This window comes from Dasypus novemcinctus, chromosome 30 (assembly GCF_030445035.2).
Source record: "Dasypus novemcinctus isolate mDasNov1 chromosome 30, mDasNov1.1.hap2, whole genome shotgun sequence".
NCBI classification, from domain to species: Eukaryota; Metazoa; Chordata; class Mammalia; order Cingulata; family Dasypodidae; genus Dasypus; species Dasypus novemcinctus.
Window position 1 is genome coordinate 38446397 of NC_080702.1, and position 144179 is coordinate 38590575.

At 38.1% G+C, this 144179-nt stretch overlaps 2 protein-coding genes across 2 annotated transcripts; both read left to right on the top strand.

Moving 5' to 3' along the window:
* The first annotated feature begins 16554 nt into the window (after positions 1-16554).
* On the top strand, positions 16555-17508 carry LOC131276811 (olfactory receptor 7A5-like). Its single transcript, XM_058290384.1, has one exon. It carries the CDS (start codon positions 16555-16557, stop codon positions 17506-17508), a length of 954 nt encoding a protein of 317 aa, XP_058146367.1.
* A 7019-nt stretch (positions 17509-24527) lies between these two features.
* On the top strand, positions 24528-112903 carry LOC131276812 (vomeronasal type-2 receptor 116-like). Its single transcript, XM_058290385.1, has 6 exons — positions 24528-24610; positions 95487-95778; positions 96163-96969; positions 105541-105768; positions 106117-106240; positions 111981-112903. The coding sequence occupies exons 1-6, from the start codon at positions 24528-24530 to the stop codon at positions 112901-112903; spliced, it is 2457 nt and encodes an 818-aa protein (XP_058146368.1).
* Positions 112904-144179: the final 31276 nt, after the last annotated feature.

The following is a 144179-nucleotide window of genomic DNA, read 5'->3' on the forward strand; positions in this document are numbered from 1 at the left end:
TGGACTCATGAACATTTATTTTATACCTCAGATCATGATCTAATTCTAATTATTTATCTGTGGTTAAATTTTTCCAACATCGGTTCTTTGGTGCCTCTGAAAGAAATTGCCAAATTGTCTTCCAAAGTGCCTGTACTATTTTGTATTCCCAAAGCAAATGAGAATTTGAACTGCTGCACATTCTTTCCAGTAATTGGTATAGGCAGTTTTAGACATATTTTAGCCAATCTAATAGGTGCATAGTATATCACAATTTTGTAATTTTCATCTCCTAAATGAATTTTCTTAAAACCTTTCCATGTATTTATTTTATTTGTGCATATCTCCTTTGATGAGGTTATATTTATATAAACTGCTCATTTTTAATTGGATTTTTTTGTGTCTTACTGTTGAATATTTAGGTTTTTTTTTTGGAAACTAGTGCATTATCAGATGTTTGTTTGGAAAGCATTTTCTCCCATTTTGGTGACTTGCCTTTCAATTCCCTTAACAGTGTCTTTTGCCAAGCTGATGGTTGTAATAAATCCAAGCTACCACTTTTTTTTTTCTTTATTGGTTCATGCCTCATTCTTTTGCTGTATATCTAAAAACCCTTTGCCTATACAAAGCCCTCTAAATGTTCTGCATTTTTAAGATTTTTAGTTTTGCATTTTACATGTAAGAGTATGATGAATTTTGAGGTTATGCTTTGTGAATGAGTAAGATAAATATATCTTCATTTTTTAAAAATACATATGGAGCCTATTGTTCTAGTCCCACTCTTTGAAAACACTATCTTTTCTCCATTGAAATACCTTTGCTCCTTTCTCAAAGATCAATTGACTATATTTGTGTGGGTCTATTTTTGGGTACTCTCCTCTGTTTCATTATTCTATGTGTCTATCCTATCACCAATAAAATGTTATCTTGTCTGTTTAGGTTTATGGTAAAACTTTTTTGAGTAATAATAAACTTCAATTTAAGGAAGATTTATATTTACAGTAAAATTACACCAAAAGATAGAAAGTTCCCATATATCGTGCCACATAGTTTCTCCTATTATTATCTTACATTAGTGCATACATTTATTACAATTGATGAACCAATATTGAAACCTTGATACTACCCAAAGTCTAAAGTTTACATTTTGTGATCCTTCAATGTTGGTCTTGTTCAGTATTGTGTTGGTTAGTCAAAGTCTTTTGTCTTTTCATAACACTTCAAACTTCATTTGTCAATATCTACAAAATAGCTTGGTGAAAATTTGTGATCTACTTGAATATATAGATAAAGTTGGAAAGTCTGACATCTTAATATTATAAGAATTGTGAGCCCATACATTGGTGGGATATTACATTATCAACTACTGTACAGAACCCATTGACTTCATTTTACAGAGTCTGTTCATAACTTTCCCCCATAGCCTTCACAGAGGAAATTTGATAGATTTATAGTAGAGTTAGATCGTTTATGAACATTTTGTATACCTTGCAAATGAATTTTTACTTCCATACATTAATGTTCCCTCTTTGTGTTGTCAAGTTCAATGGATTTTGACAAATGCATAATGCCATGTACCTACAATTACAGTATAATACAGAAAAGTTTCACTGTTCTAAAAATTCCCCGCAGTTCACCTATTTAGTCCACCTGCACTCTCCCTAAGCCCCTGGCAACCAGTGATCATTCTATTGTCTCTGTTGTTTTGCCTTATCCAGAAGGTCATAAAAGATGTTGATATCTTACATATGTAGCATTTTAGTATGGCTTCTTTAGCAGCAATCATTTGAGATTTATCCTTCTCTTTTGTAGGATCTTTTTGCATATGCTTATTTGCTTTCTGTATATCTTCTTTGTTAGGACTCTGTTCAGATCTTTTGCATATTCCTTAAGTGGGTATTTGCCTTTTATTGTTTGTGTTCCCCGAGATCTTTGTATTTTTGAATATATATAATTTATTGGATATGTGTTTTGCAAATATTTTCCCCAAGTCTGAGGACTTTCTTTTCAATGCCATTCACAGAGCAGGTGTTCTAAGTTTTAATAATATAAAACCTATAAATTTTCTTCTGACATGGATCATGCTTTGGGTACTATATCTAAACACTTACTGTCAACCACTGGCCCCTTGATTTCCTCATGTTTTTTTTCCCAGAAGTTTTAAACTTTGTATTTTATTTGTAAGTGTATGGTTCATGTTGAGCTATCTTTGTGAAATGTATACCATCTCTGACTTACTTCCATTTCTGTTTACATATGTGCATCCCATTTTTCCCAAACAATTTGTTGAAAAGACCACACTTTCACCAGTGCATTAGTCTTTTCCCTTTGTCTCATATCACTTGACAGCATTTCTGTGGATCTATTTCTGCAGTCTTCTCTAACATTGATTGATGTGATGAATATGCAAATCTGTAAATATTGCAAATAACATTGATTTTATATACTTTATATTGATTTTATAGCTTATGAATATGTTTCAGTAAAATTGATTCAAAATGCAATATAGTTATTTTTTCCACTGCCAGCTATGATTTTTTTGTGTTCACAGTGACCTAGAAAAAGTCTAATGTTTTGTTCATCACACTAGTCCAGAGGCATCACTTTGGAAAACCAAAGCAGCGTTTTGAATTTAGTAATTACTTAGAGTTAGTGTCATTTTTTAAAAAAAAACATGATCTGGTCATTTTCTTCTTATTCACTTAGCATTTTTTGACAAAGCCTTAGATTCATCTTATTTTGTAATTTATCAATCCATGGGATCGGACTGTGATTTTGACTCATCCCTATCCCGGACTGTAGATTTCTGAGTTTCCAATTATGAGAATTTCAGACTTAATTATTATAAGAACCTCATTTACTAATACAGAATCTCAAGTTCTTCAGTGTTGAGACCTTGTCAAAACTGCAGGTGTCATTTAAACTCCGTTCAGGAGGGTCCCTCTTATCATAAACTGTGGCTAAAAGAATTACTTATGTTGGGCTGGAATAGGGATAAATTTAAAAGATAAAGGGGAATGTATAGTTATGAATACATTTATTAAAAAAGAAAGAACACAATCAATAGTCTACCTACAGATCTGGGGGAAATATAAAAAGAAGGGCACACTGAATATAAAGCTAGTAGATGGAAGAAAATAAGAAAAATTTGAGTTGGGAAAAATGAAATAGAAAATGGAAAAATATTGATAGGCCTAAGGAAATTAAAAGATTTTGGAAAAGATAAAACCACAATGCTTCAGTTAGAATGAAAAGAAAAAAAAACATACTAACATGCCAATTATAAAATAAAAAATGAAATTAGAGACATTCTTAGATATTGCAGATATTAAAACAATTATGGCTGAATACTATAAAAAACTGTATGCCAAAAATCCAGGTAATCTAAAAGTAATGGAAAAATTCCTAGAAATACACAACTTAATTAAATTGACTCTAGAAGAAATAGAAGATCTCCATTTAATTATAACAAATGAAGAGATTCAGTAATTAATCAAAAATCTCCCAATAAAGTGAAGTTCAGTATGATACTGCTTCAAAGGTGAATTCTATCAAACTTTCAAAGAACAATTAATTGAAATATTTCTCAAACACATGCAAATATAAAACAAGGGATCTTTTCCTAACTAATTCTGCGAGGTTAATGTTATTGTGATACAACAGCTACATAAATTCTTATCAAGGAAACAAAACCAAGGACCAATTTCTATTATGAAAATAGATGCAAAAAATGTAAACAAAAAACTAGTGTATTGAATCCAACAGAATGTTGTAATAATTATCCACAATGACTATGTGATATTTACCCCAGGATACAATGGTTTTCAACATAAAAAAATCTATCAATGTAATAGAATACCTAACATAATCAAGGGGATCATCACTTGAAAATCTCTATTGATGCAGAAAATGCACTTGACAGAGTTCAATGCCCTTTCGTGATAAAAATGCTCAGGAAAAAAAGAAGAATACTTGCCTATGCCCTCAACATTATATATATATATATACACATACACACACATACACATTAGCTATTTTATATATATATATATATATGTAGCTAATCCTACATTCAATGATGAAAAAGTGAAAAATTTACCTATGAGGACTGTAGCAACACAAGTGTGACTGCTTTCACTATTCCTACACACTATTTTAATGGAAGTCCCTGTCAAATAAATTATTTAATAAACCTTTTTAAAAAAAGGGTTCAAATTAGACAGGAAGAAGTAAAACAATCTGAATTCAGTGACTCCATGATCCTTTATATAGAAAGGAACCAGTCTTCCACAAGGAAATTTCTAGAACTCATAAAAAAAATACAGCCAAATGCAGGCTATGATATTAACACAAAAAATTGGTTGTATTGTTCTGCTAGCAAATAATATTCCCTAGTGTAAATTTAAAAGATTTCATTCACAATAATACCTAATGGAATAAAATAACTAAGAATTGTTTTATCTAAAGAAGTTAAAGACAAATACACTGCAATCAACCAAACACTACTGCAAGAAATTAGGGAAAAAATCAACTAAGTAAATAGAAATACAGACAGTGTTCATTGATAGGAAAAAATAAAATTATTAAGATGCCTATACTCTTCAGTGCTTGGTATTATTTCCTGAGTGCCATGGAGTCTCATCCATGGGATTCATATCCTTTGCCAGGGGTCAGGGGAGGAAGTGCATTTTTATGCTAAGTGTGTCTTACAGGGAGGCCACATTTGAACAAACAAGCAGACTTTCAGTAGGGTAACCCTTAGGTAGTTTATAATGCTAGGCTAATTTTCAATTTCACTAGAAAATGTTCATAGGTATGATCGTAAATATCAGGGTCCTGGAATAATGGTTGGTCTTCTTTCACTAAGCATTGACCTTGTATTCAGGGAATGCTCCAACTTTTAAGAATCTAACAGGTTTCACAATGGTGGCAATTCAATATCCTTTTTTTTAATATTTGAATTTCCTGCCATCTTGACAATGAGCCTGTACACTTGAACATATTGATATGCCTTACACTCATGCCACAGTTGCATCCATCTGCACATCCCCCCATTACCAACACCCCACACTAGTGATCTTTTCCTGCCATAGTTGTGAGACTTCTGTAATCCAAAACCCCTCCACAAACGATGCCAACAAAACAGACATATAAATTTAAAAAGAAAATGAAAAAATAGTTGTAAAATTAAATCAAACTAATTTTAAAAATTGAACTAATATAAAATTTTTTAGACATTGTGTCTTTCATCATGGTAACATTTGCTGTCTTGTATTTATAGTAACAATATCTTCCTTATATCCACCCAATGACTAATTTTTCCATTTTATCTTCAAAGAAGTTTTGGATTACAGAAAATAACAAAGAAAATACAGGGCATTCCCATATACCCCATGAAAGAGACCTTGGACAAATGAAGGCAATATTAAATACAAATGAATTTTTATGGCTAAGAGATTTCAAAATGAGTCAGCAGGACATTCTAGAGGTTGCACTTATTCAAGTCTCAGCAGAATCTCTTTGGCCACCACAATAAACAGTGCCTCAGTTAGTGGGATTTCTGAGTGCTTTAGACATCCAGACACTATAAGCAGTACAGACAAGCTCAGGAATTCAGCACCCTGTCAGTGAGCCTTACTTTGGAATTTATGCTCCCCACTGTAACAGACTTTGACTCATCTATAGTTTCCATACTCATGGCTCATCTACCCATGTTAGTTGATCCTATCATTAGCATTATAATTGTAAAATATAAGTCCCAGAGATTAAAATCTTTGGTCTTTTCATATGCAACTTGAGCCCAGAATCTCGGCAGAGTTGCAATATCTACTCTCCAGTTCATTGGACTCACTCAGAAAAACTAAAGAGGAGATGATGATGGAAAATGCTCATTCAAAGGATCAGAGATTGTCTGGAACTGCAAGCAAGATAATTCCATCCATCTACCCCATGGGCCCTAAGCACCCTTTCAATTAGAAAGAGAGTGAGCATCACTATCCCAATATCTTCAAGACTGGAGAAAGGACAATGGTCTAAGTAGACTTGTTATTATTATATCATAGATTTATTATTATTCCAGCAAAAGATGAAGTTTTATCGTTGATAAAAGACAGTGGCACCAGAGATTCTGAAGGGAGTGGGAGGAAAGAATAGGTGTAACGTGGGGGCATATTGGGACACTAGGATTGTCCTGCATGACATTGCAACGGTGGATACAGGCCATTATAGATTTTGTCATAAACTACAAAATTGTGCAGAACAGAGTGGAAACTATAACATAAACTATAGTCCACATTTAGTAACAATGCTGCTATATGTGTTCATCAATTTTAAAAAATGTACCACATTAATGAAAGATCATGTTAACATGGAAAATTGTGGAAGGGGGAGTGGGTGGACATATGAGAATCCCCTATGTTTTTTATGTGATGTTTATGAAATCTAAAGCTTTCTAAACTTTAAAAAAAAATCCATCTATAGGTAATAGTAGTATTTTAATATTTCATTAGCTGTAACAAAGGTAAAATAACAATATTAAGTATCCTTAATATGGGGTTGTAAGGCATAGGGTACTTTTCTTTTTGTATTACTGAGAATATTTATTATTGTGATGAATGCAAAATTATGTGATTAAACAGACAGCCACAGATTTTATACTATGGAAGGATTGTATGGTATGTCAATAAAAATATTTTAACAAGAACATGCCAATGCTATTCAAAGTAATCTATAGTTTTACTGTAATCCATATAAAAATCCCAGGAGCCTAAGGGAAGAAATAGAAAATCCAGCCCTCATTCATATGGAATTAAATCTAACCAGGACCACTGTATCCCCTTAGGGTGTTATGTTTGCTCACTTCTCTCTTGACTTGTTGAGACTCTGAACTAACTGCAAGGAAACACAATACCTTATTCTTTTCTTCACTACCAGACAATAGTTGAGGCTTTACCATACCTTATTGCTGAATACACATTTGTTGAATTACTGAGAAAATAAATAGTTGTGTGAATTGAACATATATTGCTAATTATGGGGAAGAAAGAAGCAGTGGGACAAGAAGAAATCCTCTTGAGAAATGCTGGCTCCATGAATGAGCACCAACTCCAGGAGAGACAATTTGGAGACATAAAAATTTTTGGTGTATCCAGAATCTTTCTCTACAATCAGAAATAGGGAAATCATTTTGGGAAACCTGGCAATATTAGAGTCTGCACCTAAAAAGAGTTGACCTCCTCCTGGGAAGTAGGTGTCCACTGGCATAAGAGGGGAACATGCAGCTGCAAGGCTGTCAAATAGGTCAAAATAACAGAAGTTTTTTCTTGTGCTTTTCTTTCTCACCTCTAGAAAACTAAGTATCACAGGGAGTATTGAGACAAAAGAATACTTCATTAATATGGCTTTTGGGAATGGACTCCTTAAATTCTTGGAAACTCTGATGCCTTCCCCTCCCTATATCATCTATTTTATTCATCTCTGATGAATCAAAAACATGATTTTGTCTTCTAGAGACTTAGTGAGTGGTTCCATTCCCCTTGTATTCCTGGGAGCAGAGCTTCCCAGTTCATCCATAATTCGAGGAGAATTTTGATTTGTGAACTCAGACACTGCCTTGATAATTTCAGGGTGAGTTACAGAATCTTGACAAGTGCTGGGGTACTGTATTTTGGTTCTGCGAATCTTTTGTTTTACTAATAACTTTTAGGGCATCAATAGGATATGCCAATAGGGAAAGATTAAAATATATAGTCCCAACTTATTAAAATGCCAATGTGGAAGGAGATAGTAGATACACTAAATACCCTTTTTTTCTAAGCTGCCTCCTCTTGTCTTAGCTCACTCTCAGATCTTCCCTCTCACAGCAGCATTTTCTCTTGACTCACTCATTCTTCTTCCTCTTAAATTGTTGAAAGTGCCGGTTTAACCACATTCCCTTAATTTTCTCTTTAAGGCCTTCAAAAAACGTTTAGTCATTCATTACTTCATGATGAACTCTAAAAATTATTTTGCGAATAAAGGTATGAGTATGACTTTGTTCTTCATATTAAATAGACTACATCCAAATGTGGTAATAGACACAGAAATGAGTATGTTCAATATCCTGAGCTGGCTCTGAAATCCTGGTGAAGTGGATCCAAAAGTGTGGATTCATTCTGTGGAGGCTCGTTAAGACTTAGCAAGGGAGCTAGTGATTGTACTGAGCCCTGAGGGAGGAAATGGAATAATTCCAGTAGGAGAAAGTAGTAGAAACACACAAAGAAGGAGCGACAGCAACACAAATGTACCATCAATAAAACCATATTTGTGGCGAGGCTTTAAGAATAGTTCTTAGTATCTGATCAACAATGATTGGCAAGGACTTGAAAAGGCGAATATGGGGTTGGCTTGGTTGACAGCAGCCAGGTAACAGTGAGTCTTGTGTTATGCTTGGTGTTATTTGAGAGTCAGTTATTTATAGAAGGTGATGTTCATGAAATTCTTGCCCTGAGGACAGTTCCCTTTGTGTCAATGTGAGTATTGCTGTTGTCAGAACTCCACATTGATGTTGAGGGATGGGAATTGCACAGTGGATGTGGGGCAAGTGTAGGGAAAGAATCTGTTGATGGCTGAATCATAAAGCATAAAATATTAGCCATTAATACTAGGCACAATCCTGGATATTATATATTCATTATTTTATTTGATTATTTCAATTACTTTATGAAATCCATGTCACTGATTCAGTGTATGAAGAATGTGAGACTTAGAGTAATGTGATATTCTTTTACAAGTCATTTACTTTATCTGTATTAATCTAGGATTTTGATGTTAATAGGATTTTGCATTTTGTTAATATTTTTATTTCTTAATAAATTTAACATAATAGAATAGTGTTAAATACACAGAATAATTGCAAGGATTTTAGAGATATTTTCCGACAACTTCTCACACTCTTCCCAGTTCTTAACATCACCCATACAAAATAACTCCTTGTGTTTATTTGTTAGAAATTCTTATTCTCTTTGTGACTGTGACAGCTTCTCAGGCTTTCTGCATTCTTGATGATCTGAACAGTTTTGAGGAGTGGAGTTGAAGTATATTGTACAGTATCCCCCAATTACAATTTTCTGACATTCTTATGTTTTTTGAGGAAGACACCAGAGATAAAGTTTCATTTCTTCACATCATATCTTCAGTGCATCATACCATTGTGACTTATCATTGTTGATGTTGATGTTGATCAACATTGTTTTAAAGTTCTCCCAGTGTAAAATTTCTTATTTTTCTGTTTTTCCCTATATCACCTTTGGAAGGAAGTCAGTAACTGAAGCCAATATTTCAGATTTGGGATTTAAGCTCCATGTCCTTGAGAGAGCAATGTCTATAAAAATTATGGAAATCTTTTGCTTAAGTGATTTGTCTCTTCTTATGTATAATTTAGTTATAGCAGGATTGACTCATGACATTTATTTCAAACTATGGAGTGTGATAGAATACTACTTTTGTTACAGTTTTGCAATTTGCCCTATTTAGCCTTGGAAGCTCTTTTCAGTGCACCCTATTTCTCTTTAATACAGTCCCATCATTAAGGGGTTTATTTTACCACTTATTTACTTTTTGGTACAACAAAATATACTAGGTACTTCTTAAATATTTCTTTCCTAGAAATAGCAATTTCTCTAAGACATTTATGGGAGAATGGATTTAAATTCCAAGGTCAGGTCACTATCTGTGCTCCTTGCTACTGCATCTTCTAAGCCCTCTTTGCAAAAAGTGTAAGGAAATACATGTGTGTATACTAAGATGTGTATATACACATATGTAGTAATATGTCTACATACATACTTCTGTATCTGTACTCACCTACAAATGAGTTCATACTGACATGTCTACCTCTAAACCATTATCACATAGAACATTCTAGGCTCCCTCCTTTGCTTATCTGTAAGCTTCCACTTCACAGTGAGAGAAATATTCCCTTAACTGCCATGTCTCTATGGATTTCTTGATTCTAGTGAACATGTATAGAAGTATTAGAATTGCTAATCTATACATGGTGGCATGTTACTTTATTAACTAGAATACAGTACCTATTCACAGTTTCATTTGACTACATTTTACAGGCTCCATTCATATGCAATATTACTTTTCAGTACCTTTGCCCTCAGCACCTCCTGTTGGGGCAAATTTTACATTGTTTATATAGTTACATTTGCAACATATTTATTGTATCTGAGATTCCCTTGACCTTGTAATTGATTTTTAATTTTCATACATAATGTACACACTTTGTGTTGTCAAGTTCAATATGTTTTAGCAGATGTATAATAACATGTATCTACAATTACAGTATTATATATGATAGATTCATTGCTCTAAAAATCTCCCTGTGCATCACCTTTTCAATCATATTCTCTACTTAGGCAAATAAGGAATAATCTATTGTCTTGTGGTTTTGTCAAATCCAAAAATTGATATAATTCATATCAACATTTGCAGCATTTTAAAACAGATTTCCTGTAATTAGCAATAACCATTTAAGATATATCAATATATTTTTTGGCTGGAGGGAACATTTCATTTTATCTCAGTAATGTTCCATTGTATAGATATATCACAATGAATTTACTTTTTATCCTATTGAACAACATCTTCATTGTGTGCAGATTTTGAAATTGTAAATACAGCTGCAATAAACTGTCATGTGCATGTTTTTTTATGAACTCAAATTTTCATATATAGGCCTAGAAGCACAAGTGCTTGGTTGTATGTCATATTAGTCAGCCAAAGGGATGCTGAGTCAAAGTATGAGAACTCTGTTGGCTTTTATAAACTGTGTTTATTTGGGACAGAGCTGACAGTTACCAGACTCTAAATAGTCCAACTCAAGGTAATATAGAAGTTATTTTCTCACCCGAAGTCTGTTGCCGTATGTTAAAACAAGATGGCAGGCACATTCTGCAAGGATTTAGCCTTCATCATTCCACTTTTTAAAATTTTTTTTATTAAAGTTAATAGATCACAAAGAATGTTACAAGAAAAAACATTAAAAAAATAAGAGGTTCCCATATAATCCACTCCTCACCCTCCACCTCTTCATTTTTGTAAATTGTCTTTTTTGAAGATATATACATCACACAAAAAATGTTACATTAAAAAATACAAAATGTTCCTGAATACCCCCTACCCTCCACCCTACTCCTCCCATACCAACAACCTCCCCTAGCATTGTGGCACACTCATTGCACTCGGTGAACACATTTTGGGGCACTACTGCACTACATAGATGATAGTTTACCCTGTAGTTCACATTCTACCCTTGTACATTCAGTGGGTTATGGCAGGATATATAACATTCAGCATCGAACCCTGCAATATCATTTAGGACAACTTAAAGTCACAAAAATGCCCAAATATCACATCTCCTCTTCCCTCTCCCTGCCCTCAGCAACTATTGTGGCCACTTTCTCCACCTCAATGTTCAACTTTCTTCTATTATTTGTCGCAATAGTTTTATAGTAGAATATCAGTAAGCCCATATTAATCCATATATTATTGCTCTATTGTGTGGGCCCTGGGATGGCGATGTCCACTCCATCTGTAGATCAAGAGGGGGCTTAGATTCCCCATGGAAGATGGAAGCAATTCCTCTTCTTGCAGTTGTAGACCCTCTTGATTCCCTGGTGTGGTGGTTGATTTATAGTACTTACAGTTATGAATGTCAAATGAGGGAGGGCTGAGTTCCTACCCAGAGGAGCTCTGTCACATTCCCCAATGGAAAACAATAATCCCCCAAGTGCAAGGCAAACATCAATAAGGAAGAATTGTCTAATAATGAGCCATTGATACTGATGACTATGCTTAGGAGGCTGTGTAAGTGAAATATGAACTATGACTAGAGCTGGAGGGTGCCGAAGAGTTACCTCCTGAGAGTGTCCATGTTGCTCAAATGTGGCCACTCTCTAAGTCAAACTTAGTATGTAAATGCATTACCTTCCCCCCCAGTGTGGAATATGACTCCTGGCGATGAGCCTCCCTGGAGCTGAGGGATTACTACCAATCACTAACTGGTGATGCAACTAGAAAGAGACCTTGAATAAAAGGGTCAACTCAGACCAGCAGAATATCTCAGCCAACATGTTGGATCAAGTATTAAAAACTGCTTTTTGACTTTGCATAAAAGGGGGCTGTGGGCAAGCCACCGACGCCTTGTTAGAGGTAGGAAAACCTCTCTAATTATAAGGCCTTTGGGGTTCCACCCAAAAGATGGTGCTGAGGCATTTCCCTTTGGAAATCTGCCTTCCCCCCAGCAACTAGAGCGCATGAACCAATCAGCCTTGCTAAATTAGCATAGCCAGTAAGCTGCTTGCACGTTGCCTCATGGTCTATAAAAGCTACTACACTTCCTCAATAAATCAGACCTGCACCACCAGCCTGCATCTCCAGAGCGGTTACTGTGTGTTGTCTTGCTCTGTTCGTCTTTACCTCTTCAGGAGCGGAGCCCCTGGACGGCACCACAACAAGGGGCAATGACAAAGACAAATGAGTTTATATGACTAAGAGTCTTCCAAAAGATTTGGGTGATCTTCAGAGGGGTTGGACTTATGCACACCCCAGCAGGCCCCCTGAAAAAGCCAAAGTAGATATAACCCTAGGTACTGGCTCTCCTCCTACCTCTTAATGCTCCATGCCTCTATCTTGTTCTGATCTCAACTGTAAACTGTCAAAAGTCTTGTCTCTCTCTGTGGGGCTCATTTCTTTCTGGGCTTGGCTGCATTCGTTTCTTCACAAGGTAGCTGCAGACTACCAGGCTCATCTTTCTTCAGGGGATCGCAAGATCCTGTCTCATGAGCTGTTTCTCTTCCTCTGTGTTCTGCTCTGTGCTCTCCTTCACCATGTGTTTACTAGCGTGTGAGAGTCTGTTTTATGCCAACCAAGGGAGTGGGGACTGAATCCTGCATGCCCTAAAGACATGGTCAAATAAAGCCCCTGATCTTGATTTAATACATTAAAAGTGAAATCTCTGAATCTAATATAATCTAACATGCCCAGAGGAATAGACAAGTTTACAAAAACAATCCAATATGTATTTTTAGAATTCATAAGTAATATCAAATTTCTAGATGTATTGCTCTACATTATCAAAAGCAATTTGTATTCTCAGATTTTAGGTTTTTATCTATTTTAATAAGTGAGTGAAGATATATCATTGTGGGATTTTTTTCCTTGCATTGAATTTCTAAAATACGATTTAAATATAAAAATGTCAAATTTAATTAATTTTCACTTATGTAAATTCAATTGAACATTTGTGGCACTAAATCCTGGGAATTCTTCACATAGAATGAAAACATTTTAAAGACCATAGTATCAGTGTATATAATCTTCAGCACTCAAGTAGTAGATTTTCAAACAAGCAAGAAATCACTTTTCAGCATGTCTCCACTTTGAAAGGTATCCCTTGTGTTTAAATTATAATATAGTTAAACATTATGCCTGTTAAGTTTGTCCCAGTATCATTTGTACTGGAATGACTAGAATTGAAGGAATTCACAACACAAAGTTCTAGTGAAGGATAGGAGAAATGGAATTCTCATAAATTGCTGATGAGAGGATAAATTCACGCAACTAGTATGGAAAGCTGTTTGGTAGCATCTAATAAAACATAACACATTCATACTCTCTTACTAAGAATTTCCACTGTGTTTTTGTACAAAATATAATGGATATGTGTGTGTGTTTGTGCGCCAAGAGATAAGTTTGAGAATGTTATAAGCAGCATTATTCCTAAAGCCCCAAACTGAAAACAACTCAAATGTCTTTCAACAGTAAAACACATGCATAAATTATAGTATGTTAATAAAATGGAATACCACACAGACCTGAAAAAGCTTGAACTTCTAATATTTGGAACAAAATGAATGAATCTCCTCATAGGCAAAATGTGGAGCAAAGAAGCCAGGCAAAAATGAATGGTTATTGTATAATCCCATGCAAATAATATTAAAAGCAGACAAATCTAACTTCTGGAAATAGCAGTGAAAAATGTGACTATTTTTAGTATTTATTTATTTTTAATATAATGAACTTTATTTTTAAAGAGGTTTTAGATTATAGGACAGTTAAATCAAAAGTATGAGTGATTCTTGTGTACCTCCTCCCTCTCCCATACAACCTCCCTATTTTAAAATGTCCCTGTCAAATTTATTATGATATATCTGTAAGAGCCATTCATTAAAAAATGCACATTTTAAGAAATGACTCACTTGTAAGAATTATAGTAATAATAAAAAAATTATATTTATAGTAATAATAAAAAATATTTATAGTAATTTATAGCAATAATGAAGAAATTATTATTTATAGTAATAAAAATTTATTTATACTAATAATATTTATAGTAATAATAAAAAATAAAAGCAATGTTGTGACTTTTATCACACTTATAACACATGTAAGAAATATCAACAAACTGAATGAATCTTTTCACAGGCATAATGTGTAGGAGAGAAGCAGGTCTCTGTCAATGGTTATTGTATAATCCCATGCAAATAATATTCAAAGTCAGGCAAAACTAACTTCTTGAAATAGCTGTCAAAAAGATGACTATTATTATTATTTTCAATTTTTAAAAATATATAATGAACTTTCTTTTTAAAGAGGTTTTAGAGTACAGAAAAATTAAATCAAATGTTTGAGGTATTACCATGTAACTCCTCCCTCTCCCACACCACCATCCTTTATTTTTATGTGGCTGTAAAATTTATTATGATGTATCTGTAAAAGCTGTTCTTTAAAAAATGCACATTTTTCAAAACTGACTCACTTGTGGTAACAGCTCTCCTACTTACAATAATAATTAAAAAATAAAAGCATCATTGTGACATTTATCAGTAGTTCACACATCTAACAAATACCAACTACCATTGTTATAACATTTTTAAAGCTATAAACTTAAGCACAAATCAGAATTAAGAGAAACTGTGGAATTTTCATAATTGCATACTTTTTTCGCTGAACTTTCTAAGTGTCCATATACAGTAAAACCACATTTAACCCTGTGAAAAACTTATTCTATAGAAGCAATGAATACAGAGTAAATAAATAGAAATAAAGAGAGTATAATTCTAGCATAGAAATCAATCAACTAGTTCCTTTATCATTAAATAAATGTCAGAGTCAACATTTTTATAACACTGATCAACTTATTTGATATTCAAGAATTTGCTTTTCAGCTTGGGCCTTTAATGTATATTGATCCATGTATTTGGTTTAAATTAAATCTCCACATCAAAACCATTTCACACAGAATTCTAATCTTAATTATAAACCATAACTTTTCAAAGCATAGTCAAATACTCTTAGTAATGCTACCATTTAAATTTATGTTTCATCTGAAAGACAGATCTTACAAACAGTGGTTTTGCCCTATTTCTCCAGAATAAATGCCCATATGTCTAAAATTTTAATAATAAAAATGACAGATTCAAATAATTCATGCTAAACATTTTCCTTCACTGGACTTTGATAAAATCAGAGCCTCTCATATTGGAGCACCACCTCCCTTCTCAGGTACAGTCTCAACAGTCCCAGAGGCAGATTAGGGCTGCTTTCTGTATGCTTAGTTGGGAAGTGTATATATTCTTAGATTAGGATTCTGTTCAGATCTTTGACAATTTTTAATTCAGTATTTGCTTTCTTATTTTGTGGTGTTAAGGCTTCTTTGTATATTTGGATGTAAATCATGTAACACACATGTTTTGTAATTATTTTTTTTCCACTTTGGTAGACTTTCTTTTCTAACACCTATCAATATCTTGCACTGAACAGAAGTTTTATATTTGAATAAAACAACTTAAAAATATTCTTTTCTCATGGACTATGCTATTGGTGCTCTATCTAAAATTCTTTAAAACACAATTGGCCCCTAGATTTTCAATATGTTTATTCTAGAAATTTTAGCATACATTTTACTTTTAAGTGCTATGATTCATTTTGATTTAATTTTTATGAAATATTTACAATCTATGATTAAGTTCAATTTGTTTGGCATGAGTATATCCTATTGTTACCGTACCATTTTTTGAGAAGACCATACTGTCTAAATCAAATTGTCCTTGTTCTCTGTGAAATATTGTTGAACACATCCATGTCTATTTTATTGTTTTTGTCTATTACATCAAGAGGATACTGTTTAATTATTGTGTTTATAAATTAAGGGCTACAATCAGGCAATGTAGTTCCTGCAACTTCATTCTTCTTCTTCACTATTTTGCCACAACATATGAAAAATCTGGTCATTTGGTCTGTTGATTAAAATAAAGTCTGAGAGAATCTGCAGTGCAAAATATTACCTGGACACTGTGTTTTCCATTATGGACACAAATGTCTAGTCAGCAAAAGTATCAAGGAGAAGCAGGAGCATTTGATTTCCCTGAAATTTTTAGATAAGTAAATTAAATATATATAAATCTATAAAAATATCAACTTAAGGTGCTTTGAAACAAATCATGCCATTTATTATAATTTTATGATTACTTTATTTCGCTAAATTTTCATTGTTCTGATACCTTTCTTAGGAATTTCATCACCTACATGGAAACAGTGAACCAAACATATATTTTAGAATTTTCCCTCCAGGGCTTTTTTGAAGATCCTGGCGTGCAGCCGCTCCTGTTTGGACTGTTCCTGTTCATGTACCTGGTCACACTCACAGGGAACCTGCTCATCATCCTGGCCATCATCTCAGACTCCCACCTCCACACACCCATGTACTTCTTTCTTTCCAACCTGTCTTTTGCAGATATCTGTTTCACTTCCACGACTGTCCCAAAGATGCTTCTGAACATCCAGACAGAAAGAAAAAACATAACTTTTGAAAACTGTCTCAGCCAGATGTATTTTTACATACTGTTTTTTCAGTTAGATAACTCCCTCTTGACTGTGATGGCCTATGACCGCTTCGCGGCCATCTGTCACCCCCTGCACTACATGGTCATCATGAACTCACGTGTCTGTGCCCTCCTGCTGCTTGCATCCTGGTTATTGAGTGTCTTGGTCTCCCTTTTACAATGCTTAATGGTTTTGCGATTGTCTTTTTGTACAGAGTTGGAAATACCCCACTTTTTCTGTGAGCTTAATCAGGTACTCCAACTTGCTTGTTCTGACACCTTCCTCAATGACTTAGTGACATATATTGCATCTGGACTTGTGGGTTTTATTCCAGTCACTGGGATCATTTTCTCTTACTCTAAGATTATATCCTCCATTTTAAGAATTTCAGCAGCTGAGGGCAAGTGTAAAGCATTTTCTACTTGTGGGTCTCACCTCTCAGTAGTAACCCTGTTTTATGGTACAGGCCTTGGAGTGTATCTTAGCTCTACTGCTTCCCAAAACTCAAGGACAAATGCAATAGCCTCAGTGATGTACATGGTGGTCATTCCTATGCTGAACCCCTTTATCTACAGTCTTAGAAACAAGGACATGAAGCTTGCCTTTAGAAAACTTAGAAGCTTTCTCTATATAAAAGGACTCTTGTCTCAAGTTTAGAAAATTGCTCATGATTAACAGGTCAAACAATAAAAGATGATAATCTTGGTTGTTTATAAATTCATACAGAAATAATCTGTTATTTGCCTAATTAAAAGTTTCTACTTCTGTAATTTTTATATACCAAGGACAACTGTTTCTTTTGTATTTATTTTACAACATATGTTCTCTCATTGTACTTCCTGGAATCAAGATTGAAGGGAGAAAATGCTGCCTGGATTTTCAGCAGTAAAATATTTCATTCAGTTTATTCCATATATGAAAATCTTGCAGGTGCTGGAGGGATGAAGATATACTGCAGTCCTTGCCAGATGAAAGAAACTGCTTGTTTTTTATGGCTTTAGTGAAGAATAAGCTCTGATAGCAAAGGCTGTGTGCAAGCTATCAAGGTTTTTTGTTCATTGGTTCCTGAAAGAGGTTACATCCTGAACTGGAGACATCATCTGACTGGTTTACAATAATCCACATTCCATCTCTAATATGTGCCTTTCTCATGCACATTCTGAATCATAAGTTTCGTGAAGTTGTAACCAACAACACAATCCCTGATTCTTCAAAAATGATTGTCTCAATTTCTATCAGACTTCTAGTGGCTTAAGGTTGCCTTTTCAAAATTATTTTCATAGTTAAGGATGTTATCTGGAAATATCTTTCAGCACTCCGTATAATAATAATCCAAACTTACAGATCATAAAAAGAAACGTGTGTGCTTTTAATAACATTTCATATTATATCTTATTCTATAATTTAACTCACATTTTGGAGCATAGTTTCATTTTTTGTGTGTGCAGATGTACTATTTTCTTTCTGAGGTAGACTAAGATGAATTCTTTCATCAACGGATTTATTTGCCATCAGTAAAAATGTCAAACCAGAGTGGCATTTTGGAATTACTGATTTCTCTGAGCTAATGGTCATTTATTAAAATATTAATAATTATTTATGTATTTGTATTCAATTCACATTCTTTGGGAAAGCTGTGAATTCATTTTCAATTTTAATTTGTTGACATAGAGTTTCAGACTCAGATGTGAGTCATGCACACATCAGAACTGCAATTCTCAGAGAAAGATATTTCATTCATGTGGTCTTATAAAATGGCTGTTTTGATTGCACCATAAACTGAAAATTAGAAATTCTCAGATTTTTATTGCCATCTGGAATTCTCTCCAGTGCAAGTAAGAGGTCCATCTTATTCCATATTACTTGGTTTAGGATTCTCAGTAAAATCATTTATCACATAAACAAGTCAGTTTGTCAAAATCTTTTGTAGGCACAGTCTTTAGATGTTACTGCAAACGATATATTGTGAATCATTTTATGCAAACACAATCATGTACATTTATTCCATGGAAATTGTGTCTTTGGTGTTGTCACTCCTAAGATTTTGATGTACCAATTCCCAGAATGCTACACTCTAGACTGTTATTTTGCAATCAGTTCTTGTATAAAATAGTTTATATTAAAGCTTTATTTTCAAGCAGAAATTTCTTTCTAAATAAAACCTTTTTAAGAATTTTGAATTTAGTCCACTGTTTATTATAATAAGTAGACATTATTATTCTATGAGAGGCTTATTATTCTATCAATGGAAAATATTTATCATTGATATAAAGACACTTGCCATCAGCGGTTCTGAGGGGAGGGAGAGTGAAAATAGGAGTAATACAGGGACATTTTGAAGACATGGGAATTCCCCTGCATGACATTGCAATGATGTAAACAGGTCATTATTCATTTTGTCATAACCTATAAAATTGTGTGAGACAAAGTGTAAACCATAATCTAGAGTATAGTCCATGGTTAGTAGCAATGCTTCAATATGTGTTCATCAATTGTAACAAATGTATCACACTAATTAAATATACTGTTAATGTGGTAAAGTGTGGGAGGTGAGGGGTGGAGCATATGGGAATCCCCTATATTTTTTATGTAACATTTATGAAATCTAAAGCTTCTTTAAAAATGAAAGTAATTTTAAAAAGAATTTTGAGAGAATATTTAGTAAGCTTGCATACTCATGTTATTGAAGAAGTTAGAATTATGTTTTTCAATAATGGGAATATAGAAAACAATGAAAAACAGGCCAGCTAAGAAAGACAATACTTCTGTTATAATTAGGAACTCTGTATAATCAAGAATACTACACTGACTTTGTTGGCTATGGATATATGCTGCCTTTCTTCAATCAGGTAGTGGTAGGATTCTTACCTTAAGTTTTGGTTAATAGGCACCATACTTACCTGTTCTCCATGTTCTGGAGGACAGGGACACAAACCAGAAAAAGGGAGAAAAGGCTGTTGTTGTTGTTGTTTTTTAAAAAAGTGTATTTATTTGGGGTAGGAGCTTACAGATACCAGGCCAGAAAGCATGAGTTACTTCTCTCACCAAAGTCTATTTTCACACGTTGGAACAAGATGGCTGCTGAAGACTGCGAGGGTTCAGGCTGCTTGCGTTCCTCCCTTTCAGGGTCTTGCTTCTCTTTCCTCTGTGAACTTACTTCCTGGGGCTTCAACTAAAGGCTTCAGCATCAAACTCCAATGTCAAAACACAACATTAAGAACCCTCAACTCTGCATTTTGCCGTGGCATTTATCTGTGAGTACACACCCACCAAAGGGTGGGTACTCAATGCCCTACTGACAGAAGGACATTGACTCCAATATAATCTAATATGTCTAGAGGAAAAGATCAGTTTACAAACATAATCCAATATTTATTTTTGGAATTCATCAATAATATCAAACCACTACAGTTTCCATGATCTTGAAATTAAATAAAATTTTTAAAAATGTTATTCTTGTAGGAAGATGTTGTTGTGGGCATGATATACTTATTAAACAATACAGTATAGTGTGGTTTTACTAAGGGATCCATTGGTTTGACCTGACTAGCAAAGGGTTTCATGGAACAAAAAAGTTAAGAACCCCAGCCTTCAGGGATGAGTAAGTGCCAGTGTATAACTGGGGGTTCTGCTGTTGGAAAAGCTATTACTTTTTGTCTCCTCGTTGATTGCTGCATGAGCTTGAAACTTCAGCATAGCTTTTGTCAACTTCAGGAGCATAACAAGAGGCTGATAGAGCAAATATTTCTATTTGACGGGTCAGTGACAAGCCTAGCCAATAACTCACATGGAGAGGCAACCTGCAATGTATTCAAGGTCTGGTTCGAATGCACGAAAGAGTTGACAATGCTAAAGTTTATTCCTTGTTTTTCATATATTTTAAACATTTTAATACAACAATCATATGTATCAAATTATTTTATTTACTAATTCAAAATTACCATGGAGATAATAGGAATTTTACTTTACTAATAGAGGAAAAAAAAGTTTTCATTGTTAAAATGAAAATGGAAGATTCCCAATAGAATCAAGATAACTTTTCATTACTGTTTACTTAAATATGCACCTTACAGTGGCCTTCAGACATGTTTTATTATCACAAAGTTATTCTTTGCCACCAATACCAATCCAGGTTTTTAGTTGACAGTGAATTCTATAACTAAAGCTATTTAAATGTTTTCAATTTGGAAGATGTGTTTACAAACTCTTTATAATTGACCACAACCACATAGACTAGTTACCTTATGTTGCTGCCTCCCTTCACCCCTCCTCCTTGCTTTTGTTATCTCCCTTTTCCAGCCGTTGCTATCCTTCCCGCCAGTCCCGTCCACTTAGCCAACTCATAATCTGCCCCCTTTCTTAATCACCGCCTACTTCATAGCTGCCTGCACAGTTCCGCCTATCCACTACCGCCCCGTAGTTTACCCGCCCCAATTCCTACCCCTCCCTTGACCCGACCTTATATAATCAAGTGTTTTTCCGCAATAAATTGGACTAGCTCATTCTCACAGGCTGTCTCCGTGGTTTTTACCGCGCGTCCCCCACGCCTGGAGAACCTAGGCCTACGCGCTGGCCTAGGGGCTCACCGCCGAGCCGTGGAAGCCCGCCCGGTCCTCGTGGGTTGCTAACTTAGAATAGCAGCCCACAGAGCAGGGGTTGCTAACTTGGAATAGCAGCTCACAACCTTACATTTAAGTGAACTTATTAAATTACAATTACCAACCAAAGAAGTTTACTTTATTATTTTAAGAGAGCACATCAAATTTTTTTCTTAGCTTAATTTCATTAACATGAACTTACAATTTTCATTACTCCAAAGATTTTGTACATATAATGTTAATTTATTTATAGGGTAATTTATAAACTAAGGAGATTACACCCAAGCTAAATAAAATTGAAACAATTATGGTTTATGCAAGGAAAGTTCTCTTTTCTTTGCAGAATTTTACAACCTCTTTTCTTTGTTTAATTTTAAAACTGTGAATACTTTTAAAAGTATACTGGCTACCAGGTTCCAAAACACATTATAATCATATAATTTGTTTAATCATTATCCAGGAAAGATCTCTCCATAGCTTTTATGGACCTTCCTTTACTTATTGAAATTTTGGCAACAGAAACAAAATCACCCTTATTTTAAGGCTGTCAAAATGTTTTAAACTGGGGAATTACAGGGCAAACTGATTCTTAATTCCTCCGCCTAGTAGATAGGTTTTAATCTGGCACACCTAGTTCAGCTCTCAAAGCTCTTGTAAAGAGAAGGCCCTTTCCCAATGTTTCTATAATCAGATTTTTATATGACCAGCCTGCTTAGTTTAATTTGGGTCCCAGGAATATTTATTCACAATAATAACTGCATATTTAACTTTTAACAATTTGAATATATCTCTTTTAAGAATTTTCATTTGTTAATTTGATATAATTATCTTCATGTATGAAGATATGCACAGAGCAAATTAGCAGACACAAATAGAGTTAGACACAGACAACAACTCATTAATGTTGCTTATAATTTGCATTATTTTATATACCGTTCATGTACTAGATATATATATATCACTTATATAATGGCATAGTTAAGCAACAATGAGCAAATAGGCAGACGTGAATAGTTAGACACAGAAACATAACTTAGTTACTTAATACTCATTTTTTTTACAAAACAAGTGTGACTGCAACTTTTCTAAAGGTTTTTTTCCCCCTAAATTTCCACTATGCCCATGCAGTTTGCAGTTTTGCACAAGAATTTTGTTTCTTAACTAATGGCTTGTAACCACAATGTTCCCAATGTTTTAGCACCATTTTCTTTTGTTTCAGAATTTTATATTTTACCTTGAATTTAGCAGAATTTTGGATGAACAACAAGACTAATTCTATGTATACTTACAGAGGGTATTGGAGCCTCAGGGAAATTGGTTTCTCTTATGAATTGCCACTCAAAGGAACCGTGACAGTCAAGGCAGGAGACCCCTTTTATTTTCCAGTCCTTGGAGATAATAAAACTCCAGTGGTCATTCAACCCTGAGGGCTAAGAATTTCACCAGGCAGTAATTTAGTTCACACCTGGAATCATGAGAGAAAACAGGGTTACCACTACCAGCAGGACAGGAGAAAGGGATGTCCCACGTCTGCTTTTCCCTAGATTATAGGGGCAGAAGTTGTTATGAAATAACCATAAGCAAAGGCAAGGGATAAGGATAGACTTGAAGAAACCATAAACGAAGGAAAGGTTAGATTAGAATTTATGCTTACAGTAATTGGTTCAGGCTATAAATACATAATTTTTTAAATTAACTCTTAGTTACAGTTTTCATTAAGTTTTAACCGTATGGTGAATTGGATACTTTTATTCATTAAGTTACAATAATTTTATTAGTAACAATTCTGTGAAGTTCTGCCTTTTCCTACTAATGAAACAAATTCTCATCTGCAAGTTATATATTTAATTCAACAGCAAGAGAGTATTGGCATTTAAAGATTCATATTTAAATTACTTCATAACATGAATTCTTAGGCACCAACAACGGACAAAAGCCAAACAGATTTTTTCCTCTGTAGTTTTACAACCCTGATGTTCCCAGCCAGACCATTAAAAAGGCTATCAAATGATTAGAGGTCTGTTGTTTCAAGCAATAGCCTCCTTTCTTCATACAAGTTTACAGTTCTAAAACATTTCAAAGCATTTCTACATAGTCTCACAGAGAGAGAGATATTCAGAAAAGCAGAAGAACCTGGGCAGATTGCAAATTTATTTTGGCCATTGACACCCTAGGGAGGGAACTTTACTGCATTTATTTATTTTTTTTTCCCAATTATTTATTTATTTTTTAAAATTACATTAAAAAAATATGAAGTCCCATTCAACCCCACCTCCCCCACCCCCCACTCCCCCCACAGCAACACTCTCCCATCATCGTGACACATGCATTGCACCTGGTAAGTACATCTCAGAGTATCACTGCACCCCTAGTCAATGGATCACATCATAGCCCACACTCTCCCACGTTCAATCCAGTGGGCCCTGGGGGAATCTACAATGTCCCATAATTGTCCATGAAGCACCACCCAGGACATCTCCTCGTCCCGAAAACGCCTCCACATCTCATCTCTTCCTCCCATTCCCCAAACCCAGCAGCCACCATGGCTACCCTTCCCACACCCATTCCACATTTTCTCTGTGGATATTGGATTGGTTTTGTCCATTGCACATCTATGTCAAGTGGGGGCATAGATTCCACATGGATACTGGATGCAATCCTCCTGGTTTCAGTTGTAGACACTCTAGGCTCCATGGTGTGGTGGTTGACCTTCTTCAACTCGATGTTAGCTGAGTGGGGTAAGTCCAATAAATCAAAGTGTAGGAGCTGAAGTCTGTTGAGGCTCTGGGCCTGGGTGTCATATTATCAGTCCAGAGATTCAAATTCCCTAAATATATCTAAAACCCCAGCACCAACTACAATTCCATTAAAGTAACATGCAAGTCTTGTGAAAAGAGATCCCCTCTGAGTCCAATTCCATCATACTGCATTTATTTGATCATGCTCTGCATCTTGTTTACCTGCCCCCTTCCAGGCAGTCATGTGCACTCTGGTCAAATAGGAATGTGGCTTATGAATAGAAGGTGTGGACTCACTGGAAAGGGGCAAGCCGTACCCCACTTCCAGGTTTCTGCCATAATGGGCGTAAAGAACCTACTCAAGTTCGTTGCCCTTCCTGAGGATCCAGCCACCCTGACTGGGGCCAGCCCCAACATACCCAGGTGCATAGCATGGACATGGACAGTCCCCAAGCCCTGGCAAAGGGGCAGACCAGGGAGAAGACAGCAGAGCATGTGCAAACATCCAGACTCTGCAGTTTTGTCTTATAGTCAATTCACCCTCTTGCCAATGGCAAGGGAGGGTTTTAACTCAACAAAATTCTACCAGTTTACATAACCACACAACTCCAACACCAGCATTGAGCTGACACAGACAGAAGCCCAAAGGTCATTAATCTGATACACAAGGTCTATATGTATCTTTTTCAGCACAGATGCTCCCACAGCCATCACAAACCTTAGAAAAAGAGAACACTTAACATTAACATCTGATATAAAGCAAATTAATTTGCAATTCAGCACCACAACAAAAGATTCCAGCTAGAACTTTTTCACTGGAGAAGAGATGGGTATACACTTGGTACACTATAGAATGCTATTAAAACATAAAGAATTAGGGAGCCATGATCCTGAAAATGTAGAGATATAGCATTATAAATATTCTCCATTCTTGCACTCAATTTGAAATATGTATGGATTAGTTATTGGTTAAAAGTGTTCTCCAAATCTTAATATTACTACAAAATTATTTTCTATTTCTTTATTTGAGAAGTTGTAAGGTACCAAAACAATCATGTATATTATATAGGTTTCCCATGCACCTCTTTTTTTTTCCCCTATGATTTCTTTATTTTGTTAATGATACATTCAAAAAATATAAGAGGTACCCATAAACCCCCACCCTCCCTAACCCTAATCCTCACACATCAACAACCTATTTTATCATAGTGACACATTAATTGCATTTTGTGAATACATTTTGGAGCACTGCTGCACCACATGGATAATAGTTTACATTGTAGATTAAACTCTTCCCAATTACATTCAGTAGGTTATGGCAAGATATATAATGTCCAGCATCTGACCCTGCAATATCACTTAGGACAACTCCAAGTAGTGAAAATGCCCCCACATCACAACTCTTCTTCCCTTTCCCTACCCTCAGCTATTACCATGACTACTTTCTCCACATCAATGATACAATTTCTTCCATTACTACTCACAATAGTTCCATAGTAGAATATCAGTAAGTCCACTGTAATCCATAATTTATTCCTCCATCCTGTGGACCTGGGATGGTGATGTCTATTCCTCCTCTAATGTGTCACAAAAATGTAAATTGTCTGTGATAAAGAAATGTATGGCATCAATTCAAGATGGATCCCATACATCTTTTTACCACCAACAATTTACATTGTTGTGCCTCATTTGTTATAAATCATGAAAGAACATTGACATAATATTGCTGCTATTTATAGTCCATAGCATTTGGATTATTTTTCCCACAAACCAACCTATTACTAACACCATATATGAGCATTGTATATGTTTTTTAACTCATTATAGAACACTATCATACACATACAGTTAACCACCGTCCAATTTTCACCAATGGGTTCATTATGTGATATGGCCCTGGTCTTGTACAACACATCCAAAGTGCGCCATCATTGGCTTTAGTTTTCATGACAGGTTGGGCTGTGGACAGACCCGTGGACATAAGCTTTTTTAAACTCATCAATTTAACAAAGCACACAATTCATCCAAAGTGTACAAACATTAGTATTTGGTAAATTCACATACATGTATATTCACCACATAAATTAGTACTAAGGCATTTTCCATTATTTAAATAACAGTAATAAACAAAGAACAAGCAAACAAATAATCAAGAAAATGTGCCCCCTTCCCTGCTGTACATAGCTATATCTGATATTCTTACACAGTTATTAATATATGAAGAAGTTGTCTTGAGATAAATTCACATACCATGTGATTTATTTAAAGTGTATAATCAATGGATTTTAGTATAATCAAAATATTTTGAGAACCAGCAAGATGATGGTGGAGGAAGGAGTTCTAGAGTCAACTTCTTCTAGAGGACAATTTGTAAACACCCAGAGCTCTCTGGAGCTAACTGCAGCACCTGTTTTGAGGCTCCAGGAGGCCAGAAGAGCATCCTGCAATGTCCTTGGGGGAGTGGAGGGAGGAGACTGCTCATCTGCAGAGAATACTCTTAAGTAAAATGCTCCACACCCCGGAAATCGGTGCTCATCCTCCAAATGAGGCACAACCCAACTCGGGAGCTGTTCCACAAGTTCCACTTCCCCAAATTGGGGGAGAGAGAGATGATTGGGCACCAATTTCAGCTATGATGAGGGAATTCAGTGGGCTACAATATGATCCTGAGAAAGGCTAAGGTTTGAGCCTGATCAGGTCAGAAATAGGCTGGAATCTGCCATCCTAACTCTGCATCTGGCATGAGGGAAATCAGAGTGGCCTGAACATCCTAGTGCTGATGGGGGTTGGTTTCTTCCCATACAGGTCAGATTGCAGCTCTAGCCTTGGGCCCAGTGCCATGTCCAGCAGGGAGGAAACTTTGGGGACCTATGGCAGCCTCTCCAGGAAATTACAGGCCAAGCCATGGAGGCCAGTGATTGTCCTACTCTGGCAGCACAAGTATCCTGAGGAAATGCTTTGTGACAGCAACTGGAAGCTCCATTTCCCAGAAGTGGGAGAAGGAGACAGCTGGCTGTCAATTTCAGCTACTGATTGGTAGACTTGGCTGGCCAAGAGATAACCCAGTGAACAGCTGGGGTGAGAAGCAGCCCAAGTCAGAAAGAGGCCATTAGCTGCCATTCTGACTCTGCCCACAGCCTGAGGGGAAGGCGGGCTGACAGTTTCTCAGTTTCTTTCACTCAGATCAGCCTGCAGCTGGCCTTGGCTTCAACCATGCCTCTGGCAGGGAGGAGGCTGTGAAACCCTGCACCAGTCTATACAGGTAACTGCAGGGAAGTTCGGCTGGCATAGACTGAAAATCAGAAGTCTACCAGGGCAACTGTGGTCATCTTAGGACCACTCTGCTTAGATTGCTTCCCACACCTGCAGCTCCATCCCTGCTCCAGGTAGGAGAAAAAGGAATGTGAAGCTTCATCAGTCTTTCTGGGTAGCTACAGTCTAGGCCTGCATGTGGATTATTACACATAGCTCTGACTCTGCCCCTATCCCTGGCAAAGGAAAGTTGGAAGAACTTCATTCATCCCTGGCGAAATGAGGGCAGCTTGAGCCTCCACAGGTTACAGCACCAAATCCATACTTGGCTTCTACTGCACGAGCAGCAAGGGAGAAATGATAGGAAGCCCTAAACTAAAAAGAAAAACTGCACACAGAATAAATAACCTAGTAAGCCAGATGTAAAGACACCAACCAAAAAATTACAGGCCACAGCAAGAAACAGAGAAAAATGGTTACTACAAATACAGCAGGCAAAGTGTTAAGACTGATCTAGAAGAATGTGGTACTGAATTTCAGTCTCAAATTGCACTAAATGCTCATCATTGGTACGGCACGTTTTGTTCCATGATGTGGTTTATTGCCAAGCTAGATCACAATTTGTTACAGAAACACATAGATTACTGTTAGTTTATATATATATATGTGTGTATATATATATATATATATATGTATTTTAAATATATGTATTTTTAAAAACTGGGTGTACTTCCACATACAAAGGCAGGTTTTCTGAGGAGTAATTTACAGGAAGTAGTCTGGGGTGCGCCAAGTAACATGAGGTTCTCCAAGACCAGGCTTCTGGGTCAAACTCTTGCACATTTGATTATTTTGTTAAAATTTCCTTAGCCTTCTCACACAGGGCCGCACTTGGTTCTGGTTGAGGTGCTCCACCCACTGGCCTGGCTCCTTGCTGAAGGCCTTGTCTTCCGTGGCAGCCGGACCCCCTCTCCAGGCGCCTGGGCACCTCTGGAGCCACCTGTCCCGCCTGCCATTCTGGGCTCCCTCGTCCATCTCCCCCATTATTTTTCAAACATAGAAAGATTTTTTTTCTGCATCTTTTGTGTTAATAAATCATCTTGTTTATGTACTGCCATGTTGTTTTCTCATTGTTCCATTTTTCTTTTTGTGGTTAGATTTTTTTAAAAGTAGCAGCAACTATGTCATCAGTTGAAAAGCATTCTTGTTTTTCATTCAAGTAAAGATCACCTTTAATGTTTTCATCAGAATATGTGAATATCAATTTATGCAGTTTAAAGTATAACTTTTGACACTAATTTCTCCTTGCATTTGAGACAACTGTATTTTTATATACTTTCATTCTCAGGTCTTTGTCAATTAAATTTTGATTTAGAACCATGTTAATGTCAATATATTACTGTTATGGTACATGTTTTCTTTCCGATTTTAGTTTTACATTTTCCACTCTATTGTTTAATACAGTGTCTTTGAATCCAGTATATTTAACTGTTATTTTCGTTTACATTCTTTTAATTTTTTAACTTTTAATTTTCTTAAAATATTCTTTTTTTGTTAATGTTCAGATATTCACATCTTTGTGAAAACACAGGTGAAATCTCTGTTCATTTGAATCTGACATTTTCCTGGAGAAGGCAGAGTACAATAAAATAAGTGAATGTGTGGCATGGTTTTTTATAGGACCACAACACTTGAAGACATTTACTCGGGGTAAAAGCATGGATGTCATGGCATATTTTCATATTTTTTTGCTTCATTTTTGAAGAAATTTTGGATCACAACAGAGGATCATTGGTGTGGGTGTCAGGAATGGGTGTGCATTGGGGAAGGATAACCTGGGGCATACATATAAGGCATAGCTTGAAATCCAACATACTTAAACTCTGAAATGAACAGAAAGAGACAGTTTCTAACTTCATATTCTGGTATGAGAATTACAATCTCTGGGCATGTCCTTGAGTCCTTCATTCACAGGCACTTGCTTAACCCAAGCAATAATGATCAGTTTATATTTTCCATCCGAAGAAATTTTTCAGAGCCCCATTTATGTCTTTATTCCTCAGACTGTCGATGAAGTGGTTCAGCATGGGTGTGACCACAGGGTACATCACTGAAGCTGATGTACACTGCAGTACTTAAGCTGCTGTACTTAAAAGTATGGTTTGTGAATCAGCAGAACCTAAGATACACCCCTTTATGTTTTTACCAGGAAAATCCAGCTTTCATGACTGCTCCTCCTCATGGATTCTACTTCCACATGCAGGGCTAATCTTCTAGCACCTTTGCCATCTTTCAAATTAAAGATTTTACCATGTCTATGACTCATGATGCCATTTCCATTAGTCCCTTGAATCACCAAAGCCTTGACTTGGGGTTAAGTTACAGCCTATGACATTCTATCCCGGACATTGTTTTCCCTTTTGAAACAAAATGGAGAAATGTGTTCCTAGAATATAAAAAGAAAAACAGTACACACCTCTTGCCTCAATCACAATTTTATTCAATTAATTAGGAATGACCTGCTGTAAAGTAAGTCAAGAAGTACCATTATAGTACTTTATTTAAATAATATTTTAATTAAGTGAGATATATTTTGATCTCTTTATGCTGTCTTACCTGGGCTCAGTTAGCACTCTGCTCTGCACAATTTCATAGGTTATGACCAAATGGATAATGACAATGGATAAATGCAATCCATCATTTCAATGTCATGCAGGAAAATTTCAATGTCCCAAAAATGCCCCCATGCTATGCCTTCTTTTCCCCCTCTCTCCCATCTAAACCTCTTGTGGCCACTACCTTTATATCAATGATAATACTTCTTGAATTATAAGTCTATAATGAATAATAGTAAGTCTATTTATCCCAATGTTCATTCCCTGTTTTGCAGGTTTGGAGATGGTGATGCCCAATCTTTTTCAAAGAGAGGTTTCATTCCCATGGGGCAGATGAATGGCGCTATCTTGCTTGCAGTTGCAGACTTTCTCTGTTCCTTGGGATGGTCATTGTCCATCATCATCAGCACTCCTGGATGAGTCCAAAGAAAAGGAGAGTAGGTGTTACAAGTCTGCTGAGATTCATGGCTCACTGGGCCTATGAAAAGACCAAAGATTTAAGATTCTGGGACATATATTTAACAAGTAAAATGATATTTATAGGTTCAAATAAAAGGGCCAGAAGAGCCATGTGTAAGGAAACTACGAATGACTCTAACTCTGTTACACTGAGGAATGGAAATTGCCAAATAAGGTGCTTTGAATGGGTGCTATATTCCTGAATTTTCCTATCCTACTTATACTGTCTAGATGTCTCTAGAGCCCTCAGGAGAATGACTGTTTGAGGCATTGTTTATTGTGGCTCTCAATAAGATCCTGCTAAGATATGCATAAGCATAATCTTCCTAATGACCTCCAGTCCCACTTTGAAAACGCTTAGCTATAAAAAAAGTAATTTGTATTTAATATTTCTCACTTTTGGTCAATGTCTTATTCCAGATGCATTGCTAGTTGGTGCTGGTAACAATCCCTCAGTCAAAGGGAAGTTCATCCCTGTAAGTCATGTCCCATGTTAGGGGGAAGGTAGTGCATTTATATGCTGAGTTTTGCTTAGAGAGATGCCACATTGGAACAACAAGGAGATTTTCAGGAGGTAATTCTTAGGCAATATGTTATATTAGGCTAAGTTTCAATTTCACAAGGAAAAGTTCATAAGTACAATCATCAATATCAAGGGCCTGGCATAATGGTTCATCTTCCTTCACTAGTCATTGCCCTTGTACTCAGGGCACTCTTGCCATTCTATTAGAGAATGTAGCAGACGCCCCAGGATGGAAATTCAATATTGTTCTGGTTACTGTGTTGGTCTCCACCTATGAAGACCAAACCCCATGAACAGTTGAATATATTCATACGACATAGAAACATGTCCAAGCTGCACCCCTCCCCACACATTACCCCATCACCAACACCCCACAGCAGGGATCCTACCCTGCCTCAGTTGTCACCCCTTTAAGATCCAAAGCTTTTCCAAAAATGAAGCCAAAGAATAACCAAATAAAATTAATAAAATAATATAATAATAATTTAACAAGTATCAAACAAAAGAAATAAATTTCAAAGTTGAAATTAAATAAATATTATACATTACATCTTTCATCACTGTAAGATCTTTAATCGTATAAGTGATAATTTCTTCCTTAGGTTCCCTCAGTGTCTTAATATTTTTTTTTAAATTTTATCTTCAATGAGGCTTTAGGTTAAAGAAAGTTCACTTAGAAAATATAGGGGAATCCCACATGCACAAAGTCCTTCCTCTTTTTCATTTCCCCTACTAATATTTTAGAGTGGAAGGTACACTGAATATAATTGATGTAGAATAATTGAAGCATTGTTACTAACCTTTGTCAAAGATTTACATTATGGATAAAATTTTGCACCATACACTTTACAGGTTTTGACAACATTCAAAATGGCCTGTATCATTTTTTAAAAGATAATGCAGAGCAATTCTAATGTCCTAATCATGCCCTATGTTCTATCAATTCTATCTTTCTCTCCACTTACCTTTGCAACCTAGGGTAACCACTGAGTTTCAATTTTTGAATATGTATTACTTGAAATCATATTGAGAGCATGATGTATTTTTCCATTTTCTTTTATTAGGCACTGCCTATATTCTTGAGATATTCTTGTGCCTCTAATTCAGAACATATCAGCACTCTCCAAGATGGGAGTTAAATCTTTTCTTGTTTACTGTGTGGGCCTAAATGCACTGAGATAACACTATGATAAAATGAACACTTACATATTCCATACAATCATGACCCAGGTGTGACTTATCCTGCATATCACCCAACATACAAGGCCTTACACCAGTAACCCTCCTCTGCCATGTTTGCCAAAAGAATATTCACACAATTATAGTTTAAACCACCGACCTGCAAATACCCAGAGATCATCAGCTCCTTCCTCTAACCCTATCTACAGGTCATTGGTTAATCCAACTCAAACCCCCCCACCTTACTCCCCTTCACAGACCAGCACTGCAATACCATCCACATCACTGCACCACTCTCAAACCAATTCATTGCCTAACAACCCCCTTCCACCTTAGCCTAGATTTGGCCTATATGGACATCAGCTCAACACACTCTACTCACTGTCTCCTGTTATCCTATCTTCCAGACTCTAGTACTTTGAAGTTGCTGAATTTCCTCAGGTCATATTAGTGATGAAATGTAATATTTGTCCTTCAGTGACTGGTTTACTTCACTCAAAGTGTGGTCATCAAGAGTTATCCATGTCATCCCGTGTGTTAATACTGCCTTCCTTCTTACAGGTGATTAACATTTCATTGCATGTATATACTGAAGTTTGCTTATCCATTCATCTATTGATGGATGTTTGGACTGCTTCAAACAAAATGTTGCCTTGCTAGCACATTGATTTCAAAGAAAGAGAAATAAAATATGACAAATTTTCAAACAAACAACAATTACAAATCTATCTATAATGTGTAAGTTGGAGTCAGGAAAATAATTTATGGATTAGTTTATCAAATCTAAACAGAGTGCCAATCTTGATTAACAATTGCTCCCCTACTTTCAAAATTTTGCTATCTATCACACAATGTAAGCTTTTTATGGAAATACATTTGCTCATTTGTAGAATGAATATTCAGACCATCTCTGCTGTAGGCACTGAATATGCAAGATTTTTTGTGTGCGCAGAAAAAAAAAACTTGTCTGCAGTCTGAGTCTAGAGAAAGAAATTGAGCAAATAAAATCATACCTACATAACATCTCACATGGTGACCACTGCTAAAATGAGAAGAAAGCGAGTAAGGCCAACAGACAGGAGAACAGTAGGAGACACTTCAACAAAGAAGGCAGATGTCACAAGGTTATGGGATTTTATGGCCAACTGAAGGAGTATCCAGGGCAAAGGCACCAAGGAATGGGCTTTATGTGATATTCAGGGTCAATAAATATCCATCAACAGATGAATGGATAAGCAAGCTTTGGTATATTTCCCGGGGCCATGAATCCTGCCTATGGGAGAAGCAGCACCATAGATTGGTTGCTGATTTAGATTCTCCTGGAGAACATTGTCCAACCCTGCAATCTATTTCCACCCAGCTCCCAGAATAATTAAGACTTCCAAAGTTTGTTCCAAAATTCTAATCAATCCACTTTCTTCAGGATGATGGTGAACGTGGCAAGACCAATGGATTCCATAAGCATGTGCCCATTCCAACATTTTATGCTATGAGGCTAGAAGTCTAAAATCAATGTGCTAGCTGTTACTCCTTGAACTACGTGCCATGATGAGCACCCAACAAAGCACATGACAGACTCTCCTGACTTCTTTGGATTGCACTGATGTACAACTTCTGGCTGCTTTCCCTGTGTCTTTCTCTCTGTGCCATTCCTTGTAAGAAATTCAGTAATAGAATTAAGACCCATCATGATTCAGTTGGACTATACCATAACTAAAGTAAACATCATGAAAAGGCCTTATTTACAGTGGGTTCACACCCACAGGAAAGGATTACATTTAAGAACATATTTTCCTGGGATTATATAGCTCCAAACCCACACAGAGGAAAATATAAAATCAAAGAAGTTAGTAACCTATAATATTTCACTTTAATTAGAAATATCAAAATGAACTTATGACTTCTCTCTTTCAAATTAGTCACATCAAAAACATGGAACCAGGAAATCACACAGGAATTTCAGAATTTTTCCTTTGGGGATTTTCAGAGGAACAATAATTTAGACTTTCTTTGGCCTTTTTCTGTCCATGTACCTGAACACTGTCCTTGGCACCTGGTCATTTTTCTGGCCACCATCTCTGACTACCACCTCCACATGCCCCTGTACTTCTTCCTGCCAATTCTGTCTTTATAGACATCTGTTTAACAACCACAGTGTCAAAGACCTGGTACATCTATAGACGGAGAGGAGAATCATAACATATGCAGGCTGCCTCACCCAGATAAACTTTTTCATGCTCTTTGCAGGGTTGGATGACATCCTCCTGACTGGGATGGCCTATAACCATCTGTTACTCCTTGAACTACGTGCCATGATGAGCACCCAACAAAGCACATGACAGACTCTCCTGACTTCTTTGGATTGCACTGATGTACAACTTCTGGCTGCTTTCCCTGTGTCTTTCTCTCTGTGCCATTCCTTGTAAGAAATTCAGTAATAGAATTAAGACCCATCATGATTCAGTTGGACTATACCATAACTAAAGTAAACATCATGAAAAGGCCTTATTTACAGTGGGTTCACACCCACAGGAAAGGATTACATTTAAGAACATATTTTCCTGGGATTATATAGCTCCAAACCCACACAGAGGAAAATATAAAATCAAACAAGTTAGTAACCTATAATATTTCACTTTAATTAGAAATATCAAAATGAACTTATGACTTCTCTCTTTCTAAAATAATATTTTGTAGCTAAATCCACTGAAAAAGCCTAGATACAATGACAACCCATGAACAATGATCAACTTCAGTGCCAAGACTATGGTCGCTAAATATCACCCACTAAAGGGAACCAAGGATCCTTGGAGAAATGGATGGTTCCACAGAAAATGGCAGGAAATATGCAAATGATCATGAGACATTTTGTGACAGCAAGTCCTCCAAGACAACTGTGGTCAGTTCAAAAGTACTTGGGAGTTAACTAATGAAGTATGGGTACAGGTAATGATGATCAGGATTCCAAAACTATTACAGAAAACACTGATAGGACTTATTAAAATGGATGAACAGGGGGGAGGAAGCAAGATGGTGCCTGAGTAAACTTGCCTTGCAGTCTCTCCTGGGAAGAGGTGGCTGGGTGCCGCTGGAGGTTCTCTGAGGACGGGGTTTTTCGGGATTTTTGCGGGGCAGGAAGTGTCTGGACATCGGTTTGGTGGAAAGGTAATGGAGAGGATTGGTCTATAAGATATAATTTGGGTTCAATTGCCCGGAGGTGACACCTGCACACGGGTTGCTCCCCCTTTGGGGGTGGGTGGAGCCAAGGTATCCACGCGGTGGCTCCGCTTTTTGGTGGCTCTGCAGTGCTGGGGAATTCGCGAGTCCTGGGTGGGCTATTGGCGGGTTGATGGGACGGGATGCCTTTGCGGATCGATTTGGGGAGACAGACGGTATTTTGTTGTGAAGCAGTGGAATTTTTGATTGCGGACACAAATAATAATGCTTTAACCTGGAGCCCTGCCCCTGCAAGCCCAGCTGCCGACCTGCAACGGAATTAGATTGTTGACAATAAGGGATGTAATTGGGAGGTTGTTACAGGGTGTGGTGAGGGAGGGGGACACATCTGGAAGCCGATTGGGGAATATTTTGCGAAGCTTGGGAATTCCGGTTTTGGAATCTGTTTTCGTCGTTTCCAACTGGAGCCCAACCCACAGGCCAGTCTTCGGATCTGTGCCATTAAATTGGCTGTGGTGTAGAGGCGCCCTCAGGTGGCCGTTTTTTGGGATAAAAGGGTGGGAGCTGTCCAAAAGCTGAATTGACGATATACCCACATAAAATAAACCCTAGTGAGTAAGTGAATTGCAGGGTTCAGACATAATATAGAGTTTGCGGATCTGACTTCCCCCATAGGGCTGGCACCTGGCTGTGGGGATCCCTGAGGTCTGTGTTACACTGCAGGGCTCCTAGGTTTCCTGTTGTCCAGATTTGAGGTTGCCAGGTCTGAATCCCCTAAACTCTGGTGGCCAACACCCCAGAGACTCACACCTCTTGAGTCTTCAATATATCAGACTTTCCACCCCTGAATCCATCACGCCCTGAGGTCCATCTGAGGTCCTTGAATGCCTTGACCTTCAACATTTGCATTTTTCTTATCGTTTCATTTTGTTTTGTTTTTATATTCATTTTATCTTATTTTTTACTTTTTTTAAAGTCCTGATTGCTAATATTGCATTATCCCCTAGTCTTTTCTCCCAGCGTATCCCCCAAAGTCTTTTTTTTTTTCTCAGTTATTTAGGATTTTTTTTGTTGTTGTAGTTCGTGTTGCAATTGTGGTTCATGTATATCTTTTATTTTCTTTCCCCTACCTGTTCCCCACCCTTTGCCCACCCCCCTTTTTTTCTTCCTTTCTTCTCTTCTTCCTTCTTTTTTTTTTCTATTTCTCTCTCCCTCTTGTCCCTCATTTTCTACTTATTTTACTTTAACTCAATTATACAGTGGGTACAGCAGGGAACACCTCACATTTGCTGGGTTTTCTCATCCTCCACTGCCTCATTTCTGTGTGAACTGATTTGGGCTACCTACACTATCCCCTTTTCCCTACATCTTGATATCCGCTATCATCTACTGTCTCTCCTATATTCCACCTCCCACCTCCCTTTCTTTGATTCACAAAGTGTCTAACTCTTAATCTTTAATACCTTTGTTTTGTTTTCTGTCTGTTATCCACTCTCAAAACTATTGCCTTTCTTTTCTCTTTCACTCTCTCACTAAAACAATGGCTTTTTAGCTCATACCATATTCCTCCCATATTCAGTCATCTACCTCATAATAGGTACTCTACCTACTGCTATAACTCTACACAATTTACATGAATCAAACCTCCATTCTCCAAGATCTCATATTCTTGCTTTGTTAACATATATCACCAATACTACTTTACACTTTTTCCCTGCTTACACAATTGCCTTTCCCCAGCACTAATAGTTCCTTTGAAGTGAACTTAACCAGCAACAAGAAATTAGAATAAGAAGAACAAAGTGACGAAGAGAAGATATAACACTTATGCAAAAACAACAGCTAATTAATCTCCAAGAGTAGACAAAGAAGCTAAGGAACTGATTAAACACGTCAAGATAAAATGATGACCAGAGAGCAACAAAAATCTACAAACCAAACCAGTAATCAGAAAAACATAGCTGAATTCAATCAACAAACCAAAAATCAGGAAGGGGAGCAGAACTTCACACAAGCAATGAAAGATCTCAGAACATTTATCACTGACAAATTTGATGAAGTAATGAAAGAGGTTAACAACATGAAGACAACAGTTGGAGGGGAAATTGCAGACATGCAAAACGATAACAGATATGATGGGAATGAACACCACAGTTCAAGAAATCAAAAATACACTTGCAGCCAATATCAGCAGACTAGAAGAGGCAGAGCAGAGAATTAGTGATGTGGAAGATAGTACATCAGAAATCAAACAGATAGTAGAAGGGGTCGATAAAAAGATAGAAAAAATCCAGCTAGGACTTAGGGACCTTAATGACAATACAAAACGCGCAAATATACATATTATAGGCATTCCAGAAGGAGAAGAGAAGGGAAAGGGGTCAGAATGAGTGTTGCAGGAAATAATGGGTGAAAATTTCCCAAATCTACTGAAAGATACAGATGTACATATCCAAAAAGCACAGCACACTCCACTCGTCGACCGACTCACCCCAAGACATATACTTGTCAAATTATCAAATGCTCAAGACAAAGAGAAAATCCTAAAAGCAGCAAGAGAAAAGAAAACCATCACATACAAGGGAAGCTCCATAAGATTAAGTGCTGATTTCTCATCTGAAACCATGGAGGCAAGAAGGCAGTGGTATGATATAGTCAAGGTACTAAAGGAAAAAAAAATTTCCAACCAAGAATACTCTATCCAGCTAAACTAGCACTCAAATATGATGGAGAGTTCAAAATATTCACAGATAAACAGAAACTGAAAGAGTATGCCAACAAGAAACCTCCCCTTCAAGAAATTCTAAAAGGAGTTCTGCAGGAAGAAAGGAAAAAACGGGACAGGCAGAGTTGGAGAAGAGTTTAGGAGCAACAAAAAAAGACAAAAATAGAAGGAAAAAATACAAACAAAATATGACAAACACAAATCCAATCAAAATATGGCTAACAGAAATAATTCTTTGGAAGTAATAACACTGAATGTCAATGGATTAAACTCACCTATCAAAAGATTCAGACTGGGAAATTGGATAAGGAAATATGACCCATCTGTATGCTGTCTACAAGAGACACATCTTAGACCCAGAGACGCATGGAGATTGAAAGTGAATGGCTGGAAAAAAATCATACAAGCAAACAAATAACCAAAAAAAGGAAGGAGTAGCTATATTAATATCAGACAAAATAGACTTTAAATGTGAAACAATTGTGAGAGACAAAGAAGGATATTACATTTTAGTGAAAGGGAAAATCTGTCAAGAATATCGAATAATCATAAATATTTATGCTCCTACCAAGGGTGCCTCTAAATATGTGAGGCAAACGCTGGAAAAACTAAGTGAAACAATAGATGCATCTACAATCATAGTGGGGGATTTTAATACACCACTGTCTACCTTGGCCAGAACATCCCAAAAGAGAATCACTAAAGAAACAAAACATTTGAATATTATATTAGAGGAGCTGGATCTAATAGACATATATAGATCATTACAGCCAAACACAGCAGGATATACATTTTTCTCAAGCGCACATGGATCATTCTCCAAGATAGACCATATGCTAGGCCACAAAGAAAGGCTTAATGAATTCAGAAAGATTGAAATAATACAAAAAAAGAAATCTCTGACCACAGTGGAGTCAACCTGGAAATGTGCAAGGGACAGAGGCCCAGGTTTCACACCATGATTTGGAAATTAAGCAGCACACTCTTAGAAAAACAGTGGGTCAAAGAGGAAATCTCAAAAGAAATCAATGACTACCTTGAAACAAATAATAATGATAACACAACATACCAAAATTTATGGGACGCAGCAAAAGCAGTACTGAAAGGGAAATTTATTTCTGTAAATTCATATATCAAAAAAGAAGAAAGAGCAAAAATTGAAGAACTAAATGCACATTTAAAGGAATTAGAAAAACAGCAACAAAGTAACCCAACAGGAAGAAGAAGGAAGGAAATAACAAAGATAAGAGCAGAACTAAATGAAATAGAAAATAAGAAAGCACTTGAAAAGATAAACAAGACCAAGAGCTGGTTTTTTGAGAAGATTAACAAAATTGACAAACCTTTAGCGAGACTAAGAAAGAAAAAAAGAGAGAAGATGCAAATATACAAATAAGAAATGAGAAAGGCGATATCACCACTGACCCCACAGAAATAAAGACTATCATAAGAGGATACTTTGAAAAACTATATTTCAACAAAAATGACAATTTAGAGGAAATGGACAAATTCCTGGAAACACATAAGGAGCCCATATTGATGAAAGAAGAAATTGATGATCTTAACAAACCAATCAGAAGCAGAGAGATAGAATCAGTCATTAAAAATCTCCCAACAAAGAAGAGCCCAGGGCCAGACGGTTTCACAGGTGAATTCTACAAAACATTCTGGAAAGAACTAACACCAATCCTGCTGAAACTATTCCAAAAAATCGAAACAGAAGGAACATTGCCGAACTCCTTCTATGATGCCAACATTATCCTAGTACCAAAGCCAAACAAAGACACCACAAGAAAGGAAAATTACAGACCAATTTCTCTAATGAACCTAGACACAAAAATACTTAACAAAATACTTGCTAATCACATTCAACAACACATTAAACAAATTATACAAGACGAACAAGTGGGATTTATTCCAGGTATGCAAGGATGGTTCAAAATAAGAAAATCAAACAACGTAATACACCATATAAACAGATTGAAGGGAAAAAAATCACATGATTATATCTATAGATGCAGAAAGAGCATTTGACGAAATACAGCACCCTTTTTTGATAAAAACACTCCAAAAGATTGGAATACAAGGAAATTTTTTGAACATGATAAAGAGTATATAAGAAAAACCTAAAGCCAACATTGTTTGTAATGGAGAAATACTAAAATCCTTCCCTTTAAACTCAGGAACAAGACAAGGATGCCCATTGCCTCCGCTCCTATTTAACATTGTCTTAGAAGTAGTTGCTCGAGCACTGAGGCAAGAACCAGATATAAAAGGCATTCAAATTGGAAAGGAAGAAGTCAAAATTTCATTATTTGCAGATGACATGATCCTATACATAGGAAACCCTGAGAGATCTACAACAAAGCTTCTAGAACTCATAAATGAGTTTCGTAAATTCGCAGGTTGTAAGATCAATGCTCAAAAATCCATAGCATTTCTGTACACCAGTAATGAGCAAGATCAGGAGGAAATCAAGAAACAAATACCATTCACAATAGTAAATAAAAAAATCAAATACTTAGGAATAAATTTAACTAAAGAGGTAAAAAACTTATACACCAAGAACTATACAAGACTCTTCAAGGAAATCAAAGAAGAACTAAATAAATGGAAGAATATTCCTTGTTCATGGATAGGAAGACTGAATATTATTAAGATGTCTATCCTACCAAAACTGATCTACACATTCAATGCAATCCCAATAAAAATCAACACAGCCTTCTTTAAGGAACTAGAAAAACTAACTATGAAATTTATTTGGAAAGGAAAGAGACCCCAAATAGCCAACGACATACTGAAAAAGAAAAATGAAATTGAAGGAATCACACTACTTGACTTAAAAACATACTACAAAGCTACAGTAGAGAAAACAGCATGGTATTAGCTTAAGGAGAGCCACACAGACCAATGGGATCGAATTGAAAGCTCTGATAAAGAACCTCACATATATAGCCATATAATATTTGATAAAGCCACCAAACCCTCTCAACTGGGAGAGAGTGGCCTATTCAACAAATGGTGCCTGGAGAATTGGATAGCCATATGTAGAAGAATGAAAGAGGATTACCATCTCACACCTTATACAAAGATCAACTCAAGATGGATCAAAGACCTAAATATAACAGACAAGACCATAAAAACCTTGGAAAGCAGTGTAGGGAAACATCTACAGGACCTTGTAATAGGAAATGGATTCATGAATATCACACCAAAAGCACGAGCAGCAAAAGAACTAATAGATAAATGGGACTTCCTCAAAATTAAAGCCTTCTGCACCTCAAAGGATTTTGTCAAGAAAGTAAAAAGGGAGCCCACACAGTGGGAGAAAATATTTGGCAACCATATATCTGATAAGAAACTTAAAACATGCATATATAAAAAACTCCTATATCTTGAAAATAAAAAGATAAACAACCCATTTAAAAAATGGGAAAAAGATTTAAACAGACACGTCTCCAAAGAAGAAATACAAATGGCTAAAAAGCACATGAAAAAATGCTCCAAATCTCTAGCTATCAGTGAAATGCAAATCAAAACTACAATGAGATACCATTTTACTCCCATAAGATTGGCAGCTATGAAAAAAACAGAAGAATACAAATGCTGGAGAGGATGTGAAGAAAGGGGAACACTCATCCACTGCTGGTGGGAATGCAGAAGGATCCAACCATTCTGGAGGACAGTTTGGCGGTTTCTCAAAAAACTAAACATAGATTTGCCATATGACCCAGCAATACCACTGCTGGGTATATACCCAGCAGAACTGAAAACAAGGACACAAACCGATATATGTACACCAATGTTCATAGCAGCATTGTTCAATATCGCCAAAAGTTGGAATCAACCCAAATGCCCATCAACAGATAAATGGATCAATAAAATGTGGTATATACACACAATGGAATACTTCTCGGCTGTAAGAACAAATACACTACAAACACACGTGATAACATGAATGAATCTTGAGAACCTTATGTTGAGTGAAGCAACCCAGGCATTGAAGGACAAATACTACATGACCTCAATGATATGAAATAAGCAAGCTGCCTCAGAGAGCTAGAGACTGAACGATAGGCTTACAGGAAATCGGGGGTGGAGGAAGGATGTGAGCCGACGTCTGCAGGGGTGGAATTTATGATGAGCTGGCATAAGTATGAACACAAAGAAGAGATAAAATGGGGGCAAGGGGTTGCCTTTGGGTGCGGCTTTGCGGGTTTGAGGGGGGCTGGGGATGGGCAGATGTGTAATATTGCCCAAAAAGTGGGGCGAGGGAGGGGTAGCATACGAACATAGGGGAGTGTCAGGTGTTGGTTGAGAGTAAAATGCTGATAAAATCATATCAAAATATAATTAAGAGGGTTACCTGTTTAGGATGCTCGAAGGGGATGGTCTGATGCACGACGGGCCCCTGGGGAATGTCTGAATGCTCATTTTGCCAGAGTGGGCGGTACCATTGGGTAGAGACCCAAGTAGTGAGAGTGGGGGTTGACCCACATCCTGGGGAGGACTAATGCCATCAAATAGAGGTAACTGTATCTCTCGAGAGAAAGGGTGGCTCCCAGGGCATTGGGGCAGTTGAGCAAGTTAGGCCCTGAACACTGTTGCAAGTATCTCTGGACATGGCTCCTCGGGAAACGGAGGTTGGCTGTCACTGTGGGCACCAAGTGGATGGGAAAATGGATGTTAAATATGTGGAACCAAGGTAAATGTGGGGTAAGAGAGGAGTTTCACGAGAGTACACAAAGATGGATATAAAACATGTAATATTACACCATAAACATATAGGGGACGACAGACTGATAATGTAAACCATAATGTAAAACATAGGATAACTAAAAATTTAGAAAACTATGTGTACTAAATATGCACCACAATGTAAGCACAGATGTTGCCTTGTTTGAAAGCTATTGTCTCAGACTCTGTACATCACTTTAAGTAAATATGATATGAATAGGTTGTAAGAGTATCGCTGTAGAAGGGAAAAGGTTTTGTGGTGGATGTGTGGGAGTGCTGTATATTGTAAATATGAATTGCTGTGGTCTAGGGCTCTTGTGGAGAGAAGTTCAATAATTAGGAAAAAGAAAAAAGATAGGATGTAGAATTTTTCCAAGTCAACACATATTCTATATCTAACCTTTAAACCCATTGCTATATGCCATTTTGCTAGTAAGGGATCCTAACATTATATTGGGCTTCAATTTTCAGGTAATTCTGGATCACAGAGTGGTTCAACAATGGCAGCGGAGGAATACTGGTATAGGATACTATTGACAGGCGATATATGACTGACAGGGAGCTATACAGGGCATATGTCCAGGGTGCATGGTAATGTTTGGATATACTCATAGTGGCAACAATTAAAAACTACAGCTGGGGGGGTACTGGGTTCCTGGCCGGGGGTGCGCTGTCGTGGAACCTAGGGGAGCAGCGGCAGTCCCCCAGGTGCAGTGGCAAGGACTGGGAAGGAATGAGGGTCCAACAGTGAGACCATGATACTAATGACTATGCTTGTGAGCCTATATGCCTGAAATAAGAACAAGGCCTAGAGTAGCACTGTGCCTGGGAATTTCCTCCTGACAGCCTTCATGTTACTCAAATGTGGCCAGTCTCGAAGTCAAACTCAGCATGTAAATGCAATGCATTCCCCCCAGCATGGGTCATGACACCCGGGGATGAGCCTCCCTGGCACTGAGGGATCAATATCAACTACCAACTGATGATGCAACTGGAAAATGACCTTGAATTGAAGGTTCAATGCAGATCAGCAGAATATCCCTGTCTACATATAATGACATGACTTTAAAATGCTGTTTGACCTAAAGTAAGGGGGAAGAGGAAAGGAGAAATGAGTTCATATGGCTACGAGTCTCTAAAAAAGAGTTTGAAGGCTGCCAGAAGGATTGCCCTTATGCACAACTGAGCAGAGTCTAAGAGACAGATAAAGTAGATACAATCCCCAGGTATTGGTTCCTTTGAGGGCTAAAGAGACCCACGGGTTCTATGGTCATGGCAGATGGGGTTCACTGCCATGTCAGATGGCCCTTCTTTGGAGCTGGTGTTTCTGCGTGATGAAACTGGACTCAGATGGGATCTCTTTTCATAAGTCTTTCATGTTACTTTACTGGAATTGTAGTTGGTGTTGGGGTTTAAGATATATCTAGGGGATTTGAATCTCTGGACTGACAATATGATAGTCAGGCCCTGAGCCTCAACAGACTCCAGCACGTACAATCTGATTTATTGGACTCACCTCACTCAGCTAAGATGGAGTTGAAGAAGGACAACCACCACACCATGGAGCCTAGAGTGCCTACAACTGAAAGCAGGAGGATTGCATCCTGTATCCATGTGGAATCTGAGCCTCCTCTTGACATAGAGGTGTAATGGACACAACCAATCCAAGGTCCACAGAGAAAAGGTGGCATTGGAGTGGGAAAAGTGGCCATGGTGGCTGATGGGTATGGGGAATGGCAGGAAAAGATGAGATGTGGAGGCGCCTTTGGGACGTGGAGTTCCCCTGGATGGTGCTTCAGGGGCAATCACCGGACATTGTAAATCCTCCCAGGGCCCACTGGATGGAATGTGGGAGAGTATGGGCCATGATGTGGACCATTGACCATGAGGTGCAGAGATTCCCAGAGATGTACTTACCAAATGCAATAGATGTGCCATGATAATGGGAGTGAGTGTTGCTGGGAGGGGAGTGGTGGGGTGGGGGTGGTGGGGTTGAATGGGACCTCATATATATTTTTAATGTAATATTTTACAAAATCAATTTAAAAAAAAGAAAATTTCTCTAAATATTAACATTTAAAAAAAAATTGATGAACAAGGTGCCACCCTACTGACTCAGTGAACAATCATGGTTTTACCAAAGGAGGGGCAATTAGGTGCCATGATCCTGGTGGGATACAAGGTGGGATACAAGGGAATAGAGCACTACCTATGTAGGAATCTTTCATTAAACAAAATATTCTCATCAAGTCTATACCTCTCACTACAATTATATAGGAAAGAAGCAGGGCAGTGAACAAAGAGAGATTAGTTAAAAACTAAGAAATTGTATGAAAAGTATGGACTTTAGTTATTAATATAAAAAAACAAAAAATGCTTCTAATTCATTCCTTATTATACCTCTAGCAAAAAAAACAGTAAAAGCCAATATTTTTAACAAAGCATACAATTCATTTGTGCTGATTCAGTCTGGGACTTCAAAACCAAGGCAGCCAATAACAATGCTTTTTTTTTTTAGAGTGAAAAGAAGATTTGAGAGACCTACCAACCAAGTGCACCTGGTGGACCTGTTTGGACCATGATCTGTACAGAACTATTGTATAAAGACTTTTTGAGACAGGGAAAATGAACACAGTCTGGGTGATAGATGAGACAAAGAAATAATTTCCTTAGGTGTCAAAATGGTACGATTATTTTTAAAACTAGTCCTTGTCTGTTGGAAATACATACTGAAATACTCGTGCATCAATTTTTAAGATGTCTTGGATTTGCTTAACTTACTCCAGGAGAAATTAAACAAGAACAACAAAGAAGGGAAGTACACCTGAAACCAGATGGGTAGAATATTGACAACCATTAAAATTGTGGAGTACATGTTACTGTTCTCTCTATTGCTGTGCATGGAGGAAAATAATCATAATATCATTTTGAGAGTGACTAAAATGAATGGGTTCGCTGTGTCCCAAAAAAGGACAAAGTTAAAAGGGAAAAGTTGAAAAATGGTATCCCATGCAAGATATTTAAAAGACATCACAGGTAAAAAGACGATAATACATAGTCTTGAAATAAGAAAATACATACCAGGAAGAAAAGGAAAATTCAGAAAGTAGATGTGTCTCAACAAAAGTGATGCAGAGGAGGAGGGGGAAACCTTTGAGTTGATTTAATTCTCATAACCTCTGAATGTATCTTTGTAAATCAGTTCCAAGGGCAAAATTTCAAAAATAGGGGTAGATCCCATCAATTCGGAGGATAATTATAAAATGCATAGTAGGTAACTTAATTACAGATAATTGAATCCAGTTAAAAGGGGATATTTTGGGCTGCATATGTCTTAAGAGAATAAAAATAAAAAACAACAACAAAATAACCATAGGACTGTACAACTACAGAATGGAACCCTAATGTAAACAAAGGACTCTAGGTAATAGTTATTATAATTGATCCATTGTAACAAATGTACCACATTAATGCAGGTGTTAATAGTAATTATATAGGAATTCTTTATTTTCTACATGATTTTCAGTAAATCTATAACTTCTCAAATAAAAAAGAGTGAAAAGACAACCTACACGGAAACCATATAACTGATAAGGGTTAAATATACCCAGTAGACACAGAATACTTACAACTCAACAACATAATACAAGCAATACAATTTTAAAATTGGGCTTACCCTGGCCATCTAACAGGGAGGCGATGAAGGTCAACCACCACACCAGGGAGCCAAGAGTCCCTACAATTGCAAGCAGGAGAATTACATCCATCATCCATGTGGAATCTAAGCCCCCTCTTGAAGTAGAAGGGGACTGGACATAACCATCCTAGGGTCCAAAGGATGGAGGAATAGAGTATGGATTAGAGTGGACTTACTGGTGTTCTGCTGGGGAACTATTGTGATTAGTAATGGAAGAAATCATATCATTGATGTGGAGAAAGCGGCCACGGTAGCTGCTGATGATAGGGAGAAGGAAGAGGAGATATGATGTGGGGGAATTTTCAGGATTTGGAGTTGTCCTGGGTGGTGTTACAGGGACAGATGCTGGACATGGTGTGTCCTGCCATGGTTTACTGTTTGCACTGGGGGAGAGTGTAGACTATAATGTAGACCACTGTCCATGTGGTGCAGCAGTGCTCCAAAATGTATTCACCAGGTGCAGTGAATGTGCCATGATGATGGATGAGGTTGTTGATGTGGGAGGAGTGGGGTGAGGGGGGTGGGGGGTATATGGGGACCTCATTTTTTTAAATGTATCATTTAAAAGAAAATAAAGAAGAAGAAAAAAATAGAATAATAGAAAAAGAAAAAGGAAAAAGGGGGAAAAAAGGGCAATGGTTTCAAAAAGTATATTTCTCAGAAGATAGATAAATGGTCAATACGCACATGAAAAAAAAATGCTCAACATCACTAGTCAATAGAGGTGAAGTATTTATACATGCTAGAAAGTTGATGATTCTTGGGCACATTATGCTAAGTGATGGAAGTCAGATAAATACTATATGATTCTATTTATATGAAATATGCGTAACTGAGAAATTCATGGGACTGTATGCAGATTGGTATTTGTTCATGTCTGGAGAAAGGGGAAAATGGGATGTAAATTCTAAATGTGTCTGGTGAAAATTTACTGATGAAGAAAATGTTTTGAAACTAGATAGAAGTGGTGGTTGCAACACATTGTGAATATTCTAAATGCCACTGAATTGTTCACTTTAAAATGGTTACTTTTATATTATGTGAATTTCACCTCAATACAATTACTTGGAACAATGAAATAAAGATCTGTTGAATGCTCCTGCATTGATAAATCTTGAAGAAATCATGATGAGTGAAATAATAACAGATACAAAAGAGAAATGTTGTATGATCTTGCTCATGTGAAATAAAGGAAACAAATTCATAGAGAAAAAGTTTAGATTACTGTTTTCCTAGATATTGAGGCAATGGGAATGGAAAATGATTGTAAGTTTTAGATTTTTTTTTGATATGATGTAAATTTTATGCACTGCATATTGATTGTAGTGTAATATTGTGAATCCATTTTCACCAGTATACTGTACACTTGGAAGTGATAAAAATCCAATTTTTGAGTTGTATGCATGTTACTACAATAAAAAAAATATATATATATATACACACATACATATATATAATTAGGTTTCTTTATACAAGAGTAAATTTAATGAGACATTCAATATAAGCTACATGGTACACAAACATTTCTAAATATGTATTTCTTATCATGATCAATCATTTTAGAAATCAGAGAATAAATTACATGAATTAACTTGTGTTATAAGCATAATATTCCTAATTGCTTTGCAATAGCATAATCAAACTGCAGCATCCATGGTTTGAAGTCAAGTGAACACAGTTCTCTTTGGTTGAAGAGGAAAAGAGAAATTTTCTGATGGCAACTACTATGCCTGTTTTCTCAGCCCATGCCGGTGTTTTGGAGAATAATGAGACTAGTCAATATTGGACTACCAGTGTTAATTTTTGGAGTAAATTTTGAGTCAATGGATGAGTTAAATTATTACCAGGTTAGAAATAAGGGATAGAAGCGTGTTCTTGTGGGAAGAGTAATAAAACCTGGATTCCCCTGACTCATAACTTGGGGTTTGGAAAACAGAGAACCAATAAGCAAAACTTTCATTCTGTCCAGTCCATTGTCCCACAGGGAAATGATTATTAAGGGATTGTAGCAACAGGTGGGAAAGTTGCCTAATAAACAGATATATGAAATCTGTAAATATCCCCTCTGCTGCCATCCTTTTTCTTGGGAAACTTTACGCACACTGAAACATGGATTTTCCTTTTGGGGTCCTAACTTTGGTTAGGGGACTGATGCCTGATTCTCTCCCGCTGTCTCGTTTTTGGCATAGAACTTCATTCTACATCACCATCCACACAAGGAGAAATTTGTACTTCCTTTAAAAGCCCTTCTTACAGCTTCCATCCAGGTAAGTTAGAAAGACCAGCAGATCCTGCAGAGAAGACTCAGGTTTGATGGGTGACAAGATATTTCATTTGAGCTTGTCTGGGAGCAAATCCAAGCTAGCCCAGAGGTGAGAGATCCTTTGCTTGTTTACCCACTTGCTCAGTAAATAAAACGTTTTGTTATTATTTTAAAAAGGAAGTGTCCATTTGCAGAGCTCATTCTGGATGACTAAGAGTTGGGTATGGAAGACCCTTCAGAAAAAAGAATTGCAGGGATTAAGCAGTTCCAAGAAAAGCAGAATGTCTGCCCAAGGAGCTCTGCAGTTAAGTGGAAATAGGGAAATGGAGAGTTAGCAGCGGCATAATGTATAGTAAAGTGAGGCTTTCCTTTAACAATTCATATTATGTATATTTAAGCATGGGTGTGAAATGACTGGGAATTATCCAACTGAGTTAGATATTTCCTTGAAACAGCATTTCTCAAGACATATACTCACACTGTTTTTTCACATAAAAAGGCTATTTTTATTAAGGGGTGGAAAGGAATATACTATAACGTTTACTTTACAATTTTTCTTTTATAAGTGAAGTTACATATATCTTTTTGGTTTTTTATTCTCCCTATTGAAAATTATTCATTCACTTCTTTACACTGATTTTCTTCTTTACCTTCTTTTTTAAAAGTAATCTGTCAATCAGAGAACTACAGGTTTTTTCTCAAACTTTACTCTTTACCATTTAGGTCTTCTATGTCCGTATAAATGTGTTTGGGGGAATGTGTGAATGTTTTTCAGTGTCACATATGATGTTTTTCTCACTGTTTTTCAAACTTAGAAATCTCTGCTTTCATTGAGTTAATTGTAGATCACCGTTTTATATTTATTTTCACTTGTCTTTCATATCTGTTTTCCTTATTGTGCCTTTTGGAATTTTGTGGTTGGATATACCTTTGAAATTGCATCAGGTTCTGCCATCATTTGAAAGGAATTTTTCTTTCCCTTGGACCGCAGGTTTCCTTTATTATTTTCATAATCTAGAACAGTTTTCAGTATGTAATTGCTGGAAGGATCCTGAGGAAGTGAAATGGGACTGTTGAATAGACACTGAGAGATGCAGAAATAATAACACAATTGACAGTAGAAAAATGTGCCTCGTATCAACAGTGATAACCAAATTTTTTACCATGAAGATGGAGTGGTGCTCAGGTTATCACATGTAGGGATTATGTCTATTAAATGCCTTATGAGGATGGATGCCATAATGTCTACTATATAGGTGAAAATCTTAAAGTCCAAAATTTACCATCTAATATACAGCACATCTGAAATTCAAAATCAGGTTTGTCTGTCTCCAAAAAATTGTGCATTTTATATCATTTTAAAGACTTCAGATGCTTCATGTGAAAAAAAAACATTTTTTATTTGTTATATATTTCAATTATGAAATATTTGTTTATTCCTTTTGTTATTTTTATACTTGTAGTGTTCACTTTATAAAGTGTCTTGTTGCTATAAACAGATATCACTACATTTATCTTTTGGATGAATACTTTTTTGTTCTTTTTTTGTTTTTCTGGGTTTCAAGGGGCTATAACTGGAATCAGAATGCCATGAGAACCAAGGAAGGATTAATTCATCACTGTCTCTCAAGGAATACTTGATTTTACTTCTTTTCTCTTCCTTCCAGGCATTTTAATTCTTTCTTCTCCAATTATTGAGGAGATTTTTATGTTTCTTTAAACAAAGGGCAGAAAGTGACCATAACAAAAGGGAGAAACATGTTTACATGCCCAAGAATGGCTTGTCAATGTGATAGCCAGGTCCTGAGCCTCAACAGACTCCAGCACCTACAATCTGATCTATTGGACTTACCACACTCAGCTAAGATGGAGCTGAAGAAGGACAACCACCACACCATGGAGCCTAGAGTGATTACAACTGAAAATGGGAGTATTGCATCCAGCATCCATGTGGAATCTGAGCCTCCTCTTGACATAGAGGTGCAATGGACACAACCAATCCAATGTCCACATAGAAGAGGTGGCATTGGATTGGGAAAAGTGGACATGGTGGCTGATGGGTATGGGGAAAGGCAGGAAAAGATGAGAGGTGGAGGCGTCTTTGGGACATGGAGCTGCCCTGGATGGTGCTTCAGAGGTAATCACCGGACATTGTAAATCCTCACAGGGCCCACTGGATGGAATGGAGGAGCGTATGGGCCATGATGTGGACCATTGTCTATGAGGTGCAGAGGTGCCCAAAGATGTACTTACCAAATCCAATGGATGTGTCATGATGATGGGAACGAGTGTTGTTGGGGGGGGGAGAGGGGGGGGTGGGGGGGTGGGGTTAAATGGGACCTCACATATATATTTTTAATGTAATATTATTACAAAGTCAATAAAAAAAAAAAAAGAATGGCTTGTCAGCTGGAGTTTCAGAGAACAATTTCTAAATATTTGGGGAATAGAAAATATGAGATTGTCAGCTAGGAGTGTATTTTTTTAAAGATTTATTTATTTATTTATTTATTTATTTATTTATTTATTTATTTATTTCTCTCCCCTTACCCCTTACTCCCCCGCCCTGGTTGTCTATTCTGTGTCTATTTGCTGTGTCTTTTTTGTCCACTTCTGTTGTTGTCAGAGGCACAGGAATCTGTGTTTGTTTTGGTTGCATCATCTTGTTGTGTCAGCTCTCTGTGTGGGCAGCGCCATTCTTTCACTGGGTGGCTCTCCTTACAGAGTGCATTCCTTGTGTGTGGGGCTACCCTACCCGGGGGACACACCTGCGTGGCACGGCAATCCTTTTGCGCATCAGCACTGTGCATGGGCCAGTGCCACATGGGTCAAGGAGGCCCAGGATTTGAACCACGGACCTCTGATGTGGTAGAATGTCCCCCTAACCACTGCGCGAAGTCCGCCACCTAGGATTGTATTTACTCCTGGTATGTCAGTGTGGCTGGGTGTCAGAAGAGCATGGCATTAATTCATCCCTAAGATGCCAAAGGGTGCATCCTGTGTGTGTTTTTGTGCATATGTGTTATTCAGGTGTGACCAGTCCTCAGAGCGGGGTATCTGAGCTCATTTATTTCAGAGGATATCTACTATAAAACAGAGTCTGTATGCAAATCTACAAATGCCAATTGGACTCATTCAAATCCATTTGGTAGGATAGATTTCCAAGCAAATTAATGAAATATGAGATGCTCACCATAGGTTTGCATTTTCCCTGAATATTTAAAGTTTATGGAGTTTGCGTTGCTATACTTTTTCCCGGAACTGGATTCTTTGCCGTGGTCATCATGGGCAGGACTGCAGCCTCTTACGGTCCCACACCCACAAGTCAGGAAACACACAGTTTAGGTTATCTACAAAGAGACAACAGGCTCCCACCCATAGCCCACATCAACACCTGTTGTGGCACGCCTATATCTTTAACAAACTTCGAAATCTTTTGTTCTTTCAGCATGAACTCTACTCCCATCAGGGTTTTTGGGAGTCCTCATAGACACATGGAGCTCCAAAACAGCCAATCAAGTGGGCAAACCAATATTCTTTTGGTCATCTCCACTCATCTGGTTCCCACCCAGGAGGACAGTCAATTTCCCACATAAAAATGACAGGACAATTTGGGATATTCCCCACAGATACTCCCTTCCTGAGCTCATGCCCAACACTGCCCATTTTCCTTCAGTCTCCTACTGTGGCTCACCAATTATTTCAAATCAACTTTGAAGGACAGAGGTTGGGGAATCCATTTGACCAAAGAACACATCAGACAAATTGTTCAACAAGAGTGTTTTTAGGACTTATCAACAGATGAAGCTTCAATGGTGGCCAGTGAAAGAACGAACTTAGCACCACACAAAGAATCAAAAAAAAAAGGAGGGGCATATAAGGGGCCTCAGGACAAAGACATTCCATAGGGTATAAGAACTGAGTTTCTGCAAAAGGTACATGACACACACGAATGGGCTGCTTGTTGACCATTTCACAAGAATGGAATATATAGCCTTGAGAAGATTAAAGTTTGCAGTGGACCTTTACAATTTAACTAGTGTGTGCACAGGTTAGGCCAGGCAGCTATGTGCTTCAGGTTGTTTCATTTAAATGGGGGCATCCCAGTCCTCTAGCTCCCACACCCCTAAACATATGAAATGATAGTAAAGCTCATTACTCTTAAGAGCAATGCAAATTAGACTGCACTGATAAGACGTATTTCACCTATTACTGAAATAATACAAGGGACTACCCTGCAACCACTCTTCCTTTCTGTGCCATGCTAATTCTTATTCAGATTCAGCCCCTCTTCTACATGTCTTTTAGGCTCAATTATCAACACATTCCCTCATTTGCATAAATCACATATTGTAATTATGTGCCTAGAACAATATTGTGGTTACCCAAACATTCGCATCTCACAAGACCACAGGGGGGATTTGAATTAGTAGTGCTACACTAAAGATTGATAAATAATCAATCAAAACAACAAACAGTCATCCACCTCATAGCTCCAACAATAATTATGCCAAAACTTAGCAAGTTAAACTTTGGCAAAGGGAGGAAATGATGTGGGCTGTGGGTGGAGGCTCTTTGTCTCTTCAGAGATAACCTAAGCTGTCTGTAACTTGGGGGTGTGAGATGGTAAGAAGCTGCTGTCCTGCCCTTGGTGACCATCGCAACAACTCCAGTCCCAGGAAACAGTTTAACAATGCAAAGTCTATAAACTTTAAGTATTTAGGGGTAATGCAAAGCAAATATGCTAAAAGCTCATCTAGAATGTATGAAGTCCATGCTAAAAGCTTACCTAAGATGTGGAAGATATATATGCTAGTTCAAGCCTATTGAGAACTGAAACAAAAAGGACCATTTAAGCTTTCCTCTCTGTATAAAAGAAGTCAAAAGTCTTGTTCGGGGCTCGGGATTGAAACAGAAAGCTCCTGAATCCGGCTGGCGTCAATAAACCATTTTTCCTTCTCAAAATCATTCCTGATTCCTGGCCTCTCTATATGCAAATAATTGAACCTCTCTCAAATTCTACAACAGCAGGAATCTGGAAAATTATTCAAGGTGAAATGTTGTAGAGAAGTCGGGTATATGCAGTATCAAAGGCCAGGACATGAGAACTCTGAGAAGGAAATTGATTTATTTTGACCAGCCAAACTAGGAGGACTCCTGTCCTAATAAAAACTGAGCCCCAAATAGAATTTTGGATCCCCTTTTATACAGAAAAGATATAAGGTTTGGGAGTTAAATGGTGCCTTTTTAAAAGAAAAAGGACTTTCCTTGTTAGTTAAGTGTTTGTCTGAGTACTAGATAGGTTTCAAATTGAAGTGCCCCCCACATTTCAGGTGAGCTTGAATTAGCATATCCTCCACATTTCAGATCAGCTTGAATTAAAATCTCCCCCACATTCCATCTGGATGCAACTTTGAATACACATAGGGCCTATATTACTTATTTGGCTTTCTAGAGACTTGGTACACTTGGAGACAATTTTGAATTTATGCACAGGCTATATTAATAAAAGTTGGGACTTCTGAGTATGCTTTGTAGAAAAAAATTAGTAATGTGTACTTCACAATGCCAAATAATCCAATAAAAGTAAAAAGTCATTTAAATATAGTTTATTTTAAGTATATTTTATTACCATTCTATTTCCATGCCCATTACATAAGATTATGATGCTATAAACCTTCAACTTTACAGTCTCTTGAAAATTTATCCTTCCCAAGTTGTGAAAAAAGAGGACTGATTTTAAGAATGAAAAATAGAAGGAGTTTAGAAAGTTATTTTTCAAGGAAATGGAAAAAAATCTCCTCATATTCCTTCACAAACTACTGTGGCATCAAATATCTCAAAATGAAGTAGGATTGTATTTTCTATGCTCCTCCACTACAAAAAAAAAAAAAAAATGGTGGCCCAAAGAGATGCAATATTACCACCACTAGTTGCCTTTGAAAGTCTTCCATATTTCTCTACAAGGCCTAGTATCATCTCTGTGGTTTATACCTTAGAAAAGATACAGTCTCTTTTTTATATAAAGTGAAACGTGGAACCTTTCATCAGCACTAGTGGGCAAAATAATTCTTAATATTATGTTGGTGGAATATTCTGTGCCCTGTGTTTTGACTATCAGTGAAGATTGGATGAAGACTGTGAATCTCAATCTCTGGGTATATCAGCATTTCCTCGAGGAGTTTCTAGAGATTGCTGACCCAAACTGGAATTTTTTTTTTTACATCTGAGGTGGTGCTTGATAATCTGTATTTCTATCAATTTCTCAGACATTCATCTCTTTTGAATAATGTGTAGCCATATATCTTTATAAAGGGCAAATTTAACTCCACTTCATTTCTACCATCTCCTAGCTAAAAGTCTTTATAATCATCCATTAAATTGCCCCCATGTCTTGACAACAGTCATCTGGAAATTAACTCTGCTTTCTTAAGCCCTCCTTAAAGAAATCCAGCATAAGGTAAAACCATAAAGCAGACTTACTCTAACTTCATTTTAAAAAGTGTCTTCCTGATGGTGTGTAGATTCTACACTTTATCAATACTCACTGGTGCATTCTATTTCTTGATATGTGAAAACTGGTGTTCCATTACTTGGGTCAATCCCACTGCAAAAGCAGCTTTCACTTGTATCGTTGTAAATTGCAGGGGTGGTCAAGCAGTTTTGGCATCCATCCACATCTCCAGATGGAGTGAATAGTTCATTATCAAACCAGCCAAGTGGGCAAATGTATATTCCATCTGTTTATGTAAGGTTGTTTCCAAGGCAAAACAGTGGCCTAATAACATGATTATTTAGAGACACTTGCTGAAAATATAGATTCATACCCTTCACTCAAGCCCACTAAATCAGAATATAAAAGGTCAGGACTCAGAATCTAATTTTTTCACAAAGACACACCATGTGAGTTCATTCATCATGCATTTTTTGGAATCTTTCTCTAAGCCTAGCTATAAGGATGCCTATGCTAGGATGATAAGAAATTTCCTAAGTTAGCAAGGACTAGAGAAATTACCACAGAGTGTTTTCTCTGGGAAAACTCCTAGAAGTAAAAGTGGGATTTGCAATACACTAATAACTTCCCAGGCTTCTCACACTGTCAGATGAGAAGAGAAAACTACATCATTAATACACTGGTGAACTTCGATGACAGAAACTGGAAAAATAGAGAAAAGTCAAGATCTATCTATTGTGACTCACATTTATTCCTAGCCTTTGCTTTTGATTATAATGCATAAAGGATGATTTCTTTGCTTAAAAATACTTCAAAGTTTGGATGAGCTTGTGCTTTGTTTAAAAAATTCTGATGGTTTAACTGATATTAGTGCAGTAATGACTAAGACCATAAGATGCAGAATGATCTCAACATTCAGTGTTATTTTTGTAAGATTCAAATAAAAGACAGAAGTCAGATGCATGCACACATTCAAATTACAGTTCTATCCCTGTTCTTTTCCTGGTATATTTATGTACCTATTAAGACCTTCTTTAGAATCTCATGTCACATTCTATCAAACTAATTCAATTTTGGAGCACCTAATTCCATTCTTATTTTCTTAGAGAAAATACTCTATTTTGAATCACCATTGCATTATCATAATTGTTCATAAAATGCTATCTTCCATAACTTAATATAAATCCTATACTAAAAGAAAAGTATTATTGCTAGTGTTTTAGCAAGTTGCATTTGGGAAACCAAGTGAAGGCATTTCCAGAGGTGACAGGAGCTATTGAAATCAAGAAGAGAACAAAAATTTATTTCAGGATGTGTCATCATCATGTCCCTTCCTGCCACCAGAATTTGTGACATGAGTGCTTTTAGGTGTCAGTGTCCTCCAGAGATGAACTTGACACTGTAAATATGTGTTAGTCAACATATAAATATATGTTAAATGGAAGAGCAAGAAACCTGATTGATACTGCCTGTTTCTATTAATAGGAAAGAAAAGGAATTTTGCTTAAGAAGGAATTAATAACCCCCATATAGGAGACATGTAGGTGTAGTTCTCTTAGACATTAGTGTAAATAAATACCTCCTAGGCTTTCCCCAGGGAACATAGCTGATTAATAACTCTAATTTTACATTCCATGTAATTTTCTGATCTTATAAAATAATTTTCTGCCCTCTTGTTTTCCCTAACTGATCTTCATCCAATCTTTTCTGAATTCAAACCTGCTGCAAACCTTCAAAATTTCCATTTTGGCTTTCCTGTAACACCCATCAAATGTGTTTTGTATATTTACATTCTATGAAAACCTCTCTGTGATCATTTGATTGATACGCTTGGTGCTCAAGAAAGAAATGTATTCAACTCACAAAACAGCCATATATATTTTTTAAAATGCTGCATGATTTTAGCTGTTTTATTTATTGGGAATTAAATAAAAATGAAATTTTATGTCATTTATCAAATGGAATGAGTGTCCAAAGTAAATATTATTCCTTAAAAATAGGGAAGGAATACCCAAGACAATGTAGTTTTATATTAATTTGGGAAGGAGGTGGGATGATATAAGGAAGTCAAGTGTTCTGCCTTCTCACACAGTATTACAATTCAGAATATGGTTCAATGTAGCTATGATTAAAACAATGACAACATTAATGAGCATTTATCACATAACAGGTACCTTAAAATATCATCTGCAGATGATGACATTATCTTCTTGTGTTTCCTTATAATAGAAATATAGTATAAATATTATTATTCCAATAGAAAATTGAAAATAAAACAACTGAAAGTGGTTCTGAAATCACCCAAATTCATCTTTCTGGAAACTGTGGGAATAGATATACAAATGCACATTTTTGTGATTCCAAATAAAATGTCTTTGGCTGCTCCTCTGCATATAATGAACTCTTCATTATTGTGATGCTCCATTACCATCTCTTTGTCCCCTTTCTCTATCCAAAACATGTTGACAATTACGTTTGCCTTTCTTTTTTTTTTTTTTTTTTTTTTAAGATTTATTTATTTTATTTAATTCCCCCCCCTCCCCTGGTTGTCTGTTCTTGGTGTCTGTTTGCTGCGTCTTGTTTCTTTGTCCGCTTCTGTTGTCATCAGCGGCACCCGCTTCTGTTGTCGTCAGCGGCACGGGAAGTGTGGGCGGCGCCATTCCTGGGCAGGCTGCTCTTTCTTTTCACGCTGGGCGGCTCTCCTCACGGGCGCACTCCTTGCGCGTGGGGCTCCCCCACGCGGGGGACACCCTTGCGTGGCACGGCACTCCTCGCGCGCATCAGCACTGCGCATGGGCCAGCTCCACACGGGTCAAGGAGGCCCGGGGTTTGAACCGCGGACCTCCCATATGGTAGACGGACGCCCTAACCACTGGGCCAAAGTCCGTTTCCCTCGTTTGCCTTTCTTACCACCAAATGGTTTTAAACCTGTGTTGAAAATGCTCTGCCATAGAAGTGCAAGTTATATTAATTCTTCATTTACCACCAAAATCCTTGTGTTTAAGGCCTTTGAATTTCAATAATTAAATAAAACAGTAAATTCTAAGAGGAAAAAGTATTAATTTAGGTGAAAATTGGCTTTCATAAATTCCTCTCAGTATTGGGTTGGCCTGGGGCCAAATGTGCCTTTCACTATCCAGTTCTAGTATTGTCCCTTAGTTTTCCAGAAAAGGTGTAAAAGATCAGATAGTCAAATGAAGTATTGCCACTGGCATGACTGCCAGATTTTGTTTCTAACCAAAGACCTTTCAAACACCTTTGGTGGAAAGATCATTTTAAAAGTATGAAGTTATAACTGGGAATCATAATTGTGGTGATGAAGAGGCTGTTACCAAAATTGAAAGTTCCCACCCTCTAAAACCTTTAAAATATGGTGGAAACTCATAAAGCATTAGTCAATTTTCTTACCATCAGTGCCACACATTAATTATAAAAGATTTTAAATTTAATGTCAAATTAGAAATGAGTGACTAGTATGTGTCAAACTTTGATTTTCTGATTTAATCTTGCAATTATTTCTTTGACACTTTCTCCCCCTCACCCTCTATCCCACTACAACCAACATGCACTCACCACTACTGTCAATAAGAAAAATAAGTTGTCCAGAATAAGTAGCTGGATATAGCTATAGCAAAAAGTAGGGGACCCAAGAACAGAAAGATTTTAGCAATAATATGAAGAGAGGTCTCTTAAGTGTCTTTGAGGCTCAGCAATTCATCTGCATACTTGACTACATAATAGACCTTTTTTTTCCTATCTGACAAGAACAGAAACTGTTTATACTAACCCCAGAAAATCAAGACCCAGCTTGTTTCCACTGTTTTTAAAGCTGTTTCCTGACTGAATTCAGAGACTTGTATAGTCACTTGTCTTCCCGTCATGAATTTCAGAAAGTTTGGGATATCTGATCTATTTGTAAAAATCAATGTAAATTGTCCTTATTATAAATATCATATTGTTTTCCTAGAAAAGCAAGTAAGGAAAGAGAAAAACTGAAATTAAGCCAACTGTAACTCAATAATTCAGAGATATTCACTAAATATTTGAGTACATGTTTTCCTAGATAATTACCTATTATATATAATATATGTATATATCCATTCATGTATTACAAAAATCTATTTTTGTTAGATGGAAACGTGCTTCCTAAATTTTTTTTACTTAAGTAGCTCTAAAAATTCTAAATACACTAATTAAGCTAGATTCCATTTCACATAATTTTTGAAGTTTAACCTTCACTCTTAGTACTAAAGGATATTAACCAGACCTTCTCAGTGCCCTTACAGTAATAAGGTAACATTTCAAAGCAAAAGGAGATAGAATGGTGTCAGGAGCTACTTACAAACCAGTAAATCTGTAAATTTTCTCAGAGGCAAAAAGCTAGATATCCTTAAGCAGTAAGTACAGCAATATCTAGAGTAGTTTACTAGCACCTGAAACAAAGGTCAAGTTCAATGTACTTGAAATAATGCAGGACTGCAAAACAGCTCATGCCCTCGAAACAAAACCCCTGGCATCAATTGCTTTTTATTACTTGTTTTTCTTCTTACCTATCCCTTTCCCTTCCCTTCCCTTCCCTTCCCTTCCCTTCCCTTCCCTTCCTTTCCCCTCCCCCCTTTCCTTTTTCCTCCCTTCCCTTCCTTTCCTTTCCATCACTTTTCTTTCCTTGTCTCTTTTCTTTTTTTTCCCCAAATTCTACTCAATTTATTCATTTTTTTAAAAGATGTTACATTAAAAAAAAATACGAGGTCCCCATTTGCCCCCCCACCACCACCCCACCGCTCCCCCCACATGTCTCTTTTCCATTTCTTTCTTTTCTTTTTGCCTAATAAAATCCTAGTTCTCAATTTCATTTTGAAATGTTTTATGCAAGATTCCCCCAGGTTCCCCAATTTGTTGTGGAAAAGAAAATCACATTCTCATTAAGAGACCTGTTTCTCCTTTATGGTGTCAGGTTGGGTGAGTGCTTCTATTGTATTTTAGCTGTGCTTAGAGAAACAATTATGGTGAAGCAAGTCTAGAACCATGTTTCTCTTCAATGCAGTCCTTGGAGTATCCCTGAGTCATTTCTCAACAACCACAGGGCTTCTCTGGACCCCTCAGTTCTATGTCCAGAACCTGCCCAGGGATTTCCCTTTGATGTGGGCTATGAGTGGGATGCTCTTTGTCTCTTAAGAGATAAACTAAGCTATCTGTGACTTGTGGGTGTGGGATGATAAAAGGCTGCAGTCCTGCCCTTGGTGACATGAGAAGGACTCCAGTCCCAGGAATCAGTTTAACAATGCAAGGTCTATAAACTGTAAGTATTCAGGGAAATGCAAACAAAATATGCTAAAAGCTTATCTAGAATGCCTGAAGTCCATGCTAAAAGATTACCTAAATTGTGGAAGATACATATGCTAATTCAAACCTATTGAGAACTGAAACAAAAGGACCATTTGGCCTTTCCTCTCTGTATAAAAGGGACTCAAAAATCTTGTTCAGGGCTTGGGATTGAAACAGAAAGCTACCAAGTCCTGCCGGTCATCAATAAACCATGATTTTTCCTTCTCAAAATCATTCCTGAGTCCTGGCCTCTCTATATGCAAATAATTGAACCTCTCTCAAATTCTACAACACCTTGAAGACAGAGACTGGAGGATCTGGGTGGGTTTTGTGCTGTGCATGGACACTAGGTGCTTTGTGTGGAGGTGATTGTGAAGCTGGATTTTTCTCTGTGTTAGATAAGAGTGAGAAATACTTTCTTCTGTCCTGATCTGTGCTTACTTCATATTCCGAGTCTGCTCCTGCCAAGAAAAGTGCTGGATTGGTTTTGATGGTCTGCTCATGCTGAAGGAACTGTTGGATTCTCCCTGTGGGTCTGCTCATGATGAGGGGACTGTTGAATTTTTAGTTGATCTGAGCTGGTAAATATGGGCTTGGTGGGTTTGCATCTTATTATCCATGATCTTAGATTTGGAATCCACTTCTTGATTTTGTAATTGTGTTTATCTTAGATGAGAGAAACTGTTTATTTTGAGTAGGTCCTGAGATTGATGTTCTGTATTTGTTATTTCTCTTGGTGCTGTGTGTGCAGCTATATCTCATCTGGGTTGTGTTTTAGAAAATTGGTCTGAATTTGGAGGAGACTCCATAAGAAAAAAGAAATGATATTCTATTTCAACATTGCCTGGCTACAGAATAAATGATGGTGTAAAGTAAACAATAAATGAGCCTTTAAATTTCATCACCAATGGAATTGGTTTAACTGCTGGAGAAGCAGAAAACCTTAGCAACATTGTTGTTCTCAGTTTTGTTTCTGTGTTAATTCTAATAGGATCTTAATAGCCATGTTAATAATATTCATGTTTTTAAAGTTTAGTCACTTTTGAACTAGACAACTCTATGAAAGTAAAAGAGGGAGAAAAAAAATAGACAATTACTAGCTGCTTTTGTAAGCCTTCAATTTCACTGTGACTTAGCACTGAAAATGTGGCTCCAGAAAATTGTTTCAGAAATGTGTCCTTGTAAATGTTACATAATATAACTCTATAAAATATAGATAAATAGTAAACTAAAAACCCCTATGACCTATCAATATTCTAGTAGTATTTGAAATGAAGAGAAGTTATGTTTCCATGTAACTGAATTGAATCATTATTCTGACTATTTTGCTTAGTGTTGAAGATAATTGTATGTTATAAGACCTTTGCTTGGAGACAGTTTCCAAAGTCATTACAATAACTAAATTGACTAGTGTATATAGAATGTGTTTTTTAATTAAGGAAAAAGAAAGTAATTTCATTCTAAGAAAATTAAATGAGTGATAATTAAGAAAGAAGAAAATGGGGGCAAAACCTGAAAGAATACAGAGAATGCAGAAGGTTCACAGAAAAGGAACTTTTATCATCAAACTTAGGTAAGATTTGGTGGATCTATTTACAGAATAAAAAAGCCTTAGCATCAAATATTATACGGATGCAAAAGCAAAATTCATTTTTTCTGTTAAAATGACAAAGTTGCTTAAATCATTAGTATTGTTGCAGAATTTGAGAGAGGTTCAATTATTTGCATATAAAGGCCAGGACTCAGGAATGATTTTGAGTAAGAAAATGGTTTATTGATGGCTGGCTGACTCAGGAGCTTTCCGTTTCAATCCCAAGACCAGAACAAAATTTTCAAGTCCTTTTCATACAGGGTTGGGAGTCAAATGGTGCTTTTATTAAAGAAAACTACTTTATTTGTTAGTTAAGTGTTTGCCTGAGTACTAGGTGGGTTTTGAATTAACATATCGCTCACACCTCAGGTGAGCTTGAATTAGCATCCTGCCCACATTCCATCTGGATGCAACCTTGAATACACACTTAGTCTTACATTCTTTCTGAACATTCAAAGCCTGTGTCACTTAACTGGATTTCTAGAAACTAGGCACACTTGGATATAGAATTAGATGATTTTGAATTTATGCACAGCCTATATTATATTTCCCAATTGAGGCCAAGTCCAAGTTCCCTTGACTTTCGGCATCACCACCATCAGAGTTTCCCTGGACTGACTGGTATGTATATAGGGTTTGAATTGCTAAATTGCCTACTGGGACTGGGGTCATTGCCATGGTCACCAAGAGCAGGACTGTAGCCTCTTACTGTTCCATACTCACAAGCCAGGACAGACAGTTTAGGTTAAGGCTATCTCTGAAGAGACAAAGAGCCTCCCACCCAGAGCCCACATCAGTATAGGTCAGTAAAATATCATTGAATTTTTCTCCTGAATGAGCAGTAAACAAAGCAGAAAGTCTGTTTTGTCAGAACAGATTCTTGTGCTTTAAATTTATTGTGTTCTTGGTTTAAGAGAAAACAGTCCTCTCACTTTAAAATCCATAATGTCCAAACAACTTTTAACATTTTGCTTTCTCAAAGGCAAATCTTGAAAATTATCTTTTTATTTTAAATGATTTCAAAATATTTGTTCTTTCACTTAATAAAAAATAAAGTACAAAAAATAGCTAAGTTCATTTGATATATTATAAATTATATAGGTAAAGTTTAGGAAGTGTATGAAATTTTTAAAATTTGGAATTCAGTTTCATCAGACTCTCTTGTGCATTTAAACCAGGCTCCAACTCTGTGTATGGTGCCTCCCAAATTCAGTTATTAGCTAGATTGGTTCACTATGACTCCTAAAAGAGTAAAGGTATCTGCCACATCTCTTGGTCATGATCTTAGAGTAGATGGAAATGTGTTTCTCCTTCATATTCTTTTGGCTCTGCCAACTGTAGATGGCTTGGCATTACATCCATATTGGCTCTCTTTCATATGCCAGAGATGCTACGCACCAAGTTTGAGGAATTTAAGTGCATGCATATTGCAAGATTTCAGAAAATATTTCCAACTTATCTTCCAAAATTGTTACGCTATTTATATCCCATTACTAATGAATTATTGTAACTATTTCCATGTCCTTTCTCTATGAGAGGTGATTATTGTTTTCATTATTTGAAAATGGGAGTGCATTGATTGGAGGCTGGATGTGTTTTACATAAGTTATTGTTGGAAATTGAATTGTGACCCCCAAAAAGGCATGTTCTGGTCCCACACTCTGCTCACGGTGTGTGAACCTGTTGTAGAATTTGAAAGAGATTCAATATTTGTGTGTAGAGACGCCAGGACTCAGGAATGATTTTGAGAAGAAAAAATGGTTTATTGACAGCTGGCCAGACGCGGTAGATTTCTGTTTCAATCCCGAGCCCTGAACAAGATTTTTGAATCCCTTTTATACAGAGAGGAAAGGCCAAATGGTCCCTTTGTTTCAGTTCTCAATAGGCTTCAATTAGCATATATATCTTCCACATCTTAGGTAAGCTTTTAGCATGTACTCCAAACATTCTAGGTAAGCTTTTAGCATATTTAGTTTGCATTTTCCCTAAATACTTAAAGTTTATAGACTTTGCATTGTTAAACTGTTTCCTGGGACTGGAGTCCTTGCCATTGTTACCAAGGGCAGGACTGCAGCCTCTTACCATCACACCCACAAGTCAGAGAGCTTAGCATATCTCTGAAGAGACAAAGAGCCTCCCACCCATAGCCCACATCATTTCCCCCCTTTGCCAAAGTTTAACTTGCTAAGCTTTGGCATAATTATTGTTGGAGCTATGAGGTGGATGACTCTTTGTTGTTTTGATTGATTATTTTTCAATCTTTAGTGTAGCATCCAGGACTGTTTTTTAAAAGTTTAGAAGTTTTCATTCTGGACAGCAGAATCCTGGGGCAGTGGCCTCCTGCAGTCACCCTGCGGCCACCGGTGCTCACATGAATTTCCAGTGAGGTTCCAGATCCATCAATTAATTTTATTTTACCCTTGAAGAGTTTACACCTTTAATTTAAAACGGGTGCTGAAGGCAGATGATCTCTTTTCTGTAACTGCTTCCTGCTGGCCATGGGCTGTAGTCATTGCCTAATAAGGTGTAAAGCTCTTAATTTATTTTAACTGGAGGAAGATGGATCTGGCATTCTGTATGAAGTTGGATGAAGTTTTCATATGGTTAATAAGATGTTCACTCTGAAAGAAACAAACTTAATTAAAAATTTGGAATACCCATTTTTAAAAGAGGACATTGGATTACAGAGGTAGACAAGGTTAGGTGCCTATAAAGATGGCACTCCTTAAAAGCTGGTGGGAACAGTATATATATTCTTTTTTAAGTTATTCATCTTCAGAGAGAAATTGCAACAGACTCTTAGCTTTGTCTGAAGACACATTCCAAGCTGTTCAATGATTGGCACTCATTAGCTCTGTCAGATGCTCCTGGTCAACTGGCACTCCTTGGGCAACTGGCTTCATTCAGGATTAGAACACTAAGTTGGAAATTTTCTTAGTTTTCCCATGTGGGAGTGATCAGAACTACAGAATAAGGTTTTTTACACCTTGGTTTTAAATGTACAATTTCTAGCAATTTTGATTTGTTCAATAGGTGACTCACCATCAGCAAGCAAGCCTCACTTTTGCTACACAGCAGAGTACAGTAGACTATAGTAAGTTGACTGAGACTGGCTGAGACTGCCACCTTATTCTATAGACATGTTTATTAACTGTTTAGAAAATGATTTTACCAGGAATTTAACATGTCTAATATACTTCTGCACTTGATCCAAAATAGAAAAGATAACGTTATAATTATTAGACATATATTTAGTACAGGATAAAAGTACAGCACTTAATATTAACTAATGTATTACTTAATGCATAATTATTCAGAGTTGCAATTATTAGTTTTGAGTTTCAGGTTTGTAATACTTTACATGTTATCTCTCCATGAGAGCAGGCCATAATGCCAATTGTGTTTAAGTTTCACTTACAGTATCCTGTAATCATGGCTCCACTTAGCATGTTCTTCGAAGCAGTGAGCAAGTCGCAGCATCCTTGATCTTGGAGAGATTTTCCATTATTCTACTAGCCTGGTGCATAGTGCTCTCAGGCACCATGGAATAGTGCCAGTCTGGAGGCAATATCCATTGTACACTTGGCTGTACCGAGTCATTATTGGCTGCAGGAGCTTAAAACTGCAACATAGTTTCCATCGACTTCAGGAGCAGAACTAGAGGCTGATATAGCAAATATTTTTAATTGAGGGTCAGTGACCAGCCTAGCCAATAACTCACATGGAGAGGCCACCTGTAATGTATTCAAGTCCTGGTTTGAATGCACAAGAGTTTGACAATGTTAAAGTTTATTCCTTGTTTATATATATATTTTAAACAACTTAATGCAACACATATATCAAATGACTGCTTACTTACACAATTTTACTATGAACAGTAGGTACTTTACTTTAGTAATAGAGGAAAAATATTATTTTTCATTGTTAAAATGAAAACAGAATATTTCCAATAGAATCAAGATAGCTTTTTATTACCATTTACTTAAATATGTACTTTGTGGTGGCCTTCAGACAGGTTTTATTATCATTAAGTTATTTCTGCTACCAATACCAATCTAAGGTTTAGTTAGTAATGACTTCTAGAACTAGAACTATTTAAACATTTTGAGGTTGGCAGATGTTTTACAAACTCCTTATAATTTACTATAACCATATTGACTAGCCATCTCATGTTTAAATAAACTTATTAAATTACAATTACCAAAGAAATTTACTCTATTTATTTAAGAGAGCATATCTACAATCTTTTTCCTTTAGCCTAATTTCACCAATGTGAACTTACAATTTTCATTACTCTAAAGATTTTGTACATAATGTTAATTTAGCTTATAAATTAACTATGGGAGATTACACTCAAGTTAAATAAAATTAAAACCATTATAGCTTATGCAAGGAATGTTCTCTTTTTCCCTTACAGGAAGTTAAAAACTTCTTTTCTTTGTTTAAGTTATGAAAATGAATAATTTAAAAGCATATTGACTACCAGGTTTTAAAACACATTACACAATTACTTAACTTTTTAAATCATAACCCAGGAAAGATCTCTCCATAGTTTTTATGGACTTTACTTACTGAAATTTGTTAATAGAGCCACTAATTACCTTATTTTGTTGGAAAGAAATCTGGAAGTAAATAAGGCTCACCAGATTGTGGAGAAGAAAATAATTTATTCTCAATCTTGCAAGAAGGGGCACAGAGCCAGATATGGCTGGTGCCCTGAACAAAGAAAAATGACACAATTTATACCCCTAAGCCTAGCACACAACCTCTTCCTCTGTTTTTCCATAGATTGGGTACTTCAGAAGTTACAGCTTATCTGAGATCTAACTTTCCCATGCAAAAGTTTGTGATTTAACTGCTTCCTCTATCACATTCCAACCATTTTAGTATTTACCTGTTGCCCTTTGTTAAATAAGGAATAGAAATGGCACCGACTTAGCTCCTTCTTGGGCATCCTTTCACTGCCCATAGGACTGGCCTAAAATGGTCTCCTCCACTGCTGTCCACCCGGGAGTGGGAGACTGAGGCAGCAGGCCACCAGGTTACAAAAATCAACATTTTTTTTCCTTTATGTGAAAACTTACCTAATCCTTGTTATTTTTCTTTTACATTTTATGGCTGACCAAAGGTTTAAACTGGGAAATTACTGGGAAAACTGATTCTTAATTCCCTGGCCTAGTAGATAGGTTTAATCTGCCACACCTAGTCTTGCCTTTAAAACTTTTGCAAAGAGAAGGCCCTTTCCCAATTGTTTCTATAATCAGATTTCTGACTTTTTCATCCTGCATATTTTAATTTGGGGTTTAAGAACATTTATTTACATATAACTGCATATTTAATTTTTAACAATTTGAGCAAATAGGCAGACATGAATAGTTTGACACAAAAACATAACTTTAAACTTCTAATGTTTACAAAACAAGTGTGACTACAAAACATTTCAAAGACTCCTGAAACTTTTCTTAATTTGCACTATGACTGTGCAGTTTTACACTATGACCATGCAGTTTTACACAAGAATTTTTTAAATTAATGGATTATAAGCAAAATGTTCTCAATGCTTTAGCACTATTTTTTGCTTCAGAACTTTATATTTTACTTTGAAATTAGCAGAATTTTGGATAAGCAATAAGATTAATATTGTATATATTTACTAAGGCTATTTGAAGCCTTAGGGAGACAGATTGCTTTCTCTCATGAATTACTACTCTTAGGAACACTGACTGTCAAAGCAGGAGACTTCTCCCCCTCCACCCTCCCTTTTTGATTTTGGAGATAATAAAACTACAGTGGTCATTTAACCTTATTCCATCAGGCAGCAATTTATTTAGTTTACACCTGAATTCATGAGAGAAAGGGTTACTAATGCCAGGAGAGGAAACAGTGATGTCCCAGCTCTTCTTAATTATGAAATAACCATAGGCAAAGGCAAGGGGTGAGGTTAGGCTTAAAGTAACCATAAACAAAGGAAAGGTTAGTTTAGAATTTACAATTAAATAATAGTTTCAGGCTAAATTCACTCAGCTTTAATTTCAATTATTATCTTTTCACTGTTTGATAATATAAATGCATTTATAAATTATTTTAACTCTTAGTTACAGTTTTTATTAATTTTTTAAAAACCTGTTAATTTTATAACACCTTTAAATACCTTTTATTCGACTTATAACATATTAAATGAACTTAAAGATTACCTTAATTTTTTCCTTTAAAGTAAAAGAATAAATCTCTTGCAGTTACTTTGAAATAAAAAGCTACTTTTCAGGATTTGATTTCTAGAACATTATGTTCTTTTAAAAGAGGTAAGACTCTTCTTCAAACACTGAGGAAATGATGAGGTTAAAGCACAAGAAGCTATTTTGATAAAACTGATTTTCTTTGTATACTGATCTTACTCAATTTTAATCATAAAATTTTCCTTCCACAAACCTTCTACACTTTCAGTATTCATTCGGGTTTTGTCCCACACTCTACTCTTTCCAATAATCAATCATTTTATCTTAGGACAAAATCATCTTCTGTTTCCTTAACAATAAAAACACATTCCATATATCCCACATACTAAGTTACCAGGCAAACTTCTTACAATATATAATTGCCATTAATACTAAACAATCTTGTTAAAATAATGAACTTTTCTTCACTTTAAATACTTAGTAGCAAGTAATACCAGAAACAGATTTTTTGGGAGCAAGTTGGCAGGGGAGACTGGCTGCTGAATAAGTTTGTTATAAAATTACCTTTTATTATTATTATTATTATCAATTCAGTTTTTGTTTAATAATGAATTTCTGCAATTAGCCATTTAAATACCTTAAGTTAAACAATGCTTTGTAAAACTTTTATAATTATTTATACCCTTAAGACAAATTTTACCTTCACAGAACACATTCTCTTACGTAAAGTTACTATAATACCTTCTAAGAAACTGGACAGAATGCAAACGTATTTTGGCTTTGACACCCTATGGAGGGAAATTTCCTGCCTTTATTATGATTCTGCTTTTCACCCCTTTCACTTCCCCCCCTTCTAGGCAGTCGGGTGCACAACGATCAAACAGGAATGCTGCTTATGAATAGAATGTGTGGACTCACTGGAAAGGGGCAAGCCGCTCCCCACCTTCCAGCTCTCAGCCAAAATGGGCAGACAGAACCTACTCAAATTCAGCAACTCTCCCAGGGACTTAGCCACCCTGACTGGGACATCCCCAACAAACTTGGGTGCTTGGTGTGGACACAGAAGCCCTCCAAGCCCCGGCAAAGGGACAGACCAGAGACAAGAAAGCAGAGCATGCACAAACATCTAGACTCTGCAAACATCCAGACTCCTCAGTTTTGCCCCGTAATCATTTCACCCCCTTGCCAATGGCAAGGGAGGGCTCCAGCTCAGCTGTAATTCTACTTTACATAAGGACACAACCCCAATACTAGCATTGAGCTGACACAGACAGAAGCACAAAGGTCACTAATCTGACCCACAAGTTCTATATATATATTTTCAGCATGGCTGCCCCCACAGCCATCACAAACCTTAGAACACTTAACATTTGGTATAAAGAAAATTTCTTCAGAATTTAGCACCATAACAAAAGATTTCAGCTAGACTTTTTCCACTGTTTAACTTTACACCGAGACCAAGCTCCTCTAAAAAGCCAATCCATTTTCCTATAACCGAGTTTTGTTTTGTTTTGTTTTTTTAATCTAGACCAATTTCCAGGACGTTAGGACTCAAACCTATACACAGCCCTTTCTATTAAAGTAAAGCCTCCACTCCTTTAGTGGATATAAAACTAGTACCAGATTGTAACATGCAGTTAGACAAACCCAAAACACCACGGTTTTTTGCTGGTTTTTCTCCTTTTCCAAGGCCTAGAGAGAATGGCTTCCCCCCCAGTTTTCTGGGGTTACTGGGGTTCTCTCAGGAGGTGATCAGCCTCCCCTTCCCAGCAATTAAAGCTAAGGCTTTCCAGAGTGTGCTCACCTGGGTAGAATTACCTTCTTCCATGTTCAGAGTTCTTTTTTGTTCCCAGAATCCTCCTCCTCAGACCTTCCATTACCCTAGATTTTTGTCTGGAAGACTCCGGTGGATCCCACATCTTTTCTGGATTAAATTTAATCCAGGGGTGCCCAGATTTGGGGTTCACCTGAGTCCTCCTGTTTTACTCAGGGATTTGAAGGGGCAGCAAAATGCTACTGTCTCTGGCCTTCTTTTGTTGTCCCAGCGGAGTAGCCAAAAATGTAGAATTTGAGAGAGGTTCAATTATTTGTGTATAGAGAGACCAGGACTCAGGAATGATTTTGAGAAGGAAAAATGGATTATTGATGGCTGGCCGGACTCGGTAGCTTTCTGTTTCAATCCCGAGCCCTGAACAAGATTTTTGAATCCCTTTTATACGGAGAGGAAAGGCCAAATGGTCCCTTTGTTTCAGTTCTCAATAGGCTTCAATTAGCATATATATCTTCCACATCTTAGGTGAGCTTTTACCATGGACTTCAGACATTCTAGGTAAGCTTTTAGCATATTTAGTTTGCATTTCCCCTAAATACTTAAAGTTTATAGACCTTGCATTGTTAAAGTGTTTCCTGGGACTGGAGTCCTTGCCATTGTTACCAAGGGCAGGACTGCAGCCTCTTACCATCACACCCACAATCAGAGAGCTTAGGTTATCTCTGAAGAGACAAAGAGCCTCCCACTCATAGCCCACATCAAACCCATTTGTAAATAGAACTTTTGAGGAAGCTATTAGGTAAGCTGTGCCCAAATTGAATGAGGGTAGGTGTTAATCCAATATGGCTGAAGGCCTTAGATGCAAAGATAATTGGACACAGAGAGGAAGCCATTGGGAGTAGCCAAATAAAGGAAATCCACAGAACACAGGGGAGGAATTATATCCCAAAAGTATCTACAGGTGGACTAATTTTTTTTTAAAGATTTATTTTTATTTTATTTAATTCCCCTCCCCTCCCCCAGTTGTCTGTTTTCTGTGTCTTTTTGCTGCGTCTTGTTTCTTTGTCCGCTTCTGTTGTCGTCAGTGGCACGGGAAGTGTGAGCGGCACCATTCCTCGGCAGGCTGCACTTTCTTTCACGCTGGGTGGCTCTCCTTATGGGGTGCACTCCTTGAGCGTGGGGCTCCCCTACACGGGGGACACCCCTGGGTGGCGCGGCACTCCTTGCGCGCATCAGCATTGCGCATGGGCCAGCTCCACACAGGTCAAGGAGGCCCGGGGTTTGAACCCCAGACCTCCCATGTGGTAGACGGATGCCCTAACCACTGGGCCAAAGTCCGTTTCCCTAATTTTTATTTACTGTACAAAACAGCACATATTGGACATTTTCCAGTGGAAAATATCAAGCTTAAATTTTGGACATTTCTATCCCATTATTTCTTCTAATTTGTTTTTTTTGTTATTCACTGTATTCTTTCTTTCAGGAACATCTTTAGTGACTGGAATCACTCAAGATTATCTCAATGACACTCATTTTCTTTGTTATTGTTCACTGCTTTCTCATTCTATTCTGAGTTATTGGTAAATTCTACAGTTCATTTACTATGTTCATGTCTGGTCTAAGTATTTGTACAAATATTTAAATTGTATAATTCATTTCCACTAGCTTATACATTGTTTTCATGAATTACAATTTTGCTTTTTCTTAACTCTATGTTCTTGATTACTATATTGTTTCTATTTTTATTACTATTTTTTGTCTTTATTTAATTTTTAATATTACATTAAAAAAATATGTGGTCCCCATATACAACCACCCCCTTCACCCCACTCCTCCACCCTTAACAACAATCTCCTCCATCATCATGAGACATTCCTTGCATTTGATGAATACATCTCAGTGCACTGCTGCACCTCATGGTCAATGGTCCACATCATAGTCCACACTCTACCACGTTCCACCCAGTGGGCCATGGGAGGACATACAATGTCTGATAATGGGCCCTACAGCATCACCCAGGATAACTCCAAGTCCCAAAAATGCCTCCACATCTCATCTCTTCCTCCCATTCCCTACCACCAGCAGCCACCACGGCCACATTTTTTCCACACCAATGCCACATTTTCTTTGGTTACTAATCACAATAGTTCATGAATATATTATCAGTAAGTCCACTCTAATCCATACTATATTCCTCTATCCTGTGGAGCTTGGAATGGTTGTGTCCACTCCATATCTATGTCAAAAGTGGGATTAGATTCCACAAGGATGCTGGATGCAATCTTCCTGCTTTCAGTTGTAGGCACTCTAGGCTCCATGGTGTGGTGGTTGACCTTCTTCAACTCCATGTTAGCTGAGTGGGGTAGGTCCAATAAACCAGAGTGTAGGAGCTGAAGTCTGTTGAGGCTCAGGGCCTGGCTACCACATGGACAGTTCAGAGATTCACGTCCCCTGGATATACATTAAACCCTAAAACAAACTACAGTTCTGGTAAAAGTAACAGGATAGGCTTGTGAACAAAGATCACATCTGAGTCCAGCTCCATCACATGGAAACACAAACTCCAAAGTAGGACCAACTGACATGGCACTGAACTCCATCTGTCATGACCACAGAACATATGGGTCTCTGGTAGCCCTTAGAAGAACCAATACCTGGGATTGTATCTACTTTATCTGTCACTGGGACTCTGCTGAGGTGTGCATAAGGACATCTCCTCTGATAACCTCCTGGCTCTTTTTGGAGACTCATAGCCATATAAACTCATTTGTCCTTTCCATTTCCCCCTTGATTCAGGTCAAAAAGCATTTTTAACTCCTGGTATTATATGTAGATTGATATATTATGCTGGTCTGAGTTGACCCTTTTATTCAAGGTTATTTTCTAGTTACATCCTCAGCTGGTACTTGGTAGTAATCCCTCGGTGCCAGGGAGGCTCACCTCCAGGAGTCATGTCCCATGCTTGGGGGAAGGCAATGCAATTACATGCTGAGTTTGGCTTCGAGACTGGCCACATTTGAGCAACATGGAAGCTCTCAGGAGGGAACTATTAGGCACCCTACAGCTCTGGGCCTAGTTCTTATTTCAGGTGCTCAGGGTCACAAGCATAGTCATTAGTATCAAGGGTTCATTGTTGAACCTTCCTTCTTTTTTTGCCTTTGCCATTGCACTTGGGGGATTCTTGCTGCTGCCTTTAGGGACTGTGATAGAGCTCCCCTGACTAGGAACTCAGCACTCTCTCAGTTGTTGTTTTAATTGTATCCACTATGAAAATATCCAAACATTTTTACATACCCTGGATGTATGACCTGGAGAAATCCTGGCCAGCCATGTCACCCCTTTCAATAACATCCCACACCGGTATTCCTTCACTGCCATTGTTAAACTTCTCTGTGATCCAAAACTTCCTGAAAAGTGGAGCCCAATATATTGCCAGGTTCCATTAATAGTAACATGGATTATAGTAATGAGTTTAAAAGTTAGATATAGAATACAAATTAATTTGGAAAAATTACGGTAAAAATAAATTGGTGTATCAAAAAATTGAAAAATGCAAAAGATTGGTTTTTGATGTTGTGCCTTCCATCACTGCAATGTGTTTCCCTGTATGCAAATTGGCAAGGCAACTACTTCCGTCTTTTCCTCAGTGTCTATGTTCTATATTTTATTTTCTTTTTTCTAATTATTATGCTTATCTTCACCAGAGTTTTAGATCACAGTACTTCATATATACAATATACAGTACTCCCACATATCTAACATAAAAATCTTTTCACTTCCACAGCAATAATCTTTTTACATATTCATACAATATTTACTGAAACTAATGTACAGATATTGAGAAAACAGCTTTCAAACAAGGTAACATTTGGGTTTACATTGTGGTTTATATTTTAGACTATATGATTTTCTAAATTTTTAGTTATCTTATGTTTTACATTATGATTTACATTTTAGCCTATGAGCCCCTAAATATTTTTGGTGTAATTTTACATGTCTTATATCCATCCTTGCATACATTTGTGGAACACTTCTATTGCCCATGCAGTTACATTGGTTCCATCTATTCAATACCTCTTTCCCCCACCCCTTAGGGTCCCCAGTGACAGTCAATCTTCGTTGTTTAAAGGGCCATGTTCAGAGTTACTTGCAACAGTGTTAAGAGCTTGACATGTTCACCTGCCCTAATGCCCTGGGAGGCACCATTTCTCTTGAGAGATACAATTCCCTCTATTTGAGGGCCTCAGTCATCCCCAGGATGTGTTTATACCTTCACTCTCATTATATGGGTCTCTATCCAATGATGTAACCCACTTTGGAAAAATGACCATTCCCGTATTCCCTAGGAACCTGTCCTGCATCAGATTATCCCCTTTAAGCATCTTAAACAGGTAACATTCCTCATTATATTTTTGAAAACGTTTTCTAAGCATTATACTCTCAACCAAATACCTGACAATCTCCTATGTTTGTACGTTGCCCCACCCTCCCCCCAATTTCTTGGGCAATATTACCCATCCTCCCATCCCTAGCTCCCCCTCAACCCTGCAAAGCCCCACCCAAAGGTAACCCTGTGCCCCCATTTTATCCTTCCTTGTACAAATACTTACCTCCAGTTTATCAGAGATTTCACCCATGTAGGTATCAGCTAACATCCTTCCTCTACCCGCAATTTCCTGTAAGACTATCATCCAGTCTTTAGCTCTCTGAGGCAGCTTGGCTTATTTATTTCATATCACTGAGGTCATGTAGTATTTGTCTTTCAATGCCTGGGTTGCTTCACTCAACATAAGGTTCTCAAGATTCATCCATGTTATCACATGTGTTTGTAGTGTATTCGTTATTAAAGCTGAGTATTATTCAATTGTATGTATGTAACACATTTTATTTATCCATTCATCTGTTGATGGGCATTTGGTTTGATTCCAACTTTTGTCAACAGTGAACAATGCTGCTATGAACATTGGTGTTCATATATTGGTTTGTGTCCTTGTTTTCCATTCTGCAGGGTATATACCCAGTAGTGGAATTGATGGGTCATATGGCAAATCTATGGCTAGTTTTTTTGAGAAACCGCCAAACTATCCTCCAGAATGGGTGGTTCCTTCTGCATTCGCACCAATGCTGGATGAGTGTTCCCATTACTCCACATCCACTCCAGCATTTGTAGTCTTCCATTTTTTTTTCATAGCTGCCAATCTCATGGGTGTAAGATGGTATTTCATTGTAGTTTTGATGTGCAATTCCCTGATAGCTAGAGATTTGGAGGATTTTTTCATGTGTTTTTTAGCCATTTGTATTTCTTCTTTAGAGAAGTGTCTGTTTAAATCTTTATCCAATTTTTAAAATGGGTTGTTTATCTTTTTATTTTCAAGAAATAGGTGTTCTTCATATATGCAGGCTATAAGTGTCCTATCAGATATATGGTTACCAAATATTTCTCCCATTGTGTAGGCTCTCTTTTCACTTTCTTGACAAACTCCTTTGACGTGCAGAAGGCTTTAATTTTGAGGATGTCCCATTTATCTATTATCTATTTGAGGATGTCCCAGTATCTATGAGTGCTGCTCATGCTTTTGGTGTGAAGTTCATGAAGTGATTTCCTATTATAAGGTCTCATAGATGTTTCCCTACACTATTTTCCAAAGTCTTTGTGGTCTTGGCTCTTATATTTAGGTCTTTGATCCATCTCGCATTGATTTTTTTATAAGGTGAGAGATGGTAATCCTCTTTCATTCTTTTACATATGGATATCCAGTTCTCAAGGCACCATTTGTTGAAGAGGTCACTCTCTCCCAGTTGAGAGGGTTTGGTGGCTTTATTGAATATTATATGACTATATATATGAGGATGTGTATCAGAACTCTCAATCTGGTTCCATTAGTCTTTTGTCTTTCCTTGTGCCAATACCATGCTCTTTTCACTAATGTAGCTTTGCAGTATGTTTTGAAGTCAATTAGTGTGATTACTCCAGTTTCGTTTTTCTTTTTCAATATGTCTTTGGCTATTCTGGGACTCTTTCCTTTCCAAATAACTTTCATACTAGTTTTTCTAGTTCCTTAAATAATGATGTATTGATTTTTATTGGTATTGCATTGTATGTGTAGCTCAGTTTTGGTAGGATAGACATCTTAATAATATTTAGTATTCCTCTCCATGAACAGGGAATATTCTTCCATTTATGTAGGTTTTATATGATTTCCTTGAACAGTGTTAGTAGTTTTCTGTGTATAAGTTTTTTACATCTTTAGTTAAATTTATTCTTAAATATTTGATTTTTCATTGACTATTGTAAATGGTATTTTTTTCTTGATTTCCTCCTGAGCTTGCTCATTATTGGTGTACAGAAATGCTACTGGTTTTTGCACATTGATCTTATAACCTGCAACTTTACTAAACTCATTTATGAGTTCTAGAAGCTTTCTTGTAGGCTTCTCAGGGTTCCTATGCATAGGACCATGTCATCTGCAATTAATAAAATTTTGACTTCTTCCTAACCAATTTGAATACCTTTTATATCTGGCTCTCACCTCAGTGCTCGAGCAAGTACTTCTAAGACAATGTTAAATAGAAGGGGTGAGAGTGGGCATCCCTGTCTTGTTCCTGATCTTAGAGGGAAGGATTTTAGGATTTCACCATTGTAAATCATGTTGGCTGTGGGTTTTTCATATATACTCTTTATTGTATTCAGAAAATTTTCTTATATTCCAATCTTTTGCAATGTTTTTATCAAGAAAGGGTGCTGTATTTTGTCAAATTCTTTTTCTGCATCTATAGATATAATCAGGTGATTTTTTCCCTTCAATCTGTTTATATGGTGTATTATCTTGTTTGATTTTCCTATATTGAACCATCCTTGCATACCTGGAATGAATCCCACTTGGTCATTGTGGATAATTCACTTAATGTGTTGTTGAATATGGTTAGCAAGTATTTTGTTGAGGATTTTTGCCTCTCCAGGCATTAGAGAAATTGGTCTGTAATTTTCCTTTCTTGTGGTGTCTTTGTTTGGCTTTGGTACAAGGGTAATGTTGGCATCATAGAATGATTTAGGTAATGTTCCTTCTGTTTCTATTATTTTGGAAGAGTTTCAGCAGGATTGGTGTTACTTCTTTCCAGAATGTTTTGTAGAATTCACCTGTGAAACTGTCTGGCCTTGCACTCTTCTTAGTTGGGAGGTTTTTAATGGTGGATTCTATCTCTTTATTTGAGTTTGGTGTGTTGAGATCATCAATTTCTTCTTTTGTCAATATAGGCGGCTTATATGTTTCTAGGAATTTGTCCATTTCCTCTGAATTGTCATTTTTGTTGGAATATAGTTTTTATAGTATCCTCTTATGATAGTCTCTATTTCTGTGGGGTCAGTGGTGATATCTCTTTTCTCATTTCTTATTTTGTGTATTTGCATGTTCTCTCTTTTTTTCTTTGTTAGTCTTGCTAAGGGTTTGTCAATTTTATTGATCTTCTCAAAGAACCAGCTCTTGGTTTTGTTTATCTTTTCAAGTGCTTTCTTATTTTCTATTTCATTTAGTTCTGCTCTTATCTTTGTTCTTTCTTTCTTTCTTCTTCCTGTGGGGTTACTTTGTGTTTCGTTTTTTTTTTTACTAATTCCTCTGAATGTGCTGTTATTTCTTCAATTTTTGTTCTTCTTTATTGATGTATGAATATATGGCTATAAATTTCACTCTCAGTATTTCTTTTGCTGTGTCCCTTAAGTTTTGGTATGTTTTGTTATCATTTTCATTAATTTCAAGGTAATTATTTCTTTTGAAATTTCCTTTTTGACCCACTGTTTTTCAAAGAGTGTGCTGTTTAATTTCCATATCATGGTATGAAATCTGGGCCTCTGAACCTTGCAGAATTCCAGCCTCACTCCACTGTGATCAGAGATATTGTTTTGTATGATTGAGATCTTTCTGAATACTTGGAGCCTTTCTTTGTGGCCTAGGATATGGTCTATCTTGGAGAATGATCCATGTACACTGGAGAAAAATGTATATCCTGCTGTATTTGGGTGTAATTATCTGTATATGTCTATTAGATCCAGCTTCTCTAATATACTGTTCAAATATTTTGTTTCTTTATTGATTCTCTTTTGAGATGTTGTATCCTAAGCTGATAGTGGTGTATTAGTCTCCCACTATAATTGTAGAGGCATCTATTCTTTCACTTAGTTTTTCCAGTGTTTGATCATGTATTTGGAGGTGCCCTTGTTAGGAGCATAAATATTTATGATCGTTTATTCTTCTTGAAAGATTGTTCCTTTCAGTAATTTGTAGTATCCTTCTTTGTCTCTCACAATTGTTTCACATTTAAAGTCTATTTTGCCTGATATTTATATAACTAGTCCTGCCTTCTCTCAGTTATTTTTTACATGTAAGATTGTTTTCCAGCCATTCACTTTCAACATCCATGTAACCCTGGGTCTAAGTAGTGTTTCTTGTAGACAGCATATAGATTGGTATTATTTCCTTATCCAATCTCCCAGTCTGAATCTTTTGACAAGTGAGTTTAAGACATTGGCATTCAGTGTTATTATTTTCAAGGGATTATTGATGTTAGCCATATTGTGATTGGACTTGTGTTTGTCATATTTTGGTTTTTTTTCCTTCTCCTTCTGTCTTTTTTGTTGCTCTTACATTCTCCTCCAGCTTCACCTCTCCTGTTTTTTTCTTTCTTCCTGCAGAACTCCCTTTAGTAATTCTTGAAGGGCAGGGTTCTTGTTGGCATACTCATTCAATTTCTGTTTATCTGTGAATATGTGAATATTTTTTATTATTTTTTTTTATTTTTTATTGACTTTGTAATAATATTACATTAAAAATATATATGTGAGGTCCCATTCAACCCCACCCCCCCCACCCCCCCTCTCCCCCCCCCCCCAACAACACTCGTTCCCATCATCATGACACATCCATTGGATTTGGTAAGTACATCTTTGGGCACCTCTGCACCTCATATACATTGGTTCACATCATGGCCCATACTCTCCTCTATTCCATCATGTAGGCCCTGTGAGGATTTACAATGTCCGGTGATTACCTCTGAAGCACCATCCAGGGCAGCTCCATGTCCCGAAGACGCCTCCACCTCTCATCTCTTCCTGCCTTTCCGCATACCCTTTGTCCATTATGTCCACTTTTCCCAATCCAATGCCACCTCTTCTATGTGGACACTGGATTGGTTGTGTCCATTGCACCTTTATGTCAAGAGGAGGTACAGATTCCACCTGGATGCTGGATGCAATCCTCCCATTTTCAGTTGTAATCACTCTAGGCTCCATGGTGTGGTGGTTGTCCTTCTTCACTTCCATCTTAGCTGAGTGTGGTAAGTCCAATAAATCAGATTGTAGGTGCTGGAGTCTTTTGAGGCTCAGGATCTGGCTATCACATTGTCAGTCCAGAGATTCAAATCCCCTAAATATATCTTAAACCCCAACATTAACTGCACCTCCAGCACATTAGCATGAAAGTCTTATGAAGGGAGATCCCATCTGAGTCCAGATTCATCACACATAAACACCATTTCCAAAGAGGGGCCATCTGCCCTGGTAGTTAACCCCATCGGCCATGACCATAACTCCCATGGGTCTCTTTAGCCCTCAAAGGAACCAATATCTGGGGGTTGTATCTGCTTTATCTGTCTCTCTGACTCTGCTCAGTTGTGCATGAGGGCAAACCTTCTGCCAGCCTCCAGACTCTTTTTTAGAAACTCGTAGCCATATAAACTCATTTCTCCTTTCCATTTCCCCCTTACTTTAGGTCAAACAGCATTTTAAAGTCATGGTATTTTATGTAGACATAGATATTCTGCTGATCCGCATTGAACCTTCCGTATAAGGTCATTTTCCAGTTGCATCATCAGTTGGTAGTTGATAGTGGTCCCTCGTTGCCAGGGAGGCTCATCCCCGGGTGTCATGTCCCACGCTGGGGGGAAGGCATTGCATTTACATGCTGAGTTTGGCTTCGAGACTGGCCACATTTGAGTAACATGAAGGCTGACAGAAGGAAATTCCCAGGCACAAAGTTGCTCTAGGCCTTGTTCTTATTTTGGGTTTATCAGCTCACAAGCATAGTCATTAGTATCAGGGGCTCACTGTTGAACCCTCACTCCCTCCCGGTCCCCACCACTGTACCTGGGAGACTGTCGCTGCTCCCCTAGGGACCACGACAGAGCACCACTGGCCAGGAACCCAGTACCCCCCCCTACTGTGGTTTTTAATTGTTGCCACTATGAGTATATCCAAACATTACCATGCTATCTGTGAATATTTTGAACTCTCCATCATTTTTGAATGCTAGTTTAGCTGGGTAGAGAATTCTTGGCTGGAAATTTTTTTCCCTTTTGGTCCCTTGACAATATCTTACCACTGCCTTCTTTCCTCCATGGTTTCAAATGAGAAATCAGCACTTAATCTTATGGAGCCTCCCTTGTAAATGATTGTTTTCTTTTCTGTGTTGATTTTAGAATTTTCTCTTTGTCTTGAGCATTGGATAATTTGACAAGTATATGCCTTGGGGTGGGCCTGTTGGGATTTATGGTGTTTGTGGTGTGTTGTGCTTCCTGGACATGTACATCCATCTCTCTCAGTAGATTTGAGAAGTTTTCAGCCATTATTTCCTCCAATACTGCTTCTGTCCCTTTTCCCTTCTCTTCTCCTTCTGGGATGCCTATAATACGTATGTTTGTGCATTTTGCCTTTTCATTCAGGTCCCTAAGTCCTAGGTGGATTTTTTCTATCTTTTTATCGATCAGTTCTACTATCTGTTTAATTCCAGATATACTGTCTTCCATGTCACTAATTCTCTCTTCTGCCTCTTCTAATCTGCTGCTATTTGATGAGAGTGTATTTTTGATTTCTTGAACTTTGGTTTTCATCCCCATAATATCTGTTATCTTTTTGTGTATGTCTGCAATTTCCTCTCCAAGTTTTTTCTTCATTATTGTTAGTTTCTTCCTTTACTTCATTAAGTTGGTCTCTAATGTATGTTTTGAGATCTTTAATTACTTGTCTGATGTTCTGCTCCCCTTCCAGGTTTTTAGTTTCATAATTGGATTCAGCCATGTTTTCTTGATTATTGGTTTGTTTTGTAGTTATTTGTTGCTGACCGGTTTTCATTTTATCTTGACGGATTTAATCAGTTCCTTAGCTTCTTTGTCTACTCTGGGGGATTAATTAGTTGTTGTTCGTGCATAAGTGTTATGTCTTCTCTTTGTCATTTTGTTCTTCTTACTCAATTTTCTTGTTGCTTTGTAAGTTCACTATGATGGAATATATTAGGGTCAGGGAAAGCAAAACGTGTAAGAAAAGAAAATGTATAAAGTAGTATTGGTAATATATGTTAACAGAACAACAATATCAGATCTGGAAGAATGGGTATTAGACTCATGTAAGTTGGGTAGGTTTATAGCAGTAAGTAGAGTACCTATAATGAGACAGTCAACTGAATATGGGGAGGAATACTGTATGAATTAAAAAGCCAGTGTTTTCAGGAGAGAGGGAAAGAGAAAAGAAAGACAATATTATCAAGAGTGGGTAAAAGACAGAAAATAGAACAGAGGTATTAGAAATTAAAAGTGAGACAATTTGAGGGACAAAGAAAGGAAGGTGGAATGTAAGAGAAGCAGTAGATGATGGATGATGGTATGATGTGGGGGAAAGTGGATCATGTAGGTTGCCAAAATCAATTCACACAGAAAAGAGGAAATGGAGGATGAGGGAACACAGCAAGTATGAATCACTCCCTGCAGCTCCTATTGTATAAATAAAATAAAATAAAATAAGATGACAAAGAGAGAAAAGAAAAAAAAAGAGAAGAGAAAAAATTCGTGGGCAAAGAAAAGGGGATGAAATAAGCAAAAAGAAAAAAAGAAAAAGAGAAAAAAAAAACTAAATAAATGAAGAAGGACCTTGGGGGATAAAATTGGAGAAAAGACCAAGAGAAAATGCAATATTACCAACCAAGACAAGAAAAAAAAAAAAAAAGAGAGAGAGAGAGAGAAAAAAAAAAACACAAGTGCCAAGGGCTAGGGTAATCAGGGACATCAGATGGACCTCAGGGTGTGGTGGATTCAGGGATGGGAAGTCTTTGACACTGCAGACTCAAGACTCAAGGTGTGTATCTGGAGCATGGGCCACCAGGGTTTAGGGCACTCAGACCTGGGAACCATGCATCTGGTTAATAGGGGGCCTGGGAGCACCACAGCACAACACAGCCTTCAGTGATCCCAGCAGCTGGGCACAAGCCATAGTGGGAGGTGTCCCACCTACACCCTCTGACCTCTGTGTATAAACACAAAATTTCACCTCTCACAAGAGTCTCTTCTGTCACTGTCTTACCAAATTGACATCTAGATACCTCCTGCCATGTAAGCCCCCAAAACAGTCCACTGGGGGTGCCACTGCACTACAAAGATTTCAGGGACAGCTGTGGCTGGGCTGTCAGCCCTAGGGGGAGGGGTTCCATCTAGAACTTCTGACCTCTGTGTCAGAAACCATAAGTTCCACCTCTTGCAAGAATCTCTTCTGTCACTGTCTCACCAAATCGACATCCAGACACTTCCTGCCCTACAAGCCCCCGAAATAGCCCACTCAGGGTTTGGGAACTCCCCACACAACAAAGATCCCAGGGATCACTGCAGACCAGCCACCAGCCCCAGGGGGAAGGGTCCCACTCACAACCCCGACCTCCATGAAAGAGACCCAAAATTCTACGTCTTGCAAGAATCCCTCTGTCACTGTCCCAATAAATTGATGTCCAGACACATCCTGCCCTGCAAGCACCCAAAACAGCCCAGTTCAGCAGGACTTCAACCCTACTCAGCCGCTTCTTTGCAGGAGAGATTATGAGGTTCACTCACTCAGATGCCATCTTGCCCCACCTCCCATTTTACTATTCACATTTGTTTCTTAATGCACATAATATTCCTTACTTCTTTGAAGAGCTTAATATAATTGATTTTTGAGATTTTCTTATTAGTTCTATTTTTTTCCTGAGGGACTTCATCTCCCATTTTTGTAGACTGAGCAGTCTTAATTACTAACATATTCCCTCATATCTTCAGATGAATTGTATGAACTTTTTCTCTCCTTCCATGGCTTACTCCTTTCTACCTCAACCAGCACACAGGAATTTCTACCAGAGAAGTAGGATTTCCATGATTATTCAAGAATAATCTTTAAAAATCTAATCTCTCACACTTAAAAGCTACAGAATTCCCCTGGAAAGACAGTTGCTAGAAGCAGGGAAATAAGAGAGGTGAGCTGCCCATCTTTGTGAGCAGGGGGTCACCTCATGACTATCCTGCACAAGATGGCAGAATGAAGAGAGATGATGTCATGCTAACTATCAATGCTATAGACTTCATCAATTTAAATCACAGTGAGGTGGTAGCTATGCTGAAAGTCAGTGCTGCTTCCCCAGCTGATGCCCTTAAAACACTGGAGTTCCAGTTTTAGAGGAGCCAGCGAAAGCCATGGAAGAGTGCCAAGTGCTTTCAGTTACAATGAGAACCATGCCAATTTGTCCCCATCGTGGGTCACTTGCCTTGGCCTTCCAAGACCTCTGCATGGCTGCCATGATCTAGTTCTAAGAATCTATTTGGGAAGTTGGGAATTTCCTATTGTTGGTTGACAGGAGGAGAGCCACACCAATCATACTTCCTTCCTTAAAACTATCATCCTGGAAAGGCATGCTTATTAAGACAGAAGACTAAAATGTGGAGATAAGATTGTAGGGGTGAATGGCTTATCCACCATGGGAGTGAGCCATTCCACCCTAGTCCCCAAGCTGAGGGATCAGAGGAAGAAAGTCACATTGACCATTATTTGTTGGCCTGGAAGCTTCCTGTAGATTTTTAAAAAAAATTTAATGTATTTTTAATTTATTTTTAAAAGATCCAGGGATCACACAAAATGTAACAAAAAATAGAGATTCTCATATGCCCCACTTCCCCAGCCACAACTTTTTTGAAATTGGTTGTGAATCAAGCATCTTTTCTAGTGAAAAGAGAAATTATAAGGTGATTATAATTTAGTGCTGAAGGTGAATAATCCTGCTGCATTAAAGATTCATTTCCAAAGGAGTATTTTGTTCTGAAGCAGTTTTTACTAAAAATCCTTTCTGGAATTTGTATTGTATTTATCAGCAAACTTGTCTGGAAATATTTTTTTATTTATGCAATTAAAATGGATAAAGATAAAACCATACTGCTATTAGATATACACTCATATATCACTGTTGAGTAACAGAAGAAGATAGTTTTTGTAAGAGTCTTAAATGTTTTAGAGGCTCTTGTTTTCCCCATTATTTTTTTAATTATGAACTTAATTGTTTCAAGTAAGTGATTGAAAAGTTCTTTTTCTTAATCTGAAACATTAAATTTTTGATGTGATCTTTCAATCAAATATCGGTCACTAGATTATTTCATATTTTGAAATATTTTTGAAAGCTATGAGCACCCATTTTGTTGGTCCTTTATTTGATATGGTTGTCCTTTGTAAAAGCATAAATAATGAATAAGAAAAAAGTATCTTTTCCTTTTAATGTTATGCATACTTGAAAAAAAGTTTCATTTAGAAACCTAGTTCAGAATGTATGTTAATTTATAAATGACTCTGGAATAAATGGTCTTGATGATCAGAGAATGTAATTCAAAATACTATGTCTGTGGAGAAGCACAACCACTTTATTTTCCAACTTAGTGGTTTCCTTGCTGTGGTATAGTGTATCTGCATGTCACTAATGATTTCAGTTAATTTTATAATGATTAAAAAAATCACTGGGGTGGGGGGCGGGGGAAAGGACAGAAAAATCAATCAATCAATAAATCTTTAAAAAAAATCATATCTCTTTTGAATAAGCAAGAAATTGCAATTATAATGATTACTGATGTATTCAGCCCTTTGCTGCACTCTTTGGTCAACAAAAAACCAGGACACAGTGAAATGCCCTCTATGTTATAGTATGGTTATTTGATGATTGCTTTTGAAATAATTTGATTATAGAATTCTTTGATATTTTAATTGACATGGAACAAATGTTTTCCTGCTCTGCAGATAGAATTTTGTAACATACTTTGCTAATTTTAAGAACATTTTATAAGAGTATATCATTTTTCCTGGGACTAGCTGTCCATCAAAAAATATCATAATTACTGGTTTGTTATATATGAAATACTTACACTAAGCCCTATGGTATAATAAGCATTTTTGGAGGAAATTTTTTTTCAATGTTATTTTTACTTTTGGAAGCCTTGGAATGAGCTTAAGCCACGTTTTCTTACAAAGGACTGTTGATACAGGTCAGAATGATATTTTGAAACTATGAAAACACTTGGATTTTCTCATTTTAAGCTATCTGATTAAATATTTTTATTTGTTCTGTGCCTTCTTTACATTATTTCAGAATTTTTCAGATTTAGGAGATCTCAAGACTTATGGGTTCTTGGGAAGCAGACTTGGCCCAGTGGTTAGGGCATCCATCTATCACATGGGAGGTATGCGGTTCAAACCCTGGGCTTCCTTGACCCGTGTGGAGCTGGCCCATGTGCAGTGCTGATGCATGCAAGGAGTGCCCTGCTATGCAGATGTGTCCCACACATAGTGGTGGACCCCATAAGGAGAGCTGCCCAGCATGAAAGAAAGTACAGCCTGCCCAGGAATGGCATTGCACACACAGAGAGCTGACACAAGATGATGCAACAAAAAGAATCACAGATTCCCATGCCCCTGACAACTACAGAAGCGGACAAAAAAGAACACACAGCAAATAGCCACAGAGAACAGACAACTTGGGTGGGGGAGAGAAATAAATAAAATAAATACATCTTTAAAAAAACAAATGCATTTATTAAGGCATTCTTCTATATGCTTGGGAGACATCACTGAACATAACTGGCAAAAATATTTAAAATAAAAAAGACTTATGCCTTCCTCTCAAGTTCTGAGACTTACCCTTCACAGACCAAATGAATTGTGCCTTAAACATATGCTATTTTACACAGTCCCATGTTAATGCATGAGTTTCCATCTCTCATCCCACAAGCTTCCACATACTCCTAGTTTAGCATATGTAAAAACAAAGAAACCATTTTTTCTTGGAAAGTAGAATATTCAAAGTTTCAGACAACTATTCCAGCACTAAAAAGAAAAAAAAGATCAGTTTCATAGAAGACCTTATTTGCTTCATCATGAATTGGATAAGGAAACATTATTTCTTGAAATATAACTGAAGAAGGACCATTTGGGCATGACTACATTTACCTTTTTAAAATATTTTGTATTTTAAACATAAATGTTCCATGAAAAATTTAGGGGATTCCCATATGCCCCACTCCCTCCCCTCACACACTTTCCAACATTAACATTCTTCCTTAGTGTGGTACATTTGTTACAGATGAGGAACACATGTTGAAGCACTGCAGCTAAGAGTGGATTTTAGTTTACATTATATTTTGCACTCTGTCCCACACAATGTAGTAAGTTATGATGAAATATATAATGGCTTATATCTATCACTGCAATGTCATTCAGGACAATTCCGAAGTCCACAAAATGCCCCATATTACACCTGTATTTCCATTTTCCTGCTCCTCTGAACCTCCGGTGACCGTTGTCTCCACCTCAATGATAAATATCTTACATTGCTAGAATAACAATAAGTGTATAGAAGAATACCATGAATTTTCTATAGTCCACATTTCATTTCCTTATCCTGAGGATGCTGGGATAGTGATATTTACCCCTCCTATAAATGAGAGAGTCTTAGAATCCATGGAGCTGATGGATGGGAATACATTGCGTGCAGTTGAGATTCTCTCTGTTCCTTGGGATGGATGTGGTCCATCATCATCTCCTTGATACTTGTCCTGGGTGAGTACAATGAACTGGAGAGTAGGTGCAAGAAATCTGTTGAGATATAGGGCCAAACTGGCACATGGAACCCCAAAACATTTAAGTCCTATCAAGTCTAGTACTAAGTATAGTTTTAAATAGAATGTGCAGAAGAGCAATTTGTAGGAAACCACAAAGGAGTCTAACTCAGATACACATGGGAGCATAAATTCCAAAGTAGGGCCAATTGGCAGGGTACAAAATACAATTTCAGCTTGAGAGCCCTTTTTGCCAATTTGAATCACTTGGATCACATACATCCCAATAAACTTCAGCATGATATTCATCCTCACATAAATGTCTCAATATCCTCAAATATTGTAATGGCCTTACCAATACCTATGACCTCAATAAAACCACAATGGAGTATGTTTATATGTGAACTTCACTACTACCTGGAAGAGAGAGAAAAAAGCCCCTGTTGTCTGTTTATGTTGTCTATTTGTTCCTTGTGTTATTGGATCTCTGCCATCAACAGCCTCAAGGATCAGAAACTGGCCCATAGTCAGAGGAGGTACACTTGATGTGGATTTCCCAAAACCTAGAGCTTCCTGCCCTGACCATTGATAAACTTGCAAGAGTATGTGCCTGTGAGATGGGCACAACTTTACATTCCCTTCCAAGTTAGTGGCCATAAGCCCTTTATTTTTTATCCAGGGTAATAAAAAGCCATATTGGTTGCCTGTGTCTTAGATGTTTGATATGGTGGAGAATATATGGGGTATTAAAGTGACCGTTCTCTGCTTTGGGGTGACAAAAAATAAATGTTTCCAACATAACTCTATGTTCCCATAAAGGTGCAATTATTAGGAAAAACTCTCTGTAGATGAGAAATGGATCAGCACAAGCTGCTGATCTATGGTATTAATGCATTTTACAGGGGCTGAGGAGGAGACAAGGGTGTCAAATTTTAGGAATTCAAAATGCAGTTTTATTTTCGCATTAATCTTATGCTACAGATTTGTAATTTATGAAAATTGCATGACTGCTGAATCCCAGGCAGGGGCACATTGAATCGTGGGTGTTTCTGGTCACAGGAATGGTATGCAGGCCTGCATCTACCTTAGGAGGCATGTTGTTGTCCTAACCTGAGACATAGTTGTGTGAGGCTGTCCATCTCACTGTTGGACCATGGAGTGCATGATTCCAGGATGTCCTTAGCTAAAACATGACTGGCATGAGCCCCTTTTGACAGACCACCCTTGTGATGCAGTTAACACCAGTTTATTCATTGGGCCTGGTTGATTGACAAGGGATAGCACTAAATCTGCCTGGAGAGTGGGTGGTCCCTGGGGCCTTGCTATCCCTGGACTGGGGTGAAATGATAGTACCTAGGGGTGCTGAGGCTAATCCAAAACATATTTTCCGACTTTTGTTTTTCACCTGGGCATGGAGCCTCAGATGCAGAGCCCCAGGGCAAAAAGTGTTACAGGTCCCCCTATTGTCTAGAGGATTTGGAAAAGCTTAGCAAAAAAAGGTCATCACAGCCCTTAGATTTGACTTTCGAGTTCATAACAACAGCATATACACACAGATGTATTTATATATATAAACAGTATATATATATACGTATATAAGCAGTATATATACATGTATATACAGTATATATATATATACACTTATATATATATTTATATACTGCTTGAGTCTGCAGGTTCCATTTCAGCTCTTCATGCCCCTTACCTTGCACATAATGAAAGCTTTGGCTAAACTGGGAGCTACTTCTAAGATGTACCTATTGATTTTGATTGTCCTGCTCCTGCAACTTCCCCTTTCTGCATGGAGGTTAACGGATCCTGCCTGCTTCTACAGAATAAAACCCAATGTATTTAAGGATGGAGATCTGGTTATTGTGGGGTTTTTCCCCCTCTATACATTTCTAACACAAGAAAGGACTGCCCGGCCTTTCAAAGGATTCTTTTTGCAGCAGTAAGTGCCTTTTTCATTTATTTTCTGCCTCATTATTATGATAAGCAATGCCTAGAAAATTTGCAGATGGCTAGATCAACACACTCCACATTATTGTCCTTGACTTCCCCACTGCACACCTAGATCCCAGATTGTCCATAATCTTCTGACTGGATATTTTTCTTTCAAAGGAAAGTGAGTATATTTTATCTTTCTTCCTTTTAGTTCCCATGACATTCTTTTTTCCATTTCTGGAACATAAGGGATTCATCCTTCTCCAGCCTCTCCTCTCTCCTTGCCTCTCTCCTTGCCTCTCCTCTGACCTCAGCTGCCACGAGTAGTGAATGAAATGATATTCTTTAGAAACACAGCCCACTACCATTAGGGCATTGCTAAGAGGTTGTAGAAAAATGTCTTTTCCCCAAATTAAGGGTCTGCTAATGATTCTTTTCCCATAAGAATAATTGCTAATATTCCTACAAAGATGCCACAGATATCTGGGGTCCACTTGCTTGGACAGATTTCTTACTGTAGACAACTGGTTACTCTCTGAAATATCTTTATATCATAGCCCATCAGGTATCCTCCTTCTCTCCTCCAGCTGCCAGCCAAGCCAGGCTTAAAATGATGAAGGATCTGAGTGACACTTTCCACTCCAGCATGATTCTAAATGCCATTTCTGTAGGTAATGGTCTAAAAAACGAATTGATAAATTAAAACTGCAGGGGTGATAGGTTTCAAAAAATTCTTTAAAATATTTTTGATGGGCTTCTGGCTAATAGATATAGCTTGAGTGAGAAGAGGGTATTTTACTAAAAGAAAATGATAGCTTAATCTGGTTTTGAAAGTGCCAGACACATATGTTTTGCAAGCAGCTGCACACATTTGTGACTGGAGATGGCAAGGTTCAGAAATTGCTGTAGAAAGAGTTTGCAACTTAGTTTTCTTCCTTTTCATGTCTAGTTGTTTTTCTGCTTATCTCTTTTATTCTTTGACAGACCTCAAGTGATTCACTGCTCATTTTCTTACCATAATTTTCCAAAATCTTTGTAAGTATCTGTAATACACACACACCTCTTTCTGATGGGTACTGCTGATGGCTGTCTTTCCAGAAGCATCAGGGACATAGGAGTTGAGGGTGATTGATTCAGGTATTCTGGCCTGAATCTCTTAGGAAAGAAGGCAAGTTTGACTCATATCCCAGCTTGAAGCACCCTGTAAGGTGGAGGGGAAGAGTTTGTGCATTGTCAGAGAAGGAGATACTAAAGTATTAGATACTAATTCTGCTGTCCACTCAAACTACCTAAGGAAAATGAGCACTTGTTGGATTTGCATAGCTGAAGAGTAGAAACCAGGAGTGACATTTACTAGAATGCCCTGATAATTAAATAAGGCTTTCTTTTCTGTGGTGACTTATCCACTAGGTTCAGAAGGTGCAGTGCCCAGTGCTGACCACAATGGGGGTCAAGAAATGTTTTAATATCCTTTTAAATCTGAAGAATAAATAAATGTTTTAATATATAATATTATTAAATTTGTTTTTAAAATAACTAAGTCATAAAATGCAAAAATATATATAAATGTCTCAGACCATGAAAGTTGTCATGAATCCCTGAACGTATTCATTACTTTTCTGTGCTAAAAAATTTGTATATTACAAGCGTGAGATCATTCTGTCCCCATTCCCCTTTAACATGCTTACATATAAAAGAAGAAATCACAAACATGTTTCATATAAATATGTGTTTCCAATATACAATTTGTATGTCTACTTATCTTATAGTCTTAGGGTTATTTTATTTCAGCAAAATTTTTGTGTTTTTATTGGGTTCTAATATTTTATTACTATAATTAAGTACATAATGGATATAGTAATAGAACTTTGCATTATAAAAGAAGCTAACAGAATTTTTGTAGTTAAGTGGTTGGGTGCAATTTTGGATATTTTTTAAATGTATTTTAAACCTATTGTAAAAGAATCTTCCAGAAGTACACTAATTGACAATTTTACTAGCCATAAAGAAAATATCTCCTTCCTTGTATTGTTTTTTTATCATACTTGAATAAATCGATGTTAGATATTGGTCTCCTGTTGATCACATTTGCATTTATTTTAACAACTGTTGCATTAATATTTTCTTCAGTTATTTGGTCTTAAGAATATATTTGGTGATTTGTCTTTTAAGTCTTGGGTCATATTTCTATTCATGTATACACCATTTCACTTTTTTCAAATGTTTTCATTACTGAAAATATAAAGTATGTGTTTGCAAACATTTATTTTAGGGCTGTGGATTTAGACAATGGTTGAGCACCTGCTTCCCAAGTACAAGGTCCTGGGTTCAATCCCTTGGACCTTCTAAAAAGTCTTTTTTTCCTGTTGTTCCTTTTTTAAAAAATAGTTTAATCGTGGAGTATTTAAATTAAAAAAAAATAAAAAATCAGTATTAAAGTAAAATCCAATCATCTTTTCTCCTATTCTGTCTGACTTTTTGGCCATGCTACCCCAATCTGTAAGTTTATTAATAGATGTGCTAATTCCAGTAATTTGTTTTATTTTTTGAAATATGGAAAGTGTTTGCCTCTAGTATGAAGTAGATTACCTCAATTTAATATTTCAAAATGATTTCCTTTCTCCATTAATTAAACCCATTATTTCCCCCTTACTAGTTTTTCAAGACCACCTTGAAGATGCATGAAACATTCCCTTAGACATACATCATTTCTCTATTTTCTATTATTTCCTAGAGATACAACAATATCTTCCTCTGTCATTACCACACTCCTTAAAATATTGTGGCTAATTAAAAATTGCAGTTATTGGTTTTGTAAAATCAAAATCTGCCTTTAGTGTTCTCAATTATTTTCCCTAATTTCCTGAACTTTGCATACTTCCAAAAACCTCTAAAATTGTATTAACATTACCTTTAAAATAACTCTCTGAATTTTTATAATTTTTGTACTAACATACATACAACCTCCAAATTTTCCATTTTAAACACTGTCAAGTGTACAATTCAGTGTAATTAATGGCATTCACAATGTTGGGACACTATCACAATCATCCCTTACCCCAAAATTTCATCATCTCTAAAAAAAAATACTTGCCCAATTAGAAACGATTCCCCTTCCCTCATCGGCTGTGCCCTGGTAACTTATCTATCTGTGTTAGCTTTTTTTAAGAAATCATTTTTTGACTATATTAATACAGCATAAATCTATTCAAAGTGTACATATAGTTATGCATTTATCATTTTAATAATTACTAGATCATTTTCATTATTCCAGTAATAGTAATAATAATAAAAAGCAAAAACAGGAAAACTCATCACCTCTCAATCTTTCTATGCTTCCCATACTGTGTTTAGGTACTACTTTGTTTCTATTAGTTTATTTGTATTTATATTTTGTATACATTCTCTTATATGTGCAACATCACCCATATTTGTATTTCACATAAGGTTTTAATGTTATATAGCCCGAGGTTAAATTTTTTTAGTTACCCTTATAGTAGTATACATGTCCTTAGATTTTACTTTTCATCCTTAGCCATATCCATTTAAAAGCTCCGCGCTAGTTGCTTACACTATCATGTGCTTTTTCCACTTCTATTCATTTCCAAAGGTTTACAAACAACCTTTTAAAATAATTCTGCAAATTGTTAAAAACTGTCCATTCCCTACCCTCTTTCTATTTTCTATTTATTAATGCCACGAATTTATACAACATATTTAGTTCATAATAGCACCATCATACAATATTTATGCTGTGTTAACTTTTATAGAAATTTTGTAGATTTGTTTGTGTTAGAGGTTTGCAGGAAATAACAAGCCGTACCTCAGTTCCCATGATATGCACTGGGAAAAAGGTAAACCACCTCCCCAGTGTGGCACTTTCCCACAGCTTAAACAAGGGAACCCAGTCAAGACAGGTGTGAAGGGAGATAGAGATCTTCACCATCTGCATATCAGAGGGATATGGAAATCTTTACTACCTCTACCTGCATATCAGAGGGAGACTTTAAAACCTTACAGATCAAAAGAAACGGTTGCTCCTGCAGCATTCCAAGAAGCCATAGACTCCCTCAAACCCCTCCCACTACCTCACTCAGACCCTCAAGCCCTCTCCCACTAACTATCATTTCCCCACCTAGGAAAGTTCTGTATAAATTCAAGTCCCATCCTTCCAGGAGTGGGCTGGCGTCTCTCTTCAGACTCCCAGGATGCTGGTGGGGGAACTGAAGTCTGTTCTTCAGACCCCCTCCATTGGAAGAGCTTCTCAATAAATAAATTATTTGCTTATGGTCAATCAGTCTCCGTGTCCCAGTAAGAGCCGTATTTTTTCCAACAGTGTGTATCTTTGCGAAATTGTTTCCAACGTTTTACATTCCTTGATAAGAGCTTTATGATTTTATCCACAGGAGATGCAGCAATTTTGTAATCTATTGCTATCATATATATCATCCCCAAAAGCTTCTATAAACTGTTGGTATACTATTGAAAAGCCATTGACTGTTATATATTTGTTTGTGTACTGCCTTATCAATTGCATATCTTTATCACATTTACTATTGGAGTTCCCTTGTGAACAATCTTATCTACAGCAAAGTACTGTGGGTCGTTACTCTTTCCATTGTTTTTCACCTGTTATTTTATTGCATTATCTGATAGACTAGAAATTCCAACAAGGTACTAATTAATTCTGCCCCCTACAGAACTTATACATACTCTTGATTTTAATAGGAGTGTTTTTTGTTCAAGGAATTTTTAGCAATATTCATCCGACAATACATGAGGAAAATGACTTATCAGTAAACTTGGCTAATAGTGAGGATTCAATTAGACTGCAAGGGGGAGAGTATCTGACTGTGGAGATGAGTCTCTAGATGGGGGTGATTCAACCATCCCTGACCCTCACCTACTTTCAATTGTGATTCACTGTCTCTGTATGAAGCAAAGTCTATATTCTAATGTTAAGAAAGTTTGTGTTTTTAAGCATATTCAGTAAATACTCTTCTCCTAAAATAATATGTTCAATTGGAAGTTGTTTCATTTTCTTAAATTATTTCTTTCTTTTACTGTATTGTGAAAGCGTTTCTCACTAGGCAACTCAATTTATTTTCATAAAGCCTGTACCATGCTTTTTCTATATTTATGTTTACAAGAAATTTTGAGGAAAAATGGAAAATATGAAAAGCAACATATGGAATTAGACATAAAAATTCACAAGGCAGATAACCAAAATAAATCAGAGGTAGATATACCACACAAAATGGATAAGGATAAAATGCATTATTAAGAATCAAATGATAAATTCATAATGATAAAAACACTCATCACAAATGTATAGTAATTGTTATATATTAATGAAGATTAAAAGCCTAAGATGAATAAAGCAATAAAGAGAAACAAGAAGATATAAAATCAGTTATCATAGTGGAAACTTTCAACATTTATCTCTCAAACAAATGATAACATATATCTAAGAAATATCAATTGTATTTGGAAAAAAAACAAGTTCGATTTATTGAGCACATTTGGATACCTGTGTCTTACTATTGAAAAATATCCATTCTTGCCAAGCACACGGGGTGCATTAACGTACATTTAGTAATATGTTAACCAAGCCTGAACAGAAGGAACTTTGAAATAAATACAAGGTGCTTTTCTTTTTCTTGGAATTTCAGATACATTTAATAAAAATGAAAGGTGTTTCCTTTGGCCTGGATGATAATTTCTTAATAAATAAATGAGAACGTAGTGTAATCTGCAGAAAAATGAAAATAATAAGGATTATTTGCAGGAAGTACCACTGAAGTTCTTGACTAATTATTAATAGCAGGATTTTTTAAAATTAGCAAATGGATGATAGACTTTTTAGACTTTATGATGCAGTTCCTCTTAGAGTCCTAAAGTGTTTCCTGTCTTATTAGGTATGCGTAATATTCACCTCCCCCTTCATCATTTTCACTCTCTCAAATCTTCCTGCCTTGCCTGAATCCTCCTTCACTGTGTCTCTGAGGCTCTTCACAGTTTGTTGATTTTTGATGATGGAAGATCCAAAACTTGATGGGGTAGATGTTTAGGCTAACTGACTGTCAGTCTTCTGCAGGTCATTTTGTCTGTCCCATTACTTCTGTCCCTATTGCAGATCTGAACTTTTAAGGAGACTCACACTATAGTTGGAATTAATCTGTCTTCAAACTCATGCCAATATTCCTGACATTCTACAAATCATTTAATGATGTGCTAATATTTTAAAAAGTATTTTGGTTCCAGAATTAAAGAACAAATCCTACCATGAAGGTATTCTGTTTTTCCATTCATTGAACCTTCCATTGTAGCTACCCTTACCTATTCCCATATAGGTAGAATTCAGTCAGGGCTTTAAAGAAATATTTAGCTTTTTAGCATTATCTAAAATATTGTGGATTAGAAGACCCAGTCTAGAATGACTTCACGGTGCTTTGCTCCTTAATTTGGTCATTGAATTGGATTGGTAGATAATCATGATTTGTGTCTTTTGCCTAAATATTCCTGTGCCCACCACAAAGGTTTCTAACCAAGAACTACCAGTATGTTCTAGCCATGCTTTTTGCCATCGAAGAGATCAACAGGAATCCCCATCTATTACCCAACATTTCTCTGGGATTTGATATCTACAATGCCCGGCACAGTGAACAGAGAACTTTGGAAATTCCCATCATTTGGCAATCCGGGCTGGGCAAGTACAACCCTAATTACAACTGTAGGAAAGAAAGCAAGTCAGTAGCAGTCCTTACAGGACAATCATGGGCACTTTCCGTTCAGGTTGGGATACTGCTGGAACTCTACAAAATTCCACAGGTAAGCCGGGGCGCGGGGGAGGGGGCCGAGTATTAAATCAAGTATCCTTTGGTGTGATTTTCAGGAAACTTAAAAGTTCAAGTATGGAATTGTTTATGTATTTCTGAAAGGGTGTGGCCATTATACAGAATGTTGGGATGTGCACATGTCCTTTATATGGAATAGATATAAAGGAAAGGGGCGAAAAGACAAAGGAGTTCCCCAGACCTCAGACACTGATGAATGATTTTCTAAAACACTCCCAGGGATCAGGAGATGATTAGAAAATAGAAAGAGCAAGACTTTTCTTCTATGTTTCTAAGAATGCTTGTTATTTATTGGGGTTGAGAGGGTAGTTCACCAATTCTCTGCTTCACATGGACTTATTTTCTCCTTACCCCTTAGCTTTCCTATGGCTTTTATGATCCTAATCTGAGGGATGATGGCCAGTTTCCATCAATTTATCAGATGGCTCCCAAGGATACCTCTCTGGCCCTTGGCATGGTTTCATTGATGCTGCATTTCAGCTGGACCTGGGTGGGGCTGGTCATCTCAGAAGACAAGAGAGGTTTCCAGTTTCTATGGGACTTCAGAGAAGAGATGGACAGGAATGGAATCTGTGCAGCCTTTGTGGAAATGATCCCTATCACTGAGAAATCATATTTCATATTCGAGTGGCACTATCATTTACGTATCAAAGAATCACCAGTGAAAGTGGTTGTCATTTATGGTGACTCTGACTCACTATTGGTTTTGAGTTTTTGTAGATGGAGAGTGTTAGTGATAGGGAAAGTCTGGATCACAACCTCGAAATGGGATGTTACCACAAGTGAAAGAGACTTTTTCCTTGACTCATTCCATGGGACTCTCATTTTTTCATACCACCATGGTGAGATACCGGGTTTCAAAACTTTTATCCAGACTGTTAACCCTGTAAAATACCCAGAAGACTTTTACCTTGCTAAATTGTGGTTCATCTCTTTTGATTGCTTGCTTTCTGAATCCGACTGTAACACTCTGGAAAGTAGTCCTCCCAATGCCTCCTTGGAGCTGATGCCTTGGTGGCAGTTTGACAAGGACATGAATGAAGGGAGTTATAATGTATATAATGCAGTGTATGCTGTAGCTCAGAGCCTTCAGGAAATGCTTCTTCAACAAGTAGAAATGCAGTCAGTGGGAAATGGAGATGGGCTTATTTTTGAGCCTTGGCAGGTAATGCCTCTTCCACTTAATAGCATGTGTTTTTTAGAACATATCATAAATGTGACTTTCTTAGAGTGCTGTATGTGCTCAAATTTATAGGTTAGGGTTCGTTCCCCAAAAGCCCAGAATTCAGTGTACTTGTTTTAGTGTCTAGGAGGTAAATCTAATCTTAGGTAGAAAAGTTCATCAAAAAGGAAATGCCATTGGGTGGGAGGAAATGAGTTTACAATCTTTGTTACTAAGGATCTCAACCTCATTCCCAACTAATATTTTAAATAGAAAATATCAAGACATCTTCCACCAGTCACTTAAATGACAACAGGACTTAATGCCTTTTAGACAGTGTTGAGTATTGTACATACATTATCACATTTAATTCCACAACTACTTTAGGTATTGATAACCATGCTTTGCAATATGATTATCTGGGAGAATTCAAAGATTAAATGAGTATGGTTAGGTATAATCCACCTTAAGATTTTCTGCAACTGATGTGTATAGATTGGTTTATCACCTTGCCTTTGGAGTTTTCTGTACAAATTGAGTGTTAGTGTATTGACTCTATGATATGTTAGTCCTCCATACATTTTATTTTATTGAAATATTCAGACATGAAAATACAAAAAAATAAGTGTATAGTGAAACTGTGAACTTACAGAACAACCAGGCATATTATCATACATTGGTCACATGCATCACACCACCACCAACATCTCGCATTGTTTTGAAACTTTTGTTATAAGCTATGCAAGGGCATCATCAAAATATTACTAATAATTATAGCCCATAACTTACATTTGGTGTATTTTCCCCCAAACTACTATATTATTTTTTATATATTTTATTATAGAGGTTGTGAAGTTAGAAAACAATCATGCACATGTTTAGAATTCCCATACAACATACATTCACCAACATATCACACAGTGTTGGAATATTTAATATGGATTATCTGATAATATCATCAGACTATTATCAACAATCATTGCCCATAGTGTACATTTGTCAAATTTCTCCATACCCCACCACTATCAACACAATATATTTTTAGCATTGAGGAGAATATTACAGTAACGCTCATAACCACAGTCAAGAGGTCACACTAATTGTATTTTTCCCATGCTTATCCACATTCTCACTACACTGAAATAGTGACACAATTCTAGAATAGCTCACAGAAGGACACTCTTGTAAATCAACCATCAACCATAATTGTCACCCAGCTCTGGGTTCACTGTTTTTCAGCCCCTAGACTATTCTCTAGCTTACTTTCATTTGACTTTTATATCCCTAGCCTACCCTTTCAGCCGCAATACCATTTACAAATCAGATACTACTCATTTTAATGTGTTACCATCAACTATATCAATTTCCGCATTTTAGAGTTAAGTTAATTAAAATCCAACGTACATTAAGCATCAATAGTCCTTCTCAGCCCTCCTCTTATCTCCTAATGACTTCTACTTAGATTTTACCTCCATGCATTTACTTTTCATATTTAGTTCATATTAATAAGACTATAGCAATATTTGTCCTTTTTTTCTGACTTACTTCACCTAGCATGATGTCTTCAGGAATCATCCATGTTATGATAAGTGCCCCAATTTCATTTCTTCTTACTGCAGCATTGTATTCCATCATATGTATATACCAGATTTTGTTTATCCATTCATTGGTTGATGGACACTTGGGTCATTTTCATCTTTTGGTAATTGTGAATAATGCTGCTATGAACATTGGTCTGCAGATGTCTGTATATCTCACATATTCAGTTCTTCTAGCTATATTCCTAGTAAAGGAATGCTGGGTCATAGGGCAGTTCTATATTTCACTTCCTAAGGAACTGCCAAACTGTCTTTCACAGACACAGTATCATTTTACAATCCCACCAACAGTGAAGGAGTTCTCTTATTTCTCCACATCCTCCCAGCTTTTATTGTGTTCTGATTTATGAAATAATGACTGTTCTATGAGGTGTGAGACAATATCTCATTGTCATTTTGATTTGCAGTTCCCTAATAGTGATATGGAACTTTATTTTAATGTGCTTTTTGTCCATTTGAATTTCCAATTTCCTCTTTGGAGAAATGTCTATTTAGATCTTTCACCCATTTTTAAATTGGATTCCTTCCCGTTTTATTGTTGACTTGAGTGATCTCTTTATATTGAATGGAAATTAAACCTTTATTAGATATATGGTTTCCAAATATTTTCTCCTATTGAATAGGCTGCCTTTTCACCTTCTTGGTGATTTCCTTTGAATCACAAAAGTGTTTAGGTTTCAGGGTGTCCCATTTATCCATATTTTTCCTTTGATGCTTGTGCTTTCAGTGTAAGGTTTAAGAATACACCACTAACACAACCATTCCAAGGTCCACAGAATGGAGGAATAGAATATGGATTAGAGTGGACTTACTGATATTCTATTCATGAACTATTGTGATTAGTAATCGAAGAAAATGTGGCATTGGTGTGGAAAAAGTGGCCATGGTGGCTGCTAGGGGTAGGGAGTGGGAGGAAGAGATGAGATGTGGGGGCATTTTCGGGACTTGGAGTTGTCCTGGGTGGTGCTGCAGGGACAGTTACCAGACATTGTATGTCCTCTCATGGCCCACTGGGTGGACTGTCGGAGAGTGTGGGCTATGATTGACCATGAGGTGCAGTGGTGCTCAGAGATGTATTCACCAAATGCAATGAATGTCTCATGGTGATGAAGGAGATTGTTTGTTATGGGGGGAGGAGTGGGGGGAAGTGTGGGGTATATGGGGACCTCATATTTTTTTAATGTAATATTAAAAAAATAAATAAAGACAAAAAACAGAAAAAAAATGCACCACTTACTGCCAGATCTTGAAGATGTTTTCCTACATTTCTCTGAGAAGCTTTGTGGTTCTTGCTTTTCTTTAATCCACTGTTTGTTAATTTTTGTATAAGGTATGAGATTGGGATCTTGTTTCTTGTTTTGGTTATGGATATCCAGTCTCCTAGCACCTTTTTCTGAATAGATAGTTCTGCTCCAGCAGGATGGGTAGGAGAAGCTTCTCAAAAATCACTGGACCATAGATGTGTGAGGTTCAGTTTCTGAAGAGTTAGTTCAGTTCTGTTGGTCTATGTGTGTATCTTTATGCCTGTATCATGACATTTTTACCACTGTAGCTAGCTAATATGATTTGAAGTCTGGATGTGAGAGTCCTCCAACCTCACTCTTCCTTTTGAAGATATTTCTGACCATTTGGGTTCCTTGCCCTTCTAAATATTATTTGCAATTGTGTTTTCCATTTTTTAAAAAAACTGCTGCTGGAATTCTTATGGGATTGCATTAAATCTGCATACAAATTTGGGTAAAATTGACTTCTTAATGATATTTAGTCTTCTAATCCATAAGCATGGAAAATTCTTCCAATTTTTTAGGTCTTTTTAAAATTTCTCTTAATGCATTATAGTTTTATGAATATAAGTGTTTTACATTCTTGTTGAAATTTATTCTTAAACATGAGATTCTCTTATTTGCTATTTTAAATGGAAATTTTTTACTTCATCCTTCAGATTGTGCCATTATGATTGTATAGAAATACCACTCACTCATGCATATTGATCTTGTATCCTCACAATCTACTGAATTTATTTATTAGCTCTAGCATCTTTATTGTAGATTTTTTGGATTTTCTAGAGATAAGATCATATCAACTGCAACAGTGAAATTTTACTTCTTCCTTTCCAATGTGGTTGCTTTTTATTTACTTTTTGCCTGATTATTCTACCTAGAAATTGTAGCAGTATATTGAAAAACAGCGGTGACATTGCTCATTGATTTCTTCTTCCTCATCATATTTTGAAAGCTTTCAGTATTTCACCTTTGAGTACAATGTTAGTTGAGGGTTTTTCATATGTAGACTTTATCAAGTGGAGAAAGTTTCCTTCAATTGCTACCTTCTGTACTATTTTTATCAAGAAGATACGCTGTGTTTTGTCAAATGCCTTTTCTGCATTAACTAATAAGATCATATGATTTTTTTTATTTGATTTATTAATGTTCAGTAATATGTTGATTGTTTTTCTTGTTTTGAACCACGCTTTTATGCCTCATTAACACCCACTTGATCATAATAAATAATTCTTTTAATGTGTCATTGGATTCAATTATCCAGTATTTTGTTGAGGATATTTGCATCCATACTCATTAGAGAAATGGGTTTGTAATATTTTTTTCCTAATATCTTTATCTGGCTTTGCTATTAGGATGATATTGGCTTCCCAGAATGAGTTTGGTGTCATTCCTTATTGTTCAAATTTTGGAGACACTTGAGTAAGACTGGTATTAAATTTTCTTCAAATGCTTGGAAGAAATCACTTGTGAAACCATCTGGTCATGGGATTTTCATTTTAGTGTTTTGTTTGATGATGGCTTCAGTCTCTTTATTTGTGATTAGTTTGTTGAGATCTTTGATTTCATTTAGAAACAGCATAGTTTGTACATTCCTAGGAAATTATTTCTTTCATCTACATTGTCTGGTTTTCTGGCATACAGTTGTTCATAGGATCCCCTTATGATGTCTTTTATTTTTGTGTGGTCAGGAGTAATGTCCTCATTTTCATTTTTTTTTCCATATATTTTTATCATCTCTCTTTTTTCTTACAGCAACCTACATATGTGTTTGTCAATTTTGTTTATCTTCTTGAAGAACCAATTTTTGGTTTTGTTAATTCTTTCTCCTTTTTTTTGTTCTCAATTTCATTTATTTCTCTTCTAATCTTTATTCTTTCTTTCCTTCTACTTGATTTGGCATTATTTTGCTGTCCTTATTCTAGTTTCTCAAGCTGAGTGGTTAGGTTATTAACTTTAACTCTTTCTTCCTTTTAAATGTAAGCATTGAGGACTTTAAATTTCCTTCTCAGCACTGCCTTGATTACATTCCATAAGTTCAGATATGCTGTGTTATTATTTCCATTCATCTCAAGATATTTGTGGGTTTACTCAAAATTTCTTATTTGACCCCCTGATTATTTAATGACAAGATGTTTAATGTTCATATCTTTGTAAATTTCCCACTTTTCTGCCTCCTGTTAATTTCCAACTTCATTCCATTATGATCAGACAGATTGTTTTGTGTAATTTACATCTTGTTGATTTTATTGAGATCTGCTTTGTGACCCAATATACAATCTATCCTGAAGGAAGATCCATGAGCACTTGAAAAGAATGTATATCCTGCTATATTTGGGTCCAGTTCTCTGTATATGTCCATTAGGTTTAAATCATTTGTCATATTATTCAAGCTCTTTGTTTCTTCATTGATCCTCTGTGAAGTGTTCTATCCAATGCTGAGAGTAGAGTATTGAAGTCTCCACTATTATTATCAAAATACATTTTTCTCCCTTCAGTTTTGACAGTGTTTTCCTCATGTATCTTGGGACATATTGCTTAGATCTACATACATTTAAGACTGTTACTTCTTCATGGTATATTGCCCCTTTTATTAATATATAATATCCTTCCTTGTGTGCAATGAAAATTTTGCTTTTAAAGTCTATTTCATCCAATATGGATAGAGCTACTCCAGCATTTTTTTTGTTGTTGTTACTGCATGGAGGAATATCTTTTTCCAATCTTTCATGTTCAATCTCTTGGTATCCTGGGTTTTAAGGTGAGCCTCTTGCAGACAACATATAGGTGGCTCATACTTTCTTTTCCATTCCATCAGTCTGTGACTTTTGACAGGGGACTTTAATCCATTAATATTTAATGTTTTTTTCCAGTGAAATCAGTTCTTATTTAACCCTTTTTAAGCTTTGGGTTTTATCAATCATATTTTATTTTCACCACTCTTTTGATACTTTTAGTTACTTATACTGATATAATCTTCATTTCTAGACTCTCTTCCAAGAATGTCTCCTTTATTTGCTTTTCAGACTCTAGCACTCTCTTTAGTATTTCCTACAATGCTAGTCTCTGTTATAGACTTTCTCAGTTACTGTTTATCCATGGCTATTCTAAACTCGCCCTCATTTTTAAAAGACGGTCCTGCCAGATATAAATTCTTGCCTGGCATTTTTTCCCAGGCAGTATCTTAAATATATCATGTTACTTCCTAATTTTATCCATTGTTTCTTAGGAGAAATCATCACTTAATGTTATATGGTATCCCTTTTATGTTATGCACCACTTTTTTTTTTTTACTACTCTTAGAATTCCCTAATTGTTTTTGGTATTTGATATTCTGATTACTATGTGTTTTGGAGTTGGTCTATTTGGATTTATTCAGATGGGAGTGTGCTGTGCATCCTGGACATGGATATCTATCTCCGTCAATAGGGTTGTGAAATTTTCTACTATTATTTCTTCAAATAATCCTTCTGCCCCTTTTCTCTTCTCTTCTCCTGCTCAGAAACCAGTGACATATATGCTTGCATGTCTTTCTGCCATTTAGTTCCATGAGACTCAGTTAAATTATTTCTGTTCCTTCCTATATTTGTTCTTTTGTATGTTTGCTTTTAGAAGCCATATCTGCACGCTCATTGATCTTTTCTTCTGCCTCCTCAAATCTGCTGCTATATGCTCCAGTGTGTATTTAATTTCATTTATTGAATCTTTCATTCTCATAGGGTCTGCTGTTTTTCTATGAATACTTTCAAATTCTTCTTTGTGCTCATTCAGTGTCTTTTTAATACCCTTAATTCCTTTAGCTATCTCATTGAATTTATTAAGGAGACTTGTTTGAAATCTAGGCTTAGTTGTGGCAAATCCTTTGTCATCTGGAGGGTTATCTTGATCCTTTAAATAGCCCATATCTTCCTTTTTCTTATCAAGGATTGTATTTTTATTTTTTTGGTGCCTTGGCATCTGGCTTACAAGATTTATTTATAGTGGATGCATGTTCTCCTTTTACTTTAAATCCTTCTTGCCTTTTCTCCTTTGCTGGTGTTGTAGTAGAAACTGAGGATGAACTTGGTGCTGCAAGTTGTGGAGGCTTAAGCTGCTTGCATTGCCCTGGAACTGATTAATCTTCTCCAACATTTCTTCTCTGTCAGGGGTAGGGACAGAACTTCAGCCATGCATAATAATCCAAGTTGTTCAGGCAATGATTATGTGTAGTTGCCCAAATAGACTGATGAAGCCTCAGGACCCTTCCTCCACTGGTATGGGTGGGGGTAGAGATTCAGGTATGGGCTTCAATCTTATGCCATATAGGTTCAAAATGTCAGGCCCAGGTAGAATGACATAGCTCTGGGGACCCTCCCTGCTGGGGGTGGGCATGGACTCTCTAGAGTGCACAGCAATCATATTCATTTGGACTAAATATAGCTTCAGTTGCCCTGAAGAACTTCCCTTTAAGGGGTGAGAACCGAATCACTGATACGCAACAGTTTAGTCTGTGCCTACCAATACCTGGAGAGGCTGAGGAAACACCAGTCCCCTCTTAACCTTTCAGCATGTGGGGGTGGATCCCAAGGCACGTTGCCCTTCATTCCATGCATGCCAAAAGGGTCTTCCATTGCCCAGAGAGACTGAGAAAATGCCAGCTTTGTCCTATCCTTTTGGGTCATTGATGTGGACCCACATGTGACCAGAGGTTCAGACCATGCAGGCTGAAATTACCTGCCATTGACTGGAAAGACACTGGAAACCTAAGACCCCTCCTTACCTATTGGGAGTTGGGGGCAGATCAACAGATACCCACCAGTTCAGTCTATGCAATCCAAAAGTGCCTACCATTGTCCAGAAAGGCTGAGGACACACAGCTCCCTTCCTATCCCATTTGGAGGCAGAGGTGAAGATGGAATTGAAAGTGATTAAAAATCAGCAGGTCTAAGATTTCCAAATATTCAGTCTGTACTTGTCAAAATCACCTGTGGCTACACAAAGAGGTTGGTCCAGGTCCCCCCAGCTTCCTTCCTGCCAGAGGTTGGCTGGAGCCTATCTTAGGGCTGCTATCCAATTCTGGTGGAAAGATGCCAGTCCCTACCTTCACTGTGATTTTCTGTCAGCCCTGCCTCCCATCATGCCAGAGACAGATTTAAAAGGGAGCCTAGCCTACTGTTCTTTTTCTGACTTAGGCAGTTTCAAATTTGAGCTGTTCTTAGGATTATACTTTATCCAGTTGAGGTTCCTAATCAGGAGCTGAAGTTGACACCGAAGTCTCTTTCTCTGCATTTTTTTCAAAGTGGATCTTCCAATTTCAGACTCAGAATAGTTTCCAAGGTGGCTTGCACTGCTGCCACAAGCCTCCATGGTGGGGAGAACTTTACTCACAAATATCTGCAAATGGGCAGTCTCCTTCCATTCTTTCAGATGTTGCAGGATGCTCCACTGTCCCCCAGGTACCCCAAACAAGTGCTTTAGATAGTTCTGGGTGATTACTAATTGTCTTGTAGGACAAGCTGACATTTCTAGCTACTTATTTGGCCACCATATTTTCCCATCTTCTCTCCATTCACTTTTCTTTCTTTTACTTCATCGGATGCTAATAATTAATTTGTATTATGAAGCAGGTCTCCCATAGGTTCATGGATGTTCCCTAATTTGGGTTTTCAATCTTTAATCTTTGGACAAACTCTCTCAACAAATGATGTCTCTTTTAGCTGCACCCATTTCTGAAAAACACACAATTTAAAAATCCTGTTGGTGACCACGTGGTTTTGGATGAGGCAAGGAAATTGGATACCAGGTTTGACATTCTCAACTTTTGGAATTTTCCAGAAGGTTTTGGTCTAAAAGTTAAAGTAGGACAATTTGCTTCAGATATGCCACATGATCAACAATTTTCAATATCTGAGGAGATGATAGAGTGGAACGCAGGATTTTCAGAGGTGGGTATGATTCAATCATCGTATTTTGTATTACATATAAAGAAAATATCTTTATGGGGGATTCCTTCCTCCTTATTGCTCAGCAAATTGCCAATCTGTATATTTAACATCTTAACTTTCAACTTGAAAATTTTTCTTACACACTGTCAAATGGATGGTAAGGACACATTATATATATATATATATATAATTTTGTATTTCACATATTACCATGAAAATGAAATCCTTTCAGATAAATTGATTCATGTATTTAAAATTTAAATTTGTGTTTGTGTCAACACCCCTAGCAGTGTATATTTTGGAGAGATAAAGTTACACTTTTTAACAGGTTTTTGATTTTCTTCCCAGACTCCCCACTCAGTATGCAGTGAGAAGTGTATTCCTGGTTTCAGCAAAACATCTCAGTTGGGAAAGCCTGCCTGCTGCTTTCTTTGTACTGCATGCCCAGAGAATGAGATTTCCAATGAGACAGGTAAGTTCATGACAAGAAGAAAGTCCCATCTCTCCTTTATATCCCCCACTCATACAAGTTATGAAAAGTTTCTGTAGGAAACTAGAGTCAAAATTCATCCTTCATTTAGTAATTTTATTTTATAATCAATAATATTTTCCATTGAGATGACACTCCTCTGCACTTATCTATTATATTTGATAAACTTTAGACCCATTGCAGGCAGTCATCTATAGGAAACACTTTTCTTGAACTCACAATAGTAAACTAAGTTTCATCCTTATCCTGTAATTAATACATTGTATTATAACTACCTGCTCTGCATCCTGTTTGAAAGAATATTTAGATTGTATCAAAAGCTTGGGTCTTAATCCTCTTCAGTTTCACCATAACTAACACTGATATGAAGAACAGGTGCTCAGAACGTTTGTTACATTTTTTTAGAAATGAATATTTCTGTGGAGTGCCATATGAGGACAATATACAGCACATCTACAATGAATGGGTTTCACTTTCTGCTTTCTCATAGTTCACAGCTGACCGTGGGGACAAAACATAGAGATACTTTGTGTACATCCTTAAAGCCTGCAATTAGTGCATGTGCAGAGGTTTAAGGGCTTGCAAATTCATTGGGACAAATGGTTCCATGGAGTTTTTCATAGAAGCAGTAGCATTAGTATTACGTAAGATGAATGAAGGGGCAATAAATTCTTGGCAGAATTATTATAAATGAGAAAGAAGCAAATCACCACTGCATGTATTATTCATAGATTCAGAAAACTGGAAAACAGATTTCAGTGTGACTAAGATCACAGAAGATATTGAGGATGGAGATGGAGACACGGTATATAAATGTGACAGAAAATCAATATGCTATATTTTCTTCATAATACAATTCTTGAAATTAGCCATATTCATGATATTACATGCTGGAATGACATCTTTGGTGGCGAATTTCTGAGTTTCATTTATTGATTAATATGAGGTTAAATTTTCCAAAACACTTCCTATTATTCCATTTTTTGGAGATGTGTTCAGACTAAAGATATAACAAAGCAATTTGTCAATTTGGGAAAATGATCCATGTACACATCGGTACAATACAGGTACAAGTATATGTTCCATGTGCACATATAAAGAATACTGTAACCATCAATGCCTACTCCCACATGTTAGGAGATCAAGAAATATACATTTTAGCAACTCATTTAATTTAGATAATACAATAGATTTTATAAAACTACTTTGAAATTAAAAATGCTACATTTTAAGTGATATGGGATAGAGCTAAAGCTAGCTGTCTTTAGAGAAAAATGTATAATGATAGAATATATAATTTTAAATTATTTATTATATATATTTAAATGAAAAAACTGAACAGCTAAGTATTCTTCAAAAATTAAAATAATAAGAGCAAATAAATCATAAAGAAAAGAGAAGAGAGAAAATAATAATTATAAGAAACTTAATAAAGGACAATCTAGATAGGATAAAAAGATAAAGCAAGGCTAGAATTAGGAAAAAAATTAATAATCTCTAGAATGGTGTATTATGAAAAATGAAATTTGCAAAATAAATAATATCAGGACTAAAAAAAAGTTGCCCTCTGTGCAGAATTTTGTATCATAAAAGCCTAGTATAAACTATTTCATTCCAATATATTTGAAAATGTAAATTATATTCACAAATTCCCAGAAAAATAAGTTACCAAAAAATGTCCCAAGAAAAAATGAAATATCTGAAAAGTTTCATATCTCCTTCAATTATTGAATCCACACTTTAAAAACTTTAAAACTTTGTCATATATTTTTATATTCACCAATGGCGTTACTGGGGAATTCCACCAAACTTTCAAGGCAAAAATTAAGCTTATTTACTCAAACTCTTCCAGGAAATAGGAAAGAAATGGGAAAACACAATTCATTTCATGATTAGAGCTTAACATATTTATCAAAATCTTATAAGGTCATTACAAGATAGAAAATTTACAGGTGTCTTGCTTTTTAAATATAAACTCACCTATCAAAGAAAAAAATTTTGTAGTCTAGGTTTCCAGCTTGTGTAAAGATGTGTTCTCATGACAACTCAAGGTAATTCAGTTTGTGTGCCCCCTGAAAAGCAGAGTCATCTCAATGAATACAGGAAAACATTTAATACAATTCAACACCCACCAGTGATTTTAAAACAAACAAAAATATCACTTATCAGATATGGAATAGAAAGGACTTATCTTAATCCCTTAAATGATACTTCCTGAGAACTAAGAAGTATCATCATTTGGAAGCATTTCAGGCCTGGGAGATGAATAATGAGACAGAACTCCACAATGTTAACATGGCTACCAATACACTGGGGTTCTTTCCCAATGTAATATTGGCAGGAAAATAATTGGAATGAATAATTAGGGGAAAGGATAAAATAGAGCTGACATCATTTGTGAAGGATTTTATTGTGTATATCTAAAATTGGGAAGATTTTATAAACTGAGATTAGTGTTCTGAATACAAGTGTAATATAAATCCTTATATATGCAAGTCATAGGACTTTCTAAAATGAAATTTTCAGAGATGATATTTACAATATCCTGAAAGTATTAAATACCTAAAAATAATATTAAGCAAATTTTGGAAAGACTTCTGCACATAAAGATATAGAAAATCATTTAGAAAATTTCAAAAAGACTAAATAAATGGAGGGAGAAACCATATTCATAAGGGAAAGGACTCAATATTGGAAAGGTATCATTATTCTCCAAATGGATTGATACAATGAAATTGCTTTCAAAATCCCAACTTTCTGAGGCAATTGAAGCTCATTAAATCACTCATATGAATCAAACAGGAGAATAACTTGGTCAAGACAAACTTGGAGTAATTATTCTACCTGCTTCATTTTTTATGAAGTCACAATAATGTTCTTTCAGCATAAGGATAGAAAAGGAAAAAAACAACAACAAAAGAAAACCCAAATGTCATATCCAGAAACAATCTGGTTACATAAAGATTCATCAAAATCAGGCACATTGGAATTCTAAATGTAAAAATAAAATTCTTAAAAAAACATAAAGAAGAATATTTTCACCTTCAAAGTCAAAAATTTCTTAAATAAAACAAATATATCATCAACCTTAAAGGAAATTTTTGATAAATGTTAACTACAATAATACTGCTATTTTTTGCTCATCAATGGAAGATAAAGCCACAAGTGGATTAAATTATTTAAAATAGATCTAGTCAACAATGAATCACATCAGGAATATAATGAGAGCTCCTACAGAAACAAGGTAAGCAAAAAATTCATTAGAAAAAAGTTCGATGTGTGAACAAGCCCTCCTTACCAAAACATCTCCAAACATGCAATGCACATATGTGATAGTGCTCAGATTAATTGTTCACAAGGAAATTGCAGTTAAAAAGCATAATGAAATACTCAAAACATCCCATAAAAGCTAAAATTAAACATTATTACTGTGTCCAATGTCTAAAAGAATATGGTGGGAAGTGGACTTGGCCCAGGGGTTAGGGCATCCGTCTACCACATGGGAGGTCCGCAGTTCAAACCCCCGGCCTCCTTGACCGTGTGCAGCTGGCCCATGTGCAGTGCTGAGGTGGGCAAGGAGTACCGTGCCACGCAGGGGTGTCCCTGTATGGGGGAGCCCCATGCGCAAAGAGTGTGCCCCATAAGGAGAGCCGCCCAGCATGAAAGAAAGTGCAGCCTGCCCAAGAATGGTTCTGCACACAGAAAGTTGACACAAGATGATGCAATAAAAAGAAACACAGATTCCTGTGCCACTGACAACAACAGAAGCGGACAAAAACACGCAGCAAATAGATGCAGAGAACAGACAGGTGGGGTGCGGGGCGGATAGGGAGAGAAATAAATAAATAAATAATCTTAAATAAAGAAAAAAAGAGAAAAGAATATGGAACAACTGGATGGTAAATTGGTGTAAAACTTGGGAAAGCTCTATGGTATTACCTGTAATGGTGAATATTTGCTTATTACACGATCCAAATTCATAGTATCATATTGTACCAAATATGTTCATGGCAGTAACTTTAATAATAACCAATACTCATAAACAACCAAAAGTCCATAAACTGTAAAATGGATAGATAAAAGATGATGTATTAATAGAATTCTGTACAGCATTATAAGAGAATGGATTATAACACTTCACACCCACAAAGACTATGTTTTAAAAATGTGAAATAACAAGTGTTGGAAAGATGCAGAGAAATTGAAACTCTAATAAACTGGTGGTGGGAATGTAAAATAGTTCAGCTGCTGCAGAAAGCAATATGTCAATTTCTTACCACATGATCTGCTAATTCCATTTCCCTGGATATACCCATACAGAGTAATAACATGTACTCCAACAGATAAATATGCACAATGGTTTTAGCAGCATTTTTCACAATAGCCAACACATGGAAGTGACCCAATGTCTATTAATGAATGAATGGGTAAATAAGCAGTGGGACATACAAACAATGGGATATGATTTGGCTACAAAGAACACTGAATTTCTGATATGCACTGCTATATAGAAGAACCTTGCAAACATTATATTCTTTGAAATAAGGAAGTGAAATGTCATTTATAAGAGATGTTAAAAAGGAGCAAAGCCCCAGGAGCAGAAAGCAGTGAGGAGGTTACTAGGGGATGACGGTAAAGGGAAGAGGAAATATTTGTTGGTGAGTCTGTAAAAAGGAAATAAAAATATATTTAAAAAGTGAATGAAATCTAAATTATGAAAGAATATTATCACAATCTTACTATTAACTATATTTCATATGTTATATTTAGTGTATTTATCACCAACCTACTCTATTATTAGTATAAATAGTATAAAATATATTTTTATTACAAAGTTGGCACTTATAAAACAAGCATATGTGTAGAATTCCCATACAACACCCTTTCATCAACACACCAAAACAGGGGAATATTTGTTACAGGTTATGAGATAATATCATCAGTATATCACCACCAGCCATCATCCATACCATATATTTGGTACACTTTTTCCATACTCCCTGATTTTGTCTCACAACAATGCAGCGTGTTGGTGGTAATTTGACATATGGGATCTCTGTATGATGTTATGCATGTTTGTTTGTAAGTTCACAACTTTCATTTTACACTTAGTCTTTGTGTATGTTCATATACTAGTAATTTTGAATAAAAATTTAAAAAAATGAATGAACTATACAAATACATCCAGTGAAATGAATGATTCTCACAAATAATATTGGTAAAAGAACACAAGCAGAAGTAAGCTAGGTGCTTAGAATTCAAGAAGGTAGTTTATTTGGAGATTTGAGAGGGAGTAAATGATTGAGAGAGGTTGGAAAAGAGGCCTCTGGAGGGCTGGGTGTGTTCTAGTGCTTGGCCTGTGTGGTGTTGCCCATAGTGTCACTTCCTCATAGTTCATTAAGGCATACACGTATGGTTTGTTCCCTTGTATGACTATATGTTATCCACCAAGAAATACATTTTAAAAAAGAAAAGAATGGCTGTTCAAAAGTGAGTAAAGTGGGACTGTTATGAAATTGAAGGACTGAACTTCCAAAAGAAAGCCAGAAGTCTAAAAGAAAGTTTAGGGGAAGGAAAACAAGGAGATTAAAACACAGAGTTATTTCGAGTCATCACAAACTGGACAGATTTGGCTGAAATTGTCCAATTTTATTCTTCTGGGTCGAGTGAATAAGTGAGAATTACTGAACATGTGCTGGTGACACTTTACATTTCTTGTCAGATACAGAGCACTGTGTGAGATGTCCAGATCATCAGTATGCAAACAGTGAGAGAACTCACTGCATCCAAAAAGCTGTGACCTTCCTGGCTTATGAAGACCCTTTGGGCATGACTCTGGTCTGCACAGCACTTTGTTTCTCTTTCCTCGCTGCTGTTATTCTTGGAGTCTTTGTGAAGCACCAGAACACTCCCATTGTCAAGGCCAATAACAGGACTCTCAGCTACATCCTACTCATCTCTCTCAAGCTGTGCTTCCTCTGTTCTGTGCTCTTCATCGGTCGTCCCAACACAGCCACCTGCATCCTCCGACAAATCATATTTGCAATTCTGTTTACTGTGGCTGTGTCCACTGTCTTGGCCAAAACAATCACTGTGGTTCTGGCATTCAAGGTCACTGCTCCAGGGAGAAGGATGAGGCAGTGTTTGGTATCAGGGGCTCCTAACTTTGTTATTCCCATTTGCTCCCTGATCCAGATGACAATCTGTGGAATCTGGCTGGGAACCTCTCCCCCATTCATTGATAAAGATGCACACTCTGAGCCTGGTTATATCGTCATCGAGTGCAACAAGGGCTCAGCCACTGCCTTCTACTGTGTCCTGGGATATCTGGGATGCTTGGCCCTCGGGAGCTTCACTGTAGCTTTCATGGCCAGGAACCTTCCTGACACCTTTAATGAAGCCAAGTTCTTGACCTTCAGCATGTTGGTGTTCTGCAGTGTTTGGGTCACTTTCCTCCCTGTCTACCACAGCACCAAGGGGAAGGTCTTGGCAGCTGTGGAGATCTTCTCCATCTTGGCTTCCAGTGCTGGGTTACTAGGCTGCATCTTTGGCCCAAAGTGCTATATTATTTTGTTAAAGCCAGATAGGAACACTCAGCATGGATTATGGTATAAACCACCTTCTGGGGGAAATAAGCTGGCTTAAGTTCTAATTGAATATTTTCCTGCAATAAATAGAAGGTCTGAAGAAAATCTATGCCATGATTGTGTTTACCCTCATTGATTATGAAGCAAATCTAATTTTCCTCCTCTCTAAAAATATCAGAATGACAAGCACAGCCATCCAACTTTTCAACTTTAAATTTCATTTTATTTTTATGTCACAATTAATCTAACACTGAATACTGATATACTAGATATTTTGTGTGTTCTGAATATATTTATATAGTCATCCATTTTGGTTTTCAATTCTTTGTTTCTCAATTTCTTTTTTTCCAAATTATCCTGGAAAACTGGATATAGATTTCTTCCTTTTCTCTGGCTATGGATTTCTTCATTGTTGTTGTTTAATTTTTAAAATATATATTTAATTATTTTTAGAATATACATAGATCACATGAAATGTTACATTAAAAAATATAAGAGGTTCCCATATGTCCCACTCCCCACAACCCCAATTTTTCCACATCAACAGCTTCTTTCGTTATGGTGGTACATTCATTGCAATTGATGAATACAGTTTGGAGCACTGTTACACATCCTGGATTATAGTTTAAATTGTAGTTTTCACACTCTCCTCATCCATTCAGTAGGTTATGGCAGGATATACATTGTCTTGCATCTGTCCCTGCAGTACTATTCAGGACAAACTCCAAGGCCTGAAAATGCCCCCATATCACACTATCTTTTACCTCTCCCTGCCTTCATCAACCCCTGTGGCCACTGTCTCCACATCAGTGGTATAATTTCTTCCATTGCTAGAGTCACAATAATTCTATAGTAGAACATCAGTAAGTCCACTCTACTCCATATTTTACATCTCCAACCTGAGGACCCTGGGATGGCGATGCCCTTTCCACCTCTCAACTGAGAGGGGACTTCTATCATGCATGGCTTGTGAATGGGAATCTCATGCCCACACATCTAAACTCTCAGTTCCTTGATGTGGTGGTCATTCATCCTCACCTCCCTGTCAGCTGACCTGGGCAAATCCAATGAATCAGAGTGTAGGATTTGCAAGTCTGCTGAGGCTCGGACCACAGCTAGCACATGAACAGTCCAGAAATTCAAGTCTCCTTGGCATACACCAGCCCCAGCACCAAAAATGGTTCAATAATAGCATCAGAAAAGGCTTGTGTGGAGAAGTCACATTTGAGTCCAACTCCATCACATTCAGGAGCACATATTCCAAAGTAGGGCCCACTAGCAAGCACCAAACTCCAGAGCCATCTGCCATGATTGTAAGACCTGGGTGTCTCCATACCCTCAGGAGCACCACTACCTGGGGTTGTATCTACTTTGGCTGTCTCTGAGATCCTACTGAGATGTGAGATGTGCATAAGCACCACCCTTCTGATGACCTCCCAACACATTTTGAAGTCTCTTAGCCATAGAAACTAATTTGTCTTTACCTGACTATGGTGATCCTAATGATCCAATAACATTTAGGGAATATTCCTTACTTTCCCACATATTTGAATTGCTCTATTTTAAGGATAATAACTACATATAAAAGCTCTGTTTCTGGACACATTCTGTAGCAGTTTGAATTATACAGCTTTTATTGGGCCATATCAGTTGGACATTGAGTCCCCATTCCCTTGTATCTGAGATTCCATGATTTGGAGTCAGAAACCAATAATCCCCCAACATCAAAATAATTTGCAGAGCAAATAATGCATGGTTAAGTACCATACTGCCCCTAGCCCTAGAGGTACTCACTGTCAAGACATCGAGACTAAGCTGATACATAAACTTTAACTGAATTCTGTACAAAGAACTACAGCATTTTCCCATCGCTACAGGCAGCAGGAAAACTGCAGGCAGAAACAAATAGCTCATCTAGGAAACAGCATGGACTAGGTGAGAAAGCCCCATGGTGTGTGAGTGGCGGAGTGGACCATGGTATAGCCTCATCCAGTCATTTTGGTTATCATGTTAATGCATTTTTTCTACTCTCACCTGAAAATATGTACAATGAATATACTTGCTATCTAGAAGTACTAAAATGGGACATGAGATCAGATTTTTACTCTCTACTTCTGAGTCCCATTTTACCTGCTCCAGTTTATAGTCACTAACACTGAATTACTGACCCTGAATTTATCCCTATGTGAAATGTTATTATGGGTTTTACTCTTCAAGGCTTCAGAGGAAGTGTTTTCTATGTACAAGGCCTTGTCCACACTAGACTTCAATAGGAGAGTTAAATAAATTTGTGAGTGCATAAAATTGTGATGCTATGTGTGCATTTCATTTTGTGGACATTTGTTCATTCATTCAACATGTATGCATTAATACATTTAAAGTATTTATTCTATGAAGATACAAAACAGAACATCATAGAACCAGAAATTGTCCTCATTAATCTAAGTGAAAAGTTTGATTTGATGGCATTGGCCTTTGAAGGGAAATTTAGGATGCAATGAGAGAATAGAAGGGAATGCCCTAATCTAGATATGGTAACTAAGGAAAAAGCCTTGCATGATAAGGAAATTAGAAAAGATACCTGGAGGATGAGCAGGATTTAGGACTAGGCAGGGAAAGGGGACAGAGATACAGAAAAAATAATATTACAATCATGGGAATAAGCTGAGCCTAGAACCTGAGTTTGACAGGTGCACCTTAAAAGACAGAGGTACTGGAATCCAAGGCAAAGGGAGAAGTGAAAATAGACAGGCATAATCAGATTGTACAGATTATGTAGTTCATTTTAGGGGGTTAACTTTATTCTAAGAAGGCTAATTTATTGAAAGATTGACAACTGGAGAAGTGGAAGTTGTTCATAAAAAGTGACCTCATTTTGGTAGCACATTATTGTGAGTTTAATTAACACCCCTGAGTTATACAGGCGACTTATATATTACTGGGGAAAATGTTAAAAATAAAACATAGGGCTGTATAACACAGGGAACCTTATTGTAGATGATGGACTATAATTAATAGTGCATTTGTAAGAATGTTGTTTTATGTATAATCACTAATGTAGAACATTTTAATACAAGATGTTAGTAATAGTGTGGTACATGGGGAAAATGCACCTAATGTAAGCTATGGATGGTAGTTAACAGCACTATTTTAATAATCCTCCATCCACTGCAACTAAGGTAATTACTAATGCAAAGTGTCAAGAATAAGGGACATATGGGAACACTTCAATTTTTACATGATTTTTCTGCAAATCAATTACTTTTTAAATTAAGCATAAATAATAATGATAATAGGAAATATTTCATGTGCTGAGTAATGTTTTTTTTTATTGTAATCCATGTAAATTGCTTCACACATTACCTAGAACATAAAATCTTTCATTTAATACTGGCTATTACAGTAAAAAATAGAGATCACTTATATTTTAAAAATCTATCATCAAATTTAACAATTATTTGACATCAATGAAAGGTGTTGATGTGGTGGTGTATGGGAATCCTGTATTTTCTACATGATTGCTCTGTACACCCACAACTTCGCTAATAACATTTTTAAACAAATCCATTTTATTGATAAATATTAATAAAGCATAAATCCACCAATAGTGTAAAATCAGTGGTATTTGATCTAATCACACATTTGTGCATTCAACATATTTTTCATTCCTAGAGCACTTTCATTACCCCAGTAATAATAATAATTAACAAAAAACAGACACACACAAATAAAACTCAATACCTCTCAATCTCTCTGCTTCCCCAGCCATAGATAGCTGTTATACATTTTCCTTCTCTCTAGTATATCATTATTTGTATTTGTAAAAAGTCTTATATATGCAATATCATGCATATTTGTATTTTACATGAGGTTTTACTATCTTATAGAGTCCCATGTTGCAGTTTTTAGCTTTCTTTCTAGTAATATACATGACCTTAAACGTTTCATTTCACTCACTGTCATACACACATAATAGCTCTGCTAGTTACAAACACCATGATCCATGATGTGCTTTAACTATTTCTATTTATTTCCAAAGTCTTAAAAACAGCCTTTGTTTTTAACCAATTTTGCTGCTTAACCATCAGGTTTTAGTCTCTATCCTCCTCCTATTTTTGTGTCCTATATTCTAATTACTATCTCCATGAGTTTATACAATACACTTAGTTCATGAGAGTGCCATAATCCAGCATTTGTCCTTTTGGGTCTGGCTTGCTTTACTCAACAAAATATCCTCCAGCTTCTTCCATGTTCTCATAGGATTCATGATTTCATTTCTTCTTACTGCTACGTAATATTTCATCATGTGTATACTCCACAATTTCTTTAGCCATTCATAAGTTGATGGACACCTGGGTTGTACCCAACTTTTGGCAATCGAGAATAATGCTGCTGTGTGTGTAGATGTCTATTCATATCTCTGCTCTCATTTCTTCTAGATATATTCCTAGTAATGGTATTGTCAGGTAACATGGCAAGTCAATAGTCAATGACCTTCGGAACTGATAAACAGTCCTCCACAATGACTTTACCTTTCTACACTCCAAACAATGAATAAGTGTGCCTTTCACACCACATCCTCTCCAATGTTTATAATACTTTTATGATGTTTTAATAGTGACCAGTCTAATAGGTGTAAAACGATGTCCCAGTGTCTGATTTGCATTTCCCTAATTTCTAGTGATGTTGAACATTTTTTCATGTGTTTCTTCACCATTTGTATTTCTTCTGTCAATAAATGTCTTTTCAACTCTTTGGCCCATTTTTTTAAAAAGGGGGTATTTTTTTCTTGTAATGGAGTTGTGTGATCTTTTTGAATATCATAGATATTAAACTCTTAGCAGATACTTTATGACCAAATATTCTTTTGAAGTGGCTGCCTTTTCACCCTTAAGGCAATGTCCTTTAAGGTGCATGTGTATATTTTTCAGAAAGTCCTCATTTGCCTATTTTTTTCTTTTGTTGCTCATGCTTTGGATGTTAGTTTTATGAAACTACTGCCTATTACAAGATCTTGAAGATATTTTCCTAAATTTTCTTCTAGGAGTTTTATGATTGGAACTTTTATACATGGGTCCCTGATCCCTGATCCATTTCCAGTTAATTTTTTTATAAAGTATGAAATAGGGATCTTCTTTCTTTCTTTTGATAAGGATCTCCAGTTCTCTCTGCACCATTTGTTGAAAAGACTGTTCTAGCTTAGCTAGTGGGGCTTGTCCACCTTCTAAAATCACTTGAGTGCAGATGTGTGGTTGTATATCTGAGTTCTTAAATAGGGTCCAGTGTTCAATATATCTGTCTTTATGCTAGTACTATGTTGTTTTTAAAACTGTGGCTAAATAATATGATTTAAATTCCAGAAATGTGAGTCTTCCAACTTTGTTCTTGTTTTTCTAAGATCTTTTTGTCTATTCAAGTCCCCTTACTGTCGATCCAATTGATAAATATCCAATTTAGTATAAACAGTCTTTCATTTCTTTCTAGCACCCTCCTGGATGACCCGGGGCACACACCTCCCTGTACACTCCCTATATATCTTGAGGTGCTGGCAGGAAGGAAGAAGCCTGTTCTCCTCTTACTCAGACACCTTTTGCCAGGTGTTTTACCCTTGTTGGATATCTCAGGAATAGGGAAGGGGAGAATTTCCGGTGACTAGGAGGTTCAATATCTCACCTTTTGCTATTTCAGCTTCCTCCTCTCTGTCCCTGACTCTCTTGTTATTATGAAGCAGTGCCCTGGTCTGCTGTACTCGAAAGCAGGTTACCAAGACAGCCTTAGCCTCCCTCTCAGGTGTTTTAGTAAGAGCTAAGCTTTATCTGTCTAACCCATCTGTCCTGCTCCCACAATCCTCACCTATACATATATTTTCTCTCTCTCTCTCTCTTTATTTTTTTAATGTTACATTTAAAAATATTTAAGCAGTCCCCATATATCCCCCAGCCTCTCCCTCCACTCCTCCCACCTCAACAAACTTTTTCATCATCTTGGCACATTCATTGCATTTGGTGAATACATTTTGTAGTACTGCTACACCACATGGATAAGGATTTACATTGTAGTTTACAGTCTCCCCCAGTCCACCCATCTAAATTAAAAAAAAAATTCAGTTAAAAAATAAATAATAATAATTAGTACTTGATTAAAGAAAACAATGGCTATCATTTAACTGTAAAAACTCCAGTAATATATAAATGCATATTTTGTCAGATGTGTTTCTCTAATATGAATTTTTGCCAATAGGATGGTATTTTACATTACTTTTACGATTTAAAATTCATACAATTTTAATATTGATCCTCTTGAAGTGATTCTAATACATTAATCAACTCTCTGGCAAATTACTGTTTATGTGGTTGTATGTAAACCTATATGTAAATAGGCTTCATAAGTTGCCCCTTGCAAATATTGAAGGCTGTGTTAGTAATTTTCCTGTAAAGAGCCAGGTAGTAAATATGTTTAGCTTTGTAAACCTTGTGGGCTCTTTCACGACTACTCCACTTAGAATATATGTAGTGTAAAACCTACCACAGATGATACGTAAATGAAAGAATACGTCAGTGTCCCAGTAACACTTTATTTAGGAGCACTGAAATTTGAGATTTGCATAACATTTGCATGTTATTAAATATTTTGTTTTGAATTTTTCACAATCATTTAAAATTACTAGAAAAATTCTTAGCTCATGGGCTACCTAAAAATGGAGGTACAGATTTGGTACATGGGCAGTAGATTGCTCACACCTGAAATAAACAAATCCAAAGTAAATGAAAAAATTCTTACATAAGGAAAAAATTATCCTATAGCTGTAAGAGTCATCCTGACCTCTCTTTTACCCCCATTTGTAATATGAGAAAGTTATATCTGCCTCGTAGTTATATAATCAAGTGTCTGATTGTTGATGAGTAACAATTCCCTCCCTCAACCTTCCTCTCCTTTATTCCAACATTCATCCTCATATTCACACAGAATTTCTTGGATGTCTGGAAAATCTGTATGGCATCACCTATGTGGTAAAAAATCCTATAGCAAAACAACTTATGCTAAATGCTTCTAATTATCTGAGCCTATATTATCTTGTGTTTGGGGTCATAGACACATCTTTATTGAGGGAAGAAAGGTGATCTCTCCTAAATCCACAGGGCTATCAAAACAAGATAAAATTTATCTGAGTTTAAAATAGATAAACTACAGACTATTGCAGGCCAATAAGTACATCCAGAGTACAGAGTGCTAGATAACCAGGGGAAAAGGTATGCCTCCATATTTAAAAGATGTTGAGACTAATGTGCAGTAGAACACGGATTCTGGTAAAATATCATTAGACCTCTCTGCAGACTTACAAAGGAACCATGTGGAGAGGGTCAAGTTAGACAGGAATATTGCAGTGTAATTTTCCCATCATTTACTCTTCCTAGGCATGTGGGCACATAGGAAGACATTTCCCAGCATCACTTACAGATAATCTGGTACTTGTGACTTAGTTCTTGTCAGAGAGCTGTTGGTAGCCTATTGTATGTCTGGGGTCTACCCAGTGTTCCAGCTTTCTTCCATTTAATCAGCAAACAAAGGAAGCCCAAGATGAAATAACAGAGTTGCAAGATTAGAGTTGCCTTAATTCCTGAGGCACTACATGGGAAAGAGCAACCTCACCCATGCTGGAATTTGCAGGAGCAAAATATAAATCTTTGCTGCACTAAACCACTTAGATTTCAGGATATATTTGTTACATTAGTATATCTTAGCTTAAAATATCTGATCATAAGCTATATCCTAAGTGGGAACCATATACAATGGTTGCCATAATTTTAGGACACTCAAATTTCTTTCAAATCATATTTAATTTATCATAATAACAGCAATCTTTTTCTAGATCATACATGATATGCTAGGTGCTGGAGATACACATATCTTTCTCTTTATCCATCAATAATGAAATATACTCAAGCATTTTCCACCTTAAAGGAAACAAATGAGTGTAAAAATAATAGCTATTTTAAACTTCAACATAAAAAAGAAAAGAGACATAATAGAAACATTCCAACATGACTGTAGAAATGGGTCCTATGAAACTCCTGATAAAACCTTTATGTAAGGTGATCCAGCAACTGAAAAAGATAAGATTAGTAGCAGCAAATATGAAAGCAATATAAAAAATGTTATAAATATATGAATGTTATTTTTATGATAATTCCTTTTTGTCAGTCACTATTGTAAGGGCTGTAAAATGGATATATTATTATCCGCGTTTTAAAGATGAGAAAAATTTAGAAAGAAGTTAACTAATTTATGACAGCTATTAAGTGAGGGACCTTAAATGTGAGCTAGGCATTCAGGCCACAGTGTCCATATTCTTTCAAATTTATTATAGGTGTCACCTGAGAGACATGTTGCATGCCCTTTCTGTAAATCTCAGCTTACATAGGCAAAAAAAAAAAATGGCTATAATAATAGTACCTTCCTCTTAGGGTAAGGTTGAGGGTAAAGAGAAATGTTGCATGAAAAGCCCTTTACACAAAACTGGCAGAGAAAATGTTCAGCAGTTTTAGCATCAAATTTGTCAGAGTCAGCTTCTCTCTTCTTCCTCCCCTTGGATTCACAAGTAGACAGGATGTATGCAGTTCCCTGTTACCAGCAGTTCACACCACACTCACTGCCTAGTGTGCTGTATCCATGCTGGTTAGACCTGGAGAACAGAGCCACAATCACAGATAAGATGTAGTAACCAACAGGGGACATGCTTGCATGTGTGTAGTTAGCCATCTTGAGGCTCCTGACAGAGACAAACAGGTAGTGTTCCAGGGAACATCCAGGTGAAGAAGGTCAAGTAGAGATAATTCAATTCCTCTGCAGTGATGGAGCACAGCACCTGGAGATGGGGAGGAGAATTCCTACAGTGTTTGATGGGCAACAAGAGCCCACCATCCATTATTGACTAGGACAAGTTTGATGGGTGATAGCTCATTAGATTTTTAAAAATATCATTGTTTTATTAGATGCATGACTCTGAGTGGATTGTGTGATCCCCTTCTCTATTCCTATGAGTTGAGAAGGTATCATTTGGACCATCTATGAAAATGAAAAAGTATTTAACTTAAAAGGAATCTTCATTTTATAAAAACCCATCTTAAAATGGAAGAATAGTCAATGCATGCTTAGGGTTCTAGACATGTATTAACCTCTTTGCTGCCTAATCCATGCTAGATTTCTATAAATCAAGTTACTCTGGGTCTAGCCAGTGCTGGTGAATCCCACTGAGGCCTGTATTGGTTTTCTTTTCCCTTCCTCCTTCTCAGGGTGAAAGTATTCAGCATTTGGTGATTAACTTACCCTCTCATGAGTCAAAATCCCTTCAATCTTGTTCACTGCCCAGGATGAATGAGCCTCTAGACATTTGGCATATAGTAAGGTATTCAAATAAGTGTAGGATGGATGAATGAATGAATGACTTCTGAGAAACTCTTATTTCCCTAAGGCAGCAGAATGTTTCATCACTCTTGAGACATAGCCCATAGCATCTCACATTGCGAAAATTTCTGAATGGAAACCCATTTTCATAGTAACCTAACTCTTATGCCAACTAAGCATCTTCATGGAATTTTCCTTCCATATCCTTGATTCACATGTAACCAGACTTTCATCTGAAGACTACTTAACATGAATTTCAAGTCGGAAATGGCCACTCTCCAGATCCAGGGTGCAGTTGGATTCCTCCCCACTCCTAGATTCATTTTTCACACAAAACCTTCCTCCCATGCCTAAGGCTTTATTGTTTCCTCCCCTTCTTTATTCTATCCACTTGCTAACTAGTTTCTTTTCCACATTCCCTGGGGCCTGTTGTAATTAGCACTCTTGTCTGGCTGAAATCAAACAGCTCAGCCCATGATATTAATCCAGGGCTTCTAAAACCTGTCTCCTTCTTGCAGATCCCTTTCATTTCATTCATGCTGTTAAAAAAATTGGCTATTACCTGGAAAGGAGCACAAGGGAAATGTCTAGATCTTGATCAAAGTGATGGTTACCTGAGTGTTTGTATGTGTGTGTGTGTGTGTATATATATATATATTGCACTTTCATTTTTTATATCATACTTAAAAATAGTCAACTAAAAAACAGCCATCAACGTTTACAAATTGGATGATTTTGAATTATATATCCAGACATTCGACTTCCCTAAAATGTGATGACGGATGCAGCATTAATGTTTCCATCCCTCTGATTGGAACAACAGAGTGGAGCAGAGAAGCTATCTTTGTAAATAGGCATATTTTCCATGATGTCTGGAAAGCCTAGGGTTGCCATGTGTTTGATGAAAAATGAGGTAAGAAATGATTAGTCTAGTTTCCACATGAAGGAAGAAAATATTGATTAATGTAACCTGGCAATCTATTGCCTCGGTCTCCCACTCCCAGGTTAAACAGCAACAAAGGAAACCAGCTTAAGCCAGTCCTATAGGCAGTAAAAAGATGCCCAAGAAAGAGCTAAGTCAATACCAAATCAGCACTAAATTCCATTCCTTATTTAATGAAGGGGAGCAGGTAAAAACTAAAATGGTTGGAATGTGATGGGGGAAGTGGTTAATCACAAACTTTTGTGTGGGAAAGTTAGATATTCTTGGATAGGCTATAACTTCTAAAGTATCCAATCTATGGAGAAACAGAGGAAAAACTTGTGTGCGAAGCTTAGGGGTATAAATTGTGTCATTTTTCTTTGTTTGGAGCACAAGTCACGTTTTCTGGCTGTGCCCCTCTTCTTGAAAGACTGAGAATAAATTCTTTTCTTCTCCACAATCGGGTGAGCCTTATTTTCTTCCAGAAGATTTCTTTCTAACAGCTTTGGGGGCTCACCCAGGATTCTGAAGCTTCAGAGAGCAGACCCCTGGGGTGGACGACAGGGAGATGCATCCCACTTCTTAAGCGGTCTTGGACTCTGTCGGCGGGAGCCTCACCTCTGGCAGCCAGGAGGCCCAAGAACAGACACTTAGATCTGCCAATTGTGGATGAGAAAAAGGGAAGGAAAAACCTGCCTCTTGTTGACCAGGTGACAACATGCATGGACCAAGGTAAGAGCAAAGGTTTTTAAGTATTACCTCGGTGGTTGGGAATTCTGATGAGTCTGAGTTTCTCTGTGTGTGCATGAGATGCATTACATACAGTGTGAATTGAGTGCAGGGTCCCAATTCGCATTTCCCTTCACCTGTGAGGGAAAGGGCTGGATACGGACAAAGCGAAAGATTCAAAAGAAAGAGACCCAGACAAGATTCAGAATGGGAAATAGAGGCAGTCAGTAGACTGGGAAAAAAGGGGAAGAGGGTATCTGTAGGATCTCCCGGAGACATTCCTCCAGATAGTCCACTAGGGAGGATGTTAAGGCATTGGACCAATAGCAATCAGACCAAGGGAAAAGACAAGCAGAAAATGATTAAATATGGCTGTTGTAACTGGACCAAAGAAAGTATTTTACTGCCTGACATATTCTGGCCAAAATACGGGGCAGATGAGGATTGACTTTGTGCTGACCTTGTACTATGTGTTAATGGAAAAACAACCTTCTCCAAAGAAGAGTCTGACTATGCCATGTGCTGGTTAAAGGGAAAGGGGGCCACTTTCTATCCATTGAAAGCTGAAAATCCAGGCCCCAAGACTAAGTTTGTAGAAACTAAGGCCGCAGAATCAAAGGCTGCAGAAACAAAATATGTAGAAACTAAACCCTGGGACCCCCTGCCTAATCTCCCTCCTCCTTATGTTCCCCCTCCCCTCCCAGGAGAAGGACCGTTAAACTTGGAGGGTCTAATAGAACCCATTGTAAACCCTGGGGAGCCAGAGAATCGAGTGGGGCCAAAAGTGCCACCAGTTACAACACACCAACAGCTGAGAAAAGATTTGGAACAGTGTAAGAAAGATAAACAAAATTTCCCATTGTCCAGAGCATCTGAGGAGAAGAGAGTGAAAGAACAAAACTCCATTGAGCCTTTGTATCCACTGAAAGAATTACCAATGGGGCCAGGGGAAATTGGCTATGTAAATGCCCCACTGATAAGTACTGAAGGAAGGAACTTCAAAAAGGAGATGAAATCTCTAATGGAAGATCAGGCGGGGCTGGATCTAGTTTATACACCTTGCCTGAACTTATGTCCATACTGAATATACTCTTTATGGGAGAAGAAAGAGGAATGGTGCAGAGGTCAAGTATAAAAAGGAGTGGGAAAGGCAGCATCCACCCGGACAGGGGGTAATGGCAGCAGAACAGAAGTTCCCAAACACAGACCCTAATTGGGATAAAAATGACCTGGGGGACAGAGCACAAATGAAAGATCTTAGAGACCTCATTATACAGGGGATCAAATTGGCTGTACCCTGTTGCTGAGCGGGGAGGTCTCAGTCTCGCTCAGGCCCAAGAGTCAGGGGGGGTCAGCTCCTACCAAACCACTGGCGGGGGGTGCTCCAGGGATAGAGCACCGGGCTCTCCAGGCGTGGGGGACGCGCGGTAGGAAAGAACCACAGAGACCGCCTGAGCACAGGAACAGGTCTGCTTTATTGCGGAAGTACACTTGGTTATATAGGGTTGGGTAGAGGGAGGAGTGTGATGAAGGGAGGGTTGGCTACGGGGCGGCTGTGGATAGGCTGAGGCAGGCAGGCAGATCTGTGGTGGTCTGCCATAAGCAGTTACTGGGGAAGAGGGCAGATTGTAGGTTGGCAATATGGGCAGGACTGGCAGGAAGGATGGCAGGGGCTGAAAGGGGAGGAGGGGTAGAGAAAGACGGTAACAATTGCTCCTTCTGTTTTAAAAGGAAATTGAAGCAACAAGTTTTGGTGTGCACGGTGGGTGGGAATGGCTCAGCGTGCGCAGCAACAAAAGACAAGGATTATGAGGAGGAGGAGGAAAAGGGGATCATAGGAATGTGTACTAGGATAGGGCGAGGGGTGGGGGGAGACCACGAGGACCGGCTGGCCATGAGCGGACGACATAGCATCTGGCCAGGACGCATGTGCCCGCCATTAGGGTCGGCGCACTCCTGCGCCTGGCGCGCGCTGAGCCTTGCCAGCGAAACGGGCCCGCGATGTCCCTGAACACCCCTGCCTGACAGGTAGAAAAGGTGGGGAGAGGTGCAGGGAGAGGGACAGGAGGTTACAGGCATGTGGTTTGGAGTAGGTGGCATGGGCGGAAGGGGCGTGGTGGATGGCTAGGGGGGGACTCATCGGTGGCGAGGCGTTGGTAGTGGACTTGTACAAAGGAGCTGAACACTGCATTGGCTTGGTCTTTGGCAAGGCGGACAATTTTTCTTATGGCCCAAGGTCCTACAGTGAGGGCTAAGATGATGATGATGAGTGGGCCTAGGAATGGAAGGAGGTATGGGAGGAGGGTATGGAAAACACTGGAAAAATAGTTCGCGTTTTCTTGCTCTTTGCGGCGTCTATCTAGTCCCTCTTGGACTTTCTTCAGGTTGTCCTCGACCAGGCCGGTGGAGTTGGCGTATATGCAGCATTCTTCTCCAAGGGCGGCACATAGACCCCCTTCTTTAAGGAGGAGGAGGTCGAGGCCGCGACGGTTCTGGAGAACTACTTCAGAGAGAGAGTTAAGAGAGTCTTTTAGGTATTTTACAGCATTATGAAGATAGGTGATATCTTCGTCAACGGCCTGTCTGAGAGAGGAGAGGGCAGAGGACTGTGTGGCAAGGGCGGCGATCCCTGTGCCTGCTCCTGCAATACCCAGAAGGGAAGCAACTGTTAGGACTGCAGTGATTGGCTCCCTCCTCTGTAATTGGAGAGAGGCTTGTTTGCGCAGCAAACGGTGGAAGAAATCGGTGTCAGAGTGTTAAAGGACTCGAGCGGCGAGAAGGATGAGCAGACAAGTTTCATTGGTGGCATTGAGGGTGGCAACATTGAGGCAGGGGGTTAATCCCGTGGAGGTACAAAGCCATTGGGAGGTGTTAAGGGGGATTAAGAATTTGGCGGAAGCGCTAGGAGAGGAGTAGTTAGAGCAGGCGTGCACAAGAGGATGAGAACCTTGGCGGGAATGAACGCAGTGCCCTGTGGAGGAAACAGATTGGAAGGTTAGGGGAACAGAGGAAGTGTTCCAGTTGCACTTGGCTGGGTTGTCTGAAGTGGGTTCATTGAATGTGAAGTTAACGGCAACAGGCTCATAGATAGGAAGGGAGGGGGAGAGGCAGAGCCAACAACTCCGGGTGAGGTTGGGGTGGGAGGAGTTTAGGGAGGTGTAAGAGGCTTTGATTAGGCTGATGAGAGGGCTGGAAAGCTGACTAAGGGGTAAGCGAGGCTTGGGGTGGTGGGAGCTAAGGAGGGCGGTAGCGAGGAGGGTGCTGGGCGAGGGAGAGGGTGAGGCAGAACGGGACGGAGGGGGAGGCTGTGCCTGTGGAGGGTTGAGAATCTGATTTGGGCCCACTGGGGTGGAACGTGAGGGAATTGGCTCCTTTTTTATAGTGATAATGGCGCCGTAATCGTAGCCTACTGCATACAGGCGGGCTCCCCACATGCGGCCCTGTAACCAGAGGTCGGAGTTGGGGTCTTTAACTGTGAGTGTGATGGTGTTCCATCGAGTAGCATTACGCTGCAGAGTGAGGTATGGGTCTTTGTTAGGGGCGCCGGACCATCCATGAGCGATGGTTTCGCACCCCCAGGAAGGACAGTAGTAATGTGTTGGATCATGGCATCCTCTGGCGGAGGATGGGCACATGTAGAAACCTGTGGCAGCGGGTTGGCCTGCCCCCCAATTATAAGACGGAAGGTTTATGTGTCCAGTGAGATTGGCCACATCAGTTGTGAAAGAGGGGGTGGAGGCGGTCACGTTTGAGGCGAGGAGCCTTTTTTGTTAGTGGCAGCCTTCGCAGGTCAAGAGCGAGAGGGTCCAATTGAAGGGCTGGTGATTCGGGTTGGCAGTGACCGGGAGAGCGAAGGAGGCCAGAACGATGAGGACGGTCGGGAGGCAGCACGGGGGCATCATCCGGCGGTGAGGCATCTGTGGAGACAAAAGAAGAGAAAATTCCTCGCTCTCCACGCATGGCGAGCGGGCAGCATGAGGGGGGTAAAGAGAGCAGGGTGAGGGTTGGAAACGTATTAAGAGGGGGCGTTCTTTGATGGTGGCTGGTGCTGGATCCGGGTGAACGGGGTGACCTCTGGGCCGTAACCACTGTCAATGTTATCTCTCACTGAAGGCATAGAGTGCTGATCGTTCGGTGGAACTAATGGGTCAGTGGCTGGCCGGATGCAGCATCCAGGGACCCAGAGCGGCTGTGGCTCTGAGTCGGGAAAAATACAAGCAAAACCTCTCCCTTGGGCTAGGAGAGGAGCTGGATCTTGCCAACGATTCGTGGCGGGGTCCTTCCAATGGACAAGGGGGACTTGTGAGGGGTGCCACATTGGTCCCCAATGTTTGTGGGTGGGGGAGAGTCCATTGTCATCGAAGGTTAGGAGATTGTGGTGGATAAGGCAGGCAGTTACGATGTCGGCTGGAGCCTTGTGGGGAGATGAGGATTTTTCCTTTTGAATGAGCAACTTGAGATGTTGGTTAGTACGCTCAACGATTCCTTGCCCTTGTGGGTTGTATGGAATGCCAAAGTGATGTGTGATGTGATACATCTGCATGAAGCTGGCAAAGGCGGCACTGCGATATGCTGGTCCGTTGTCTGTTTTGAGATCCCATGGAATTCCCATGAACAAAATAGCCTGGCGAAGTGCCTTGATGCATTGTTTAGCACTTTCTCCTGTGAGAGGAACTGCATAACACAGGTGCGAAAAGGTGTCAATTGCCACATGAAGATATTTGAGGCGGCCAAATGCGCTGACATGAGTGACATCTAATTGCCACCTTGAGTTCGGGCGGAGGCCGCGGGGGTTAACACCTTGAGGTTGCAAAGGCCCAAGTGGCAACAATGGCGCGCAAGTCCAACACGCGCGCACAAGGTGTTTACAAGTTTCAATGGGTAGGTCTGGGAAGAGCTTCTGGATGGACCGCGCAGAGAAGTGGAACTGGGAATGTAGGAGCTTGGCTTGATTAACAAAGTCTCCAAGCCGCGGTTCATCTATAGAGTCTTCATGAAGGGTGACCGGGTTTATTTGGCGGCTTGACACAGAAGCATCAGCAAGGTTATTCCCTTGAGTGAGCGGTCCTGGTAGGCCAGAATGGCTTCTAATGTGAGCGATGAACTAGGGCTGCTGCCATTTTTCAAGCAGCCACTGTACGAAGGCGAGCGCCCGATCGATGTTTGAGTCACTTGGTAGGAAAGTGGCAAGCGGGAGGCTGCGACACACCTGAAGAGTGTACAAGCTGTCAATAAAGATGTTGAGAGGCTGGTCTGGGTGGAGATTGAGAACTGCAGCGACGGCTAGAAGCTCGCCCACTTGAACAGAAAAGTCGTTTGCGAACAGCAGCTGCTGTGGCTCAGGACTCCCAGGAGTGTATATGATGGCAGCAAACGCCATTTTTGAGGCATCTGTGAAGGCAGTGATGGCTGAAGGGATCGGGTTCCATGCGGGCAATGGCCGGAACGGGTTAGAAAACGCCAATTGGGACATTCCTTGCAGCAATCGGTGATGAGGATAGTGGTTGTTAAAGGAGCCACGGAAGAGCTCTACCAGGCTCTGCATTTGGGCATTGTTTATGATGAGGGAGGTAACTTCTTTGGCATCTAAAGGCCAGACAATGGTGTGTGGCGGGATACCATACATCTGTATGGAAAGAAGCACTAAGTCAGTGGCTAGCGTGATCCAGGCCCTTATGAAAGGGCAGATTTTTGGGAGCTTGCTTTTTGACGTATGAAGAAAGAGGAGGGGGCCATCTTGCCATAAGAGACCGGTCGGAGTGATTGGCGTTGGCAGGACTAAAACCAAGATTGGAAGGCCAGGGGAGAACCGCTCTAGGCGACACTGTTGCAGAGCGGCGCTGACTTGTTGGACGGCTTCTCGGGCCACAGGAGTGATGATGATGCTGCGAGTTGTCGCCGTTGGAGGGCTGTCCTTTGTCTGCAAAAGCTCGAAGAGAGGCTGCATTTGCGCTGTTGTGATAGGAAGCGCTGAGCGAAGCCAATTGATTTGCCCGCAGAGCTGTTGGAGTTCAGTCAATGTCATTTTTTTAGAGAGGTGGATTTTGGGGCTGGCGGGCTGGATAAACCGATGAAAATGAAAGCCTAAGAATTGGAAAGGAGGTTGGAGGTTTATTTTATCCGTTTGTATGGAAAGCCCAAGGCTGGAGAGATTTGTTATCACTGCAGAAAGCAGGTCATTGAGGAGCGTGCCAGAGCTCGCGGCTAGGAGGAGGTCATCCATGTAGTGGAGGATGTATACCTGCTCTGGATTGAACTTTGAGCGTAGCAGCTCAATAGCGTGGTTAACATAAAGCTGGCACATGGTTGGACTGTTGCGCATGCCTTGAGGCAGCACTCACCACTGAAATCGCAGCGCTGCGCCTTGGTTGTTGGTGCGCGGAACTGTGAACGCGAATCGTGGACAGTCCTGGGGGTGAAGAGGAATGGAGAAAAAGCAGTCCTTGATGTCAATGGTTGCTGCATGAAAATGCTGGGGGACTGCGGTGGGATGCGGGCATCCTGGCTGAGGTGACCCCATAGGCTTAATATGTTTGTTAATCTCACGGAGGTCGTGGAGAAGGCGGTATTTGCCGGTGTTTTTCTTGCTAATGACAAAGACTGGTGAATTGTAGGGACTAGTGGACGGCTCTATATGCCCTGCTTGTAGCTGCTCTTCAACGAGGACAGAGAGAGCTTGCAGCTTGTGAGCTGGCAAGGGCCACTGCTGGACCCAGATGGGCTCCTCTGTGTTCCATTTCAGAGGGATAGGGTCAGGTTTGATATGGGAGCAGTGGCCCCTAGAAGGGGGGGGGCAGCGCAGCTGAGAAGGCTTCTGTGGTGATTTGGGCCTTTAACTGGCTGAGGACATCTCTCCCCCATAAGATGGTCTGGACTGACGAGAGGACGAGTGGGCGAATTTGGCCTTCATGGCCTTCTCAGTTGCTCCAATGAAGAGGCTGGGATGTTTTCCAGGAGGTAGCGGCTCCTGTGGCGCCGATGACTTGAGGGCCGGTTTCTAGGGGCCAGTGATTGAACGTGGCAATTTCGAAGGGAACACAGGAGACTTCAGCGCCAGAATCCAGGAGCCCATCAAGCCATTGCCCATCGATCTTGAGCTCTAATGAGGGTCTCTGGCGGCGTGTGATGGGCATTGTCCACATTATGGCTTGGGAATTTTTCGGAGGGCCTCTTGAGGGTGGGGCTGAGGCCTGCCCCGCTGGGAGTTTAAAGGCTGCTGGGAACCTTGGGCAGAACGGCAGTCGCGGGCCCAGTGATATCCTTTTCCACAACACGGACTCGGTGTAGAAGGGCCCCTTGGCCGTCGCAACGGCGGGTCTGAGTGAGGCGTTGGGCCTGGCTGGGAGCACTCATGGACGAAGTGGCCGGGCTGGCCGCAACGAAAGCAGACAGGAGTGGGGGCAGATGAAACAGCCATGGCAGAGGCAAAGGCAGCGGTGAGTGTCTTGACTTGTGGGTCGACGTCACGGCAAGCAAGGACCCACTCGTGCAGAGCTTTGTCGCGTATGGGAAGGACTACGGCCCAGAACGGCGCAAGGCACCCGTCTATGATAAGTTCTTTGGCCAGCGCAAACTGGGCATCCTCGCTAGAAATTTTTCGCTGACAAGCTTCAAGGACGCGGGCGACAAATGCTGGGAAAATCTCATTAGAGTCTTGAAGCAGTTGCGCGAGTTTGGTGGGCTGCTTGGCGGAGACTAGAGAGAAAGACCGCTGGACGAGGACTTTTACCCAGTGCCAAAACCCTGGGTCAATTTGGAGATAAGAACGAGGGTCTGCATAATTGTTGGTCCCCGTATATGCATCGGAGGGATCGAGGACGCCAGCTTGGGCATTTTCCACGATTTGCCGGTCAACAGCCGCTTGGTAATGGGCGCACCATTCAATAAATTGACCCAGCGTCAGGATGGCACGGGCCAGTGCAATCCAGTCATATGGGAGAATGAGTTGGGTCCCCAACTCCTCGAGGAGTTGCTGCGCATAGGGGCTGCCAATCCTGTCTTCCTTCACAGCTTTGCGGAGGATTCTGACCTCTTCAGTTGTAAAGGGTAACCAAGTTTAGGGTCACTGCGGCATGGGCTGCGGATTCAGCGGATACAGCTGAGGGGTTTGAGAAGATGTGGCATCGGGGACTGATTGAGCAGCTAAGGCAGGTGAAGGGCTATTGCCGTACGGCGGAGGCAAGGGATAAGCGGAACACGGGTGAAAAAATGGCAGCTTAGTGGCTTCCGGGTGATAACAAAATGGCGGCGGGACCCTTCCGGGTGCCGGCCAAAATGGCCGAGCAGCTACATCCGGCAGCAGACAAGATGGCGTAAGGGGCGCTTCCGGTTTAGAGGAAGATGGCGACCATGCAGTTTCCAGGCCTGAACCGGATGTTGACTGGGCAGGAAGAGGCGGGTAGAGGCGGGAAGAGGAGGACAAAGGCGCTCGCGGAGAAGAAGCCAGATGCACACCATCTTGGGCAGAAGTGGAAAAAGAAGGCGGAAGTCCGCCATCTTGGGGAGCGGCAGGAATGATTTCTGTCTGCTGCGGGGAGCTCGAATGGGGAGGTTTGCGCTCGAGAGCAGCAGCAAGTTGGTCAGACAGAGAGTCAGTGTCGGTGGGCTCATCGGGATCACAGTCTAGAGGCCGTTTGGGAGAAGCTTCATAAACGGCTTCGGTCGGAGCGCCAAGGCGACAAGCGCGAATGGCAACGAGAACGGGTAAGAGGCCTATTGGGAAGGCGCATTTCTCATGCTCCATGGCAGAGGTGACTCGATCTATGAGACGCGAGTACGTATCTGGACTCCAGAGTTGACAGGTGGTGAGCCACAGATTAAAAGGGAGCAAGAGATCCCAGTACTTTTGGAGCTGCCGCAGGGAGACGCGGACTCCATTGGCATTGAGCAGGGCAGCGAGGGCCCTGACTTGAGGCCCCTGATGCAATGACAAAGAGGCGCCCATGACGAGATAGGAGTGGGACGACGGCGAGGGGTCCCTACCTGGAGAGGAGGATGATCGCCGATTACAGCAGCAGCAGCAGCAGAGAGGGGCCGGGGGAGGAGCCGCCACGTTGGGCGCCAGTTGTGGCAGAGCGGGGGGATTCCAACCTCGCTCAGGCCCAGGAGTTGGGGGGCTGCTCCAGTCGAACCGCCGGCGGGGGGTGCTCCGGGCGGAGCACCAGCTCTCCAGGTGTGGGGGACGCGCGGTTAGGAAAGAACCACGGAGACCGCTTGAGCGCAAGAACAGGTCTGCTTTATTGCGGAAGTACACTTAGTTATATAGGGTTGGGTAGAGGGAGGAGTGTGATGAAGGGAGGGTTATCTACTGGGCGGCTGTGGATAAGCTAAAGCTGATGGACCGACCTGAGGTAAGCAGTTACTGGGGAAGAGGGCAGATTGTAGTTTGGCAATATGGGCGGGACTGGTGGGCAGGACGGCGGAGGCTGGAAGGGGAGGAGGGGTGGAGAAAGGCGGTAACACTCACATTTTTAAATAACCAATAATTTGGATTCATGTGATCCAGTGGTTAAGAAAAGTTTTCTCAAACTTCATGTAGATACCATAGAGCAGGTGCTTATTATGTGCTATTGTCCTTTCCTTTTTTATCTAGAAAATAGAAAGCATGGATGTTGAAACATCATAGCCAGAGGTTGTATTTGAGAACCCAGACTCTGGAATCCACTTCCACTACTTGCTAACCCAATATATTAGGAACTCAGAAAACAGTATTGAATCGATCATAATTTTTGTTATTAGTAACGAGCTCCAGAGTTTGTAAAGGAATTAGGAATGGAAATAACACAGGGCCCCAGGAGAGTAGGGTCTGGAGTAAAAGACAGGAAATCCAAGGCAGGGTCACAAACGCAGGAGGCAAGCCTCTAGATTTCTTAGATTAGATCCATGGGGGCTTTAGAAACAAAAAATAATATAAAAATCAATTATTAGAAAAAACATCTTTTCTAGGCTTATGGTTCAGGAGCTGGGACATGTGGAGGCATTGGGATGAAGCCAGGATGTACCCCATTTGCCTCTAATTTGCCAACCTATCAGCATAAAATTTAGCACTGATATGTTAGGGAGCTCTGGTGGCTTCTTTCATAAACCATTCATGGGGACCTCCCCACAAAACATTTGCCTCTTTAGTGGTCCCCACCCCTTTCATAACTTCTCTGCTAGCAGCAACTCCAATTGGCCTTTTAATGTCTTTAGCACAGGTGACATGGAGATGAAACAGATGGAGACCTGGCTGCTTTGGTGCCAAGGTCCCAGAACCACTGTACCCAGAGGAAAAGCTACAGGACCCACATGTGGACATCAGCTGAGGGTGGCCCTGGGGAAAATATGTCATGACTCCCCAGTACTCATCAAGATCACAAGGAGAGAGTCTTGATTAGGAGATTAGGGACCTGCCTACTCCTTCTAACATCCCAATGCTCTTTTTGATTCTTCATTCTCTTTCCTCAATTTCCACCATACCCACGTTTTTCCTCACTCTGCCACATTTTTCCTTGGGCAATGTGAACATTTCCAGTATGAATGACTGAGTAATTCCTTTACCCGCAATAAAGTCATCAAGCCATATCCTGGCAAAGACTTCATAGGGATGGAATTCACCTCCAGATAGAGTACACCCAATGGGTGATATCATTGCCCAGTTCAAACATCCCCTAAGCCAGGGGTTCCATGGACCACTTTGCCAGTCAGGGGAAAACTGCAGACCCCTTACTAAGTCCACACTATACAGTGTTTTAATATGTCACATCTGCACCTACACACCCCCAAAATAATACTTTTTAAAATTTAAATTAAAACTCACTTCCTTAAGGAAATAGTCTATTCTTCACCTTTACACCCTCCATCCCAGAGCACATCATACACACACCCCCACCACCAAATACAGTATATATTTTGTGAAATGATAAAAGCCACAATGTTTCACGAAGTGTTCCCATCCCTGAACTCCTCTACAGCTGGGTTAACCTGTGCTGAGGGGACAGTGGGGACACCTGACCCAGACCTGAGGTCAGTTTTCATATTTCCACTTTCGAATCCAGTTCTCATCATATGGCTATAAACAAACCTGTGAAGCACTTGAATATGTGAAGAGATGTCTTGCCCAAGCTTATAAATAGCCTCTCCTCTTATCAACCCAATTTGAAAGGCTCATTCCTCTGAACCACTCCCTTCTATCATATACCCTTTCATTTAGAGGAAAAAAGAACAGAGAAAGGAAATTTCTCTGTGTGTCCCCACAAAGCCACCACCTAGGGCTACTGTGTCCAGCAGTCAATAGCCAAGGTCACCACACCTGTGTGTGCAGTCATCAACATTCATGGACCTGCCTGCCCAGACTCTGGGCTTGAGAGAGGTTACATGATCATTGAACTTTTCATTGGGGCTGAGAGGAAAACAAGTCCCACAGTAGACTCCCTGGCTGTTCCCTGTATACACACATAGATACAGTAGCTCTAAAGTGTGTTCAGGGGTAGAAGAATTACAAGCAGTGGAATTTTTCCATTTCATTAAGGATAAACAAAAAAAGTGGAAAGCAGGGCCCATGTCCCCCATCTTCATCAGGAAAGAAAGGAGACTTGGGTGAAGGTGTCTTTTTTTCTCATAATAAATTGATAGACATAGATTATTTCCACCCTTCTAAACTCAGCACTGAGGCAGCCCCAGACTTCCCCTTCTCACATTGGAGATATGTGATACTGCAGGTCTCCCATCTTCCTGGATGGCAATTTCTGTTTCTGGTAAACCTGTGTATCCCCATCCATCCCATCCTTCTCAAGAAAGGGATAGGGAGGAACTTCCTGAGGCAGGACTGGGATTGGATCTCTATGAACTTTATAGATTCATAGAAATTTTAATGGGTGCTTTTTGAAATTTTTAAAATGAAAAGGTAAGGAAAACATATTTTAAATGTAAGATATCTGAGCACATGAAAATGAACTGCCTGGTGGCAGTGGATGTGCAATATCAGTATTAAATTCCCTCCATGAACACGGGCTTTTTTAGAGGCCAAAACAGGCACCTAAGAGGTGTTAACACTACCACTTTATTTAAGCTCAAGCTATTGGAATACCCTAAACCACAACCCAAATGTGGCAGAGACAGACACGACACTCTTATTTGAACAAATAAATATATTTTTAAATAATTTTTTTTAAGTTAGAACAGAAAATGTGGTATGTCGCTGGGGGTGGGGAAGAAGATTTATAATTCGGTGGAGGAGACACAGGACATAAAGCATAGCAGGGGGAAGTGGTGACGGCGGTCTCGGGGACCTTGCACTCTAGGTACATGCTGGTGGGCCCTGATGGGATTCATCAACTCCATGGGTGGAATGGTAGGAGTACGGCTTGGACGCTGTTGCTCGGAGACTGACACTGACCTAGTTGATTTCAATGCAGCTTGGTGGCTATTTCTTTTTCTCCCTAGACAAATCCACTCTAGCACACGGCTAACCCTTTTCTGATGTTTGCTTTCTTGATGTCCCTGTCCCTTTTGGGGCAAGAGCTGGGGCATCACACTCTCTGTTGATCCCACATCCTGAGAAGGGTCGTCCATCATCTCTATTCCAAGGGAGGACCCTGACCCTGACTCTCTTTCTGGGTATCTTTCCAATGGGAAATCCTTAGGGTCCTCTTTTTCTGTATTTAGGTTTAAACTGGCATCTTCGACCACCCAAGAGATCTTAACCTTAGAATCCCTTTGCTCCTGCAGGCCCAGGTTGCTCCCTCTCTCCTATAGGTGGATATAGGGGACCTGGGAATTGGTCATGTTTCCTCTACACACATTTGGGAACCAGGGCTCATAGTCCTCAGAAGACAAACTAGGTGAATTAGGGAACCCTTCAGTAGCACAGCCAGGAGGAGACTGGCTCAGTGGCTCTCCCTCCAGTTGGAGCTTTGGCTCACTATCAGGATAAACTTTCAGAGGTGACTTCCCTACATCCTGCTCCCCCATTAGGTTCAATATTGTGGGGCATTCACCAGGTGATATATTCCTTATATTGAACAATTCGTTGATAGATTGGGAATCTGCAAAATCACTGGCCCATGTGGAATCTCCTGATTTGGGTCTGGAGACAATGGTCTCCTCAGCCTTGATGGTTTCCTCATACAACTGTCCTGGTTCATTGCCAGTGCTCAGGAAGGGAGGGGTCCCTGGGAAGTCCCCATCAATATCAGGTAAATCTACAGTTTTTTCAGAATTGAGTCCACATTTCCATCTGCATTGTCTTGGAAATACTTCCTCCTTTTCTTTCTCCAGCACCATCTGGACATCCACTCCCCTTGTTCTACCAAGGGGCTCCTGAAGAAAATGCCAAAAGAAGTCACTTGATGCCATATGACAGCATTCATGGTATGCCCGGAGTAAGGCCTGTGAAAGATGAAGAGAAAGACACACTTTATGGAGAACAGTGTGGGAAGGTGGAAAAGACAAGCTCTTGTCAGGTAGCTGTATCCAGGAGAAGGCTGAAATGAGCAAGTCTGAGTCCTCCAGACCTGATATTGTTAGAACAGAAGGCTCTAATCAAAAGGGACACTGTGGAGTTGAGCTCTCTGGGCCAGCGTTCAATAGAAAAGGAGGCAAGTCAGACTGAGTCAGTATAAGATGTGTATGTGGTATTGGAGTGGAAGAGCGGGTGGTGGAGCATGGCAGGCAAGTGATTTGTGGGATTCATGGGATGGCAGACTTGGGGGAAAGAGTGATATTCTGAGATTGTGGGCCCAGCTAAGGACATCCTTCCCTTGACTCTGAATTGACCCAGAAAGAATGAGGGGCTGAGACCCAGTTCGTACTGTCATTTCTTAGGCAAACTGCAGAACTTCCTTTTTCATAAACTATATGATGTTCTAGCTAGGATGCAAAGAACTGTGTTCCTTTCTTTTTATTCTTTTAAAGGGGATAAAATGTTTTCTACTTTTCCTTCTTTGAAAATCTCAAAGTACTTTATGCACATGATCCTCTATTGATACTGCAGTCAGTGCTCTGTGCTGAGGACAGTGTAATCTCCAATCTTTAGGTGCCTGGGGGGGCCTTGTAAGATTCTGCTCCAAGGCCAGAGCTTGTGCTTAACATCTGACCAGAGGCCTTCCAAGGCTCAGTCTCACTCTCCAGGTCAGCTTCACCCAGAGACACCAGACTTGGAAGGAGAATGATGAATAATTATCATAGCGGCAGTTTGATGCTGACATTAAGAGACATTTCTCCCCCAAATATTCCCTATATTCTCTTAATAACCCAGCCCAGGGGCCCTGAGTCACAGCACTTGAAATTTACCCTGGTGTCCTCTGCCACCCCCAAGGAGACAAGAGTGTGGATAGAAGCCTCTCTGCTGCCTCACCCTGTTTCCCTAAAGAAAGGTTTTCATCTTTCCTTAGAGGGTCCATCTCTGTGGAAACATAAATGATTTAGTGAAGTGGAAGGAGCAGAGAAAGCAAGAGTCCATCTATGATGGGGGTTGGATCTGGGATTCCCTTACCTCATCTCTGTCTCCATCTTCCTCAAATGGATTCATCGGAAGTAGGAACAGAAGTAGGAAGAGCAATAACCCACACAGTAAGAACACATTGTATACAACCACACATGTGGAAGTACTTGCGCTCGTCCATGGGGCACCATGGCTTCTCAGGAAGTAGAGATCTGTCTCCATCTTCCCGAGCACACACCTGCCTCAGGCAGCACTGAGTACTGAGTGCTGAGCCTGCGCTGCCTGGAAATACAGGCCCGCATCACAGAGCCACAGAACACTCAGAGAGAGTGCGGGGAGGGGCCCCCTCTGGCCCCCCTCCCACCTTAAAGACCCCACAGCACAGCCAACTGCACAGTTACAGAATAGCATATGTATACCTCAGTACAATATCATCAGATAGGAACTGTTCCTGCTTTATTCCTTGGTGCTTTCAGCTTTGATGCAATCAAACCAATAAACCAGAGTGTTTGATGCTTTCTCAATAATTTTTTTGCAAATTCTTAGTACTTTACACTTTCTGTATTTCTCTGCCCTCAACTCCAGCTTTGCCACCCTTCTGGCTTGTTTTGTATGAACCCAGGTATAAAATTCAGCTATCTTTCAAGTTTACCCAAACTATTCCATTTTGATTAAACACACACACATGTACCCACATACACTCATGAATTGGCAATGTACATTCTATTACAGATACTATAAGGGCACCCAACAAGTTTGAGAGAGAAGCTAGGACCCCCCCCCCATGTCAAATAATTTAATTAGAAGAATAATTTAATAATTTATATATTCAGATTTTGTAATTTTTTGCAGCAAAATCATTTTATGGGCATTCTGCCCGAAAGCCTCTCCTATCTCTCCTCTCAGCCCATAGCACCCACCTTGCTGGTCCCTGTCTTTTCCCCATATCCTCCCCAGAACTTCTCCCAGAAGCTCTTGAACATCGTGACCCCAACCTGTCCTAAATCCACTGGATTTTGAGATCAGCTGAGGAGAAGCTGAAGTATTATAAAGGAAATATTAACATTTTTTTAAAAAAGTATTTGACCTATGTTACTTATTTTGTGAAAAGATTTCTGATTTTTGACTTCTACTTTTTAAGTTTTAACCAAAATACTATTGGCCTCTCAATAATTCTTAAAACAATGAATACTGAATAGCTATATTCACTCACACATGCATAGATATTTATCTCCCGTTTCAGCAGGCATATAGCATAGCTGTTATAATGATACCTTCATTATTAAGATTACAAACCATGGAAATAACTGATTTTCTCCTGTCAGACTTGACCCAGAGCACCCAGATCAGTTTAAGTAGGAAGATAATACATGAAGAAGATACATGAAAAATAAGGATTAGGAGAGAAAACTAGCCCATCTGAGAGAAAAACATAGTAGAAAGCAACCAGTTAAATCAGTTTGGTATAATACCAGGATAGAGACAAAATTAAAGGAAACAGAGTAGAATCTAGAAATTGATCTAAATGCCAATGGGAATTTGGGGCATGCAAATCAATACAGGAGGTTTTTCAGATAATTGGGAAGAAAGCTGCAGTCAACATAATCTGATAAGACAAGTGCGTAGCCAAAGAGATGGATTTCCAGAATGAAGGGAAATGGGAATCTGAGACGTTTGTCCAGGAATAACTGGGCACTTGCCTCTGTTTCTCCCACAAGTGATATTATAGACCTGATGACCTGGAATTTATACAAGGAAACTCAGTATTTCTATGTATTTCCATTAATGGAAATGCCTAGTTGTATCTGTGTGCATGTGCATTTTTCTGAAGGGATTTTAAAAATATCAAGTCAAAAAAACTGTGGCATGGTATTAACCAAACTTTGCAGATCTAGCAGATTCTGCTGTGAGAATAAATCACCTGGAGTTGCTGGGCATAATTCAAGGCTCCAAACACCAATGGAAGCTCCTATGAGAAGTGCTGTGTCTCCTCCTTTCCTGGGTGACCACCTCTCTTCTAAAAATATTGTGTGACTTTTTTGTGTATGAACTGTTACTGCCCATTAATCTGTGGCCCACTTGAAAAGCTGCTGAAACTATTTATACAAAACAACATTAGTTCTTTACTTCATTCCTTCCATAAATGTAGTATCACTAAAATCAAAGAGAAATGTAAAAAAAGGAAATTTTAAAAATCAAAGGAACAATGTATAACGTTTAAAAGCTTGGCTCAATAAGCATTGAAAATACTGACTGGTAAACTCATATACATGAGTTGTAATAGACTCATTTTTTAAAATGTTGGCTTCCCTGAAGATAAAAATATTCTCTTCAAAGATATGGCAAGACTATCAGTGCCAATCACCATTCTCAATTAGCAAAGATTTTATTGTATTTTTCCTGTTCAGTTAACTGAGCATATTTAGTAACCAGTACCACATTTGTCACTTAAATATACCTGTAAAATTACAGGTTATATTATTGGAAGATATTAAAAAATCAAACTATCTTTTTGGTACAAGTTTTAAGAAACATATTTGGTTCCATTTAGTAACTGAATTTCCTCAAAAACTAGTGAGACTTCCCTCTTTATTTTTTTTGTTTGTTTTTTCTCTCTCTCTCCATTTATTCTTTCTGTAAGAAGAATAAGATAATTAATAGCCTTAACTGTGAAGAGATGAGTGTGTGGATTTTCAGTTTTAATATTTTTCCCATCATACTATTTATATCTTCCAATTATATAAGTGTATATTGTTTTAATTTTAATTGAAATCATGCTAAAAGGGGACTTCTGGGCCAAGATATTATGCAACCTCTCCCAGTCCTATTTTTAATGCTTTGGTACAAGATAGGTATTTTGCAGGAAATATTTACAACCCTGACTTCTAGGTTGTAGACCCTGAGACAAGATTTCGGGAGTAATTGACCCCAGGAAGCAAAAGATGATCAGGAGAGTGAGACAGAGAAGGGGAGGTAGCTATGAAGTGCATGTTGGTAAGTCATTCTTCTGGATCTGGGGACTACTGGGGATCTGGGGGTCAGTGTGACCCATGTGTATCAGAGTCATGCTACTAGAGGAATCGTCTGCAGAAGGTGATTCCCAGTAGTGCTAATTCTCTGCCCATTCTAGTTTGCCAGGGGCCTGGGGAGATGAGCCTCTGGATGCCAGAGAGAATCAATAGGGAATTGGCAATCAGAGAAGTGGTTCAAGACAGTCCTAACACCTGAGGAGGTACAAGTGGTGAGGCTTCTGGAATACTTCAAAGACCTGGGAGTGTACTTAGACTGGTGGTGTACTTTACCTTATCTTCCTCTGATTTACAGTTTGAAATGCCTATTGGCTCTCTACTGCTTGGAATTGGCCACTTATGTGTAGAGGTCTGACCAGTGATTCTAGATAAGGACTCCTCTGGAAGGGAAATAATTACTCTGAGGCTGGTTTGAAGGTAGATGAACTTCTGGTATTCACTGGGTGGGTGTTCATTTTTGTTTGCCTACCAGAAGATTTTTCTGCTTCCAGAAACATCCTCAGTTTGTACTTTGGGAGCTCCCCTCACTCCTGCACATACTTTCCAACCACACAAATCAAGATAGACATAGGCAGTTCAACTCAGGTGTTGGAAAAAAACAATTACAGCAAGTGTCAATAGATTTTCTGTAAAGAGCCAGATAAAAACTATTTTGCTCAATATTTGTGAACTAGGAGGCAAAATTTAGGAAAGTTGTATAACAAAAGGGAAAACAAATGCCAAAAATTTTTACTGAAAAAAAATTGAAATTATAATAATAATTTACTTTTAATACAAGTCTACTAATGAGGACAAAGGGATTATTTTCTCTTTGGCAGATAAGATTTCACTTAATTGGATTAAAAGTTAGAATTCCTTATCATCCAAATCAATTGCAATTTTAATCTGTTAATGCTGATCTGTAATGAGATTTTATGTACTTTATCTTTGAAAATGTCTTTTCAGACCGATAGGCACTGGAAGTACTGATACCAGGTCATAAGCAGTTGGTTTTAACTCAGGATCTACATCATTTGGAAGTCTATTAGATTCTTTTATTGACATTTGCTTTTTAGCATGTCTTTAACATACAGATTAGTCACCTCCAATTGAAGATTAGGTGGAAGCTCTTGTATGGAGATCTGAAAAATGCTTCAGGACTGTAGTATCAGCTTGGAACATATGCACAAATTTTTGTGAGATTGGATTTCTCACTTCTTATTTTCACTTTTAAGACTAGGAAGTATATAAAGCAGTTTAACATTACTTGTCATTTAAGCAATTTTAATTGTTTTCAAAATGATTTTACCAGAAGATAATTTCACACAAAAGCACTGTTTTGCCTTGTAAATTTAGCTTTAATTAACTAAGAATCATTATTAAACCTATAGCAAAAGCTAATTTAAAAAAACCTGCAGTGTTTCATAATAATGTTTGAAGTTGGTTCTCATTCAGAAAAATTTCAATCTCCGGACTGAACTCAATCTAAAGAAACCATATCATTGGGAAGCCATAATACTTCTGTGAGGTAGGGCAAATCAGGACATTCAGCTTCTACTGCATATAAAAATTCAGAAAAAAATCATGATTATTTTGCAAGAGTAAATGAAGTTCACTACTTACACTACCAGTTCAAGAACACATTATAGATTCAAATGTTTTATATAAACTACCTGCTAATAATATAATGAATAACCATAGACTTTATACATTTTACTTTTTCACAAGCATTGTAAATTTGTCCAACCAAATCTATTTCTGTTTGACATGTATTTTTACTACTTTTACTTATTACACATCTTAGCAGGTTCTACTTCAGGTAGTATTGAATTAGTGTTTTCTTAAATTCTTTGAAAATATTCTGCCTGTAAATGTTCCACAGAGTATTTGTAGGGGCTAATTCTTGACATACTTCAAATTCTTTATTGGCCCTTAAATAAACAACTGAGCAGTATAGGTGGCATCTCTCAACTCACCCAAGGAAATTCTCTCAAAGTTGTTTGTCTTTATTTTAATTGGCAATTGATGTTGTTACAAATGTCCTCAACTCTTCACATAAGTATTCAATCAAACATGATCCAATTAGCTTATCATAAATCAATGGCTTTTCTTGCTTATTTAACAAATGAGCCATCTGAAAGTTTACTTTGGTTGTGTGTCCATTTTCTATTTTTGTGAAGAATTTCTGCTGAGATGATATTAAAAAAAAACTTTCTAATTTTCCTGATCAATATTTTCCGGTTTGTTGAGATATTTTGATGAGTGTTCATTCTGGCAATGTCCATATATGACATTCTTTTATCACATCCATACTGTCACTGCATCATAAACACAATGATGTGGATTTAATAATAAAATAATTCACATCCCATTGTTAATTAAATGTGTGACATTCCATATTAGCTTTCTATTGCTAATGTAACAAATTACCATAAGTTTAGTGGCTTAAAACAACACAAATTTATCCTCTTATTGTGCTGGAGGTTCAAAGTCTGAAAGGAGTTTATGGGGATAAAATCAAGGTGTCAACAGGGCAGTTCCTTCTGGAGTCTCCAGGGATTAAACGATTCCTTGCCTCTTCCAGCTTCTAGAGGCTACTGGCATTTATTGGCAGTTCCCTGCATCTTTGCAATCTCTGCTTCTCTCATTACATTGCCTTCTCTCTACATCTGACTTCTCTGTGCATCCTTCTTAGAAGGACCTTTGTGATTACACTGAAGCCACTAGGATAACCCAGGATTTACTCCACATCTCAAGATCCTTAATTTAGGCATAACTGCAAAGTTGCTTTTGCCAAAAAACTTAGTAATAATTTCAAAGGTTTCAGGGGTTAGGATATGGATACCTT

What these genes read in the sequence shown, in the direction of transcription:
- LOC131276811 (XM_058290384.1), top strand. Translation starts at nt 16,555, where the DNA reads ATGGAAACAGTGAACCAAACATATATTTTAGAATTTTCCCTCCAGGGC.
- LOC131276812 (XM_058290385.1), top strand. Translation starts at nt 24,528, where the DNA reads ATGGGCGTAAAGAACCTACTCAAGTTCGTTGCCCTTCCTGAGGATCCA. An exon ending in GCCAGCCCCAACATACCCAG is followed by an intron (nt 24,611 to 95,486) that starts GTGCATAGCATG and finishes CCCACCACAAAG; the next exon opens with GTTTCTAACCAAGAACTACC. An exon ending in GGAACGCAGGATTTTCAGAG is followed by an intron (nt 105,769 to 106,116) that starts GTGGGTATGATT and finishes TTTTCTTCCCAG; the next exon opens with ACTCCCCACTCAGTATGCAG.